Raw genomic sequence first — 144,179 nt, 5'->3', positions numbered from 1 at the left:
AAAAAAATAAAAAAATAAAAAAGTTGGTACTATTATTTCTAAATACATAAAATAATAACACGTTAATTAAAATGCAAAGTAAAGCCTATTTAATAGAAATATTATTTGTTACAACATTACGATGCCCCTCCCCCGGCACGGTGCGCCCCCTCCCTTCCCGTATCATGACTCTTTTTGGACGTCACCACATAAAAAAAATCAACACAAGATGTCAAAACGGCCAAAACTGTCAGGTGCCCAGGGAAGAAAAAAGAGAAAAGAAGAGGAGAAACGAGAAAAAGACAGAGGTAGCAGGTAGGTAACGTTAGCCTACATGAAATTATTTGTCTGTTACAGAATGTGATAGTAACCTGGCTTTTTAGCATTAAGCCAATGTTACATGATTCGGCAATTGCTAATCAATAAATAGCTAGTTGTGTTTTAACGTCGGGTTGATATTGTGGAGGGGGCTAAATTGTTATGGAAAATAATAATGTAACGTTAGGTAATTACAGTACTCCCTGGTGTACAGTAATTTGTAAGTCATTCTAGTTAATGCAATATTAAAAAGCACAAATAGAGAACTCTGTAGGATCCCCTTTTTTTGTAATATAGTTGTTAAAGTCATACTGGTCTGATATCTTGTTTTGTGCAGTGCCTTATTTATATTGTATTTTTAATTTATTTTATGCAACTTGTGACACGTTTTATTTTGTGTTTATGTATGTAAAAAATATTGTATTTCATATATTCATTTTTAATTTTTTGTATCCATTTATTTATCCATATTTTTTTTAATCTTGTTAACTATTCTGATTGTTAATTTGCTTTCTTTAAGTAAAAAAAAAAAAGGTCAAAGACAAAGCTATTCTGTTTCTTGTGAGTATATACACTTCACTGCCGATGTGGGGGGGGGCGCCACCTAAAATCCTGCCTAGGACGCCAGATTGGTTAGGGCCGGGCCTGATTGTAAGTGGGCCAAAACACTTATATTAGAAAATAATCTCATGGAAATGACTGCTGTCATTTGATTACAATAATAAAACATTGAACTTGTTATTCAGTCAGGTTTGGGACAAGGTGTGCTGCACTGAATGCTCAAGGAGTTTTTGCGTTTGCTCACACATATGGAAAATTAGAGGGAACATTGTTTGGGGGTATCCATAATACGCCGACTGGGAGAAGTTTTTATTTACACGATGAGTCGGCCGTGTCTTGACCTCCGCGGCGGAGGCCCTGTCGAACCCCTGAGGCCGACTCACCGAACCCCTAGGGTTCGACCGAACCCAGGTTAAAAACCACTGAGCTAATGCTAACTCGATAGCAGTTCTAGAGTTAGCATTAGCTAATATGCTAAGACGTTTACGAGTGTCTGTGTTAGTTTTATTAACGTACAAAGGCATTCTTTTTGTATCGCTTCAGTTTCACAAATTCCTCAGTAAATTCCCCGAAACGTCGCCGTATAGTTATTGAGTCTGTTTAGCTGATTGGAGAGCTAGCTTCCACAGCGAGTGGGTCCATGACGATTACTTCTGTTTTGTTTGATCAGCCGTTTTACTGCCGTCTGGATTTAATTAAGGTATGGAAATAAACATTTACAAAATCTTTCTGCGTAAATAACTCATTTCACAACGTATATATCTGCGGCTTATAGTCCGGTGCTTTGAACCGGAAGAACAAGTGCCGTTCCTACTCTCACAGGTTTTTCATTCATCACTCCAAGCAACGTTTGTAAGTTTTGTAATATAACTAAGACAATTCTTACTTACTAAACCGTCACATGTTTGATAGCAGTGTTTTCATGCTAACTCAATAAAGCTATCAAACATGCGACGGTTTTAGTACGTACAAATTGTTTTAGTTATATTACAAAACTTACAAACGTTGCTCGGAGTGATGAATGAAAAACCTGTGATTTTAAATTAATATAACATTTTTAAATCATTTAAAAAATTTTTTTTAAATAATTAAACATTTTTTAGCTTTTGCTTCTGTGTACTGTATTTTCCGGTATATAAGGCGCCCCCACTAAATTTGAGAAGAAAAACATATTTTTAAATAATAAATTTTTTTTAAAATATTTTTTTTAATATTTTTAAAAATAATTTACTTTTTTTTTTTAGCTTTTGCTTCTGTGAAATGTATTTTCAGGTATATAAGGCGCCCCCATTAAATTTGTAAAGAAAAACATATTTGAAAATAATACAAACATTTTTAAATATATTTTTTAAATAGACTACACAATTTTAGCTTTTGCTTCTGTGTAGAAGAAAAAAATATTTAAAAATAATTTTAAAATTTTTTAATTTTAATTTTTTATTATTTTTTTTTACAACTAAAAAATGTTTAGCTTTTGCTTTTGTGTACTGTATTTTCCAGTATTTAAGGCGCCCCCACTAAATTTTAGAAGAAAAAAATATTTTGAAATAATATAAAATTTTTAAATATTTTTAAATTATTAAAAAAAAATAAAAAATTGCCTTTACTTTTGTGTACTGTATTTTCCGGTATATAAGGTGCCACCGCTAAATTTTAGAAGGAAAAAAAAAAAAGATACCATTTTTAAATATTTTTCAATTATTTTAAAAAAGAATTTAAAAATGTGTAGCTTTTGCTTCTGTGTACTGTATTTTTAGGTATATAAGGTGCCCCACTAAATTTTAGAAGAATATTTTCCCCATATATTAGCCGCACCGCACCATTGTGAAATGAGTTATTTACACAGAAAGATTTTGTAAATGTTTATTTAAATAATTTTAATAATGATTTTTTTTTAAATAGCCTTTGCTTTTGTGTACTGTATTTTCCGGTATATAAGGTGCCCCCACTAAATTTAAGAAGAAATTAAAAAAAATAATTATATACAATTTTTAAATATTTTTCATTTATTTTTAAAAAATATAAAGAAATGTGTAGCTTTTGCTTCTGTGTACTGTATTTTCAGATATATAAGAAGCCCCCACTAAATTTTAGAAGAAAAAAATATTTAAAAATAATTTTAATTTTTTTTATTTTTTATTATTATTTTTTTACAATTAAAAAATGTTTAGCTTTTGCTTTTGTGTACTGTATTTTACAGTATTTAAGGCGCCCCCACTAAATTTTAGAAGAAAAAAATATTTTGAAATAATGTAACATTTTTGAATATTTTTAAATTATTAAAAAAATAAAAAAAAAATTGCTTTTGCTTTTGTGTACTGTATTTTACAGTATTTAAGGCGCCCCACTAAATTTTAGAAGAAAAAAATATTTTGAAATAATATAAAATTTTTAAATATTTTTAAATTATTAAAAAAATTTTTTTAAAATAGCTTTTGCTTTTGTGTACTGTATTTTCCGGTATATAAAGTGCCCCCACTAAATTTTAGAAGGAAAAAAAAAAATTATATACAATTTTTAAATATTTTTCAATTATTTAAAAAAAATATTTAAAAATGTGTAGCCTTTGCTTCTGTGTACTGTATTTTTAGGTATATAAGGCGCCCCACTAAATTTTAGAAGAATATTTTCCCCATATATTAGCCGCACCGCACCATTGTGAAATGAGTTATTTACACAGAAAGATTTTGTAAATGTTTATTTAAAACATTTTGATAATGATTTTTTTTTAAATAGCCTTTGCTTTTGTGTACTGTATTTTCCAGTATATAAGGTGCCCCCACTAAATTTAAGAAGAAATTAAAAAAAATAATTATATACAATTTTTAAATATTTTTCAATTATTTTTAAAAAATATAAAGAAATGTGTAGCTTTTGCTTCTGTGTACTGTATTTTCAGATATATAAGGAGCCCCCACTAAATTTTAGAAGAAAAAAATATTTCAAAATAATTTTAATTTTTTTTATTTTTTATTATTATTTTTTTTACAATTAAAAAATGTTTAGCTTTTGCTTTTGTGTACTGTATTTTACAGTATTTAAGGCGCCCCCACTAAATTTTAGAAGAAAAAAAATATTTTGAAATAATATAACATTTTTAAATATTTTTAAATTATTTAAAAAAAAAAAAAAAAAAAAGCTTTTGCTTTTGTGTACTGTATTTTACAGTATTTAAGGTGCCCCACTAAATTTTAGAAGAAAAAAATATTTTGAAATAATATAACATTTTTAAATATTTTTAAATTATTAAAAAAAAAAAAAAAAAATTGCTTTTGCTTTTGTGTACTGTATTTTCCGGTACATAAGGTGCCCCCACTAAATTTTAGAAGGAAAAAAAAAAAATTATATACAATTTTTAAATATTTTTCAATTATTTAAAAAAATTATTTAAAAATGTGTAGCCTTTGCTTCTGTGTACTGTATTTTTAGGTATATAAGGCGCCCCACTAAATTTTAGAAGAATATTTTCCCCATATATTAGCCGCACCGCACCATTGTGAAATGAGTTATTTACACAGAAAGATTTTATGAATGTTTATTTACATACCTTAATTGTTTCCAAATGGCTGATCAAACAAATCCTCTTGGACTCAATAGCTGCACAAGCTATCTCTTCAATCAGCTAACCAGACTCAATAACTTTACGGTGATGGTCGTCCAAATGATGGCGCTGTAGCACAAACAACAACGCACCTTTGAAAAACTATTTGTTGAATACAAACATTATGGCCGTTAGCGAAGAAAAATCCATATATTAGCCGCACCGTTTTATAAGCCGCGGGGTCCAAAGCGTTGGAAAAAGTAGCGCCTTATAGTCGGGAAATATAATATATTTTGTATGTAATGCTACCAAATTAATGTTGACGTGTCACGTCGCGTTAGCTCTCCTATTTCTAAAAAAAACGTCTGTAAACGTCTTCCAGGTTTATGTTCCTGGAGAGGAATCCTGAGGCGGCGTCGCCGAGTGCCACGTTCAAAAGGTGAGCGAGGCCGGCGGCACACTTTAAAGTACACGCAGGCCTGTCAGTCGGAGGCAAATCAAGTGTGGGATGGAAAGCGGCAGCCGATTCAAATCAACGCTGTGGCAGCGGAAAAAAGAAGGAAAAGAAAAAGGAGGAGTGCTGCAGGCCGTCAAGTCCCTCACTTGTTAAGTCCTCTGACAGGAGGAATCAGCCTCAAAGTGTGGACCGCCGCCACGCTCGCAATCAACCACATGAAGGCACAACAGGAAGCACACATTCTCACAAATAACGTCTCCTTTTGCCGCAATGTAAAAGTACAGTAAGAATATACTCGGCATCTAATCAACACGACTGCTCTGATTCAGTCTCCAGGTCAGTGTTTTTCAACCTTTTCTTGAGCCAAGGCACATTTTTTGCGTCGAAAAAATGCGTAGGCACACCACCAGCACCAATCATTAAAAAAGGAAACTCAGTTGACAGTAAAAAGTCGTCGTCGCAATTGTTGGATATGACTTTAAAGCATAACCAAGCATGCATCACTATAGCTCTTGTCTCAAAGTAGGTGTACTGTCACCACCTGTCACATCTCGCCCTGACTTATTTGGACTTTTTTTTTTGCTGTTTTCCTGTGTGTAGGTGTTTTAGTTCTTGTCTTGTGCTCCTATTTTGGTGGCTTTTTCTTTTTCTTTGGCATTTTCCTGTAGCAGTTTCATGTCTTCCTTTTGAGCGATATTTCCCGCATCTACTTTGTTTTAGCAATCAAGAATATTTCAGTTGTTTTTATCCTTCTTTGCGTGGACATTGTTGATTGTCATGTCGTGTTCGGATGTACATTGTGGACGCCGTCTTTGCTCCACAGTAAGTCTTTGCTGTCGTCCAGCATTCTGTTTTTGTTTACTTTGTAGCCAGTTCAGTTTTAGTTTCGTTCTGCATAGCCTTGCCTAAGCTTTAATGTCTTTTCTTAGGGGCTCTCACCTTTTGTTTATTTTTGGTTTAAGCATTAGACACTTTTTTACCTGCACCCGGCCTCCCGCTGTTTCCGACATCATTAAAAAAAAATAAAAAAATATTACATAATTAAACACATATTACATAATTATTTACATAATTAAATACAATCATGTGTGCTTACGGACTGTATCCCTGCAGACTGTATTGATTTATATTGATATATAATGTATATATTGTGTTTTTTATGCTGATTTCATATTAAAAAAAAATATATATATATTTTTTTAAATTTCTTGTGCGGCCCGGTACCAATCCCCGGTGGTTGGGGACCACTGTTTTAGAGCACATGTGTCAAACTCAAGGCCCGGGGGCCAGATCCGGCCCGACAGGTCATTAAATGTGTATACTTCATCTTTCTTACTGAATGTTTTCATTGTTTCCACTTTAACAAAAAAAATATGTATGTAATACATGAAATTTCATATGTTTTAAACTTTGATATAAATAAAAAATAAATTTAAAAAAATTTAAAAAATTATATATATATATATATATATATATATATATATATATATATATATAATTTTTATTTTTTTATTTACCAATTATTATTCGTGTGAATCTTTGGGCACCTCACAATTCGATTCCGATTCTTGGGGTGAGGATTTGATTTATAATCGATACTCGATTCAACACGATTCTCGATTCAAACTGATTTTTGCAATGTATTATTTGGTATAATAATAACAGCACCTTAGCAAAACAGCTTACAGGTTGCTGACGTATGACTCATACGTGCACCAAGTAAGCATAGAGATGGCATAAAATTATTATTTTTTTCATTAATTCGTCCAAATTTTTTTAATACATTCGTTTTTTGAAAATTATTTTAAAAAATCGGGATTCGAATGTGACAAAAAAAACATTTTTTTAGCACCCCTAGTTTTTACGTACCGTATGATAGTTTGTAAAAATAACATTAAATACTTAAATATCTGCTTGTCACCTTGACTTACCATTTCAAAGCAAGTTATCCATCAATTTGTATGTACACAAATCAAATAACCAAATGCATAGGCAATAATTTAACGATTATAATTTTATATTCTTACATTCACTGTTACAAGTGGCCCTCTAAAATGTGGCCCTCCATGAAAACAATCCAATCCACTTTATTTATATAGCACATTTAATGACGGAATAAAAACAAAATAAATAAATACAGTGTTTCCCATAAACTGCCAAGATACCTGTGGCGGTGGGGGCGTGGCTATGGGCGTGGTCACCATGACATCATCGAGTAATTTGCATAATTTACTACAATGATATGATTTTCCCTAAAAAGGCTCAAAAAATGTATACTTACTAATTAATAATAACAGTTTTGTTTTAAACGTCCATCCATCCATCCATCCATCCATTTTACAATATAATTACAACACTTTATGTACATATTTATATACAGATTTGAACAATAAGTTATTCACTGAAATATATTTATTAATTGTGGTTCTTACAAAAAATATATCTTATAAAATATACAGGCTAAAATGTCTCTTAAAGCTCTGCCCCTTTAATTAGTGCATACTAAATAATTTAACTTTAGCCTACTACTACAACCATATTATTTACCAGCAACATAAAGTGAAACAGAGGCAGAGGTGTCCTGCCACAGTCAGTAACAAATAAACAGAAAACAGTAGTGGTCAAATACAAATAAGGCAACAAGAGAAGTATCCTACACTTCTCTTTTGTAAAGTAAATCTGAACAACCTATATGGGCATCTACATCAACTATATGATTTGCCTGAGAAGCTGGACAGGACAAAAAAAAAAAAAAACATTTTTATTTTTTTATTTGTGGCGGACGTAATTCTTTCGTGGCGGGCCGCCACAAATAAATGAATGTGTGGGAAACACTGTAAAAACCGATATAAAAAAAAATATGATTAACAAAGATTTTAAAGGCTAAATTTATGTCTTGCCTCTGGTGAGGGCGGTTGCATTTTTTCCCGCTCCCTTCATAGCAGCAGTCGACCTCCAGGGCCCCAACTCCCCGCCCCTCTGTTGCGAGTTTGTCGTGATTAAATGTAACGTGTTTATGTGTGCATGGCATGGAGGTTTTTCCCCACTCCAGACTAGGCCCCCTTAGGAGCCCAGTCTAGATTGTATTTTTTTACTCATCTTCTTCCCCAGCGTTTTACCTTTTTCTTATCTTTTACTGGATACCTTTGGCGACCCATCAGCAATCCTGTTCTGTAACCCTGTACACTGTTGGTTTGTCTAATCTTGAACGGGTTTGCGCTGAAAACATAATTTTGTTGTACTTGTGCAATGACAATAAAGTCCTATCCTATCCTATCTTATAAAACAAGTTCGACACCCCTGTTTCAGAGGCTTTGAAGACTACGACGTTTTTTGTCGTCTTTAAAACCCAAAATAAATAACAAAAGACGTGTGTTCTTGGCTATCATAATGATTGTGAACGATAGGCAAAATTCCAAAAAAAAAGGTGCAGTTCCCCTTTATAACCTCTAGAGCAGTGGTTCTTAACCTGGGTTCGGTCGAACCCTAGGGGTTCGGCGGAGGTCAAGACACACCCGACTCATCGTGTAAATAAAAACTTCTCCCTATCGGCGTATTACGGATACGACAACAGCAGAAGTCAGACTGATTTGCAGGTGTGTAATTTGTTGTGAGTTTATATGCTTTGTCTTGGTTTTGTTGTTTGAACAAGGTGATGTTCATGCACGGTTCATTTTATGCACCAGTAAAAAAACATGGTAACACTTTAGTATGGGGAACATATTCACCATTAATTAGTTGCTTATTAACATGCAAATTAGTAACATTATTTGCTCTTAACTAGTCATTATTAAGTACTTATTAATGCCTTATTCGGCATGGCCTTATTATAACCCTAACCCTCTAACCCTGGCCCTAACCCTAACCCTAACCAAATAACTCTAAATTAAGTATTTTTTACTTAGAATATGTTCCCCTAGTGTCCAAAAAACTCAAAATTAAGTCTTTTTTTTAAAACTTAGAATATGTTCCCCATACTAAAGTGTTACCAAAAACATATTACTTTGTCTTGAATTTGAAAAAAACCCAAACTATTTATTTTTCACTAAAGAAGGGTTCGGTGAATGCGCATATGAAACTGGTGGGGTTTGGTACCTCCAACAAGGTTAAGAACCACTGCTCTACAGGCTTAGTGGCCACATGCGTGGACAGCACCTTTTTAGCTCTTATTTCCAAAAGTGTGTACACCAGTGGTCCCCAACCTTTTTGTAGCTGGGGACCAGTCAACGCTTGAAAATTTGTCCCACGGACCGGGGGGGGGGGGGATTTTTTTTTTTCATAAAGAAATACAATCATGTGTGCTTACGGACTGTATACCTGCAGACTGTATTGATCTATATTGACATACACATACACAATATGTATATATAGTGTTTTTATGTTGATTTAATTTTAAAAAAATAAAATAAAAAATAAAATAAATTAATTTTAATTTTTTTTTTTTTTTTTTTCATAAAGAAATACAATCATGTGTGCTTACGGACTGTATACCTGCAGACTGTATTGATCTATATTGACATACACATACACAATATGTATATATAGTGTTTTTATGTTGATTTAATTTAAAAAAAATAAAATAAAAAATAAAATAAATTAATTTTATTTACTTTTTTTTATTTTTTTTCATAAAGAAATACAATCATGTGTGCTTACGGACTGTATACCTGCAGACTGTATTGATCTATATTGACATACACATACACAATATGTATATATAGTGTTTTTATGTTGATTTAATTTAAAAAAAAAAAAAAAAAGTATTTTATTTTTTTAATTTCTTGCGCGGCCTGGTACCAACCGGTACCGCGGACCGGTACCGCGGACCGGTACCGCGGACCGGTACCGCGGACCGGTACCGCGGACCGGTACCGGGCGGCGGCCCGGTGGTTGGGGACCACTGGTGTACACTACTGAATTGGGGTCTTATGGCCACTTATGTGGACACTTATACTGCCATCTGGTGGTGTCAGAAGAGTATAACATACAATGGAATTTGGACAAAAAAAGTGTAAAAATAAGAATTAGCATGTGACTAAACATGAAGTACACGTTTGTGTACTTATGGACTAAGTACATCATATCAAAATATGATTCTGAGTTTTTATTCTAATTAGGGTCCAATAAGCCCAAATAGCAAAGAGAAATGAAAAAAAAGCATGTAAACAAACAGCTTGGGCCTTAAGATGTTAATTAAGACGTGTTGTGAAGCCTGTATTAATTTCATGAACAAAGTGGGGCAGGTCAGACGAGGAAGTTAGCTGGATTTTTGTCACGTCCGGTGCTCGCAAAGGCGTTCCCCCGGCACGCGTAACGGTTACAACACCATCAAAAGTCAATTTTGCATAATGGGGGACCTTTAAGGGACATTTAACGAGGGTTGACACAGCTTTCGGGGGTGCCTCGGTAGACCTGCAAGGCCGGGTCCTCTGTAAAGGTTGCAGCCTCTGACTGAATTAGAACAGGCCCGACGTCCGCTGTGCCGCCTGTCACATGATAACGCGGGGACGTGGCTAAAAGCTTTACCGCGGGCCAAGACGGCGCTCGGTCTTCGTCCTCCTCGCCCGACAACCCTGGCGGGCACTCCGCATCACGACATCGCCATGGCAACTTTGACCAACGCCCCCTCCTTTTTGTATACACGCACGCTGCCATGATATTAATAAGAATAATAACTCCCCCGCCCACGCCCGTCCTCCCAAGTTACTAGCTCACGTGCCGCAGCACGCCGTCCCCCCGCGTTTCACAGGAAAGTCCAAGTCCAAAGTGGTGCTGCTGCTGGCGGTGAGGGTGTGTGGAGGGGAGGGGGGGAGGGGGGCAAAGCGCGGGGGCGTCATCCGTCAGCTCCCAGGAGGGAAGATGTCTTAACAACCCGATCGAGCAGACTTAATTAAGATAGTCCGGCGAGAGGAAACGAGCTGCTGCTTCACTTCTGTGGAAGTATTTTGGAGCAGACCGGCTAGCACGCGGGGGTCAGCAACCCACGGCTCTAGACCGTCGAGATTTTTCAAAAATGTATGGAAATGGCAAAAAAAATGGGGTGAAAAAAATATATTTTGTTGTAATACGGTTTCTGTAGGAGGACAAACACGACACAAACCTTCCTAATTGTTAGAAAGCCCTCGGTTTAATATGTTTATGCTTCACTGATGAGAGTATTTGGCGAGCGCTGTTTTGTCCAACTCATTTCAGCGGCCCTTGAACACACCGTTGTTTGCATGTACTACTTTCTCCAACGCTACCACAGAAAGACGCGTTTTTAGCCACAGCTGTCCCTTGAACACACCGTTGTGCAGACTGTTTGTTTACATGTACAACTTTCTCTGATGATGCCACAGAAAGACGTGTTTTATGCCACTCATTCGTCGTCTCATTCTGTCCACCAAACGTTTTATGCTGTGCGTGAATGCACAAAGGTGAGCTTTGTTGATGTGGAAGTACCAATGATTGTCACACACACACACGAGATTTGGCGAAATTATTCTCTGCATTTGACCCATCACCCTTGATCACCCCCTGGGAGGTGAGGGGAGCAGTGAGCAGCAGCAGTGGCCGCGCCCGGGAATAATTTTTTATTAACTTGTTGGAGTGCTAATCAGGCATATTTGGTCAGTGCACGACTGCAAGCTAATCGATGCTAACATGCTGGCTAGCTGTATGTAAAAATGGGGTGAAAAATATATATTTTTGTTGTAGTACGGTTTCTGTAGGAGGACAAACACGACACAAACCTTCCTAATTGCTAGAAAGCCCACAGTTTAATATGTTTATGCTTCACTGATGAAAGTATTTGGCGAGCGCCGTTTTGTCCCACTAATTTCAGCGGCCCCTTGAACACACCGTTGTGCAGACAGTGACTCAACTGTTTGTTTACATGTGCAACTTTCTCTGATGATGCCACAGAAAGATGTGTTTTATGCCACTCATTCTTTGTCTCATTCTGTCCACCAAACGTTTTATGCTGTGCGTGAATGCACAAAGGTGAGCTTTGTTGATGTTATTGACTTGTTGGAGCGCTAATCGGGCATATTTGGTCACTGCATGACCGCAAGCTAATCGATGCTACCGTAAAACCTAAGGTTATTGTTTTTACACTCTATTACTGTAAATGGAAAACCCACAAATTTCCACAGTACAATACTGGACAGTTTTTTTTTACCGTAATACCTAAAGTTGTTGTTTTTACACTGCTTTACTGTAAATGGAAAAAACACAAATTTTCACAGTAAAATTCTTGACAGTTTTTTTTACCATAAAATTTTGGCGACTTAGCTGACAGTTTTTCTTTAGCGTAAAACCTAAGGTTGTTGTTTTTACACTATATTACTGTAAATGGAAAAACATATTGTTTTCACAGTAACATTTTAGACAGTTTTTTTACCGTAAAATTTTGGCGACTTAGCTGACAGTTTTTCTTTAGCATAAAACCTAAGGTTGTTGTTTTTACACTATCCATCCATCCATCCATTTTCGGGATCGCGGGGGGTATATTACTGTAAATGGAAAAAAACAATTTTATCACAGTAACATTTTAGACAGTTTTTTTTACCGTAAAATTTTGGCGACTTAGCTGCCAGTTTTTCTTTACCGTAAAATCTAAGGTTGTTGTTTTTACACTATATTACTGTAAATGGAAAACCCACACATTTTCACAGTACAATACTAGACAGTTTTTTTTTTTTTTTACCTTAATACCTAAGGTTGTTGTTTTTATACTATATTACTGTAAATGGAAAAACCACAAATTTTCACAGTAACATTTTAGACAGTTTTTTTACCGTAAAATGTTGGCGACTTGGCTGCCAGTTTTTCTTCACCGTAAAATCTAAGGTTGTTGTTTTTACACTCTATTACTGTAAATGGAAAAACCACAAATTTCCACAGTAAAATTCGAGACTGTTTTTTTTACCATAAAATTTTGGTGACATAGCTGCCAGGTTTTTGTTTTTTACCGTAAAACCTAAGGTTGTGGATTTACACCGTATTACTGTAAATGGAAAAACCACACATTTTAACAGTAAAATTCTAGACAGTATTTTTTTAAATAAAATTTTGGTGACTTAGCTGCCAGTTTTTCTTTACCGTAAAACCTATAAAAAAATGTTGTTTTTTTTTAACGTGAAATCTTTGATCGTTGGTTTTTACAGTGAAATACTGTAAATGGAAGAAAAAAACGACCACACTTTTATGTTGACCGTAGATTTCGGGTGACTGAGTTGTGAGTATTTTGTAAAATTTTTGGTTGTTGTTTATAAATAGAAAAACGGTACCTCTGTTTTTTTTTACCGTAAAATTTTGGTTACTTAGCTGCCAGTTTTTCTTTAGCGTAAAACCTAAGGTTATTGTTTTTACACTATATTACTGTAAATGGAAAAAACAAATGTTTTCACAGTAACATTTTAGACAGTTTTTTTACCGTAAAATTTTGGCGACTTAGCTGCCAGTTTTTCTTTCCCTAAAAATCCAAGGTTGTTGTTTTTACACTGTATTACTGTAAATGGAAAAACCACAAATTTCCACAGTAAAATTCGAAACATTTTTTTTTACCATAAAATTTTGGCGACTAAGCTGCCAGTTTTTCTTTAGCGTAAAATCTAAGGTTGTTGTTTTTACACTATATTACTGTAAATGGAAAAAACACAAATTTTCACAGTAAAAATTTAGACTGTTTTTTTTCCGTTAAATGTTGGCGACTTAGCTGCTTTTTTATACCATAACATTTTGGTGACTTAGCTGTCAGTTTGTTTTTTTTACCGTAAAACCTAAGGTTGTGGATTTACACTGTAAATGGAAAAAACACAAATTTTCACAGTAAAATTCTAGACAGTTTTTTTTTTACCATAACATTTTGGTGACTTAGCTGACAGTTTTTCTTTAGCGTAAAACCTAAGGTTGTTGTTTTTACACTATATTACTGTAAATGGAAAACCCACAAATTTTCACAGTACAATACTAGACAGTTTTTTTTAACCGTAATACCTAAAGTTGTTGTTTTTACACTATATTACTGTAAATGAAAAAAACACAAATTTTCACAGTAAAATTCTAGACAGTTTTTTTTACCATAACATTTTGGTGACTTAGCTGCCAGTTTTTCTTTAGCGTGAAACCTAAAGTTGTTGTTTTTACACTGTATTGCTGTAAATGGAAAAAACAATTTTTTGTAAATTAAAAGAAAAACTGGCAGCTAAGTTGCCAAAATGTTATGGTAAAAAAAACTGTCTAAAATTTTACTGTTCAAAAATTATTTTTTTTCCATTTACAGTAATATAGTGTAAAAACAACAACCTTAGGTATTACGCTAAAGAAAAACTGGCAGCTAAGTCACCAAAATTTTATGTTAAAAAAAACTATCCAGAATTTTACTGTGAAAATTTGTGTTTTTTCCATTTACAGTAATACAGTGTAAAAACAACAACCTTAGGTATTACGCTGAAGAAAAACGGAGATTAAATGGAAAAAACAATTTTTAAATTAAAAGAAAAACTGGCAGCTAAGTTGCCAAAATTTTATGGTAAAAAAAACTGTCTAAAATTTTACTGTTAAAAAATTAGTTTTTTCCATTTACAGTAATATAGTGTAAAAACAACAAGCTTAGGTATTACGCTGAAGAAAAACTGGCAGCTAAGTCGCCAAAATTTTATGTTAAAAAAAAACTATCCAGAATTTTACTGTGAAAATTTGTGTTTTTTCCATTTACAGTAATACAGTGTAAAAACAACAACCTTAGGTATTACGCTGAAGAAAAACTGGCAGCTAAGTCACCAAAATTATATGGTTAAAAAAAATGTCTAAAATGTAGTTTTACAGTGAAATGCTGTAAACGGAAGAAAAAAACCACACCGGTTTTACGTTGACCGTAGATTTCGGGTGACTTAGTTGTGAGTATTTTGTAACATTTTTGGTTGTTTATAAATAGAAAAATAGTAGCACTGTTATTTTCACAGTAAAATTCTATCCACCGAGCTGCGAGTTACTGTAAATGTGCAGTTGTTTTACAGTGCGTTAAAAAAACGGTAGCACTTTTTGAGCGCTCCTAATGTTGCCACTAAATGAGCGTGTAGTTGCGTGGGGCGACGCGTAGTAAAGCGCGGCGCAGGTGTGCAGACAGGAGCCCACACACTGAGCTGCGTGCGCGGGGGGCGAAGGAGCCTCCTGAGCGCATCACAGGAAGGACAAAACCTGTCCGCCCCACGCAGCCGCGCGACACACTCCTTTCGCGCACTTTCCCGCCTCAGCCTTTTCGGTAAAAAAAAAAAAAGAAAAAAAAAAGAGGGCACGAAGCGCGTCCACATCTCCACACGGGCGATGCGCGGAGGCGACCGCGGCCGAGCGAGCGGCACCGCGGCGGGACGGGCATGAGGATGGACCCCGGGGAGGTGCTGGTGTTCGGGCTGGTGCTCGTCATCATCGTCGTGTCGCTGCTGTCCAACGTGCTGGTGCTCGTCTGCTTCCTGTACAGCCCGGAGATCCGCAAGCAAGCTCCGGGGCTCTTCAGCCTCAACCTCACCTTCTGCAACCTGTTGCTGACGGTGGCCAACATGCCGCTTACCTTGGCGGCGCTGGTCAGCCGCGCGCAGCCGGGCGGCGACGCCTTGTGCCAGGCGGCGGGCTTCCTGGAGACCTTCCTGTCCACCAACTCCATGCTGAGCATGGCGGCGCTGAGCATCGACCGCTGGGTGGCGGTGGTCTTCCCGCTGCGCTACCACTCCAAGGTGCGCCACAAGGACGCCGCCCTGGTGCTGGGCTACACCTGGGCGCACTCCGCCTCCTTCTCCACGGCCGCCGCCTGCCTCTCCTTCCTGGGCTACCAGCGCCTCTACGCCTCCTGCACGCTGGCGCACCCCAAGGCGGGCGGCCGGACGCAGTTCGTCGTCTTCACGGTGTTCTTCCACTCCTTCACCTTCTTGCTCTCCTTCGTCGTGCTGTGCGTCACTTACCTCAAAGTGCTCAAGGTGGCCCGCTTCCACTGCAGGAGGATCGACGTCATCACCATGCAGACCTTGGTGCTGCTGGTGGACATCCACCCCAGGTGAGCGCCTTCTGCCTGTTACCTCCGCCAGGGGGTGGGGGTGCCAACTTCCCATCGTGCGATCGATACTGGTGATGTCGTGCGATCGATACTGGAGATGTCCGAAAAAATTCGGCCGATAAATGCTTTAAAATGTAATATCGGAAATTATTGTTATCGGTTTTTTTATTATCTGTATCTTTTTTTAAATTTTTATTTTTATTTTTTAAATCAACATAAAAAACACTCATCTGACCTGCTGTGATGTGGATTACCATAGTAACTAGTAGGGTTATACGGTATACAGGTATTAGTATAGTACCACGATACCAATGAATCATATTCGGGGGTCGGGGTGGGGGGTCGGGGTGGGGGGGTGGTATGACCCCAACTTCCCATTGTGCGATTGATACTAGCGATGTCGTGCGATCGATACTAGAGATGTCCGAAAAATTCGGCCGATAAATGCTTTAAAATGTAATATCGGAAATTATCTGTATCGTTTTTTCTATTATCGGTATCTTTTTTATTTTTATTTTTTAAATCAACATAAAAAACACTCGTCTGACTTGCTGTGATGTGGATTACCATAGTAACTAGTAGGGTTCTACGGTATACAGGTATTAGTATAAATCATATTCAGGGGTGGTATGACCCCAACTTCCCATCGTGCGATCGATACTAGCGATGTCGTGCGATCGATACTGGAGATGTCCGAAAAATTCGGCCGATAAATGCTTTAAAATGTAATATCGGAAATTATCGGTATCGTTTTTTTTTATTATCTGTATCTTTTTTATTTTTATTTTCTAAATCAACATAAAAAACACTCGTCTGACCTGCTGTGATGTGGATTACCATAGTAACTAGTAGGGTTCTACGGTATACGGGTATTAGTATAGTACCGTGATACTAATGAATCATATTCGGGGTTGGGGATGACCCCAACTTCCCATCGTGCAATCGATACTAGCGATGTCGTGCGATCGATACTGGAGATGTCCGAAAAATTCGGCCGATAAATGCTTTAAAATGTAATATCGGAAATTATCGGTATGTTTTTTTTTATTATCTGTATCTTTTATTTTTATTTATTTTTTTAATTAAATCAACATAAAAAACACTCGTCTGACCTGCTGTGACGTGGATTACCATAGTAACTAGTAGGGTTCTACGGTATACGGGTATTAGTATAAATCATATTCGGGGGGGGGGGGGGTGGTATGACCCCAACTTCCCATCGTGCGATCGATACTAGCGATGTCGTGCGATCGATACTGGAGATGTCCGAAAAATTCGGCCGATAAATGCTTTAAAATGTAATATCGGAAATTATTGGTATCGGTTTTTTTATTATCTGTATCTTTTTTTAAATTTTTTTTTAAATTTTTATTTTTTAAATCAACATAAAAAACACTCATCTGACCTGCTGTGACGTGGATTACCATAGTAACTAGTAGGGTTCTACGGTATACGGGTATTAGTATAGTACCACAATACTAATGAATCATATTCGGGGGGGGGGGGGGGGGGGTGGTATGACCCCAACTTCCCATTGTGCGATTGATACTAGCGATGTCGTGCGATCGATACTAGAGATGTCCGAAAAATTCGGCCGATAAATGCTTTAAAATGTAATATCGGAAATTATCTGTATCGTTTTTTTTTATTATCGGTATCTTTTTTATTTTTATTTTTATTTTTTAAATCAACATAAAAAACACTCGTCTGACTTGCTGTGATGTGGATTACCATAGTAACTAGTAGGGTTCTACGGTATACGGGTATTAGTATAGTACCACGATACTAATGAATCATATTCGGGGGGGGGGGGGGGGTGGTATGACCCCAACTTCCCATTGTGCGATTGATACTAGCGATGTCGTGCGATCGATACTAGAGATGTCCGAAAAATTCGGCCGATAAATGCTTTAAAATGTAATATCGGAAATTATCTGTATCGTTTTTTTTATTATCGGTATCTTTTTTATTTTTATTTTTTAAATCAACATAAAAAACACTCGTCTGACTTGCTGTGATGTGGATTATCATAGTAACTAGTAGGGTTCTACGGTATACGGGTATTAGTATAGTACCGCGATACTAATGAATCATATTCGGGGGTGGGGGTGGGGGGGAGGGGGTGGTATGACCCCAACTTCCCATCGTGCGATCGATACTAGCGATGTCGTGCGATCGATACTGGAGATGTCCGAAAAATTCGGCCGATAAATGCTTTAAAATGTAATATCGGAAATTATCGGTATCGTTTTTTTTAATTATCGGTATCTTTTTTTAAATTTTTTAATTTTTTAAAATTAAATCAACATAAAAAACACTCATCTGACCTGCTGTGACGTGGATTACCATAGTAACTAGTAGGGTTCTACGGTATACGGGTATTAGTATAGTACCGCGATACTAATGAATCATATTCGGCACCATACCGCCTCTGAAAAGTACCGGTCCGCCACACCCTAAGATTTTTGGTTAAAATAAAGCCAATAATGCAATTTTTTCTGGTCCCCTTTATTTAGAAAAGTATCAAAAAGTATCGAAATAATATTGGTATCAGGACAACGCTAGTCACTAAAATATCATGCAAAAGCGCAGATGCCAAGCATTGAAAGACTTAGTATTAGAGATGTCCGATATTATCGGCCGATAAATGCTTTAAAATGTAATATCGGAACTTATCGGTATCGTTTTTTTTTTTATTATCTGTATCTTTTTAAAAAAATTTTTTTTATTAAATCCACATAAAAAACACAAGATACACTTACAATTAGTACACCAACCCAAAAAACCTCCCTCCCCCCATTTACACTCATTCACACAAAAGGGTTGTTTCTTTCTGTTATCAATATTCTGGTTCCTACATTATATATCAATATATATCAATACAGTCTGCAAGGGATACAGTCCGTAAGCACACATGATTGTGCGTGCTGCTGCTCCACTAATAGTACTAACCTTTAACAGTTAATTTTACTCATTTTCATTCATTACTAGTTTCTATGTAACTGTTTTTATATTGTTGTACTTTCTTTTTTATTCAAGAAAATGTTTTTAATTTAGTTATCTTATTTTATTATTTAAAAAAAAAAGTACCTTATCTTCACCATACATGGTTGTCCAAATTAGGCATTATAATGTGTTAATTCCACGACTGCATATATCGGTTGATATCGGTATCGGTTGATATCGGTATCGGTAATTAAAGAGTTGGACAATATCGGAATATCGGCAAAAAGCCATTATCGAACATCCCTAATATTGAGTATTGGCCGATACTGATATTGTTTACACACTTTCCGCAAATAGAAGAAGTGCACAAAAAAAAAATCCATAACTTAAAAAAAAATCGATAAAAAAATAAATAAAAATATATATACATATATATATACAGTCGTGGTCAAACGTTTACGTAAAGAACATAATGTCATGGAACCTTCAAGAATGAAGGTTTTAGAATGGGCTTCCCAAAGTCCTGACTTAAACGTGTGGACAATGCTGAAGAAACAATCGTCACCCCAGGAATCGTTCGGGGCCCAAATATTCATAGTACCATTTATCTATAAAACTATTATAGGTACACCTCTGCATAACAAAACAGACCAACTTACCACAAATAATAACTTCGTTAACATTGTTTTTTAGTCTGTAAGAGAAAATATTTAAAAGGCATCAATTTGTCTGAAAAAAAAAAAAAAAAACTTATATAAACTATAATTTTTTTTTTACCTACTTGAACCATTTAATATTGAAAAAATCCAATAAATAAGCTCAATAAATACTATTGAATTCTAATTGGGCACAATATATAAAACAATTTAACCTCCAAAACAAAAATGCTGAAACAATTTGTGCATATTTTTTTAAAATCAAAACAAGGAAGTCAAAATTAACGAGCACGCTTCGTACCGCACGACTTTTTGAAGCATCCATCCATCCATTTTCTACCGCTTGTCCCTTTCGGGGTCTCATGATGCTGATAAAGCATGTTCCCCCGATGTCACACTGTGTTGGTGTTCATTTAAGCTGCACAACAACATAGTTCTTGTATTACAATTTATTATCCTCATAATTATCATTTTTGCAACATCCATTGCACATTTTTTTCTTGTATTGCATTATATTTCTTGTATGATTTATTTCACAACAAATCCAACTTTTCGAGTTTACGGACATATTGATTGAAAAAAAAAAAAGGCTAAAATTACTTTAACAATTTTTTTTTCTTTCCTTTTATGTATTATTTTATTTATTTATTTGTTTATTAGGTTTTTAGTAACAAACAATTGACAGTTGTGGAACGCTCTCCCTGACCACCTGAGGGCACCACAGACTGTGGATGCTTTTAAAAAAGGCTTAAAAACCCTTCTTTTTTAAAAAAAAAAAAACATTTTTTAAGATGTATGCATACTAGTTCTAGCTATTTGGCTGTTCTGGTTTTTATTTTTATTATCTTTTAATTTTAATTTTTTTAATACACTGTAGCACTTGGACGTTGTTTACTCAACGTAAAGTGCTTTTTAAATTTTTTTTTTTTACAAATAAAATCTATTATTATTATTATTATTACAGCAATAGTCTGATATCCATCAAATGCCCCTTACCCCCCAACAAGTAACAACATAATAATAATTTGATAAGTAAATGAGGAAAACAGTACAAAAATTAAAACAATTACTTTATTCTTAAACATAATTAAATGTGTCTTTATCATTGTAACATTTACAACTATTCTCTTCGTAATAACTGTTGTGTGTGCCAATTAGGGATGTCCGATAATGGCTTTTTGCAGGTATCCAATATGCCGATATTGTCCAACTTTTTAATTACCGATACCGATATCAACCGATACCGATATCAACCGATATATACAGTCGTGGAATTAACACATTATTATGCCTAATTTGGACAACCAGGTATGGTGAAGATAAGGTACTTTTTAAAAAAAATGAATCAAATAAAATAAGATAAATAAATTAAAAACATTTTCTTGAATAAAAAAGAAAGTAAAACAATATAAAAACAGTTACATAGAAACTAGTAATTAATGAAAATTTGTAAAATTAACTGTTAAAGGTTAGTACTATTAGTGGAGCAGCAGCACGCACAATCATGTGTGCTTACGGACTGTATCCCTTGCAGACTGTATTGATATATATTGATATATAATGTAGGAAGCAGAATATTAATAACAGAAAGAAACAACCCTTTTGTGTGAATGAGTGTAAATGGGGGAGGGAGGTTTTTTGGGTTGATGCACTAATTGTAAGTGTATCTTGTGTTTTTTATGTGGATTTAATAAAAAAACAACAACAACAAAAAAAAAAACCCCGAAAAAAAACGATACTGATAATAAAAAAACCGATACCGATAATTTCCGATATTACATTTTAACGCATTTATCGGCCGATAATATAGTGCCAATACAACTTTGTCTACTTTTACGATACCTATTATTGAGTCTCGAGTATCGGTCGATACCTATATTGATTCGATACGACATCAGCAGGAATCACACATACTTTTATTTTATTTTTTAGTGTAGAATGTTAAAAAAAAAAGTTTTGATCAAGTCACTCATTACTTTAGCATTAACCGCCTGGAATAGACGTATGCTGTCTTTAAGTTGAAGTGGAGTGGTAAATGTTTTTTTTGGCGACACCGGGTGGTCACAATAATTCGTTAGGTTAAGCAGTAGGTTTGATTCCGATTTTTTATTAAGGATCCCCATTAGCTGGTTGCCTCAACAACCCACTAGTAGGTTGAACAATGCGGACACGTTTGTTACTGGATACTTTCTCATACACTTTGTATGTGTAGGTAATATGCAACTATATATATTTGATACATTCTTATATTGACTAATGTTCTGTTTTAGCAATATTGTTCAATCAAGGAGACTTGTTATGTATGTCTAGCTTGTGTGCTTAGCTGTTGTGTAGCTGCCAGCTCCTAGTAGCCGACCATATTTACTTTTTCTATATGACTTGACTAAAATAGAAGGAAAGACCAACCTTGTGTGTTTATTGGAGGACATTTACATGTTAACTGGCTCTTTGATATCATCTGATACTTGTTTTTTTTTTTTTGCTGATATCGGAGCGATATCCTGTATCAATATCGCATCAGGGCACCCCTAATTCAAGGGCAGTTTGGTGATATTGACACCATGCAAACAATTATATAGTATGTATGCTAAGTAAATTTTTTCCTTACAAAAAAACAGTGTCTAATGCACAATAACTAAACAGCGGTATAGCTCAGTTGGTAGAGTGGCCGTGCCAGCAACTGGAGGGTTCCAGGTTCGATCCCCGCTTCCGCCATCCTAGTCACTGCCGTTGTGTCCTCGGGCGAGACACTTTACCCACCTGCTCCCAGTGCCACCCACACTGGTTTAAATGTAACTCAGATATTGGGTTTCACTATGTAAAAGCCCTTTGAGTCACTAGAGAAAAGCGCTATATAAATATAATTCACTTCAAAAGCAAAAGCTACTAATAGCTCACATCCAAAACATTCAAGTTTTGTCCTCCAATTTTTCCTGTATCCAGAGACTCGTTCCCTGACTTTGTAACCCAAAAAATGATACTGAAGTGATTAGTATCGTTTATACACTGATACTGCACTTGGTATCAACAGTGTCGACCTCTGGATCGATCACCCCTACTTTCCGTTGAAGCTTTAGCAATTTAGCTTCTGTAGCAGTCAGCATCTTGTGTCGTCCTGCTCGGTGTAGCGTGCGTTAGCCCTTCCTTTTCCTCTTGTCCTCCAGTGATAATGGTACTTGGACACAACTTTTTTTTTTGTTTTCTGCCCAGGTGGTGACGATTGGTATCTTAGAAGGGGCTTCGCACTGCGGATAGACGACGCGTTTATTGTAACTTGACAATAGGGATGTCCGATAATGGCTTTTTGCCGATATCCAATATTCCGATATTGTCCAACTCTTTAATTACCGATACCGATATCAACCGATACCGATATCAACCGATATATGCAGTCGTGGAATTAACACATTATTATGCCTAACTTGGACAACCATGTATGGTGAAGATAAGGTACTTTTTTAAAAAAATAAATAAAATAAGATAACTAAATTAAAAACATTTTCTTGAATAAAAAAGAAAGTACAACAATATAAAAACAGTTACATAGAAACTAGTAATTAATGAAAATGAGTAAAATTAACTGTTAAAGGTTAGTACTATTAGTGGAGCAGCAGCACGCACAATCATGTGTGCTTACGGACTGTATCCCTTGCAGACTGTATTGATATACCGTATATTACCAAATAGACGCCCTTGTGCAAATAGACGCCCGGGGTCTGAGCCCATTTTGTGAATTAACAGCCTCTTCCTAATAAACGCCTATGTCCAAATAGCCGCCCATGGGCTGTTATTTGCATAATTTAGATTAAAATCATATTGATTTAATTTTCATTAAACCCAATTTATAAGCTAAAAGGAAAAGCAAAGGTGCAATAATTCTGGTCATTACGGTAACAGCAGACGTCACGTGGGGATTCTGGGTAATCAACATATTGCAATAGGTCACCGCATATAGCGTAACACACAACAAACCCACCAGGAAAAGTTTCAACATGGCAAGCAACAGTAGCAGTGAGTTGAATGAACAGGATACCGCTACACCACAACTGATGGACGGGAATACTTTAAGGGGGAAGAAGAGAAAGTTTGACTTGACTTAAAGTTCAAGCTAGCGATTGTGAAGTATGCGGAGCAGAATTCTGGTTTGGCAGCGGCCAGGCAGTTTAACGTTGACCCAAAACGTGTACGAGAATGGAAACAAAAAAAGGGAGAACTACTATCTCAGTCGGCAATCGATGGAAAACGCCCCCCCCGGATGGAGGTAGGAAGAAAGTGAGCGACGAGCTTGATGCTAATTTGTGTCAGTGGATACATGACGTTCGTGGACTGAACCACCGTGTGTCCCGCAAAATGATCAGCATTAAGGCAAAGGAGTTGTATGTCACCGCGAGTGACACGAGAGACACCGGGGTGGGGTTTGGTGCAACAAGTGGCTGGCTTAATCGTGTGTGTGTGTGTGTGTGTGTGTGTGTGTGTGTGTGTGTGTGTGTGTGTGTTGCAAACAGTAGCCATAGCTGAATGTTGCTTTCTGGTATCCTACAAGGTGTGTGGGCTGATGGGAGTGAGGACCAGCTCATTTACTGCTTCAAGGAGGGACAGCCATGTCAGGCAGGCAGAGAGATGCTGTTGAGGGCTACACAGCAGGCTGCTGCTGTGCTTCAGGAAGAGGAGGAGAGTGATGAGGAACAGCAGTTCCTCAATGAACTTGTGATTGAAAAGGAGGATGATGATGAGGGGGGTGAGGGAGAGGAGGAGGAGGAGGAGGATGATGAGTGGGGTTGAGTTGCATTTGGGGTTGCGTTTGCTGCAGTATTATTGTTTTGATGGTTTTATAGAGTACTTGGTACCATAATTGTATTTTTCTTGTATGCTTCTTTATTTAAAACTTGGAGTACTGTAGCCTTTATTTTATTTAAGTGACGGTATTATTGTTCTGTTTTGATGGTGTGTTTTTTAATACTTGAGTACTTGGTACCATAATTTTATTTTTCCCAGTAGGCTGCTTTATTTAAAAAGTGTATTTATTTTTAGTATTGGTATTCTATTTGACAATTGTTGCAGTACTGCCATGTTGAGGCCTTGTTGATCTCTTGTCTTTTGATAGTCTTGTTTTTTTGTTTGTATGTTTACAATAGCTTTTACATTTAAAATTGTTTGTATGGAAAAAAAATACTGGACAGTAACCATTGTAACCAAATAATGGCCTGGTGCAGGCTGGTGCAAAAATAAATAAAAGCCTTGTGCAAATAACCGCCCATGTCCTAATAGCCGCCCGGGGTCTGACCCCATTTTGTAAAATAAACGCCCGGGCTACTATTTGGTAATATACGGTATATTGATATATAATGTAGGAAGCAGAATATTGATAACAGAAAGAAATGGGGGGAGGGAGGTTTTTTGGGTTGGTGCACTAATTGTAAGTGTATCTTGTGTTATTTATGTTGATTTAATAAAAATAAAAAATAAAAATAAAAATTAAAAAAAAAGATACAGATAATAAAAAAAACGATACCAATAATTTCCGATATTACATTTTATTGCATTTGTCGGCCGATAATATCGACAGGCCGATATTATCGGACATCCCTACTTGACAATACTCTCTTGGAATCCATGCAAAAGAGCTGTGCTGGACAATGAGTTGGCAGCATACTGTATACAATGTTTAATACTGAGATATTGTGCCGCTAATAGCTGTGTAACGACAACGATGGCCAGCAAGACGCTAATCGCTGTTGGTCAAAAGTACATCAGTGAGTTTGGCGTGTTGTGCTAACAAGGGTCTATGCTAACGATATCGCCCCCCCCTGCTGTGTTAGCGTTCGCCAGCGCTGCTTGGAGGAACAAAGGCGACGCCGCCAAAGAGCCACCAGGAAGATCAGCACCTTTATCGGAACCTTCATGCTCTGCTTCGCTCCGTATGTCATCACCAGGTGAGGGAAGGACAACACTGACTGTTAATACATGATGATTGTATGATATCACCTCATATTTACTCTCTACTTACTATCATTGCATATTCAATGTATACTTACAGTAGTATCATCACATTTGTAGTATGTACTTCATATTATTACATATTTACTGTCTACTAACTATCATTACATATTTAATGTATACAAACAGTAGTGTACATATTTACTGTCTACAGTACTTACTATCATTACATATTTAAAGTGTGTACTTACAGTAGTATTATAACATTTGTAGTATGTACTTAGTATCATTACATATTTACTCTCTACTTACGATCATTGCATATTTATTGTATATTTACAGTAGTATCATCCCATTTGTAGTATGTACTTAGTATCATTGCATATTTACTGTCTACTTACTATCATTACATATTTAATGTATACTTACAGTAGTATCATCACATTTGTAGTATGTACTTAGTATCATTGCATATTTACTCTCTACTTACTATCATTGCATATTTATTGTATACTTACAGTAGTATCATCACATTTGTAGTCTACTTAGTATCATTACATGTTTACTGTCTACTTATTATCATTACATATTTAATGTATACTTAACAGTAGTATCATCACAGTTTTAGTATGTAGTTAGTATCATTACATGTTTACTGTCTACTTACAATAATTACATATTCAATGTATACTTACAGTAGTATCATCACAATTGTACTATGTACTTAGTATCATCACATATTTACTGTATACTTACTATCGTTACATATGTAATGTATACTTACTATCATTACATATTTAATGTATACTTACAGTAGTATCATCACATTTGTAGTATGTACTTAGTATCATTACATGTTTACTGTCTACTTACTATCATTGCATATTTATTGTATACTTACAGTAGTATCATCACATTTGTAGTCTACTTAGTATCATTACATGTTTACTGTATACTTACAGTAGTATCACCACAGTTTTAGTATGTAGTTTGTATCATTACATGTTTACTGTCTACTTACAATAATTACATATTCAATGTATACTTACAGTAGTATCATCACAATTGTACTATGTACTTAGTATCATTACATATTTAATGTATACTTACAGTAGTATCATCACATTTGTACTATGTACTTAGTATCATCACATATTTACTGTATACTTACTATCGTTACATATGTAATGTATACTTACAGTAGTATCATCAGATTTGTAGTATGTACTTAGTATCATCACATATTTACTGTATACTTACAGTAGTATCATCACAGTTTTAGTATGTACTTAATATTATTACATATTTACTATTTACTTACTATCATTTCATATTTAATGTATATTTAAAGTAGTATCATCACATTTGTAGTATGTACTTAGTATCATTACATATTTACTCTCTACTTAATATAATTGCATATTTAATGTTTACTTACAGTAGTATCATTACTTTTTAGTATGTACTTAATATAATAACATATTTTCTGTCTACTTAGTATCATTACATACTTAATGTATACTTACAGTAGTATCGTTACATTGTAGTACTGTATGTACTTGGTATCATTACATATTTATTGTATACTTACAGTAGTATCATTCACTTTTTAGTATGTACTTAATATAATAACATATTTTCTGTCTACTTAATATTATTAAATACTTAATGTATACTTACAGTAGTATCATTACATATTTATTATATACTTACAGTAGTATCATTCACTTTTTAGTATGTACTTAATATAATTACATATTTTCTGTCTACTTAATATCATTACATACTTAATGTATACTTACAGTAGTATCCTTACATATTTAGTGTGTACTTATTATCATTAGATATTTACTATATACCTACTCTAGTATTATTATTTACCGTATACTTACACTAGTATCATTACATATTTACTATACTCTTACAGTATTGTCATTACATATTGACTGTATACTTAGGGTAGTATCATTACATATTTACTATATACTTACAGTATAATTACATATTTACTGTACACTTACAGTATTATTATTACATATTTCATGTCTACTTAGAGTACTATCATGACATATTTACTGTGTACTTACTATCATGACATATTTACTTTATACTTTCTGTAGTGTTATTACATTTCCCATATGTTTTACAGTAGTATTATTTCATATTTAGTGTGTACTTACTGTAGTATCAGTACATATTTAATACATACTTACTGTATTATTATTACAGTTGAATATGTTTACAGTAGTATCATTACATATTTAGGGTGTATTTACAGTACTATCATTACATATTCAATATGTATTTACAGTAGTATCATTGCATGTCTAGTATATACTTAATATCATTACATATTTACCGTGCACTTACAGTACTGTCGTTACATATTTACTGCATACTTGCAGTAGTATAATTCACTTTTTTGTGTGTGTGTACTTAGTATCATTGCATATTTACTGTGTACTTCATATCATTACATAAATATGTATACTTACAGTAGTATCATTAAATATATCGTTTCTACTTAGTATCATTGCATATGTAATATATACTTACTGTAGTATTATTACATTTGAATATGTTTACAGTGGTATCATTACATATTTAATAGCGATGTCCGATAATGGCTTTTTGCCGATGTCCGATATTCCGATATTGTCCAACTCTTTAATTACCGATACCGATATCAACCGATATATGCAGTCGTGGAATTAACACATTATTATGCCTGATTTGGACAACCAGGTATGGTGCAGATAAGGTACTTTTAAAAAAAATAATAAAATAAGATAACTAAATTAAAAAAATGTTCTTGAATAAAAAAGAAAGTAAAACAATATAAAAACAGTTACATAGAAACTAGTAATGAATGAAAATGAGTAAAATGAACTGTTAAAGGTTAGTACTATTAGTGGAGCAGCAGCACGCACAATCATGTGTGCTTACGGACTGTATCCCTTGCAGACTGTATTGATATATATTGATATATAATGTAGGAAGCAGAATATTAATAACAGAAATAAATGGGGGGAGGGAGGTTTTTTGGGTTGGTGCACTAATTGTAAGTGTATCTTGTGTTTTTTATGTTGATTTAATTAAAAAAAAACCACAAAAAAAACCGATACAGATAATAAAAAAAACGATACCGATAATTTCCGATATTACATTTTAACGCATTTATTGGCCGATATTATCGGACATCCCTAATATTTAATATATACTTACTGTAGTATTATTACATATTATTTCAACCGTTCCACCGTCAACACACTCCTCATATTCAGGACAAAAACTAAGTTGGTTAAGGAACTAGAACATTTCCCAGTTTTCCCGAAATTCCCGAAATTTCTCAATTAAAAACAGTTACTAATTCAACATTTCTTGACCAATTTTGGCAATTCCACACCAACCAATTCAGCTCATTCAGGACATTCATGCTTCTAATCATTTTCCAAAAAAAATCCCGCTTTTTCCAAAATTCCCAAATTTCCAGGAATTCCCATTGAAATGAATGGGACATTTTTCCAAGTTGCACAATTCCCACATTTTTCAACCTATTCAAACCATTCCACCTTCAACACATTCAACTCATCCTGGACATTCAAACTACCATTTTTCCACATTCAACACATTTCCAGGAATTCCTGTTTTTTGGTAACCTATTTAAGTTCGACTACTCCTTTCACATTTTTCAACCCATTTCATACGTTCCATCGTCAACACACTCCTCATATTCAGGACAAAAACTAAGTTGGTTAAGGAACTAGAAAAATTCCCAGTTTTCCCAAAATTCCAGAAATTTCTCAATTAAAAACAGTTAGTAATTCAACATTTCTTGACCAATTTTGGCAATTCCAACACCAACCAATTCAGCTCATTCAGGACATTCATGCTTCTAATCATTTTCCAAAAAAATCCCACTTTTTCCAAAATTCCCAAATTTCCAGGAATTCCCATTGAAATGAATGGGACATTTTTCCAAGTTGCACAATTCCCACATTTTTCAACCTATTCAAACCCTTCCACCTTCAACACATTCAACTCATCCTGGACATTCAAACTACCATTTTTCCCACATTCAACAAATTTCCAGGAATTCCCGTTTTTGGGTAACCTATTTCCACCCTTCTTTAAGTTTGACTACTCCTTTCCCATTTTTCAACCGTTCCACCGTCAACATACTCCTTATATTCAGGACAAAAACTAAATTGGTTAAGGAACTAGAAAAATTCCCAGTTTTCCCGAAATTCCCGAAATTTCTCAATTAAAAACCGTTACTAATTCAACATTTCTTGACCGATTTTGTATTAATAAAATACAAATTAATTTTATTACTGATTCAATTAACTTCAGTAAGGCATTATTTTTGTTGCTATTTACCAGGACTGTGCAAAAACTACCTGACCGATTTACACAAAACTTTGCTAAGTAGTACGACATGGCTCAAGGTGTAACAAAATAAAATTTGGTGTAGATCTGGTGAAAGATGCAAATCCCAGTGAAGTTTTACGTATGTGTACATGTAAGACAGATTCAATTAACTTCAGTAAGGCATTATTTTTGTTGCTATTTACCAGGACTGTGCAAAAACTGCCAGACCGATTTACACAAAAGTTTGCTAAGGGGTAGGACATGGCTCAAGGTGTAACAAAATAAAATTTGGTGTAGATCTGGTGAAAGATGCAAATCCCAGTGATGTTGTACGTATGTGTACATGTAAGACAGATTCAATTACCTTTAGAAAAGCATTATTTTTGGTTGCTATTTACCAGGACTGTGCAAAAACTACCCGATCGATTTACACAAAACTTTGCTAAGGGGTAGGACATGGCTCAAGGTGTAACAAAATAACATTTGGCGTAGATCTGGTGAAAAATGCAAATTCCAGTTATGTTTTACTTATGTGTACATGTAAGACAGATTCAATTAATTTTAGTAATGCATTACTTTGGTTGCTACTTAACAGGACTCTGCTAAAACTACCCGATAGATTTACAAACAACTTTGCTAAGGGGTAGGACATGGCTCAAAGTGTAACAAAATGAAATTTGGCGTAGATCTGGTGAAAAATGCAAATCCCAGTGATGTTTTACGTATGTGCACATGTATTTTCAAAAAAAATTCCTGCTTTTCCCGAAAATTCCTATTGAAATCAATGGAATATTCTTCAAAGTTCCACAATTCCCACATTTTTCATCTAATTCAAACCGTTCCAACTTCAAAATATGTTTGGGAATTGTGTGCTCCACTTCTACAATTCTAAAAAAACAATTCCAGGATTTCAGTTCAACTTCAGCATCGGAGCAATCACATGCAATTCCTTCAGGAATGGCCTCATCTAGTTATTACTTCATATTTTATTAGAAATCTGTTTGTTTGTATGGAAACACGTTCTTCGTTATTTTGTAAGCTTCCAACTTTCCAACTTGTTTGTTTGTGTTGTGCAGGATCGTGGAGTTGTTCCCGTGGGTGCCCATCAGCCCTCACTGGGGGGCCATGACCAAGTGTCTGGCCTACAGCAAGGCGGCGTGCGACCCCTTCGTGTACTCGCTGCTGCGCCATCAGTACAGGAAGACGTGCGCCGACATCGTCAACCGGCTGCTCAAGCGCCGCTCCTTGAACGCGGCGGCGCGCGGGTTCGAGAGCCAAGGCAGCAGCATACCCAGAGTTGAGTGACGGGACTAAAGCGTGTGTGCTTTTTGGGAAATATGTTTTATGGACAAGGAGGACATTTATGGACATCCTCATGCAGTCACAATGGTAGCTGGGACTGTATTTTACAGTACTACTAGTATTTATTTATTTATTTATGTCTCAAAGAGTCTTGGTTTGTTGGCGCAGTAAAATGTAGCACTGAAAGCTGCAGGGCATCTTTATCCAAATTACCGTAAATACTCTAATAATAGCCCAGCTGTTTTTTTTTTTATATACCTGAACCACAAACAGAATTATTATAAGCAGAAATGTGTTTTTTTTTAACGTTTTTGTTTTCTTCGCAATGTGTCGACTTTATTCTCATGACATGTCAACCTCGGTTCTTACAGCTAACATAAATATATATATATTTTTAATGTGTTATATTACATTTTATTACATTACTAATATATAATATTATATTTTGACTTTAGTCCCATAAAATGCAGCTTTTTTTCTTGGATCGTCAACTCAATTCTCATAATTATTTGCCCGTATTATCGTAAAATTAATAAAATAATTGCAAAAATATACCATACAATTAACATTTTTGTTTGTTGGATTCCCAACTCAATTATTATAATTATTTGTCAGTATTGTCATAAAATCAATAGAATAATTACAAAATAAAATACATATTCTTTTTGGATCCCCAAATCAGTTTTCATGTTTTGTCAGTATCATCATAAAATTAATAATTACAAAATAAAATACATGTTTTTCTTGGAGTCCCATCTCAGTTTTCATAATTTTTTTGTCAGTATTATCATAGAAGGGGATAAAATAATTACAAAAAACACAATACATTTGAAAACTTTTTTTTATTCACAACTCAATTCCCATAATTCTTTGTCAGTATTATCGTAAAATTAATAAAATAATTACAAAATAAAATAAATGTTTTTTTGGACTCCTAACTGAGTTCTCATAGCTTTTTGTCAGTATTATTGTAAAATTAAAGTAATAATACAATAAAATAAAATAACATTTATTGGATTCTCAACCCAAGTTTTTTGTCAGTTTTATTGTGAAATTATAAAATAATTACAAAATAAAATAATATTTTTTTTCTTGGATTCCCAATTTAATTCTCATAGATTGTTATCAATAACATCGTAAAAAAATACAATTACATTTTTTCTCCCAAATTAATTCTTACAACTTATATCTGCATTATTGTAAAATGGATTAAATACTTAGAACGTTTTTTTTTTCTTGGATTCACAACTCAATTCCCATAATTTTTTGTCAGTATTATCGTAAAATAAATAAAATAAATGTTTTCTTGGATTCCTAACTGAGTTCTCATAATTATTTGTCAGTATTATTGTAAAACTAAAGTAAGGATTCCCAACTTAATTATCATAGATTATCAGTAACATTGTAAACATTTTTAAAAAAAATACAAAATGACATACAATTACATTTTTTCTCAATGATTCCCAAAATAATTCTTACAACTTTTATCCGTATTATTGTAAAAATGTATTAAATAATTATAATTATTTTTTTCTTGGATCCCCAACTCAATTCTCATAATTCTTAGTCAGTATTATTGTAAAATTAAAGTAATAATAAAATAAAATTAAATGACATTTCTTGGATTCCCAACTTAATTCTCATAGATTATCAGTAACATCGTAAAAAAAAGAAATACAATTACATTTTTTTGTCCCTGATTCCCAAATTAAATCTTACAACTTTTATCTCTATTATTGTAAAATGAATTAAATAATTAGAAAATAAAATGTTTTTTTTTTCATGGATTCCCAACTCAATTCTCATAATTCTTAGTCAGTATTATTGTAAAATTAATCATATAATTACAAAATAAAATAAAAAATGTTCCCCCTGATTCCCCAATTAATTCTTCCAACTTGTATCTGTATTATTGTAAAATTAATTAAATAATTAGAAAGTAAAATATATTTTTTTCTTGGATTCCCAACTCAATTATTATCATTCTTTGCCAGTATTATCGTAAAATTAATTAAACAATTACAAAAAAATGCCATACAATTAACATTTTTGTTTCCTGGATTCCCAACTTAATTTTCATAAGTCTTTGTCAGTATCGTCATAAAATTAATAGAATAATTACAAAATAAAATACATATTTTTCTTGGATTCCCAACTCAGTTTTCATAATGTTTTGTCAGTATAGTCTTAAAATAACAATTACAAAATAAAATACATGCTTTTCTTGGATTCCAAACTCAGTTTTCATAATTCCCACCTCAATTCCCATAATTCTTTGTCGGTATTACCGTAAAATATTTTTTTTTATTACAAAATACAATAAATATTTTCCTGGATTCCTAACTGATTTTTCATAATTCTTTGTCGGTATTATTGTAAAATTAAATTAAAAATAAAATTTAACAAAATAATAATACATTTCTGGGATTCCCAACTCTAGTTTTTTGTCAGTTTTATTGTAAAATTATAAAATAATTACAAAATAAAATACATTTTTTTCTTCTTAGATTCCCAACTTAATTCTCATGGATTGTTATCAGTAACATTGTAAGAAAAAAATACAAAATGATTAATTCTTACAACTTTTATCTGTATTATTGTACAATTAAAAATTAGAATTTTTTTTTTTTTTTTCTTGAATTCCCAACTCAATTCTCATAACTCTTTCTCAGTATTACTGTAAATTAAAGTAATAATTAAATTAAATTAAAAGCCATTTCTTGGATTCCCAACTCAAGTGTCATCATTTTTTGTCAGTTTTATTGTAAAATTATGAAATAAATAAAAAAAATGTATTTCTTGGATTCCCAACTTAATTGTAATAAATTGTTATCAGTATTGTCGTAAAAAAAAAAAAAACATAAATACAAAATTAAATACAACTTTTACCTGTATTATTGTAAAATTAATTAAATAATTAGAAAATATATATATATATTTTTTCTTGGATTCCCAACTCAATTCTCATAATTCTTAGTCCGTATTATTGTAAGATTAATAAAATACTTACAAAATAAAATACTTTTTTTCCCCCTTGGATTCACAACTCAATTCTCATAATTTTTTGTCCGTATCATCAAAAAATTAATAAAATAATTACAAAATAAAATACTTTTTTTGCCTTTGGATTCCCAACTCAATTCTCTAATTTTTTTTGTCCGTATGATCAAAAAATGTATGAAATAAAACATATTTTTCTTTCTTGGGTTCCCAACTCAATTCTCATAATTCTTAGTCAGTATTATTGTAAAATGAATAAAATAATTACAAAATAAAATACTTTTTCCCCCTTAGATTCCCAACTCAATTCTCATAATTATTTGTCAGTATTATTGTAAAATTAATAAAATATAGTACAAAATAAAATACTTTTTCCCCCTTAGAATCCCAACTCAATTCTCATAGTTTTTTGTCCACGTCATCAAAAAATGAATCCAATAAAACATTTTTTTTTCTTGGATTCCCAATTCAATTCTCATAATTCTTTGTCAGTATTATTGTAAAATTAATAAAAATAATTACAAAAAAACCAAACTTTTTCCCCCTTGGATTCCCAACTCAATTCTCGTAATTTTTTGTCCGTGTCATCAAAAAATTTATCAAATCAATTTTTTTTTTCTCTTGGATTCCCAACTCAATTCTCATAATTCTTTGTGAGTTTTATCGTAAAATTAATAAAAAATAATTACGAAATAAAATACTTTTTTTCCCCCTTGGATTCCCAACTCGATTCTCGTAATTTTTTGTCCGTGTCATCAAAAAATGTATCAAATAAAAAAATTTTTTCTCTTGGATTCCCAACTCAATTCTCATAATTCTTTGTGAGTTTTATCGTAAAATTAATAAAAAATAATTACGAAATAAAATACTTTTTCCCCCTTGGATTCCCAACTCAATTCTCATAATTTTTTGTCCGCGTCATCAAAAAATCAATCAAATAAAACATATTTTTCTTTCTTGGATTCCCAACTCAATTCTCATAATTCTTTGTCAGTATTATTGTAAAATTAATAAAATATAGTACAAAATAAAATACTTTTTCCCACTTAGATTCCCAACTCAATTCTCATAATTTTTTGTCCGCGTCATCAAAAAATTAATCAAATAAAACATATTTTTCTTTCTTGGATTCCCAACTCAATTCTCATAATTCTAAGTCAGTATTATTGTAAAATGAATAAAATAATTACAAAATAAAATACTTTTTTTCCCCTTGGATTCCCAACTCAATTCTCATAATTTTTTGTCCGCGTCATCAAAAAATGAATCAAATAAAACATATTTTTCTTTCTTGGATTCCCAACTCAATTCTCATAATTCTTTGTCAGTATTATTGTAGAATTAATAAAATATAGTACAAAATAAAATACTTTTTTTCCCCTTGGATTCCCAACTCAATTCTACAAATATTTTGTCCGTATCATCAAAAAATTAATCAAATAAAACATGTTTGTTTTTTTTGGATTCCCAACTCAATTCTCATAGTTCTTTGTCAGTATTATTGTAAAATTAATAAAATATAGTACAAAATAAAATACTTTTTCCCCCTTAGATTCCCAACTCAATTCTACAAATATTTTGTCCGTATCATCAAAAAATTTATAAAATAAAACATATTTTGCTTTCTTGGATTCCCAACTCAATTCTCATAATTCTTTGTGAGTTTCATCGTAAAATTAATAAAAAATAATTACGAAATAAAATACTTTTTTCCCCCTTGGATTCCCAACTAAATTCTCATAATTTTTTGTCCGGGTCATCAAAAAATAAATCAAATAAAACATATTTTTCTTTCTAGGATTCCCAACTCAATTCTCATAATTCGTTGTCAGTATTATTGTAAAATTAATAAAATATAGTACAAAATAAAATACTTTTTCCCCCTTAGATTCCCAACTCAATTCTCATAATTTTTTGTCCGCGTCATCAAAAAATCAATCAAATAAAACATTTTTTTTTTCTTGGTTTCCCAACTCAATTCTCATAATTCTTTGTCAGTATTATTGTAAAATGAATAAAATAATTACAAAATAAAATATTTTTTTCCCCCTTGGATTCCCAACTCAATTCTACAAATATTTTGTCCGTATCATCAAAAAATGTATAAAATAAAACATATTTTTCTTTCTTGGATTCCCAACTCAATTCTCATAATTCTTTGTGAGTTTTATCGTAAAATTAATAAAAAATAATTACGAAATAAAATACTTTTTTTCCCCCTTGGATTCCCAACTCAACTCTCATAATTTTTTGTCCGCGTCATCAAAAAATGTATCAAATAAAACTTTTTTTTTTCTTGGATTCCCAACTCAATTCTAATAATTCTTTGTCAGTATTATTGTAAAATTAATAAGATATAGTACAAAATAAAATACTTTTTCCCCCTTAGATTCCCAACTCAATTCTCATAATTTTTTGTCCGGGTCATCAAAAAAATTAATCAAATAAACATTTTTTTTTTTTGGATTCCCAACTCATTTCTCATAATTCTTAGTCAGTATTATTGTAAAATTAATAAAAAATAATTACAAAATAAAATACTTTTTCCCCCTTGGATTCCCAACTCAAATCTCATAATTTCTTGTCCGCGTCATCAAAAAAATTAATCCAAAAAAAATTTTTTTTTCTTGGATTCCCAACTCAATTCTCATAATTCTTTGTCAGTATTATTGTAAAATTAATAAAAATAATTACAAATTAAAATACTTTCCCCCTTTGGATTGCCAACTCAATTCACATCATTTTTTGTCCGTATCATCAAAAAATTTATAAAATAAGTACAACATAAAATACAATAATATATTTTTTCTTGGCTTTCTAACTTAATTCACACACTTCTTTATAAAGTACTTTCCTGTAAATATAAACACATAAAATAGGCTTATGTGCAGGAGTTTGTGTTAAATAATAAGACAGTTTCTTTATGTGGAGTACTGTATGACAACTATTGCCTTAACTGTTATATTCCATTATATTCCATATTAGTACGACCCACTCACACACTTACTGTATATGAGAATTATGTAATGCCTTATTACCTCTACTCATGATCTACCACCTCTATTTCTATGTCTCGGATGCTTTTACATACTTAGGGAACATTATTGGTGTATAAGAATGATATTTTTGTGTCGGTTTGAGCTCCCTCTGTAAAATGCTGCTGACGACGACGGTTTTCAGGCTCGTATTGGAAACAGTTTCATATTTTGTGTATACTGTAAACGTAGCCGTCTGATGCTGTTGTGACTAATTGTACACCTGCCGGGGGAAGACACTTGAACGTTATATTTAGATATTTTTCAGCACTCGTGTGACGAAATAATAAAAAAAAAAGTCCCTGACTAAAACATTCAATGCATCATGGGTAATAAAATTGGACGCTTGATTAGGTACAAACTGATGTTGTGTTTGAACAATACCGTACGTGTGAGACGTCGCCCTGTGTGCACTTTCTCCAATTTTTGTTGCACGAGGCGTCCAAAATATTAGAAACACCTCAGTGTGGGTGGTAATGACACCTTGACACCTCCGGGAGAGAGTTGGAGCGCAAAAATGGCCGCCCAAATACACAAGCGAAAAGTGCGAAGTGGACACCTCCACTGGAAGCACAAAGTCCTCTTTCTTTTTCCTTCATTGCATCCTTTGTACCTTCAGGATCAGTCATTTGTAAACATTTGGTGCAGATCTGGTTAAAGGTGCAAGTGCCAGATATGTGTTTACATGTAAACAAGATATGATTCGATCCATCTTGTGGAGTTTGTGACACTACGTCAGGAGGTTGCCTGCAGCCACGGCTGTTCGTGTTTTATTTGCGGAGTCGAGGCATTAATTGGAGCTTAAATTAACACCAAGGCTGCTTTTATTTTGAAATTAAATTGAAACGTTATTTTAAAAATTATTTTATTTTAATGTGTCGACTTTATTCTTATGAAATGGCAACCTCAGTTCTTACAGCTAACATAAGCATATATAATATATATATTTTTTAAATATGTTATATTACATTTTATTACATTACTAATATATAATACCATATTTTGACTTTAGTCCCACAAAATGCTGCTTTTTTTCTTGGATTCCCAACTCAATTCTCATAATTCTCTGCCAGTATTATAGTAAAATTAATAAAATAATTACAAAAAAATACCATACAATTACCATTTTTGTTTCCTGGATTCCCAACTCAATTATCATAATTCTTTGTCAGTATCGTTATAAAACTAATAGAATAATTACTAAATAAAATACATGTTTTTCTTGGATTCCCAACACAATTTTCTTAATTTTTTGTCAGTATCATCATAGAAGGAGATAAAATAATGACCAAAAAATATATATAATTGAAGACTTTTTTTTCCAACACAATTCCCAAATTCTTTGTCAGTATTAACCTAAAAGTGATAAAATAATTACAAAATAAAATACATGTTTTCTTGGATTGTAAAATTAAAGTAATAATACAATTAAATAAAGTAACATTTCTTGGATTCCCAACTCAAGTTTTTTGTCAGTTTTATTGTACAATTATAAAATAATTACACAATAAAATAAAGAATGTTTTCTTGGATTCCCAATTTAATTCTCATAGATTGTTATCAGTAACATCATAAAATAAAAAAATAAAATACAATTAAATTTTTCATTCCCAAATTAATTTTTACAACTTTTATCTGCATTATTGTAAAATTAATTAACTACTTAGAAAATAATGTGTTTTTTTTCTTGGATTCCCAACTTAATTGTCATAATTCTTTGCCAATATTATCGTAAAATTTATTAAATAATTACCAAAAAATGCCATACAATTAACATTTTTGTTTTCTGGATTCCCAACTCAATTATCGTAATTCTTTGTCAGTATAGTCATAAAATTAATAGAATAATTACAAAATAAAATGGATTCCCAACTCAATTTTCTTAATTATTTGTCAGTATCATCGTAGAAGGAGATAAAATAATGACAAAAAATACAATACAATTAAATACTATTTTTTTCAACACAATTCCCATAATTCTTTGTCAGTATTATCGTAAAATTGATAAAAATAATTACAAAATAAAATAATGTTTTCTTGGATTTTTGTTTTCTCATAATTCTTTGTCAGTATTATTGTAAAATTAAAGTAATAATACAATTAAATAAAGTAACATTTACGTTTTTTGTCAGTTTTATTGTAAAATTATTACAAAATAAATTAAACATTTTTTTCTTGGATTCCCAACTTAATTGTCATAATTCTTTGCCAGTATTATCGTAAACTTTATTAAATAATAATTAAAAAAAGCCATACAATTAACATTTTTGTTTCCTGGATTCCCAACTCAATTGTCGTAATTCTTTGTCAGTATCGTCATAAAATTAATAGAATAATTACAAAATAAAATATATATTAATAATTACAAAATAAAATACATATTTTTCCTGGATTCCCAACTCAGTTTTCATAATTTTTTTGTCAGTATTATCGTAGAAAGGGATAATATAATTACAAAAATACAATACATGTGGAAACTTTTTTTTAATTCACAACTCAATTCCCATAATTATTTGTCAGTAAACAAGCTATGATTCAATTAGCATCAGTAAGGCATTATTTTGGTTGCTATTTAACAGGACTGCGCATAAACTACCCGACCAATTTACACAAAACTTTGCTAAGGGGTAGGACATGGCTCAAGGTGTAACAAAATAACATTTGGTGTAGATCTGGTGAAATATGCAAATCCCAGTGATGTTTTACTTATGTGTACATGTAAAACAGATTAAATTAACTTTAGTAAGGCATTATTTTGGTTGGTATTTAACAGGACTGCGCAAAAACTACCAAACCGATCTACACAAAACTTTGCCAAGATGTAGGACATGGCTCAAGGTGTAACAAAATACAATTTGGTGCAGATCTGGTTAAAGGTGTAAATCCCAGAGATGTTTTTACTTATGTTTACAGGTAAGCCAGATAGGATTCAATCAGCATTAGTAAGGCAATATTTTGGTTGCTATTAAACAGGACTTTGCAAAAACTACCACACTGATTTACACAAAACTTTGCCAAGATGTCGGACATGGATCAAGGTGAAACAAAACAAAAATTGGTGCAGATCTGGTTAAAGATGCAAATCCTAGAGATGTTTTCCTTATGTGTAGATGTAAACAAGATAGGACTCAATCAGCATTAGTAAGGCTATATTTTGGTTGCTATTAAACGGGACTTTGCAAAAACTACCAAACCGATTTACACAAAATTTTGCCAAGATATAGGACATGGTTCAAGGTGTAACAAAATAGCATTTGGTGCAGATTTAGTTAAAGATGCAAATCGCAGAGATGTTTTCCTTATGTTTAGATGTAAACAAGATATGGTTCAATTAGCATTAGTAAGGCAATATTTTGGTTGCTACTAAACGGGACTTTGCAAAAACTACCAAACCGATTTACACAAAACTTTGCCAAGATGTAGGACATGGCTCAAGGTGAAACAAAATACAATTTGGTGCAGATCTGGTTAAAGGTGTAAATCCCAGAGATGTTTTTACTTATGTTTACAGGTAAGCCAGATAGGATTCAATCAGCATTAGTAAGGCAATATTTTGGTTGCTATTAAACAGGACTTAGCACAAACTACCAAACCGATTCACACAAAGCACCAAAATGTAGGCTCAAGGTGTAACAAAATACAATTTGGTGCAGATCTGGTTAATGGTGCAAGTGCAGTAGACATTCTTTATTTTGTTTGTATATCCTACTGAGAACCAGTGCCCTCTGGAATGTTTTGCAAAATTATTTTGTTAGAGTTACAAATCTTGAAAAACACAATTGTCCACTGCAGAGGGACGCTCGTTCTCAGGAGGTCGTCGGTAAGATAGTATTCAATGAGGGTTGTAAAGGCATTGTTTTTGTTTGAAATTTAACAGGATTGCACACAACCTCCCGAGCCGATTTCCATGAAATGTTGATCATTTGGTGCAGAACAGGGTAAAGGTGATCGTTTCGACCAGGGGTGTCAAACTCATTTTAGTTTAGGGGCCGCTTGGAGGAAAATCTGTGCACACGTGCGCCACACTATTAAAATCATGGCATAAAACTAAAAAATAGAGAAAACTTCAGATTGTTTTCTTTGTCTTACTTTGGCCAAAAATAGAACATTCTGAAAATATTACAATAAAAATACAGAAAAAAATACCGGCAGCTGTAAAGTTCAGATCCATGAAGGAAACATTTGCATAAAAATGTGTTTTCTTTTGTATTCTTTTTTTTTAATGAATTAAGTAACGTTTATGACAACCTTTTTCCAAAGCACAATATAGAATGTGAGATATAACGGTTATTATTATTATTGTTAGTATTCAAAACGGTTAGAAAAAAGTCGGACCACAAAAATGTACTGTGGGACCCCGTTTTTATGACTTGATGGGGTTCCGGGGACCCCATTTTGAAAATTCCTAGCGGATTGAGTATTGGTGCGTGCAAAACCGCAGCAGGCGGCTGTGGCCTGCGGGCCGGTTGTAATACTAATCAAATATCATAATTCATTGACTTTGACACCCCTGGTTTAGACGAAGGAAAATAACCCAAACAGCATGAACACTTGGGGTAATTAAAGTTTATTTGAAAAAGCAATGTGCGTACATAAGTGTTCACATCAATGACATAATAAAGAGTCAAGTGTTCCGTTGCATTGCCATTGTAGTGGTTTACATAACTTACTTTGTAGTGGTTTACATAACTTACTTTGTAGTGGTTTACATAACTTAACAAGTCCTTTATGTACACAATAAAAGTGAGATTAAGTGAGTCCGGGTGTTGTTTTGATTATCTGTTGGATTTTATTTACATAAAAAGACGATGTAAGTGTAGCTTTTGTTCCGCCTACGTACGTTACATACTACATGTGTCAGTTTTGTAAGCATCAACGTAGCTCGTGAGAGCGTTTACTTTGTACGTTTGAGGTGATTTTCCAAACAAGAACGCGCAGAGTTCTTCCCAAACCTTCTTTAAGTCCCAAGTTGTCTCGCTCTGGACCGCCGAGCTTGCAGCGGCCTGGGAGACGCGTTGCCGCCGGCCTGCTTGTTGAATCTCTCCATGATCTCTCGGATCCTGGACAGGTTGGTCCGGCCCAGCGTGAAGTCGCACCTGGTGGCCCCCATCTCGTAGCCCACCTCGCACTTCTTGCTCAACATGCTGTAGCCCTCAGCCCTCGCCGTCACGCGGTACTCCCCCGGGTTCAGCAGGCGCCAGTAGTCCCCGCCGGCCGCTGTCGCGCAAACACATGCAACGTTAGTAGCGCTTGCACCAATCTCATAACAACAATACATAATAATAATAATAATATTAGGACCCCCCACTTTTAGGAGGGGAGAGTCCACCCAGATTCTTCAGTTCTAAGGCTGTTGAAAATTGAATAGAATTGAAGTTTATCAATTTCTACTAACTATATAAATGTGAGAGAATGAACTGAACTATCTAAAGGGCGAAGCCGTCTTAGAAATGGTCGCCCATCTCTCATGCTTTTGTCCACCTAGGTTGGGCCGCCTTGGCACGAACCGAAACTGAAATGTAACTTTGTTTTTTGCCAAAATTAAAAACAATATTCCTCTAACAATACATTTTTTTCATAAGGCGCCTTTCAAAGCACTCGGGATCGCCAAAGTTAAAATTTATAATCAAATAGTTAAAGATGTAAGCGTAAATAAAGCTTTACAATTTTTTACAAAAATGTGCAAATATATATCGGATAAATATATTTTAGAAAAAAGATTTTGCAATGAAATAAAGTACAACATAAAATAAATACAAACAAAATTAAACAATATATATATATATGTATATATACATACATACATATATATATACACATACATACACATTTTTATATATATATACATACACATATATATATATATACATACACACACACATATATATATATATATATATATATATATATATATATATATATATATATATATATATATATATATATATATATATATATATATATATATATATATATATATATATATATATATATATATTAGGGATGTCCGATAATGGCTTTTTGCCGATATCCAATATTCCGATATTGTCCAACTCTTTAATTACCGATACCGATATCAACCGATACCGATATCAACCGATATATGCAGTCGTGGAATTAACACATTATTATGCCTAATTTGGACAGCCATGTATGGTGAAGATAAGGTACTTTTTTAAAAATAATAATAAAATAAGATAACTAAATTAAAAACATTTTCTTGAATAAAAAAGAAAGTAAAACAATATAAAAACAGTTACATAGAAACTAGTAATGAATGAAAATGAGTAAAATTAACTGTTAAAGGTTAGTACTATTAGTGGACCAGCAGCACGCACAATCATGTGTGCTTACGGACTGTATCCCTTGCAGACTGTATTGATATATATTGATATATAATGTAGGAACCAGAATATTGATAACAGAAAGAAATGGGGGGAGGGAGGTTTTTTGGGTTGGTGCACTAATTGTAAGTGTATCTTGTGTTTTTTATGTTGATTTAATAAAAAAAACCAAAAAAACAAAAAACCGATACAGATAATAAAAAAACAGATACCGATAATTTCCGATATTACATTTTAACGCATTTATCGGACATCCCTAATATATATATATATATATATATATATATATATATATATATATATATATATATATATATATATATATATATATATATATATATATATATATATATATATATATATATATATATATGTATATATATATATATATATATATATGTATATATATATATATATATATATATATATATATATATATATATATATATATATATATATATATATATATATATATATATACAGTATGTGTATGTAGGTACAGTATATACTGTATGTATATATCAGTGACGTGCAGTCAGGGGAGGCAGGGGAGGCGGGGCCTCCCGTGCCATCATGGAACGAACAAAAATGTAAAAAGAAGAAAAATTAATTAAATTGTTATATGTATCCAGTGATTATACAATAAAGTTATTTTCCATTTAACTTCACCAGTTTTAGATTATTTTTATTCAAAATCGCTGAATTTTCACATTTGCCGTTCAAATACTGAGAAGAGACTTGCGGTGAGTCACCAGCCAGTTGAGCCTCGCCATGGATTGCGCAATGACTCGGCTAACTGCTGGCCTGCTGTGCAGTGAGACCGTATTGCTATATGAATTATATTATACATTTCCATAGTTTAGTTAGCTGAGGTATATAATGTACAGTGTATTTTGTCAACAACTGTATGTGTGTAACGTATTTCTTGTGCTGAACAATCATAAAACGGCTGCGAAGGCGCACTGGCTGAGGCTCGCAGTAATCCCGCCTCCTGGTGGTAGAGGGCGCTAGTGATCCCAGAGATCATTCTTGCGACTACTCGGCTGCAGAAGTGACAACAAGCAGCAACAGTTAGCAGCGATCGTTTATTTTTTCCTCTCGCCTGGCCTTTTAACATGGAGGATTACATATCTAAAATAAAACAGTTTTCTAAACTGGACTTTCAATCGAAGCAGGAGGTAATAATTAAAGGAAGATCTCCATCGAGACAGAGAGACTTTTAAAACTGAAGAAAGATAAGGAAGACTTCTATAAACAAGTTATCGATGCTTTTGTTCAAAAGGAGCGGCGCATGGACTTCATTTATAAGTAAAGGTAAGACCATAATAACGTTTTTTTTAATTAAATGTGCTTTTTTGTGTGCTACAGTTTGTATGTGTAAAGTTAAAGTTAAGTTAAAGTACCAATGATTGTCACACACACACTAGGTGTGGTGAAATTTGTCCTCTGCATTTGACCCATCCCCTTGCCCACCCCCTGGGAGGTGAGGGGAGCAGTGGGCAGCAGCGACGCCGCGTCCGGGAATAATTTTTGGTGATTTAACCCTCAATTCCAACTCTTGGTGCTGAGTGCCAAGCAGGGAAGAATGCTGGTATGAGCTTTTAAACATAACCCATAAACTGCTGCCAATCAAATGGTGAATAAGATACTCTTTAGGGTTCATATGTTTGTAAATCTGACTGTGATGAAGTCAGTGCCTCACCAGCCATGAACCTCACCGCACGTCACTAATATATACATTTATGTATACATACATATATGTATAAATATGTATATATAGGCATATACTGTACACTGTATGTATATATGTACTACATACTATATATGTATACATACATATATACATTCTATATACATATATACATATATGTATATGTATAAATATATATATATATATACATAAATATGTATTTACACACATAAATACATGTATCTGTATAAATATAAATGTAAATATATATATATATATTTATATATATATACACATAAATATATATGTACACATAAATACATGTATCTGTTTAGATATAAATGTAAATATATATATATATACATACATATATACTGTATGCACATAAATACATGTATTTGTATACACATAAATGTAAATATATACATATATATATAGGCATATACTGTATACTGTATGTATATATGTATTATATACTATATATGTATACATACATATATACATTCTATACACATATATGTATATGTATAAATATATATATACATAAATATGTATTTATACACATAAATACATGTATCTGTATAAATATAAATGTAAATATATATATATATATATACATAAATATGTATTTATACACATAAATACATGTATCTGTATAAATATAAATGTAAATATATATATATATATACATAAATATGTATTTATACACATAAATATATGTATCTGTATAAATATAAATGTAAATATATATATATATATATATATACATATATATATACACATAAATGTATATGTAAACATAAATACATGTATCTGTTTAGATATAAATGTAAATATATATATATACATACATATATACTGTATGCACATAAATACATGTATTTGTATACACATAAATGTAAATATATACATATATATTTATATATATATATATATATATATATATATATATATATATGTATATATATATATATATATATATATATATATATATATATATATATATATATATATATATATATATATATATATATATATATATATATATATACATATATATATATATATATACATAAATATAGATATGTATGTTAATATGTGCTGTCTCTATTTTAAATAAAGAGACAATAGAAAGCTACTGTCAAATGTAACAATAATTGGAACAAATAAGTTCTTTCTCTTGTAGTCTGCTTTTATCTAACATGACCCTGTACCGCCAACGTGTTTATTTTTAGCCCTTGAGTCATTCCCCAAAACACGCCGCTCCCGTACCGACTCGCACAAATTGTGGTTCTGAATTGGAATCATTGTTTACCTGCAAACGGCCGACTGGCACTGATTGTTCCCTTGATGGGCGTCGACAAAGGAGCGTGTTAATTGAAAAGTGGGAACATGCGAGCAGGCTGTGGTAAATACTTCCAGAAAATAAAAAAGCCCTAATGCACTTTGTAGGGCTTTTTCAATTTCACGCTTTTAAAGTCCAAAGCTATTTCTGTTCTGGAAGGCGGCATTTATTTGAAAAGCAACCTAAATGTGGCTTTTTCTTAACTGCATCCAGCATCGCTGTAGTGACGAGCCCGAGGCGGTTAGAGTCGTCGTACCTGTGCGGATGTCGTGGCCGATGCCTTCCACGGCGATGGTGGCGTTGGCGATGCCCTGGCCCTGCAGGTCCCTCACGATGCCTTTGATGCCACGATGCACCTGCGCACAAAACAGCATTACAAATACGCTCGTTACCGTAAAGCCGTTTGTTTAAATCAGTGTTTTTCAACCTTTTCTGAGCCGAGGCACATTTTTTTCATTGAAAAAATCCCGAGGCACACCACCAGCAGAAAACAGAAAAAAATGAAACTCAGCAGTAAAAAGTCGTTGTCGCAATTGTTGGATATGACTTTAAAGCATAACCAAGCATGCATCAATATAGCTCTTGTCTCAAAGTAGGTGTACTGTCACCACCTGTCACATCACGCCGTGACTTATTTTTAGTTTTTCGGTGTTTTCCTGTGTGTAGTGTTTTAGTTCTTGTCTTGCGCTCCGATTTTGTTGTTGATTGTCACGTCATGTACGGATGTACTTTGTGGACGCCGTCTGCTGCTCCGCACGCTGTAAGTCTTTGCTGTCGTCCAGCATTCTGTTTTTTGTTTACTTTGCAGCCAATTCAGTTTTAGTTTCATTTTGCATAGCCACGCCTAAGCTTCAATGCCTTTTCTTAGCGGCACTTGCCTTTTGTTTATTTTTGGCTTAAGCATTAGATACCTTTTTACCTGCACGCTGCCTCCCGCATATTGTGATCACGACAAACCATGTTCCCGACATCTACAAAGCAATTAGCTACCTGCTGCCACCTACTGATATGCCAAGCTCTAGACAGTACGGACACTCAACAACAGCACATTATTTGCGGATTGTAATTACTGGTTTGCATAAATAATTTTAACCCAATTAGGTGAAATTACATATTGTCAACAATATCTCACAGTACACTAGTGTGGTTGAAAAACACTGGCTTAAAGGCCTACTGAAAGCCACTACTACTGACCACGCAGTCTGATAGTTTATATATCAATGATGAAATCTTAACATTGCAACACATGCCAATACGGCCGGGTTAACTTATAAAGTGACATTTAAAATTTCCCGGGAAATATCCGGCTGAAACGTCGCGGTATGATGACGTATGCGCGTGACGTAGTCAGTTTAACGGAAGTTATGGTACCCCGTAGAATCCTATACAAAAAGCTCTGTTTTCATTTCATAATTCCACAGTATTCTGGACATCTTTTGCAATTTGTTTAATGAACAATGAAGGCTGCAAAGAAGACAGTTGTAGGTGGGATCGGTGTATTAGCAGCGGACTACAGCAACACAACCAGGAGGACTTTGTTGGAGATCAGACGCGCTAGCCGGCGACCTCACCTTGACTTCCTACATCTCCGGGCCGCCAAACGCATCGGGCGAAGTCCTTCGTCCTTCCGCCGATCGCTGGAACGCAGGTGAGCACGGGTGTTGATGAGCAGATGAGGGCTGGCTGGCGTAGGTGGAGAGCTAATGTTTTTAGCATAGCTCTGTGCGGTCCGGTTGCTAAGTTAGCTTCAATGGCGTCGTTAGCACAGCATTGTTAACCTTCGCCAGCCTGGAAAGCATTAACCGTGTATTTACATGTCCACGGTTTAATAGTATTGTAGATTTTCTATCTATTCTTCCAGTCAGGGGTTTATTTTTTTTTCTTTCTATATGCAGTTAAAGCACGATGCTATCACGTTAGCTCATAGCTAAAGCGTTTCGCCGATGTATTCTCGTGGAGATAAAAGGCACTAAATGTCCATTTCGCGTTCTCGACTCTCATTTTCAAGAGGATATAGTATCCCAGGTGGTTTAAAATACAAATCCGTGATCCACAATAGAAAAAGGAGAGAGTGTGGAATCCAATGAGCCAGCTTGTACCTAAGTTACGGTCAGAGCAAAAAAAAATATGTATTTCACTGCATTCTAGTCCGTCACTCTAACGTTCCTCGTCCACAAATCTTTCATCCTCGCTCAAATTAATGGGGTAATGGTCCGAATAGCTCTAGCTGCGTTGAAAACAATAGGAAAATATGAGGGAGTGAACAACTGACAACGTCACGCTACTTCCGGTAGGGGCAAGGTTTTTTTTTATCAGAGACCAAAATTTGCGAACTTTATCGACGTTGTTCTATACTAAATCCTTTCAGCAAAAATATGGCAATATCGCAAAATGATCAAGTATCAATCAATCAATCAATGTTTATTTATATAGCCCTAAATCACAAGTGTCTCAAAGGGCTGTACAAGCCACAACGACATCCTCGGTACAGAGCCCACATACGGGCAAGGAAAAACTCACCCCAGTGGGACGTCGGTGAATGACTATGAGAAACCTTGGAGAGGACCGCATATGTGGGTAACCCCCCCCCTCTAGGGGAGACCGAAAGCAACGGATGTCGAGTGGGTCTGACATAACATTGTGAAAGTCCAGTCCACAGTGGATCCAACACATCAGCGGGAGTCCAGTCCACAGCGGGGCCAACAGGAAACCATCCCGAGCGGAGACGGGTCAGCAGCGCAGAGATGTCCCCAACCGATGCACAGGCTAGTGGTCCACCCGGGGTCCCGGCTCTGGACAGCCAGCACTTCATCCATGGCCACCGGACCTATGCAACTCCCCCTCGCAAGGGACAGGGGAGAAGAGGAGAGAAGAAAAGAAACGGCAGATCAACTGGTCTAAAAAAGGGGGGGTCTATTTAAAGGCTAGATTATACAAATGAGTTTTAAGATGGGACTTAAATGCTTCTACTGAGGTAGCATCTCTAACTGTTACCGGGAGGGCATTCCAGAGTACTGGAGCCCGAATAGAAAACGCTCTATAGCCCGCAGACTTTTTTTTGGCTCTGGGAATCACTAATAAGCCGGAGTTCTTTGAACGCAGATTTCTTGTCGGGACATATGGTACAATACAATCGGCGAGATAGGCTGGAGCTAAACCGTGTAATATTTTATACGTAAGTAGTAAAACCTTAAAGTCGCATCTTAAGTGCACAGGAAGCCAGTGCAAGTGAGCCAGTATAGGCGTAATATGATCAAACTTTCTTGTTTTTGTCAAAAGTCTAGCAGCCGCATTTTGTACCAACTGTAATCTTTTAATGCTAGACATAGGGAGGCCCGAAAATAATACGTTACAGTAATCGAGACGAGACGTAACGAACGCATGAATAATGATCTCAGCGTCGCTAGTGGACAAGATGGAACGAATTTTAGCGATATTACGGAGATGAAAGAAGGCCGTTTTAGTAACACTCTTAATGTGTGACTCAAACGAGAGAGTTGGGTCGAAGATAATACCCAGATTCTTTACCGAGTCTCCTTGTTTAATTGTTTAAATAATAATTAATAATTAATTAATAGTAATAATTGTTTAAAGTATGACACATAGAATGGATCTGCTATTCCCGTTTAAATTAAAAAAAATTCATTTCAGTAGGCCTTTAAATGACTGATGTTTTTTGGCGCCAGCAAAATGTGTCCGTGTTTTAGCATCCGTATATTCCCCTAATTTTATTCATGTTGTACTTTATTATCTTACATGTACTGTTGGGAGTTTTCCTTTTTTTACGAAGCACTTACAAATCAAACTAGAAAATCCCAGCAGGAAATTTTGATGGGCCTGCTGCTATCTGTGCCCTGGTCCTATGGCCGGGGGTCGCCGGAAGCCGCCGTACTTATTAGATGGTGCCGAGTGTCGGAATCCGTGAGTTTTACGTGTAGCTGTACAAAATGAGCTAGCCTGAAACAGTAGCATGTTTACATAAAAATGCTAACACTTAGTTTAGTCTTTATTTAAAGGGACAATGCTCTGTACCAGATTATAGCTAAATAGCTAATTTCCATCTGCAGTCTCTGGCTACCTAAATTAAAGGGATACCAAAATCATGCAATACAATTATGACAATAAAATCATACTATAGCATGTAATCAAATTAAGAAAAGTCATAAAATACCGTATTTTTCGGACTATAAGTCGCAGTTTTTTTCATAGTTTGGCCGGCGGTGCGACTTATACTCAGGAGCGACTTATGTGTGAAATTATTAACACATTACCGTAAAATATCAAATAATATTATTTAGCTCATTCACGTAAGAGACTAGACGTATAAGATTTCATGGGATTTAGCGATTAGGAGTGACAGATTGTTTGGTAAACGTATAGCATGTTCTATATGTTATAGTTATTTGAATGACTCTTACCATAATATGTTACGTTAACATACCAGGCACCTTCTCAGTTGGTTATTTATGCCTCATATAACGTACACTTATTCAGCCTGTTGTTCACTATTCTTTATCTATTTTAAATTGTCTTTTAAATGTCTATTCATGGTGTTGGCTTTTATCAAATAAATTTCCCCCAAAAATGCGACTTATACTCCAGTGCGACTTATATATGTTTTTTTCTTTCTTTATTATGCATTTTCGGCCGGTGCGACTTATACTCCGGAGCGACTTATACTCCGAAAAATACGGTACTTAATATACAATACAAGCTTAGCATGTGTGCTAACGATAGCATGAGAACAGTCAGCATGTTTAATATACCAAGTTCGACGACTCTAAGGTGTAGGGCTGCAGAAATAGAAAAAAAAAAAAAAAGTATAAAATTCGATAGAAAAAGTTAGCATGTTTAAGTTAGCTTGCTAGCATGCTATCGTTTGCATGCTAACAGTTAACAAGTGTCACATACCGAGTTATACGACTCTGGGGTAAACGGTTGCACAACAACCAGCTCAAAAAGTTAGAACGCTAATGTTAGCATATTAGCATGTTAGCAAGCTAACGTTAGTGTCAGAATAATTGTATCTAAGTTATCACAAAACTTTGTGTTGCCATGAGTTCCCGGCGAGAAGACAAAAGCTGTCTTTGATCCTACCAAGAAGAAGGCTTGGAAAACTCCACTGTGTAGGATGGGAAGCAACATGAAGGTGTTCTGTTTCTTTGATGTATTGTAATCAACAGACAGATATTGTCCTGACCCGAGAACTACGAAGCGAAGAGGAAGCAGGTCCTGACTCCCCTCCAGGGACCTTTTCTTTTAACTGGTTTGTGACAAAGGCGATGGCTGTTTACGACCCCCGTCCCCTAGAAACAGCTGTTGCCATGTAATCAGGGAAAGTCCAAATAAAAGAGGAGGAGTACAATCTTTCGTCAGAGCGTAGTGACACCGTACAAGGGTACAGATGTACGCGTTTCTCCTCACTGAGCCAAATTTAACTCTGTCTCTGTTTGATTCCTTGCTTCTTGTCTTGTTTAATAGATGTCATCAGTGTTTGAACCTGACAGTTAGCATGGTAACAGTACATGTTATTATTATATTATATTGGCAACACTAAATTGGCCCTAGTGTGTGAATGTGAGTGTGAATGTTGTCTGTCTATCTGTGTTGGACCCTGCGATGAGGTGGCGACTTGTCCAGGGTGTACCCCCGCCGTATCCCCAAATGCAGCTGAAATAGGCTCCAGCACCCCCCGCGAATCCAAAAGGGACAAGCGGTAGAAAATGGATGGATGGATAGTATATATTATAGTAGGGATGTCCGATAATATCGGCCTGCCGATATTATCGGCCGATAAATGCGTTAAAATGTAATATCGGAAATTATCGGTATCGTTTTTTTTATTATCTGTATCGGGTTTTTTTTATTAAATCAACATAAAAAACACAAGATACACTTACAATTAGTGCACCAACCCAAAAAACCTCCCTCCCCCATTTCTTTCTGTTATCAATATTGTGGTTCCTACATTATATATCAATATATATCAATACAGTCTGCAAGGGATACAGTCCGTAAGCACACATGATTGTGCGTGCTGCTGCTCCACTAATAGTACTAACCTTTAACAGTTAATTTTACTAATTTTCATTAATTACTAGTTTCTATGTAACTGTTTTTATATTGTTTTACTTTCTTTTTTATTCAAGAAAATGCTTTTAATTTAGTTATCTTATTTTATTAAAAAAAGTACCTTATCTTCACCATACCTGGTTGTCCAAATTAGGCATAATAATGTGTTAATTCCACGACTGCATATATCGGTTGATATCGGTATCGGTTGATATCGGTATCGGTAATTAAAGAGTTGGACAATATCGGAATATCGGGTATCGGCAAAAAGCCATTATCGGACATCCCTATATTATAGTATAGTATATAAAGTACCAATGATTGTCACACACTCACACACTAGGTGTGGTGAGATTATCCTCTGCATTTGACCCATCACTCTCACCCCCCTGGGAGGTGAGGGGAGCAGTGAGCAGCGGCGGTGGCCGCGCCCGGTAATAATTTTTGGTGATTCAACCCCCAATTCCAAACCTTGATGCTGAGTGCCAAGCAGGGAGGTAATGGGTCCCATTTTTATAGTCTTTGGTATGACTCGGCCGGGGGTTTGAACTCACGACTTACCGATCTCAGGGCGGACACTCCAACCACTACTATAGTATATATTTTATATATATATATATATATACATATATATATATATATATATATATATATATATATATATATAATATTCAACGCTACTGCTGTCTGGTGGCTAAAGCGGATAGTGCACCGCCAATTTGTCACGTTTCATGTGTCAGGTAAACCGCGACGAACGCGGCCTTGTGAATGCCCTTCTTACTGTAGCGGCCGGACAGCATTTTAGCGAGACGATACTAAAATAGTCCCCAAATAGCTATTATTTCCTCATGTGCGGGGGTTGTGTATGTTTTGGTAGGTGTGTTGTTTTGCCTGCTCCATGAAGACGAGAAGAGACTCGCGATTGTTCTCCCACTCTTCCGGCAGCTCGCTCTCGTGAGGGAACTTGTCGCAGCCCACGTACATCGACAGCTCAAAGCAGTTGGTGTGCAAATAGCTGAAGTCGTTCATGCCTGCCAAGACACGGAGAGAGAGAGAGTGAGAGAGACGCACATCTGCAGCCGCCGTAGTGGGGCCCTGACGTGAGCAAAAGTATTGGGACACCCACAGGAAGTAAACATGGAAGAAAATGCAACAGCTTTTCACTCTTCCAGAAAGTCTTTCTGCAAGATTCGGGTCAGTTTTAAACATTCAATCGAAACAAATGTCCTTCTAAGACAGGCCCGGGCAATTATTTTGACTCGGGGGGCCAACTTTAGAGAAAAAAAATGTGTCTGGGGGCCGGTATATCTATCTATCTATCTATGTATGTATACATATATATATATACACTACCGTTCAAAAGTTTGGGGTCACATTGAAATGTCCTTATTTTTGCAGGAAAAGCACTGTACTTTTCAATGAAGATAACTTTAAACTAGTCTTAACTTGAAAGAAATACACTCTATACATTGCTAATGTGGTAAATGACTATTCTAGCTGCAAATGTCTGCTTTTTGGTGCAATATCTACATAGGTGTATAGAGGCCCATTTCCAGCAACTACCACTCCAGTGTTCTAATGGTACAATGTGTTTGCTCATTGGCTCAGAAGGCTAATTGATGATTAGAAAACCCTTGTGCAATCATGTTCACACATCTGAAAACACTTTAGCTCGTTACAGAAGCTACAAAACTGACCTTCCTTTGAGCAGATTGAGTTTCTGGAGCATCACATTTGTGGGGTCAATTAAACGCTCAAAATGGCCAGAAAAAGAGAACTTTCATCTGAAACTCGACAGTCTATTCTTGGTCTTAGAAATGAAGGCTATTCCACTAAATTGTTTGGGTGATCCCAAACTTTTGAACGGTAGTGTACATATACACACACACACACACACACACACATATATATATATATATATATATATATATATATATATATATATATATATATATATATATATATATATATATATATATATAACACGTTTTTTCTTGCCCTACCGTATATATAAAAATATATATATATATAGTCAAGGTTTCTGTGGTTTATCCATTATACAGTGCTCAATATATGTTAGGTCAGGAAAAAACACAGAGGCTATTTCATCCCTGCAAGCCTGTTTCACAGGTTTCCCAAATAAAATCCACTGAAGAGCAGGGAAACCTGTGAAACAGGCTTGTAGGGATGAAACAGTCTCTGTGTTTTTTCCTGACCTAACGTATGCATACAGTATATATATATACATATATATATATATATATATATACAGAGGATATTTCATCCCGACAAGCCTGTTTCACAAGTTTCCCTGCTCTTCAGGGGATTTTTTTTCTTCTTTTATTTTTTTTTGGGGGAAAAAAAGCTTATATACATATATATATACATAAAAACCCCACCTACAATGTGATATATCTGATATATCACTAAGCTTTAGAACTTTGTTGTAAAAAATCTCCTTCTTCCTCCCTGACACCTGTATTTCAGGCTGGCCACTCTGGAAACACTCTGTGGAAACGCTCCCCACCCGGACTGCTTGGTGCCTCGTCTGAGCTGCTGTGACTTAGATCAGTGGTCCCCAACCACAGGGCCACGGCCCCGTCCCGGTCCGCAGACCGATTGGTACCGGGCCGCACAAGAAATAAAATATTTTTTTTTTTTGTTTTTTTGTTGTTGTTGTGTTAAATCAACATAAAAAACACAATATATACATTATATATCCATATAGATCAATACAGTCTGCAGGGATACAGTTCGCAAGCACACCTGATTGTATTTGTCATTGAAAAAAAAAAAATTAAAAAAAGAAAAAACAAAAAAAACCCCGGTCCGTGGGACAAATTTTCAAGCGTCGACCGGTCCGCAGCTACAAAAAGGTTGGGGACCTCTGACTTAGATGACCATAGTAACTAATTAGATGACCATAGTAACTAATTAGATGACCAAAGTAACTAATTAGATGACCATAGTAACTAATTAGATTACAATAGTAACTAGTACATCATGCAAAAGCGCAGATTGCAACCATTGAAATACTTTGTATAGTTCAAGACTTACGCTCATATGAAAACATCACTGCACATCTTAATGGCAGCTACACTTTCCATCTTTAATATCTAAACAAATGATTTGGGAAAAGCTTAACGGGCATGCGGCCCCCGGGCCTTAATTTGCCCAGGTCTGTTCTAAGATAAAGAATTAGGCGTCCCAAGACTTTTGTCAAATTTCCATTTCCCCGCACTCACTGCCCGCCACCGTGTGCCAGGACGCCCCGTTGATGGTGCCGTCCTCCTTGGCGAAGTCCTCCATGTGGCACACCCGTCGGTTGGCGGCGGTCATGAGGCGGTGGGTGGAGGCGTAGGCGAAGGCCAGCCAGCGGAACACGTGGTCGTCCGAGGTGGGCGTGGTCTCCCGGGTGACGCCCTGCGAGCGGGTCTTGTCGTACGGGAAGGTCACCACCAGCTCGCCGCCCTGGAGGTTGCCGCCCAGCACGAAGGGGATCTTCTCCATCCAGGCGATCAGAGCCCGCGTCTCCATGGCGACCTATGGTAAATAATGACTCTGTTGGCGCGTGCCACCATTTTTTTTTTTACCCAAATAAAAATGGTGTAGTTTGGCTGTAAGACCATGCCCAGGTGTGTTTGGGAGAAAGAAAGAGGTTCTTAATTGTTGGTGACTAATGGATGCATGGCTTCCAATAAAGCTGATGTGTGTTTGGGAGGACAGGGTGGTGTCTATTTGGGGAGAGGCGTTTAATTGTTGGTGATTAGTTGAAACATGGCGTCAATTACAGCTGTACTGTGATAGGTGTCCTGACTTTGGCCGTGAGCCCGTGCTGACTCTCATCCGTGGGAGGAAATTGGAGGCGTCTATTTGGGGCGTGTAGTCTATTAGAGGTGACAAATCCTGTAGTTTGCACTTGCTGCACGGCTGTAGGACCATGCCCATGTGTGTTTACAAAGAAAGGGTGGTATCTATTTGGGGAGAGGTGTTAAATCCACCGACATGTGTTGAGGCCAAGAGGCTGCTATATAAGGCGGTGCTTGTATTGCGTCTGCAGATATTGATAAAGATCAACTTGGTCTGATTGCCTCTTCATGCCGGCGCTGCTCATGATGCTGAGGGGTGGCGGGAGGGCGAGTAAAGACGGGCACCCCAGCAGCTATTTCGGAACCCCCCCCTAGTGTATGACTCACACGGCGCCAACGTCACGCTGCACTCGCGAAGAGCTTAAAATAGACAGCGGCATCTATTTTGGCTGTCAGCCTCGCCGTCAGTAACAGACGAGGCATCCGCCTGTCCTGAAATAGACGCCGTTTGTACGCCAACGTGCAACCCCCCCCCCTCTTATTTTTTTTTTTTCATCTTTTTCCAGGCATGGATGATCCTCGCCTCACTTTTTTGCCAAACTGGAGGTGGGGGTCGCATCAGGACTCTGAGTCATACAGTGATAATCTACTACTAACCTGAGTACATTTAGTACTAGTTAGTGACAGCCAATAAAGGAGCACTATTAGAAACAGCTAAAATGAAAAAAAAAAAAAAGTTTTAATTATTTCCTAAAAATTACATTAAGAATTATTTAAAATGTGATTACCTAATAAATATTTATCATGTTATATTTTAAGTATAGCTAAAAAAGGTATGCAAAATAATAAATTAGATTTAATCAAATTAACATAGTTATTTGTTTTTTTTTAATATTCAATATTCTAATACAGTATATCATTAAAACAAAATATGACATCCATTAAAAATAATTCCTCAGTTAAGATTAGGTTAATCAAATCTGTTAATTCTATTGAATTTGATTTCAAATGTTTTTTTTTTTTTTTAGAATTTTGTTCATCAAATCTGTCAATTCTATTGAATTAAATTTAATTAAATTTCATACAAGTTTTTTATTTTTTGGAAATTTGTTGATAGAATTTCTCAATTTTATTCGATTAAACTTTAATAGTTTTCTTTTCTTTTTTTTTTTAGAATTTTGTTGATCAAATCTGTTCATTCTATTTCTATTCAATTTAATTTGAATAGTTTTTAGTTTATCTTTTAGAAAATTATTAATCTTAATAATTTTTAGGTAATTTGTTTTAGAATTTTTGAAGTCAAATGATTAATTCCACTGAATTTCATATATGTTTTTGTTTTTAGTAAATTACTTTTGTGAATTTATAAATTAGTAAATTATTTTTGAATTTCGTTTATCAAAGTGGTTCATTCTATTGAATCATATGTTCTCTGTTTTTAATTAGTTTTTTTTTAGAATTTTGTTAGTCAAATCTGTCCATTCTATTTCTATTTAATTTAATTTGAATAGTTTTTAGTTAGTTTTTATTTTAGAATTTCCTTGTTGAATCTGTCGATTTTATTGCATTTATTTTGAATAGTTTAGTTTGTGTTTTAGAATTTCCTTAATCAAATATGTCAATTCTATTAAATGTAATTGTGATTAATTTTTAGTTTAGTTTTTAGAATTAAATGAATCAAATACGACAATTCTATTGAATTTGATTTGATTAGTTTTGAATTAAATTTTTTGAGTTTTGTCAATAAAATCTGTCAATTTTATTCAATTTAATTTGAATACTATTTAGAATTTTGTAAGTCAAATCTGGCAATTCTATTGAATTTGACTATACATTGCTTGCGTTGTTTTAAGAGAGGAGAAAGAAAATTTAATATGACTGACAACTCGCAGAGTGATAAAGCACAAAATCCAAATAATTGTTTAAATGAATACGTCTCTGACAGTGGCAATAAAAACTTTTCACATTGTCTTCATAAAGGTTAAATCATTGATGCACTTCTTCTATTGGAGTATTTCTCCAAGAATGACTCACCGAGGCGTTTTGGGTCTGGTACCACTCGGGGACGGCCACGTAATGGTTGGCCATGCGGCGAGGGATCCACTTCTTGGCCTCAGCCTCCCACAGTATGGAGTTGAGGTCGGGGAAGTTGTGGTGGATGTCTATTCCGTCGTTGCTCCATCGGCCCAGAGACCAGCCGCTGAGCTCAGAACCCTGCACAACAGCAAGAACAAGTTTTGTATGAGTAAGTATTTTCAATACACAATTCTTTCTGCAATCGACACTGTAGAATTAAATTGTGTGGGTTGATGCACTTTTACATAAGTATTATAATATGCAAGGCAGCTTCAAGAAAGTGCAAGTTTGCTGTAAAGTTTCTGATGTTACTATCAGATACTCATTATGGGACAGGGGTCGAATCAAATCGAATCAATGGCCCTCCACTCTCTCTCTCTACCTAACTGGTCGAGACAGACAGCCATCCCACTGAGCCTTGGCTCTGTACGAGGTTTCTTCCCACAGAGGAGTTTTTCCTTGCCGAAGTTGCCACATGCTTGCTAATTTGAGGTTCAGCTGGTTCTGTCTTTCTGAATGGCTGATTATGGCACAGGGGTGGGACCAGACAAGCTCTGTTTCTTCCCACTCCTATGGACGGTTGATTTTCCATATATTTATTTATATTATTAAAAACATATTTTTGTTTGTGTTTATATGTATATTTTTTTGTATATGATAAATTGAATACATTTTTTACTAAATAATATTTACAAAATATCTATTTAATTTCTTGTTATTCAGAATGTTACACATTCAAAATCTTTTTATTTTTATTTATGTTTTACATTATTTTTTGAAAAGTAAATATACATTTAGTTGAAATATATTAATCAGAAATATATTTAAACATATTTTTATTAAAATGTGTTTATTTGTATCATCATTTTTTGTGGACAATTTAACAAATGTAAAAATTTAAAAAATTGAATTTTTGATATTTACAATGTGGTAATTTTTATTTGTTAGATTTTTTAAATCAAAATGTCCATTTATTTAAAACATATTAATTCATTATTTTATATATTAGAAAAAAAAAATCATATTTATTGTATTATAGTTTGTATATGTACAATGTTCTTAATAATTAAAAAATATTTATTTAATTTCTAGTTATTCTGAATGTGTATATAAGTTCATATTTATTTGTATCATTTTTGTTAAATTTGATATATTATTTACTAAATAATAATATTTACTTATTATGTGGGCTCTGTACCGAGGATGTCGTTGTGGCTTGTACAGCCCTTTGAGACACTTGTGATTTAGGGCTATATAAATAAACATTGATTGATTGATTGATTGATTATTATTTATTCTACTAATGGGGAATGTTAATTGGTTGGAATATAGTAATCTGAAATATATGTATACATATTTTTTATTTGAATTTGTATAATTTATTTATGGACAATTAAAAAAATATTACTTAGTTAGAATTTTAGATATTTAAAATGCGGTAATTTTTTTTTTGTTCGAAATTTTTCAAGTGGAAATGTCCATTTAGTTGAAACAGAACATTTAAAATGGATTATTTATATATATTTAAAAAAACAAACATTTATTGTATAATTTACAATTTTCTCAATATTTACTAAAGATGTATTCAATTTCTAGTTTTACGGAATAATATATATATATACATATATACATATATATATATATATATATATATATATATATAAATATATATATATATATATATATATATACACACACATATATTTATGTATATATATATATATATATATATATATACACACACACACACACACACATATATATGCATATATATACACATATACACGTGTATACATACATATATACACACACACACATACACATATATATATATGTATACACACACATACACATTTATATACACACATATATATACACCCGCATATATATACACCTACAAATATGTGTGTATATATATATATATATATATATACATACATACTAACACATATATATATACACACACATTTATGTATATATATATATATATACATATATACACATATTATCATTTATTTATCATATAAATATACACACACACATATATATATATATATATATATATATACCCACATATATATACACACACACACACACATATATGTGAAAATGTATATACATATACACACACATATATATATACACATATACATACTGTATACCCACATATATATACATATATACACACACATAAATACACACAAATAAATGTGTATATATATACATATATACACAAATATACACACACACACACACACACACACACACACACACACACACACACACACACATATATATATATATATATATATATTTATATATACACACACACACTATTATGTGTATATATATACATATACACACACAAATATAAACCGGTACACATACACACATATATTTACACGTATATTACGTATAGTATAATATATATATATATATATATATATATATATATATATATATATATATATATATATATATATATATATATATATATATATATATATATATATATATATATATGTACACACACATACATATTTTGTATACGTAAAAATTTATTTTTTACGAAAAAGTAATATTTACAAAACAGCTATTCAATTTCTACTTATTCGGAATGTACATCATTAAAATGTGTCCATTTTTATATGTTTAAATTATTTTTTTAAAGTTATGTCCATTTGGTTACAATAGATTAATTACAAAAAAAATCTTGTAATGACTATTACTATTTATTTGTTGTAAATAAGTATTTTCATATTGATGTTTGTAGGAGGGTAGCCGGAAGACGTCAGGTCTGCAGCAGGGATGCGTGGCGTGTGATTATGAGGATGAAAGCTGACATGCTGCAGTGACATGAAAGCACATCAGTGTGTGCACCTGCACCTCATCAGGAGCAAGCACACACCTGCCCGGCCGATTAGTCACCAGAGGCCCCGGGCGTGAGGACTGTAAAAAGGTTGGCGGACCTACCACTTGGAAGGCTTTCTCGTAGCCATCGGGGTTGACAGACGGCAGCAGGTGGATCCTGGTCTCCTCCACCAGGTGTCTGACGCGCTGGTTGCCCGACAGGTACTCCACGCACATGAACTGCATCAGCAGCAGCAGCAGCTCCCGGCCCAGCACCTCGTTGCCGTGGGAACCGGCCGTGTAGCGGAACTCGGGCTCACCTGAGGCGGCGAGGGCAGCGCAGGTTAAATACACCATACGTCATTGCGGGGTTGGCGCCCGCCCTCGCTCACCCGCTTCGTGCTCGCCCGGGTTGTCGGAAATCTCGATGGCGTACAGTTTGAGGCCGCTGTGGCTTTTGCCGATGTTGTAGATGCGAGTGATGTTGGGGCACATTTCATTCACCACCTTCATCAGCTGTGGACAAGCATTCATTCATTCATCAGCCTTTCACCTCCTCCTTAGAACAACAACATTGAAGCAAGAACCCTATTGATTTGACTCGACTGTGTTCAGACAAGAACTCTACTGATTTTAAGTGACACCTGACAAAAGATAGAAAAGGTAACGTAGGCCTCTTAGTCTATAATTTAAGTCTATAAATCAAGCAAGAATCCTAATGATGCGACTCAACTCTACCAAAACAAGAACTCTATTGATTTTGAATGATACTTGACAAATGACAAAACAAGAACTCTATTCATTTTGATTGATACTTGACAAATGTCAAAAAGGTAGCATGGGGCTAATCTTTTTTTAAATGTGTATCACTCTGTATCCAAGCATAATTTGACACAAAGTAAGAATTCTGTTGATTTTGAGTGATACCTGATGAATTAGAGTGAATTTGTCATTAAGTTATAGCCTATAAAATGAGTGCAGCATCAACTTGTGACAAAGCAAGAACGCTATTGATTTGACTCGACTGTGTCAAGACAAGAACTCTATTGATTTTAAGTGACACCTGACAAAAGATATAAAAGGTAACATGGGTCTTTTAGTCTATAATTTCAGTCTACAAATTAAGCAAGAACCCTAATGATTTGACTTAACTGTGTCAAGATAAGAACTCTATTGATTTTGAATGATAATTGACAAATGACAAAACAAGAACTCTATTAATTTTTAGTGATACTTGACAAAGGACAGAAAATGTAGCATGGGGCTAATGGTTTATAAAATGTGTATCACTCTGTATCCAAGCATAATTTGACACAAAGTAAGAATTCTGTTGATTTTGAGTGATACCTGATGAATTAGAATGAATTTGTCATTAAGTTATAGCCTATAAAATGAGTGCAGCATCAACTTGTGACAAAGCAAGAACGCTATTGATTTGACTCGAATGTGTCCAGACAAGAACTCTATTGATTTTAAGTGACACCTGACAAAAGATAGAAAAGGTAACGTAGGCCTCTTAGTCTATAATTTAAGTCTATAAATCAAGCAAGAATCCTAATGATGCGACTCAACTCTACCAAAACAAGAACTCTATTGATTTTGAATGATACTTGACAAATGACAAAACAAGAACTCTATTAATTTTGATTGATACTTGACAAATGTCAAAAAGGTAGCATGGGGCTAATCTTTTTTAAAATGTGTATCACTCTGTATCCAAGCATAATTTGACACAAAGTAAGAATTCTGTTGATTTTGAGTGATACCTGATGAATTAGAGTGAATTTGTCATTAAGTTATAGCCTATAAAATGAGTGCAGCATCAACTTGTGACAAAGCAAGAACGCTATTGATTTGACTCGACTGTGTCAAGACAAGAACTCTATTGATTTTAAGTGACACCTGACAAAAGATAGAAAAGGTAACATGGGTCTTTTAGTCTATAATTTCAGTCTACAAATTAAGCAAGAACCCTAATGATTTGACTTAACTGTGTCAAGATAAGAACTCTATTGATTTTGAATGATAATTGACAAAGGACAAAACAAGAACTCTATTGATTTTGAGTGATATTTGACAAAGGACAGAAACGTAGCATAGGGATAATGGTTTATAAAATGTGTATCACTCTGTATCCAAGCAGGAACTCCATGATTTGACACAAAGTAAGAATTCCGTTGATTTTGAGCGATACCTGATGAATTAGTATGAATTTGTCATCATTAAGTTATAGCCTATAAAATGAGAGCAGCGTCAACCTGTGACAAAGCAAGAACCCTATTGATTTGACTCGACTGTGTCAAAACAAGAACTCTATTGATTTTAAGTGACACCTGACACAACGTAGAAAAGGTAAAGTAGGTCTCTTAGTCTATAATTCAAGTCAATAAATAAAGCAAGAACTCTACTGATTTGACTCAACTGTGTCAAAACAAGAACTCTAATGATTTTGAATGATACTTGACAAAGAACAGAAAAGGTAGCATGGGGCTAATGGTTTATAAAATGTTTATCACTCTGCATCTAAGCATAATTTGACCCAAAGTAAGAATTCTGTTGATTTTGAGTGATACCTGATGAATGACAATGAATTTGTCATTAGTAAGTTATAGCCTATAAAATGAGTGCAGCATCAACTTGTGACAAAGCAAGAACGCTATTGATTCGACTCGACTGTGTCAAAACAAGAACTCTATTGATTTTAAGTGACACCTGACAAAAGATAGAAAACGTAACATAGGTCTCTCAGTCAATAATTTAAGTCTATAAACTAAGCAAGTACCCTATTGATTCGACTCAACTGTGTCAAAACAAGAACTCTACTGATTTTGAATGATACATTGACAAATGACAAAACAAGAACTCTATTAATTTTGATTGATACTTGACAAATGTCAAAAAGGTAGCATGGGGCTAATATTTTTTAAAATGTGTATCACTCTGTATCCAAGCATAATTTGACACAAAGTAAGAATTCTGTTGATTTTGAGTGATACCTGATGAATTAGAATGAATTTGTCATTAAGTTATAGCCTATAAAATGAGTGCAGCATCAACTTGTGACAAAGCAAGAACGCTATTGATTTGACTCGACTGTGTCGAGTCAAGAACTCTATTGATTTTAAGTGAAACCTGACAAAAGATAGAAAAGGTAACATAGGTCTCTCAGTCAATAATTTAAGTCTATTAATTAAGCAAGAACCCTATTGATTCGACTCAACTCTGTCAAAACAAGCGCTCTACTGAGTTTGAATATTTGACAAAGGACAAAACAAGAACTCTATTGATTTTGAGTGATAATTGACAAATGTCAGAAAAGGTAGCATGGGGCTAATGGTTTATAAAATGTGTATCATTCCGTATCTAACAAGAACTCCATGATTTTACACAAAGTAAGAATTCTATAGATTTTGAGTGATACCTGATTAATTAGAATTCATTTGTCATTATTAAGTTATAGCCTATAAAATGAGTGCAGCATCAACTTGTAACAAAGCAAGAACGCTATTGATTTGACTCGACTGTGTCGAAACAAGAACTCTATTGATTTTAAATGACACCTGACAAAAGATAGAAAAGGTAACGTAGGTCTCTCAGTCTATAATTTAAGTTTATACTTTAAGCAAGAACCCTATTGATTCGACTCAACTGTGTCAAAACAAGAGCTCTACTGAATTTGAATGGTACTTTGACAAAGGACAAAGCAAGAACTCTATTGATTTTGAGTGATACTTGACCAATGTCAAACATGGTAGCATGGGGCTAATGGTTTATAAAATGTGTATCACTCTGTATATAAGCATAGTTTGACACAAAGTAAGAATTCTGTTGATTTTGAGTGATACCTGATGAATTAGAATGAATTTGTCATTATTAAGTTATAGCCTATAAAATGAGTGCAGCATCAACTTGTAACAAAGCAAGAACGCTATTGATTTGACTCGACTGTGTCAAGACAAGAACTCTATTGATTTTTAGTGACACCTGACAAAAGATATAAAAGGTAACATGGGTCTTTTAGTCTATCATTTCAGTCTATAAATTAAGCAAGAACCCTAATGATTTGACTTAACTGTGTCAAGACAAGAACTCTATTGATTTTGAATGATACTTGACAAATGACAAAACAAGAACTCTATTAATTTTGAGTGATACTTGACAAATGTCAAAAAGGTAGCATGGAGCTAATGGTTTATAAAATGTGTATCACTCTGTATCTAAGCATAATTTGACACAAAGTAAGAATTCTGTTGATTTTGAGTGATACCTGACGAATTAGAATGCACTTGTCATTGTTAAGTTATGACCTACAAAATGAGTGCAGCATCAACTTGTGTCAAAACAAGAACTATATTGATTTTAAGTGACACATGACAAAAGATAGAAAAGGTAACGTAGGTCTCGTAGTCTATAAATGATGTCTATAAATCAAGCAAGAACCCTATTGATTTGACTCGACTGTGTCAAAACAAGAACTCTATTGATTTTAAGTGACATCTGACAAAAGATAGAAAAGGTAACGTCGGTCTTGTAGTTTATAAATGATGTCTATATATTAAGCAAGAATGCTATTGATTCGACTCAACTCTTCCAAAACAAGAATTCTACTGATTTTGAATGATACTTGACAAAGGACAAAACAAGAACTCTGTTGATTTTGAGTGATACCTGATGCATGAGAATGACTTTGTCATTATTAAATTTTAGCCTATAAAATGAGTGCAGCATCAAGTTGTAACAAAGCAAGAACCCTATTGATTTGACTCGACTGTGTCAAAACAAGAATTCTACTGATTTTGAATGATACTTGACAAAGGACAAAGCAAGAACTCTATTGAATTGACTCGACTGTGTCAAAACAAGAACTCTATAGATTTTAAATGACATCCGACAAAAGATAGAAAAGGTATCGTAGGTCTCTCAGTCTATAAATGATGTCTATATATTAAGCAAGAACGCTATTGATTTGACTCAACTCTGCCAAAACAAGAATTCTACTGATTTTGAATGATGACAAATGACAAAGCAAGAACTCTATTGATTTTGAGTGATGCATGAGAATTAATTTGTCATTATTAAGTAATAGCTTATAAAATGAGTGCAGCATCAACTTGTAACAAAGCAAGAACGCTATTGATTTGACTCGACTGTGTCAAGACAAGAACTCTAATGATTTTAAGTGACACCTGACAAAAGATATAAAAGGTAACATAGGTCTCCTAGTCTATAATTTAAGTCTATACATTAAGCAAGAACCCTATCGATTCAACTCAACTCTGCCAAAACAAGAACTCTAATGATTTTGAAAGATACTTGACAAAAAAGGTAACAGTTAAGTTTATACATTAAGAAAGAACCCTAATAATTTGACTGAACTTTGTCAAAACAAGAACTCTATTGATTTTAAGTGACACCTGACAAAACATAGAAAAGGTAACGTAGGTCTCTTAGTCTATGATTTAAGTCTATAAACTAAGCAAGAACCCTATTGATTTGACTCAACTCTGCCAAAACAAGAACTCTGTTATTTTAAGTGACACCTGACGAAAGATAGAAAAGGTAACATCTCTTAGTCTATAATTTAAGTCTATACATTAAGCAAGATCCCTATGTCGCATTTGAATGTGTTTCCTGTCATTACTGCACTTGAACTCTTTAAATGTTTTGTCAAAGCGAGAACCCTATTGATTTATCACGAGGCGGCTAACAATAGCTTTGGAACCATGTCTGTTTAATGCTGGACTCCTATCAAATGGAGTCGATAATTCACTAAAAGAACCCTATTGGTTTACCGAAAGATGGCCAAAACGTAGAGGAAGCACGTCATTCTTGCCAAGGCAAGAATCTTATTGATTTTGATGCTTGACATACTTATATTTATAAACTCTTTTAATGTGCCATTTTTTTGTTTAACGCCAAGAAATCTATTCTTTTTCCTCCCCGCTTCTTCCTAGCAGAGCTACTGTACAGCCACGGAGGTCATTTTCCATATTTCATGTAGTAAAGGAGGACGTCCTCGCTGGCAGGAAGTCACAATGGCGTTTTATGTAAAAAGCGGCAAGGAGCACTATCAGCTACCTGCACGGAGAAAGGAAATGTCACGGGGGTGGAAAAGGGTTTTTGCAGGGCCCCACTTTTGAAAAATAGCGCCTCCTTTTCTTTTTTTCTTTGACGCTGTGCGACACACAGGAGGATCCATTTATTTCCCCTTTCATCTTCCCGCTGGAGCGTTTCAAGGCGACACATCAAAAAAACATGGCTGCACGTTCACCGAGGGGGGATGGAGGGGTGTGGTCACCGGGGGTCACGACAGCCGCTCAGGACACTGAGCTCCTCTAAAGCACTTCTTAATCACTTTAATAGGAACTTAAACAGCTGCTCCAGTCCCACCTGCACTATCTAACAATACTTTAATAATCATAACTACAATAACAATATTTATTATCGGGCTTGGCTTTCAACTCGGAGCTGCTCCTCCAATATAACATCAAAAAAGTATAATTCAATTAAATTAGATGTGCTGGTATAATAATGAAAAATATAAATAGTAAAACAACTCCCACTCTTAGAATAAATAAATCATTATAATAATATAAATAATAAATCAAATACAATGTTTACCTCTCTTAAATGAAATTAGATGAGCCAGTATAATTATAATAATAAATACAAGTTTGGGAAAGAAAATACTAAATTAAATTAGCTGGTGTGGCAATTATAACAATAAACTGAAAATAAGATGGAAAAAAATAAAATACAAATACTACCTGTCTTTAAAAAAAAAATTTCAAGTTGTGATAATAATAATAATAATAATAAAAAACAGTATCCTAAATTTAATTAGACGGTACACAATAATATTTACAAACACAGAATTAAATTAAAATAAATTACTACCGCTCATAAATTTAATCAAATTAGATGTGCCGGAAAAATGACATTATACAATAATATATATCCATCTCAAATTAAATCAACAATACCAACAATAAAATAAAATAAAACCGCTTCTAAATTTTATTCACTAAGTTGTGCCACTAAAATAATTACAATAATACAAAAAAAAAAAGAACTGATACAGTATCCTAAATAAATTTGCCGGTACACAATTTTATTTATAACCATAAAATTAAATAAAAAATAAAAACATTATAATCAATTACCACCGCTCATATATAATCTAAATCTGCCGGAAAAATAATAATAATATTTTTTTTAAAAAGACAAAAAAATATATATATATATATATGTGTGTATATATATATATCTATATATATATATATATATATATATATATATATATATATATATATATATAGATATATATATATACATACACATTTATATTAAATCCAATTAGCAAGTATTAAGTAATAATTATAACATAACATTAGGTTGAAAATAAAATTGCCACCTCTTTTAAATTTAATTCACTAAGTTGTACGAATGCAGCTGAGATGAACCCCCTGTGACCCTGAAAGGGACAAGCGGTAGAAAATGGATGGATGTACTGGTGAAATAATTATATTAATACAAATAAAACAAACTCCACAGTATTTTAAATTAAATTAGCCGGTGCACAGTAATATTTATAACCATAAAATGAAATTCAAATAAAAACTAATATAAAATTACTACACCTCATAAATGAAATACAATTAGATGTGCCGGTAAAATAATTATTAAATTAAATTAGCCAGTTTGTTTGCAGTAATAATTACAACAAGAAAATGAAAATAAGATTAAAACAATAAATTCTTAAATTAAATGTGCTGGTAAAATAGGGGATAGGTTGAGTGGCAACACTAAATTGGCCCTCATGTGTGAATGTGAGTGTGACCCCGCCTTCCGCCCTTCCTGGGATAGGCTCCAGCACCCCCGCGACCCCGAGAGGGACAAGCGGTAGAAAATAGATGGATGGATGGAAAAACAATATATCTAAATTAAATCAAGCCATACAATAACGTATAATAATAAGATGAAAGTAAGAACAAAAGCATAAAAGAAAATGAATACTTATCTTAAATTAAATTAAATTTACGTGTGCTTGTATAAAAAATATTTAAAAAAAAATCTTTCTCTAAATTGAATGGACTCAAATAAGCTCTGTTGTATAAAATACAATCCAAAAGACTATTTAAAACAAACATACAGTTCATTCAATTAGCTGTACCTAAGAGCAACTCACCTGCCTCATTTCTTTGTAGCTGTGATGCGTGAAGTCCAACTCGTCGGTGGTGATGACCTCGTTGCGTCGATGGTAGTAATTATTCGGGTCTGGAGCGGGGGATGGCCATCACATGACATAAATTACACATTGTTGGGTCACACGAGTGCCATAAAAGTATTCAGCCCACTGGAATCGTTAAAATTGAGTTATGAGTAAGTATGCAATTAGTAGGTGCCTATTTGACTTCCTGTTCCTGTCGCATCTCCCTGTCCTTTCCTCTTCAGAATCTGCCTAGCAACAAGCGACAACAGCGAAATACATTCTGTTGAAAAGCTACAGTCGTGGTGAAAAGTTGACATAAACTTGTAAAGAACAAAATGTCATGGCTGTCTTGAGTTTCCAATCATTTCTACAACTCTTATTTTTTTTGTGATGGAGTGATTGGAGCACATACTTGTTGGTCACAAAAAACATTCATGAAGTTTGGTTCTTTTATGAATTTATTATGGGTCTACTGAAAATGTGAGCAAATCTGCTGAGTCAAAAGTATACATACAGTAATGTTAATATTTGCTTACATGTCCCTTGGCAAGTTTCACTGCAATAAGGCGCTTTTGGTAGCCATCCACAAGCTTCTGGTTGAATTTTTGACCACTCCTCTTGACAAAATTGGTGCAGTTCAGCTAAATGTGTTGGCTTTCTGACATGGACTTGTTTCTTCAGCATTGTCCACACGTTTAAGTTAGGACTTTGGGAAGGACATTCTAAAACCTTCATTCTAGCCTGATTTAGCCATTCCTTCACCACTTTTGACATGTATTTGGGGTCATTGTCCCGTTGGAACACCCAAAAGCGCCCAAGACCCAACCTCCGGGCTGATGATTTTAGGTTGTCCTGAAGAATTTGGAGGTAATCCTCCTTTGTCATTGTCCCATTTACTCTCTGTAAAGCACCAGTTCTATTGGTAGCAAAACCGAGCCCAGAGCATAATACTACCACCACCATGCTTGACGGTAGGCCTGGTGTTCCTGGGATTAAAGGCCTCACCTTTTCTCCTCCAAACATATTGCTGGGTATTGTGGCCAAACAGCTCAATTTTTTGTTTCATCTGACCACAGAACTTTCCTCCAGAAGGTCTTATCTTTGTCCATGTGATGTCAGATGAAACAAAAATTGAGCTGTTTGGACAAAATACCCAGCAATATGTTTGGAGGAGAAAAGGTGAGGCCTTTAATCCCAGGAACACCCTACAACTGTACCCAAGACCCAACCTCCAAGCTGATGATTTTAGGTTGTCCTGAAGAATTTGGAGGTAATCCTCCATTTTCATTGTCCCATTTACTCTCTGTAAAGCACCAGTTCTATTGGCAGCAAAACAGAGCCCAGAGCATAATACTACCACCACCATGCTTGACGGTAGGCATTATGTTCCTGGGATTAAAGGCCTCACATTTTCTCCTCCAAACACGTTGCTGGGTATTGTGGCCAAACAGCTCAATTTTTTGTTTCATCAGACCACAGAACTTTCCTCCAGAAGGTCTTATCTTTGTCCATGTGATGTCAGATGAAACACAATTTCAGCTGTTTGGCCACAATACACAGCAATATGTTTGGAGGAGAAAAGGTGAGGCCTTTAATCCCAGGAACACCATACAACTGCGCCCAAGACCCGACCTCCGGGCTGATGATTTTAGGTTGTCCTGAAGAATTTGGAGGTAATCCTCCTTTTTCATTGTCCCATTTACTCTCTGTAAAGCACCAGTTCCATTGGCAGCAAAACAGGCCCAGAGCATAATATTACCACCACCATGCTTGACGGTAGGCATTATGTTCCTGGGATTAAACACCTCACCTTTTCTCCTCCAGACATATTGCTGGATATTGTGACCACAGAACTTTCCTCCAGAAGGTCTTATCTTTGTCCATGTGATGTCAGATAAAACAAAAATTTGAACTGTTTGGCCACAATACCCAGCGATATGTTTGGAGGAGAAAAGGTGAGGCCTTTAATCCCAGGAACACCATACCTACCATCAAGCATGGTGGTGGTAGTATTATGCTCTGGGCCTGTTGTGCTGCCAATGGAACTGGTGTTTTAAATGGGACAATGAAAAAGGAGGATTACCTCCAAATTCTTCAGGACAACCTAAAATCATCAGACCGGAGGTTGGGTCTTGGGCACAGTTGGGTGTTCCAACAGGACAATGCATACTTGCCAACCCTCCCGATTTTCCCGGGAGACTCCCGAATTTCAGTGCCCCTCCCGAAAATCTCCCGGGGCAACCATTCTCCCGAATTTCTCCCGATTTCAACAATATTGAGGGCCTGCCTTAAAGGCACTTCCTTTAGCGTCCTCTACAACCTGTCGTCACGTCCGCTTTTCCTCCATACAAACAGCGTGCCGGCCCAGTCACATATTATATGCGGCTGTTAAACACACGTACGTGAATGCAACGCATACTTGATCAACAGCCATACAGGTCACACTGAGGGTTGCCGTATAAACAACTTTAACACTGTTACAAATATGCGCCACACTGTGAACCCACACCAAACAAGAATGACAAACACATTTCGGGTGAACATCCGCACCGTAACACAACATAAACACAACAGAACAAATACCCAGAACACCTTGCAGCACTAACTCTTCCGGGACGCTACAAAAGACACCCCCGCTACCACCAAACCCCACCCCCCGCAAACCCCTCTCCGCCCCGCCCCCCCATCTCCCGAATTCAGAGGTCTCAAGGTTGGCAAGTATGGGACAATGACCCCAAACACACGTCAAAGGTGGTAAAGGAATGGCTAAATCAGGCTAGAATTATAGTTTTAGAATGGCCTTCCCAAAGTCCTGACTTAAACGTGTGGACAATGCTGAAGAAACAAAGTCCATGTCAGAAAACCAACACATTTAGCTGAACTGCACCAATTTTGTCAAGAGGCATACTTGCCAACCCTCCCGTTTTTAACGGGAGAATCCCGATATTCAGCGCCTCTCCCGACAACCTCCCGGCAGAGATTTTCTCCCGACAAACTCCCGGTATTCAGCCGGAGCTGGAGGCCACGCCCCCTCCAGATCAATGCGGACCTGAGACTGAGTGGGGACAGCCTGTTCTCACGTCCGCTTTCCCACAAAATAAACAGCTTGCCTGCCCAAAGACGTCATAACATCTAGGGCTTTTAGAGAGTGCACAACTGCGCACACAACAAGGAGACGAAGCAGAAGAACGAGGAAATTACAGACATGGCGGCCGAAATGATATACTCATCATGAACGGAGAAGTTAAACAGGACAATACTGCCATCTAATGTATAGCCACTGGAACACTGAAATTCAAGTATTTTTTTTCTTTTTTCTATGTAAATAAAATAAAATAAAATATATATATATATATATATAGCTAGAATTCACTGAAAGTCAAGTATTTCATACATTATATATATATATATATATATATATATATATATATATATATATATATATATATATATATATATATATATATATATATATATATATATATATATATATATATATATATATATATATATATATATATATATATATATGTATATATTAGGGCTGCAACTAACAATTAATTTGATAATCGATTAATCTGTCGATTATTGCTTCGATTAATCGATTAATAATCGGATAAAAGAGACAAACTACATTTCTATCCTTTCCAGTATTTTATTGAAAAAAAAACAGCATACTGGCACCATGTTGTGGACATTGGGGGTGCAGCATACACCAATAATAACACAGAAATGTAACTCATCAGAACTGAATCAGATATTGTACACGTTTCTGTTGTGAATAATAAAGGATTCATTTTAGGCTGCCTCTGAATAATAGCATGAAATATTCCAGCACCTTCATAACGTTTAGTTATACTAAAGCGTCACTCAAATCTAAATATATTTATATAGCTTTATCAGCCCAGCTACATTGATCCATTATGAAACCAACCTGAGATATTTCTGTCCGTTACGTTTATTTCCAAATTGGTAACCCTGCGTTTTCTCTCTCAAAACGGAGTCAAATGTGCCGGAGACACATTATCAGCCCCGCGATGCAACAAAGGCATAACTTTTAACGTTACTCATAAAAAAGCTGAACTCATGAATGCTTGTTGCCACTATGGACTTAAAAAGTTACGTACTGTGAGTTCTTCCCTTCATCCATGGCTCCAACATGTTTCTTCTTCAGGTGCTCCTGAAGCAATGTTGTACTTCCGTGCCATTTTGCAGGAAACGCTCTTCTTTGAAGTCTTTAAAGTAAAGTGTTCCCACACTTTTGACCACTTAGGTCGTACACTTTTCTCCATTGAAGCAATAACCTCAAGATGTTTCTCCGCTAAACTATCGGTAGTGTTTTCCTGCGCCATTTTTCGAATTTTTCCAGCAAAGGAGACGCCGTCGTCACGTGAGCTGCACATGACCACATCATTGGCTAGCTTACGCCACCTCATGAGACGTAGCCTCACCGCCGCCCTGGCGCTGTTTTGTACTGTTTTTGTACTTATTTTGATTATTGTTTCTCAGCTGTTTGTAAATATTGCATTTTATAAATAAAGGTTTATAAAAAAAAAAAAAAAAAAAGCCTCCGCGCATGCGCATAGCATAGTTCCAACGAATCGATGACTAAATTAATTGCCAACTATTTTGGTAATCGATTTTAATCGATTTAATCGATTAGTTGTTGCAGCCCTAATATATATATATATATATATATATATATATATATATATATATATATATATATATATATATATATATATATATATATATATATATATATATATATATATATATATATATATATATATATATATATATGAAATACTCGAGTTGGTGAATTCTAGCTGTAAATAACCACGCACCCCGCCCCCAAACAACCCCCCTCCCCACCCACCGATATTGGAGGTCTCAAGGTTGGCAAGTATGTCAAGAGGAGTGGTCAAAAATTTCACCAGAAGCTTGTGGATGGCTACCAAAAGCGCCTTTTTGCAGTGAAACTTGCCAAAATATTAACATTGCTGTTATGTATACTTTTGACCCAGCAGATTTGCTCACATTTTCAGTAGACCCATAATAAATTCATAAAAGAACCAAACTTCATGAATGTTTTTTGTGACCAACAAGTATGTGCTCCAATCACTCCATCACAAAACAAAAAGAGTTGTAGAAATGATTGGAAACTCAAGACAACCATGACATTATGTTCTTTACAAGTGTATGTCAACTTTTGACCACGACTGTATATCTAACACGCACCTGGCAAGGGGCACCCGAGGATCTCCGCCCTCATGCAGACGCTGCCGCTGGTGAACCAGGACTGAGGGTTCACTCGGATGTAGCGGGCCACCAGAGGGGTCGGGAAAACGTTGCGCACCGGGATCTCTTTTTCCCGGTTCCCCCTGAAGATCTACTGAGGCAAACACCAGGGTGAGTCAGGACTCGGGCAAATATTATGATGTTTCCAGAACAGTGCAGTTGTGTTACTATAGCGCCAAGTCGGTACTTTATTGTACGCAGATGCGGGTAGTAACGCGCTACATTTACTCCGTTACATCTACTTGAGTAACTTTTGGGATGAATTGTACTTCTAAGGGTAGTTTTAATGCAACATACTTTTACTTGAGTATATTTATAGAGAAGAAACGCTACTTTTACTCCGCTCCATTTATCTACATTCAGTTCGCTACTCGCTACTGATTTTTATCGATCTGTTAATGCACGCTTTGTTTGTTTTGGTTCGTCAGACAGACCTTCAAAGTAGGACCTATGGCATGCCTGCGTTTCACCAATCAGATGCAGTCACTGGTGACGTTTGACTCCGTTTCACCAATCAAACAGAGCCAGGCGGTCACATGATTAACAAGCTTAAGCTTACATGAACTCAACGTCAAATTTGAGGAAGCACATGGCGGTAAGTAACGTTAGTAGATATTTTGGCTGTCACCGTAGGCTGATGTTAGCTTCCCTGCTATGAATCACTGTCAAATGTACATCGTGTGGGGACATTTATTAACGTACTGCAGCCTCATAGACACACACACACACACACACACCACACACACACACACACACACACACACACACACACACACACACACACACACACACACACACACACACACACGCACAGTCGCACACACACACACACATGCATAAAAACACCAATCAGTGTGTTCCCAGATGCAGCCCACACCTATCAGTTTATGGTTTGCGTAAAGCAGACCTGGGCAAATTAAGGCCCGGGGGCCACATGCGGCCCGTTAAGCTTTTCAATCTGGCCCACCGGATATTCCCAAATAATTTTTGTTAGATTTTTAAGATGGAAAGTGTAGCTGCCATGATGATGTGCAGTCATGTTTTCTAATGACTGTTAAGTCTTGAACTATACAAAGTATTTCAATGGTTGGAATCTGCGTTTATGGATGATATACTAGTTACTATGGTAATTTCATTAGTTACTATGGTAATGTAATTAGTTACTATGGTCTTCTAATTAGTTACTATGGTAATCTACGTCACAGCAGCTCAGACGAGGCACCAAGCAGTGTGGGCGGGAAGCGTTTCCACAGACGCGGAAGGAGATTTTCACAACAAAGGTCTAAAGCTTAGTGATATATCAGATTGTAGGTGGGTTTATTTTGTACCCTGCGCGTTCATATTTCACTGTTTGTTGCATTTTTGTTGCCTTTCACTTGATTGTAAAATATGTCAACCGAAAGAGGGTGTGACATTCATATTTTGTAAATAGTCAGTGTTTTATCGTTCATAGAAAAATGTACAATTCCATTACGTTTTTTAAGGCGGTCTGTCATAAAGTTTTTAGCATTCAATCAGACATTATTGTGAGGTTTTGTATTAGTGTTTCTAAAAATAGATATACCGGCCCCCCAGACACATTTTTTTCTCTAAATGTGGCCCCTGAGTCAAAATAATTGCCCAGGCCTGGCGTAAAGGCTAACTTGTTATTTTCCTTTGTAATCTCTGCCTACTGAGCTTATGGTGCTGTTAAGTTGTTGTGGCTCAATTTGCCATAATTTTTTTCATGTTAATGTATTATTATTTAATATATATTATTGTTTGCTCTTGAACGCATCATAATTATCCCCTCAACTCCCCCAAAATGGATTAACTCGCTGGAATAATAAAGACAATATAACATATATCCATAAACGCGGATGCATGTGAAAAAGTGCAATATATTTATCTGTACAGTAACCTATTTATTTATTTATATCTACACCTTATTGCTCTTTTATCCTGCACTACCATGAGCTAATGCAACGAAATTTCGTTCTTATCTGTACTGTAAAGTTCAAATTTGAATGACAATAAAAAGGAAGTCTAAGTTTAAGTCTAAGTTTTAGTTGCTTAAGAGATATTCCTGGCTCTGAATTTGCTCATTGCTATTTTTATGTTTTTGTGCATTATTTGTCGCCGTCATCATTAAACGAACAGATTACTCATCAGTTACTCAGTACTTGAGTAGTTTTTTCATCACATACTTTTTACTTTTACTCAAGTAAATATTTGGGTGACTACTCCTTACTTTTACTTGAGTAATAAATCTCTAAAGTAACATTACTCTTACTTTGAGTACAATTTCTGGCTACTCTACCCACCTCTGCTTGTACGTTTAAACGCCCACGGTGTTCCATTGGACCTTTTGGCATTTGGAAAGACAAATAGTGGCATTTGGCACCAAAGGGTAGCGGGTTGGCGAGTGGGCGTCCTGTCGCGGAGGCTAAATGACTCCCCTCGGCGCAGCCCCGCGACAACCATTTTAATCAGGACAGAAAGCATCGACTTAATCACATTTATGTGATCAATATTTCGAGTCGATGATGAGCTCGGCGGTGGCGGGAGCTCGAGATGAGCTTCCTCGTCCCCTTTGAGGGCCGTTTATTGTCCACTCTCAGCTCATTAAATCTCTTGTTAAATGGGAAATCTCCCAAATGCTCCCAAAGTAGGGTTGTACGGTATACCGGTATTAGTATAGTACCGCGATACTAACCCAAGGTTCTGTACTGGGACCAAAATTGTTTTTATTGTATATTAATGCTATCTGTAAAATCTTTAAAAAACTCAACTGTATTCTCTTTGCTGATGATACAAGTCTGTACTGTTCTGGGCAAGACCTTGGCCAACTCTTAGAGACTGTAGAGAGTGAACTCCACATAGTAAAGCAATGGTTTGATGCCAATAAACTATCAATCAACCTAAATAAAACAAAATATATAATTTTTGGAAATAGGAAAAATAACATAAGAATTGATGATGTGGAGATAGAAAGGGTGTGTTCAACAACATTTTTGGGAATCTATATACAGTGTTTCCCACACATTCATTTATTTGTGGCGGCCCGCCACGAAAGAATTACGTCCGCCACAAATAAAAAATAAAAATTATTTTTTTTATTTTTTTTGTCCTGTCCAGCTTCTCAGACAAATCATATAGTTGATGTAGATGCCCATATAGGCTGTTCAGATTTACTTTACAAAAGAGAAGTGTAGGATACTTCTCTTGTTGCCTTATTTGTATTTGACCACTACTGTTTTCTGTTTATTTGTTACTGACTGTGGCAGGACACCTCTGCCTCTGTTTCACTTTATGTTGCTGGTAAATAATATGGTTGTAGTAGTAGGCTAAAGTTAAATTATTTAGTATGCACTAATTAAAGGGGCAGAGCTTTAAGAGACAATTTAGCTTTTATATTTTATAAGATATATTTTTTGTAAGAACCACAATTAATAAATATATTTCAGTGAATAACTTATTGTTCAAATCTATATATAAATATGTACATAAAGTGTTGTAATTATATTGTAAAATGGATGGATGGATGGATGGATGGATTGACGTTTAAAACAAAACTGTTATTATTAATTAGTAAGTATACATTTTTTTAGCCTTTTTAGAGAAAATCATATCATTGTAGTAAATTATGCAAATTGCTCGATTATGTCATGGTGACCACGCTCATAGCCACGCCCCCACCGCCACAGGTATCTTGGCAGTTTATGGGAAACACTGATATAGATGATAAATTAAATTGGAAACTGTACATTAATATACTTAAGACAAATATGGCAAAAAATATTGCTATGTTACATAAAATCAAAAACTCCGTAAATCAAAAGGCTCTTAACATGTTATATAATTATTTCGTACTCCCATATCTTTAATTATTGTGTTGAAATCTGGGGTAACAATTACTAAACAAACATCAACTCTATATTCTTACTTCAAAAGAAAGCGATTACAATTGTAAATTATGCAGATTATCATGACCATACCAATGCTCTGTTTATTAAATTAAAAACATTAAAACGGCACGATCTTGTTGACCTCAACACTGCTATTGTGGCGCACAAAGCTCATAACCACATGCTGCCTCGGTGTCTACAGGAGAGGTTTAAACCCAGAGAGAATCCCTATGACCTCAGAGGTTCAGCTGTCTTTCAGAAAGCAAACATAAGAACGAGCTTAAAAAGTAGATGTGTTTCTGTCAGGGGGGTTCAACTGTGGAACAGCTTGGATGATTCCTTAAAATGTTCCAATTCCATTCACACATTTAAAAAACACTTTAAGACTAGGGATGTCCGATAATGGCTTTTTGCCGATATCCAATATTCCGATATTGTCCAACTCTTTAATTACCGATACCGACATCAACCGATACCGATATCAACCGATATATGCAGTCGTGGAATTAACACATTATTATGCCTAATTTGGACAACCAGGTATGGTGAAGATAAGGTACTTTTTAAAAAAATTAGTAAAATAAGATAAATAAATTAAAAACATTTTCTTGAATAAAAAAGAAAGTACAACAATATAAAAACAGTTACATAGAAACTAGTAATGAATGAAAATTAGTAAAATTAACTGTTAAAGGTTAGTACTATTAGTGGACCAGCAGCACGCACAATCATGTGTGCTTACGGACTGTATCCCTTGCAGACTCTATTGATATATAATGTAGGAAGCAGAATATTAATAACAGAAAGAAACAACCCTTTTGTGTGAATGAGTGTAAATGGGGGAGGGAGGTTTTTTGGGTTGGTGCACTAATTGTAAGTGTATCTTGTGTTTTTTATGTTGATTTAATTAAAAAAAACAACAACAACAACAACAAAAAAACCGATACCGATAATAAAAAAAACGATACCGATAATTTCCGGAATTACATTGTAACGCATATATCGGCCGATATTATCGGACATCTCTATTTAAGACCAATGTCTTGGAAAAATATATCATTCTTGAATCAACACAGTAGTTAATACTATGATCAATGTTAATTAAAATACTAAATGTGGGATATAAATAATAATGGAAGTATAATTGTTTGTATATAGTAATAATTGGTACAAAGGTTTAATATGTGTACAAGGATATTTCACATGCCTTTACTGTGTATTAGGGATATCCGATAATGGCTTTTTGCCGATATCCCGATATTGTCCAACTCTTTAATTACCTATACCGATATCAACCGATACTGATATATACAGTCGTGGGATTAACACATTATTATGCCTAATTTGGACAACCAGGTATGGTGAAGATAAGGTCTTTTTTTTTTTTAATTAATAAAATAAAATAAATTAAAAACATTTTCTTGAATAAAAAAGAAAGTAAAACAATATAAAAACAGTTACATAGAAACTAGTAATTAATGAAAATGAGTAAAAATAACTGTTAAAGGTTAGTCCTATTAGTGGAGCAGCAGCACACACAATCATGTGTGCTTACGGACTGTATCCCTTGCAGACTGTATTGATATATATTGATATATAATGTAGGAACCAGAATATTAATAACAGAAAGAAACAACCCTTTTGTGTGAATGAGTTTAAATGGGGGAGGGATGTTTTTTGGGTTAGTGTACTAATTGTAAGTGTATCTTGTGTTTTTTATGTTGATTTAATAAAAAAAAAAAGAAAATAAATAAAAACGATACCAATAAAAAAAATCCGATACCGATAATTTCCGATATTACATTTTAAAGCATTTATCAGGCAGATATTATCGGACATCTCTACTGTGTATATAATTGAACTGTGTTTATGTTGTGTATAATGTGTATTTATAATATGTTGTACAAAGGGCATTTCATAAATTTCGGAAGCTCATCTCGTACTTGACTTTGTTTACAGGGTTAGGCGCAATAAGTGTTCAACTTCAGCCTAAACCCTTTCGGTCTGCAACATTTTCATTTTCAATCTATAAATGTGCAACTGTTTGTTTATTTTGTTGACGATTGACCGAAGAAAAATAAACTATATAAACTATCAACTATAAACTAATGAATCATTTTCGGTACGATACGGTCTCTGTACGTAGCGGTCCCACGTCGAAGTCACGTCGTGACATTGCTGGTTTTTCGAGCAGAGGAGTACTTACAAGCAGACACAGTGTGTAGACAGAAAAGGGAGAACGGACGCATTTTGGCTTAAAAACCGACGATAAATGTGAAGTTATAACACTAAAAACGCCCTCAGGAAGAGTTGCTTTAAGACATGGCTAGCTAGCTAGCGGCTAACGTCCATCCGCAGTCTGCAGTGTTTTAGCTACTTCTAAATCACTAATCTTCGTCTTCATGGCGACAAATAAAGTACGTTTCTTACAAGTATCATCCCTGCAGGACGAGGAATAGCTAAACATGCTTCACTACACACCGTGGCTCACCGGCATCAACATGTAAACAACCGCCATTGGTGGATCTACACCTGACATCCACTGCAACGATACCAAGTACAGGCACGTATCTAGTCGATACTACTATGTCGATATTTTTTGGCATCACAACATCTTCTTTAGTTTAAAAAAAAAAAGTATATTATGTTTATGAACTCAGGAAATATGTCTCTGGACACATGAGGACTTTGAATATGACCAATGTATGATCCTGTAACGACTTGGTATCGGATCGATACCTAAATTTGTGGTATCGTCCAAAACAAATGTAAAATTTGTATTGGAGGAAACTTGTATTCCTCAAATATCGAAAACATTAATTATAATTCCCGTTTCTCACAATCATAAGGTGTTTAAATTAGGGATGTCCGATAATGGCTTTTTGCCGATATCCGATATTCCGATATTGACCAAACCCTTAATTACAGATACCGATATCAACCGATACCAATATATACAGTCGTGGAATTAACACATTATTATGCCTAATTTGGACAAGCAGGTATTGTGAAGATAAGGTCCTTTTTAAAAAAATAAATACAAATAAAATAAGATGAATAAATTAAAAACATTTTCTTGAATGAAAAAGAAAGTAAAACAATATAAAAACAGTTACATGGAAACTAGTAATTAATGAAAATGAGTAAAATCAACTGTTAAAGGTTAGTACTATTAGTGGACCAGCAGCACGCACAATCATGTGTGCTTACGGACTGTATCCCTTGCAGACTGTATTGATATATAATGTAGGAAGCAGAATATTAATAACAAAAAGAAACAACCCTTTTGTGTGAATGAGTGTGAATGGGGGAGGGAGGTTTTTTGGGTTGGTGCACTAATTGTAAGTGTATCTTGTGTTTTTTATGTGGATTTAATTAAAAAAAAACAACAACAAAAAAAACGATACCGATAATGAAATTAAAAAAAATCGATAATTTCCGATATTACATTCTAAAGCATTTATTGGCCGATATTCTCGGACATCTCTAGTTTAAATTATTATTATCATTATTATTAGGCTAATTATTTGGTATTTACTTGTTTATTGATTGAGACTTTTATTAGTAGGTTGCACAGTGAAGTACATATTCCGTACAATTGACCACTAAATGGTAACACCCGAATACGTTTTTCAACTTGTCTAAGTCGGGGTCCACTTAAATTGATTCATGATACAGATATATACTATCATATGTACCAGGGGTCACCAACGTGGTGCCCGCGGGCACCAGGTAGCCCGTAAGGACCAGATGAGTAGCCCGCTGGCCTGTTCTAAAAATAACTGAAATAGCAGTACTTACCAGTGAGCTGCCTCTATTTTTTAAATTGTATTTATTTACTAGCAAGCTGGTCTCGCTTTGCCCGACATTTTTAATTCTAAGAGAGACAAAACTCAAATAGAATTTGAAAATCCAAGAAAATATTTTAAAGACTTGGTCTTCACTTGTTTAAATAAATTCATTAATTCTTTTACTTTGCTTCTTATAACTTTCAGAAAGACAATTTTAGAGAAAAAATACAACCTTAAAAATGATTTTAGGATTTTTAAACACATATACCTTTTTAACTTTTAAATTCCTTCCTCTTCTTTCCTGACAATTTAAATCAATGTTCAAGTAAAAAAAATTTTTATTATTGTAAAGAATAATAAATACATTTTTTAATTTAATTCTTCATTTTAGCTTCTGTTTTGTCGACGAAGAATATTTGTGAAATATTTCTTCAAACTTATTATGATTAAAATTCAAAAAAATTATTCTGGCAAATCTAGAAAATCTGTAGAATCAAATTTAAATCTTATTTCAATGTCTTTTGAATTTATTTTAAAATTTATGTTCTGGAAAATCTAGAAAAAATAATGATTTGTCTTTGTTAGAAATATAGCTTGGTCCAATTTGTTATATATTCTAACAAAGTGTAGATTGGATTTGAACCTATTTAAAACATGTCATCACAATTCTAAAATTAATCTTAATCAGGAAAAATTACTAATGATGTTCCATAAATTATTTTTTTTAAGTTTTTCTCTTCTTTTTTTCGGTTGAATTTTGAATTTAAAGAGTCGAAATTGAAGATAAACTATGTTTCAAAATTTAATTGTCATTTTTTTCGTGTTTTCTCCTCATTTAAACCGTTCAATTAAGTGTAAATATCATTAATTATTAATAATAACATAGAGTTAAAGGTAAATTGAGCAAATTGGCTATTTCTGGCAATTTATTTAAGTGTGTATCAAACTGGTAGCCCTTCGCATTAATCACTATCCAAGAAGTAGCTCTTGGTTTCAAAAAGGTTGGTGACCCCTGATGTATACTATCATCATAATACAGTCATCACACAAGATAATCACATTGAATTATTTACATTATTTACAATCAGGGGTGTGGAGGGGGGGGGGGGGGGGGGGTAGGATATGGACATCAAGTAGTGGACATAGAGAGAGAGAGAGAGAGAGAGAGAGAGAGATCAGAAGGCATAAGAAAAAGTATCTGCATTTGATTGTTTACATTTGATTATTAGCATATTAGTTTAGGGTTGTAGCTGCCTGGAGGTGAACTTTTATTGCGGTTTTGAAGGAGGATAGAGATGCCCTTTCTTCTATACCTGTTGGGAGCGCATTCCACATTGATGTGGCATAGAAAGAGAATGAGTTAAGACCTTTGTTAGTTCGGAATCTGGGTTTAACGTGGCTAGTGGAGCTCCCCCTGGTGTTGTGGTTATGGCGGTCATTTACGTTAAGGAAGTAGTTTGACATGTACTTCGGTATCAGGGAGGTGTAGCGGATTTTATAGACTAGGCTCAGTGCAAGTTGTTTAACTCTGTCCTCCACCCTGAGCCAGCCCACTTTAGAGAAGTGGGTAGGAAGAAGTGGTTGTATGTCTGCCAAAAATTTACAAATGTTTATATGTGAGTAATAGTTAAAGTTAAAGTTCCAATGATCTCTGCATTTGACCCACCACCCTTGATCACCCCCTGGGAGGTGAGGGGAGCGGTGAGCAGCATTTTTTGGTGATTTAACCCCCAATTCCAACCCTGATGCTGAGTGCCAAGCAGGGAGGTAATGGGTCCCATTTGTATAGTCTTTGGTATGACTCGGCCGGGGTTTTGAACTCACGACCTACCGATCTCAGGGCGGACACTCTAACCACTAGGCCACTGAGTAGTAAGAATAAGTGATTATTACATTTGAACAGATGTGTAGATAGAACATGTTCAAAGAGAAAGTAAGCAGATATTAACAGTAAATGAATAAGTAGATTAATAATACATTTTCTACCACTTGTCCTTAATAATGCTGACAAAATAATAGAGTGGAAAATGACACAATATGTTACTGCATATGTCAGCAGCTAAATTAAGAGCCTTTGTTTGCTTACTTACTAATAAAAGACAAGTTGTCTTGTATGTTCACTATTTTATTTAAGGACTTAACTGCAATAAGAAACATATGTTTAATGTACCCTAAGATTTTTTGTTAAAATAAAAGTTAATAATGTCATTTTTTTGTGGTGCCCTTTATTTGGAAAAGTACCGAAAAGTATCAAAATATTGGTATGGTTACAACACTATCCCAACGTAGTGAAATGTCTGAGCTTTGTTTTTGCGCAACACGGCTTCCTGCTCACCATGTCCTCCGAGCCGTTCTTCACCGTAACCCAGGCGTGACTGTCGTTGCTCACCATCACCTTGTAGGAGGTCACCCAGTCGCTCCTGGAAACACGGCGCACAAAAGACAGATTATTACTATCATTATGTGGACGGGATCACACGGTCGGCGGTTATTAATGCGTCAAACTGACGAAGATATTCATCGGCTAGTAACGCCGGTGTACTTTTTACGTAACCCTGCTCACTCTGCTAGAGGAATATGGAGTCAAAAGTTTTGTACTTGAAAGTTCAAGTCTTTATGTTGAATTCTGAAAAACACGCAATTATTTGTAGTTTTAATATCCAGTATATACACTACCGTTCAAAAGTTTGGGGTCACCCAAACAATTTTGTGGAATAGCCTTCATTTCTAAGACCAAGAATAGACTGTCGAGTTTCAGATGAAAGTTCTCTTTTTCTGGCCATTTTGAGCGTTTAATTGACCCCACAAATGTGATGCTCCAGAAACTCAATCTGCTCAAAGGAAGGTCAGTTTTGTAGCTTCTGTAACGAGCTAAAGTGTTTTCAGATGTGTGAACATGATTGCACAAGGGTTTTCTAATCATCAATTAGCCTTCTGAGCCAATGAGCAAACACATTGTACCATTAGAACACTGGAGTGATAGTTGCTGGAAATGGGCCTCTATACACCTATGTAGATATTGCACCAAAAAGCAGACATTTGCAGCTAGAATAGTCATTTACCACATTAGCAATGTATAGAGTGTATTTCTTTCAAGTTAAGACTAGTTTAAAGTTATCTTCATTGAAAAGTACAGTGCTTTTCCTTCAAAAATAAGGACATTTCAATGTGACCCCAAACTTTTGAACGGTAGTGTATATATATATATATACTGTATATATATATATACAGTATATATATATATATATATATATATATATATATATATATATATATATATATATATATATATATATATATATATATATATATATATATATACTAAGTGAAGTGAATTATATTTATATAGCGCTTTTCTCTAATGACTCAAAGCGCTTTTACATAGTGAAACCCAATATCTAAGTTACATTTAAACCAGTGTGGGTGGGACTGGGAGCAGGTGGGTAAAGTGTCTTGCCCAAGGACACAACGGCAGTGACTAGGATGGCGGAAGCGGGGATTGAACCTGGAACCCTGAAGTTGCTGGCACGGCCACTCTACCAACCGAGCTATACCGCCCCTATACAGTATATATATATATACATATATACTGTATATATATATATATACAGTATATATATATATATATATATATATATATATATATATATATATATATATATATATATATATATATATATATATATATATATATATATATATATATATATATATATATATATATATATATTTGTTTTTTTTTATTCACACTTACAATTCTTTTGAATTAATTATTTATTTACATTTTTCACTTTCATATATTTTGATATTTGAGCTTGTTTTTCAGATTCAAATGTATTTTTTTTTTTTTTACAGTTTATTTATTTTTCTGATAAAATTTTAATTTTTTTAGATTAAGACTTTTTGAACCTTTTTTTTTACGTTGGGCAAGTGCAAGCAACATGGCCTCATGACAGACCAATCAGCAAAAGGATAAGGGGTGTCCCCTATCACGTTGCCGCCATGGAACTTGGGAACCTATTCAGTTCAAGCCAACACTTTATGTACCGTATTTTTACGACTATAAGGCACAATAAAAATCCTTCCAATGTGAAGCCTAAAATACCACAACGTTCAATAACTTAATAGTTCATAGTAAAAGTGTGCGGGTACTAGACTGGCCTGCCTGTAGTCCAGACCTGTCTCCCATTATGAAGCCTAAAATAGCACAAGGGAGACCCCCGGACTGTTGAACAAACTTAAGATGTACAACAAGCAAGAATGGGAAATAATTCCACCTGAAAAGCTTCAAAAATGTGTCTCCTCAGTTCCCAAACATTTACTGAGTGTTGTTAAAAGGAAAGGCCATGTAACACAGTGGTAAAAATGCCCCTGTGACAACTTTTTTGCAATGTGTTGCTGCCATTAAATTCTAAGTTAATGATTATTTGCAACAACAAAAAAAAAGTTTCTCTGTTTGAACATGAAAAATCTTGTCTTTGCAGTCTATTCAATTGAATATAAATTGAAAAGGATTTGCAAATCATTGTATTCTGTTTTTATTTACCATTTACACAACGTGCCAACTTCACTGATTTTGTGTTTTGTATGTAAAACTTTAATGGAGGTGTTTGGATGTTTTTTTAAGGACTTCATAGGCAGATTTCATATACTTCATAGGCTTCATTGTAAGTGGACTTTTGATCGCATTTATTTAATGTTTAGAATGCATTAAGAGCGTGGGATGACACTGTACAAGGGTACAGTGTCTACGCGTTTCTCCTCAATTGAGCTAAATTGAATTCTGTCTAATTCCTTGCTTCTTGTCTTGTTTAATAGATGTCATCAGTGTTTGAACCTCACAATAGTGTATATATATATACATATTGATTTGTTACTAACTTTAATTAGACGCTGACGTTATGTTTTTTTTGCGTAACTCACTACGCCAATATGAAGTAGCTATCTTTTGACAGTCAAAACCCATAAAGGAAAAACCTAAAATTAGGACTTGAAAGAACCCAGATCAAAGTTGCACGGTACAACGGGTGACACACATGGAGAGCAGGGAGAGTTGTCTTCCGTCAGCGAAATAGGTCAGCGGCGATGCATCCTGCCCGAGAATGCCGAAGCGAGCGCGAGCGAGATGAGATTCCTGCTCTCGCTCACATGAAGACGTTTTAGTGCTGTGGTGGTCCGGCCTCGAAGGAATTCCCGGCTCGGCTAATTAAGGCGCTGTTGTGGATAGAAGGCCCAGAGCTAGCAGACAGCCACACGGGCGAGGGAGCTAATTGTGGAGAGTCAGGCACGGCTGCCTTCGCGGGCCTTAGATGGCGCTAGCTGCAGCTCTCGCCAAGCATTCCGCTCTCAAAGTTACACGTGTCAAATGTTATCGCGCGGCAAAGTCAACCCGTGAGCGCAACTTTTTCCCCCTTTCAGTCCGTCTGTTGTGAAGGATAATGCGCCTTCGTCTTTGCCGTGATATTGCGGCGGGGTGCCATCACGCATCATCTGACACACATCCCGCTTGATTCCTGACGCCTGTCGGCACGGCAGCGGCGTGCACGGATGCTTCGCCCGGGGGCTGTTTGAGCCTCTGCAGCTGGGGTGGTGGGCGTGGCCACATCATTATGTACACTCGCGTGACATAAGGAGCCAACGCATCCCTTTGCAGATGTGAGTAGCAACGTGTAGCTGTAGACCACCACTGCGTATCCCATCGGACATCTCCCGGATGACGTCACAGATTAGCACGTACAAAGCGACCCGGGCCACACTTTGGATACCCTTGGTGTCGTGTCTCTGTCTAGTGGTCACGTTTAAAAAAAAAAAATACATACACAAAAAGTAATGATGAAAATAATAATAAAAACTAAAATAAATGAATTAAAAATCCAAATTAAATTAAAATATCCATCCATCCATCCATTTTCTACCGTTTGTCCCTTGTGGAGTCACAGGGGGGTGCTGGAGCCTATCCCAGCTGCACACGGGTGGAAGCCGGGGTGAATAAAAATAATTTGAAATGACAAAAATAGAAATAAATAGAGATGTCCGATAATATCGGTCTGCCGATATTATCGGCCGATAAATGCGTTAAAATGTAATATCGGAAATGATCAGTATCGGTTTTTTTATTATCAGTATCGGTTTTTTATTTTATTTTAATTTTTTTATTTTATTAAATCCACATAAAAAACACAAGATACACTTACAATTAGTGCACCAACCCAAAAAACCTCCCTCCCCCATTCACACTCATTCACACAAAAGGGTTGTTTCTTTCTGTTATTAAAATCCTGGTTCCTACATTATATATCAATATATATCAATACAGTCTGCAAGGGATACAGTCCGTAAGCACACATGATTGTGCGTGCTGCTGCTCCACTAATAGTACTAACCTTTAACAGTTAATTTTACAAATTTTCATTAATTACTAGTTTCTATGTAACTGTTTTTATATTGTTTTACTTTCTTTTTTATTCAAGAAAATGTTTTTAATTTATTTATCTTATTTGATTTGATTCATTTTTTTAAAAAGTACCTTATCTTCACCATACCTGGTTGTCCAAATTAGGCATAATAATGTGTTAATTCCACGACTGTATATATCGGTTGATATCGGTATCGGTTAATATCGGTATCGGTAATTAAAGAGTTGGACAATATCGGCATATCGGATATCGGCAAAAAAGCCATTATCGGACATCCCTAGAAATAAAGATTATTGCAGCTGAGATAGGCTCCAGCACCCCCGCGACCCCAAAGGGACAAGCGGTAGGAAATGGATGGATGAAAAAAAAAAAAAAAAAAAAATGGATGGATGAATGGATATTTAATTAATTGTTAGCGCTTGAAATTCTACAACCATCATAAAAAACACCCCCCCCCAGCTCTTTAAAAAAAAGTTAAAGTTCCAATGATTGTCCCACGCACACTAGGTGCGGTGAAATTACCCTCTGCATTTGACCCATCCCCATGTTCACCCCCCTGGGAGGTGAGGGGAGCAGTGAGCAGCAGCGGTGGCCGCGCCCGGGAATCATTTTTGGTGATTCAACCCCCAATTCCAACCCTTGATGCTGAGTGCCAAGCAGGGAGGTAATGGGCCCCGTTTTTATAGTCTTTGGTATGACTAGGCCGGGGTTGGAACTCACAACCTACCGATCTCAGGGCGGACACTCTAACCCAGGGGTCACCAACCTTTTTGAAACCAAGAGCTACTTCTTGGGTAGTGATTAATGCGAAGGGCTACCAGTTTGATACACACTTAAATAAATTGCCAGAAATAGCCAATTTGCTCAATTTACCTTTAACTCTATGTTATTATTAATAATTAATGATATTTACACTTAATTGAACGGTTTAAAAGAGGAGAAAACACGAAAAAAATGACAATTACATTTTGAAACATAGTTTATCTTCAATTTCGACTCTTTAAAATTCAAAATTCAACCGAAAAAAAGAAGAGAAAAACTTAAAAAAATAATTTATGGAACATCATTAGTAATTTTTCCTGATTAAGATTACTTTTAGAATTTTGATGACATGTTTTAAATAGGTTAAAATCCAATCTACACTTTGTTAGAATATATAACAAATTGGACTAAGCTATATTTCTAACAAAGACAAATCATTATTTTTTCTAGATTTTCCAGAACAAAATTTTTTAAAATAAATTCAAAAGACTTTGAAATAAGATTTAAATTTGATTCTACAGATTTTCTAGATTTGCCAGAATAATTTTTTTGAATTTTAATCATAATAAGTTTGAAGAAATATTTCACAAATATTCTTCGTCGACAAAACAGAAGCTAAAATGAAGAATTAAATTAAAAAATGTATTTATTATTCTTTACAATAAAAAAAAATAAAAAATTTACTTGAACATTGATTTAAATTGTCAGGAAAGAAGAGGAAGGAATGTAAAAGGTAAAAAGGTATATGTGTTTAAAAATCCTAAAATCATTTTTAAGGTTGTATTTTTTCTCTAAAATTGTCTTTCTGAAAGTTATAAGAAGCAAAGTAAAAGAATTAATGAATTTATTTAAACAAGTGAAGACCAAGTCTTTAAAATATTTTCTTGGATTTTCAAATTCTATTTGAGTTTTGTCTCTCTTGGAATTAAAAATGTCGGGCAAAGCGAGACCAGCTTGCTAGTAAATAAATACAATTTAAAAAATAGAGGCAGCTCACTGGTAAAGGCTGCTATTTGAGCTATTTTTAGAACAGGCCAGCGGGCTACTCATCTGGTCCTTACGGGCTACCTGGTGCCCGCGGGCACCATGTTGGTGACCCCTGCTCTAACCACTATGCCACCGAGCTGGTTTTGCAACTAAATGGCAAATTTACACTCCTTGGTTGCAATAACTTGACTGAATTGCAACTTTAAAAGTAAAAACCACACAGCTACGGATTTAAAAGTACCGTATTTTTCGGACTATAAGGCGTACTTAAAATCCTTTCATTTTCTCAAAAATCGACAGTGCGCCTGCCCTGAGATCGGTAGGTCGTGAGTTCAAACCCCGGCCGAGTCATACCAAAGACTATACAAATGGGAGCCATTACCTCCCTGCTTGGCACTCAGCATCAAGGGTTGGAATTGGGGGTTAAATCACCAAAAATGATTCCCGGGCGCGGCCACCGCTGCTGCTCACTGCTCCCCTTCACCTCCCAAGGGGTGATCAAGGGTGATGGGTCAAATGCAGAGAATAATTTCGCCACACCTAGTGTGTGTGTGTGTGACAATCATTGGTACTTTAACTTTAACTTATGTACGGAAAAATTCTGGTTATTTGGTACATGGTGTAATGATAAGTGTGACCAGTAGATGGCAGTCACACATAAGAGATACGCGTGGACTGCAATATGACGGCAGTCACACATAAGAGATATGTGTAGACTGCAATATAAGGACAGTAAACAACACCAAAATGTTATATGTTCCATTGAAAATATAGAACATTACAGACGGCGCTCAAAAATCTATCAAAATGTTTTAGTACGACTTTGGTAAGCTATGAAGCCGCACCGCTTGATGGATTGTACTGTGCTTCAACATACCAGTATTATTATGGTGTGTGTATAAGGTAAGACATATTATCCGGCGTTTTTGTTTCGCAATATTACGCAAAAGCAACTTTTCTTACCTTTTGGTACCTGCTGATCTGTATTTGGGATCTGCATAAGTCCTGAAAATGTGTGCGCGTCCGCCTTTGCAGTCAGTTTTCTATCTTCTTGTTATGGGACATTCATCCTCCGCTGTTGCCATTTCTAATATAAAGTAGTGCATACTTGCAAACACTCCCGATTTTTCCGGGAGACTCCCGAATTTCTCCCGAATTTTACCCGATTTTCACCCGGAAAACAATACTAAGGGCGTGCCGTGATGGCACTGCCTTTAGCGTCCTCTACAACCTGTCGACGCGTCCACTTTTTCACCATACAAACAGCGTGCCGGCCCAGTCACATGTTGTATGCGGCTTCTGCATACACACGAAAGTGACTGCAAGACATACTTGGTCAACAGCCATACAGGTCACACTGAGGGTGACCGTATAAACAACTTTAACACTGTTACAAATATGCGCCACACTGTGAACCCACACCAAACAAGAATGACAAACACATGTTGGGAGAACATCCGCACTGTAACACAACATAAACACAACAGAACAAATACCCAGAATCCCTTGCATCCCTAACTCTTCCGGGCTACAATATACACCCCCGCTACCACCAAACCCCCCCCCCGCACCTCAACCCCACCCCCCACACATCAAACCCCCCGCCCCTGAATCTCCTGAATTCGAAGGTCTCAAGGTTGGCAAGTATGAAGTAGTGTAAAGTTCTTACTTATATCTGTCAGTAAAATCGCCATGAAAGCGCTAAAACATACTGGTGTAGTGAGTTTACATTATTCACCCAAGGATCTTTAGTTATTAGAGAGTTCTGTTTGGACGGTTTTTCACGGGACACATTTCTGGCGTTGTTCGTGAGCCACGGATCAGGAGATGCTGCTCCGTTATTGACTGAAGTCAAGTCTGAACGTCATTAAAACAGTTAGCTCCATCTTTTGACACTTCTTCCACTCCCCGTCCTTGCACGCTACACCGCTACAACAAAGACGACGGGGGAGGAGACGCCGCCGAAGGTGAGCCACGTAAATAAGACCGCCCACAAAACGGCGCATCCTGAAGCGACTGTCAGAAAGCGGCTTGAAGATGATCTGTAAAACATCATCCATGCAACATTTTGACCACCATTACATGTTATGTAGACCAGTTTTTCAACCTTTTCTGAGCCGAGGCACGTTCTTTTCATTGAAAAAATCCAGAGGCACACCGCCAGCAAAAAACACTAAAAAATGAAACTCAGCAGCCGATTTTAACAGTAAAAAGTACTTCTCGCAATTTTTGGATATGAATTCAAACCATGACCAAGCATGCATCACTATAGCTCTTGTCTCAAAGTAGGTGTACTGTCACCCCCTGTCACATCATGTCGTGCCTTATTTGGAGTTTTTTGGTGTTTTCCTGTGTGTAGTGTTTTAGTTCTTGTCTTGCGCTCCTATTTCGTTGTTGACTGTCATGTCATGTACGGATGTACTTTGTGGACGCCGTCTGCTGCTCCACCCGCTGTAAGTCTTTGCTGTCGTCCAGCATTCTGTTTTTGTTTACGTTGCAGCCAGTTCAGTTTTAGCTTCGTTCTGCATAGCCATCCCTAAGCTTCAATGCCTTGTCTTAGCGGCACTCGCCTTTTGTTTATTTTTGGTTTAAGCGTTAGATACCTTTTTACCTGCACACTGCCTCCCGGCATCTACGAAGCAATTAGCTACATGCTGCCACCTACTGATATGGAAGAGTATTACACGGTTACTCTGCCGATCTCTAGACAGCACAGACACTCAACAACGGCACATGTGCGGATTATAATTACCGGTTTGCAAAAAATATTTTTAACCGTGAAATTACATAATCTCCCACGGCACACCAGACTGTATCTCACGGTACACTAGTGTGCCGCGGCACAGTGGTTGAAAAACACTGATGTAGACCACAAGGAAAGGTTTTAAATTTAGAAGAAAATCATAATATGCGCCCTATAAATAGACCTGAATAGACCCGCTCATCGGGAAGTGCGCCTTATATTCCGGTGCGCCCTATGGTACGGAAAATACGGTAATGATGAAAGGATGCCACTCCGGTGCCAAGATGGAAAATCCCCCCCGTTTTTTTTCCCCCTCGGTGATCCTTCACCAGCAGACATTTTACATCCCCGCTGCGTGGCCATCTGCGCTTTGGCGTGCCGGCGAACTCACGACCAGAGGGAGCTGCGGCCTTGTGTGATGACCCCTGTGAACTTGGTCAGCCTCCTGGCGTCCACCTCCAACCACTGCAGCGGGTCGTCCCTCCCGGCGCACCAGCCCCCGTCATAGAGGTCGTCCTCGTAGATGCCTGCCTGCGGGACGTAAAAAAAATAAAATAAAATAAAAATTCACGGTCAAACATGTTAGCGTGCGGCCGAGCGTCCATCTGGACTAACGTCTCTGCTGTGCAGCTTTGAGAAAATCTGGTAAGCTACATCAATGCAACACTTCCTGGATGAGGAGCGTGACAAAAAGTACATCTGGAAGATCTTCAAATACAAGATTCATCTCTGTGGAACTTCACAAGCAATGGCCGTGAGTCAAAAATTCATAGTAAATAATATAATGACTGGACACATGCAACTAATTTTTGCCATAAGGCTCAGTTCATTCAGTACATAGCTCACAGAAACACATCACGTGTTAATTAAAAAATATGTAATACATTAAAGTTAAAACTATTTTTTTTATTCCATTTACTTAAACAATTGTATCATTTTATTACCAATATATATAAAACAAAAATAACTACATTCAAAATTATTTTAAAAAAATACAATTAAAATTTTTTTTTTTAAATAAAAGATAACGAAAAATCCATTAAAAAGTAGTTATATTAATTAATATTTACTGCATTTAAATAATTTAAACTAGATATATGCGTTAAAATGTAATATCGGAAATTATCGGTATCGTTTTTTTTTATTATCGGTATCGTTTTTTTTTGTTTTTTTTTTAATTAAATCAACATAAAAAACACAATATACACTTACAATTAGTGCACCAACCCAAAAAACCTCCCTCCCCCATTTACACTCATTCACACAAAAGGGTTGTTTCTTTCTGTTATTAATAGTCTGGTTCCTACATTATATATCAATACAGTCTGCAAGGGATACAGTCCGTAAGCACACATGATTGTGCGTGCTGCTGGTCCACTAATAGTACTAACCTTTAACAGTTAATTTTACTCATTTTCATTCATTACTAGTTTCTATGTAACTGTTTTTATATTGTTTTACTTTCTTTTTTATTCAAGAAAATGTTTTTAATTTATTTATCTTATTTTACTATTTTTTTTAAAAAGTACCTTATCCTCACCATACCTGGTTGTCCACATTAGGCATAATAATGTGTTAATTCCACGACTGCATATATCGGTTGATATCGGTATCGGTTGATATCGGTATCGGTAATTAAAGAGTTGGACAATATCGGAATATCGGATATCGGCAAAAAGCCATTATCGGACATCCCTAATTTAAACTAATTATTTTGGTTTAAATCAGTGAAATCAATATTGTGACAATAATAACATTAATTAATTGTATTTATAAGTGCTTTTAAAAAGGTACGCAGAGACACCTACACATAATCCCCCAAAAATGTTATAAAACAAACATAACTACATTCAAAATTCTTTAAAAAAAAGAAAAATACAAACTGATTCAAAGATATTTAATAAAAGACAACGAAAAATCCACTGAAAAGTGATTATACAAATATATACTGTATTTAAAGCATTTAAACTAATTATTTAGTTTAACTCAGTTAAATCAATATTGTGATAATAATGACATTAATTAATTGTATTTATAAGTGCTTTTAAAAAAGTACACATAATCCCCCAAAAATGTGATAAAACTAACATAACTAAATTCAAAATTCTTTCAAAAAGAACATACAAACTGATTTAAAAATATTTAATAAAAGATAACGAACAATCCACTAAAAAGTAATTATAAAAATATATACTGTATTTAAAGCATTTAAACTAATTATTTTTGGTTGAAATCAGTTAAATCAATATTGTGATAATAATAACATTAATTAATTGTGTTTATAAGTGCTTTTAAAAAGGTACGCAGAGACACCTACACATGATACCCCAAAAATGCGATAAAAAAATATACACAGAAACGCATCACGTGTTAACTAAAAGATATATGATAAATTAAAGTTACAACTATTTTTTATTTCATTTACTTAAACAATTGTATCATTTTATTACCAACAAATATAAAACAAACATAACTATATTCAAAATTATTAAAAAAAACAACAACAAACTGATTTAAAAATATTTAATAAAAGATAACGAAAAATCCACTGAAAAGTAATTATAAAAACATCGGTATATACTGTAATTAAAGCATTTAAACTAATTATTTTGGTTTAAATCAGTTAAATCAATATTGTGATAATAATAACATTAATTAATTGTATTTATAAGTGCTTTTAAAAAGGTACGCAGAGACACCTACACATGATCCCCAAAAAATTTGATAAAAAAAGAAGAAAAAATATTAAATTAAATATTTAAATTCTATAAAAAAAACAACAACAAAAAAACAACTTAATGATTCTTACTATTATCTTGACAGGTGGGTGTGTAATAATAGAATAAATTAAGTTTTCCTATTTAATTGCTGAAGTATACAAAGTTGTGATAGTGATATAAATAAATAAAAACAATATAATATAAATATGAAATACATGTAATATAAATAAATAATAATATATACTATATCTAATATAAATGTGAAATAAAATAGTTTGTATTTGAAAAAAGCTACCTACTGTTCCGTAGTATTGTGACAGGTGAGTTTGAATAAGGATTGTTATTCTATTCAATTTTAAAATAAGTATAATATAAATTAAAGTTAAAACTATTTTTTTATGCCATTTACTTAAACAAATTTATCATTTTATTACCAATAAATATAAAACAAACATAACTACATTCAAAATTCTTTAAAAACAAAAACAAAAATCCACTAAAAAGTAACTATAAAAATGTATACTGTATTTAAAGCATTTAAACTAATTATTTTTGGTTTAAATCACTTAAATCAATATTGTGATAATAATAACATTAATTAATTGTATTTATAAGTGCTTTTAAAAAGGTACGCAGAGACACCTTCACATAATCCCCACAAAAAGGTGATAAAAAAATATATGAAAATATCAAATTAAATATTTAAATTCTATAAATAAATAAAAAACAACAACAAAAAAAACAACTTAATGATTCTTACTTGTATTGTAACAGGTGGGTGTGTAATAATAGAATAAATACAGTTTTCCTATTTAATTGCTGATGCATACAACGTTGTGATAGTGATTTAAATAAAAAAACAATACAATATAAATATGAAATATATATAATATAAATAAATAATATATATTATATCTAACATAAATGTGAAATTAAATAGTTTGTATTTGAAAAAAAGCGACCTAATGTTCCGTATTATTGTGACAGGGGAGTTTGTGATAATAGAATAAGAATTGTTATTCTATATCATTCTAAAATAAGTATTATTAGTTGCAAAAATTACAACTTGTTTTTAAATCAATACAATTATTTTGTTTTGAATAATAAAAATCACACTGAGAACTATACTGGGTAAACGTGCATAAAAGTTGCTTGTGAGTCGCAAAATAAATGACTTGATTTCAACTGTTTACAGGGGAACTGCACGTTTTTTTCCCGTTCACAATCATTATGAAAGACATGACGACGGATGGATTTTTTTTTAATGCATTCTCACTCGTAAATAAACGTAAATAAAAGTCGGCTTACAGCAGAGCCAGTGGGAGGTCCTCTTTTTTGCCCATTAAACCCAATAAGAAAACATCCAAAAAGTGCCGACAATACTCCATTTACATTTTGTGACATAAATACTAACCGAGTATTATTACGAGCCTCGCTTGTCAAACTTTTTTCTTGATCACAAATCATGCCTCTCACCTGGATAGTAGAAGAACGAAAACCGTATTCTCACAAGTTGGTACACTTTGACAGCCAATTTAGACATGAAAAGACCCTTAGTTCCACCCCCCTTTTCTTTGTGAGGATTATGAGTCATTCTTCATCTAAACAGGAATGTATGAACATCCTAGCAGTCGGCATACTAATGACAGTAAACATTGTTCAGTAAGTGATGTTGCACGTTGTGTAAATGGTAAATAAAAACAGAATGCAATGATTTGCAAATCCTTTTCAACCTATGTTTAATTGAATAGACTGCAAAAACAAGATATTTAATGTTTGAACTGGAAAACAAATATTAGCTCATTTGGAATTTGATGCCTGCAACATGTTTCAAAAAAGCTGGCACAAGTGCCAAAAAAGACTGAGAAAGTTGAGGAATGCTCATCAAACACTTATTTGGAACATCCCACGGGTGAACGGGCTAATTGGAAACAGGTGGGTGCCATGATTGGGTATAAAAGCAGCTTCCACGAAATGCTCAGTGTTGCGTTGACCAGCATTCCTCCAATGGGGAATTCAAATTGCTAGTCTCTCCCAGATTCTTTTTATGGCACATAAGCTGATGTTTATATTCAATCAACAGGCAGTAATTGGTATTTTGTGGTTTATTCTCCAAGCTTAGAGGACAAACCTGAGACCAACCCAGCACCCAAGCGTTCCCTAGCCCGGTCCAGATCGGTCTACTTCGGTCTCCCCTCAAACCCCCGGAAGTCCCGTGATCTTCCCTCTGTCCCCCGCCCCCACTCCCTTTGTTTAGACTACTCCGAGTTATCTCTACTCTGACACATTCCAATCTAGAAGGCCAACACCTTACTATGAGACTCAAAAGAAGGAAGAATACTAGCTATTCTTTATATGACTATAGAAGTTTAGAAAGAAGTAACACTTAAATATGGATATGATTGTGATCTGCTTCCAACATCAGTCATTCACAAACAAGGATGGGGCGAAGGTCACCGCTTTGTCAACAAATGCGTGAGCAAATTGTCCAAAAGTTTAAGAACAACATTTCTCAACCAGCTATTGGAAGGAATTTAGGGATTTTACCATCTACGCTCCGTAATATCATCAAAAGGTTCAGAGAATCTGGAGAAATCACTGCACGTCGAGCGATGATATTACGGACCTTCGATCCCTCAGGCGGTACCGCATCAAAAAGCGACATCAGTGTGTAAAGGATATCACCACATGGGCTCAGGAACACCTCAGAAAACCACTGTCGGTAACTACAGTTTGTCGCTACATCTGTCAGTGCAAGTTAAAACTCTACTATGCAAAGTGATTTATCAACAACACCCAGAAACGCCGTCAGCTCCGCTGGGCCCGAGCTCATCTAAGATGGACTGATGCAAAGTGAAAAAGTGTTCCGTGGTCTGACGAGTCCACATTTCAAATTGTTTTTGGAAACTGTGGATGTCGTGTCCTCCGAACCAAAGAGGAAAAGAACCGTCCGGATTGTTCTAGGCGCAAAGTTGAAAAGCCAGCATCTGTGATGGTATGGGGGTGTATTAGTGCCCAAGGCATGGGTAACTTACACATCTGTGGAGGCACCATTAAGGTACATACAGGTTTTGGAGCAACATATGTCGCCATCCAAGCGATGTTATCATGGACGCCCCTGCTTATTTCAGCAAGACAATGCCAAGCCACATGTTACAACAGCGTGGCTTCATAGTAAAAGAGTGCGGGTACTAGACTGGCCTGCTTGTAGTCCAGACCTGTCTCCCATTATGAAGCCTAAAATAGCACAACGGAGACCCCCGGACTGTTGAACAACTTAAGCTGTACATCAAGCAAGAATGGGAAAGAATTCCACCTGAAAAGCTTCTAAAATGTGTCTCTTCAGTTCCCAAGCGTTCACCGAGTGTTGTTAAAAGGAAAGGCCATGTAACACAGTGGTAAAAATGCCCCCGTGCCAACTTTTTTGCAATGTGTTCCTGCCATTAAATTCTAAGTTAATGATTATTTGAAAAAAACACAACAAGTTTCTCAGTTTGAACATTAAATATCTTGTCTTTGCAGTCTATTCAATTGAATATACGTTGAAAAGGATTTGCAAGTCATTGTATTCTGTTTTTATTTACAAATTACACAACGTGCCAACTTCACTGGTTTTGGGTTTTGTTATATAAAACTTTAATGGAGGTGTTTGGATGTTTTTTTTAAGGACTTCATAGGCAGATTTCATATACTTCATAGATCAGGGGTCACCAACCTTTTTGAAACCAAGAGCTACTTCTTGGGTAGTGATTAATGCGAAGGGCTACCAGTTTGATACACACTTAAATAAATTGCCGGAAATAGCCAATTTGCTCAATTTACCTTTAACTCTATGTTATTATTAATAATTAATGATATTTACACTTAATTGAATGGTTTAAAAGAGGAGAAAACATGAAAAAAATGACAATGAAATTTTGAAACCTAGTTTATCTTCAATTTCGACTGTTTAAAATTCAAAATTCAACCGAAAAAAAGAAGACAAAAACTAGCTAATTTGAATCTTTTTGAAAAAATTAAAAAAATAATTTATGGAACATCATTAGTAATTTTTCCTGATTAAGATTCGTTTTAGAATTTTGATGACATGTTTTAAATAGGTTAAAATCCAATCTCAACTTTGTTAGAATATATAACAAATTGGACCAAGCTATATTTCTAACAAAGACAAATCATTATTTCTTCTAGATTTTCCAGAACAAAAATTTTAAAAGAAATTCAAAAGACTTTGAAATAAGATTTAAATTTGATTCTACAGATTTTCTAGATTTGCCCAATTTTTTTTTTTGAATTTTAATCATAAGTTTGAAGAAATATTTCACAAAAATTCTTCGTCGAAAAAGCAGAAGCTAAAATGAAGAATTAAATTAAAATTGATTTATTATTCTTTACAATAAAAAAAAAAAATACTTGAACATTGATTTAAATTGTCAGGAAAGAAGAGGAAGGAATTTAAAAGGTAAAAAGGTATATGTGTTTAAAAATCCTAAAATAATTTTTAAGGTTGTATTTTTTTCTCTAAAATTGTCTTTCTAAAAGTTATAAGAAGCAAAGTAAAAAAAAAAAAAGAATTTATTTAAACAAGTGAAGACCAAGTCTTTAAAATATTTTCTTGGATTTTCAAATTCTATTTGAGTTTTGTCTCTCTTAGATTTAAAAATGTCAGGCAAAGCGAGACCAGCTTGCTAGTAAATAAATACAATTTGAAAAATAGAGGCAGCTCACTGGTAAGTGCTGCTATTTGAGCTATTTTTAGAACAGGCCTGCGGGCTACTCATCTGGTCCTTACGGGATACCTGGTGCCCGCGGGCACCGCGTTGGTGACCCCTGCTTCATAGGCTTCATTGTAAGTGGACTTTTAATGGCATGTATTTAATGTTTAGAATGCATTAAAAGAAACACATCCTTCGTCATGTCTTCCATAGTGATTGTGAACGATAGGAAAAATTCCCCCCAAAAAAGTGCAGTTCCCCTTTAAAGTGCAACAATATTTTTTTTGTAATTAAAGTTGTTTTCATTTTTTTTTTATATGCTGCGTGACTGGACTGCACTTTACGGCGACAGCTGGTCTCACTGTGCCAAAGCAGCCTGTATACGTCTATCGCTACCTCCCAATTATGTGCATTTTTCTGGGGCATGTGCGCCGAAATCCAGGCTCACCTGAATATTGAGGCGGCCTCTGTGTGCGCCCAGACCGTAACGTTTGGTCGTTGAAGCGTGGAGCTGGAAGTCATCAATCTTCAGCGTCTCCAGTCCCATCGGAGGACACTCTGGGTAAAGTAGGGCATACACAAAGGCCTTTGAGTGTGTATTGTACATCTGGACTTAATGGCCTCTTAATCAATTCATTAACGTTGATTAGTGCTTGCACCAGAGCCCTTAGCTCCTAATTCTTCCTCTTTACAAGACCGTTCAGGACAATACTACTTTGTCCACCACGGGGTTATTGCAAAAACAAACAAACACATGTTGTTATCAGAATCACAATCAAAATCAGAAATACTTTATTAATCCCCGAGGGGAAATGAAGATTTTCATGGACAATCCCATTCAAGAGCAGACAAACATTACAGGGAGACAGAACAGGATCGCTGTCAACTTCCGGTGCCCCTTACAAAAAAGGTGGAAAACAGGTAAACACTGTGGCGGGGTGAGAAAAATAAAAAAAATCAGTCTAAGCCTGGGCCCCTGGAGAGGGGGGGGGGGTCCAGACTGAGGCCAAGGGAACAAAAAACCTCATAGCCACATCACACATAAGCATGTGTGTAATCCAATCCACTTTATTTGTATAGCACATTTAAAGGCCTACTGAAAGCCACTACTAGCGACCACGCAGTCTGATAGTTTATATATCAATGATGAAATCTTAACATTGCAACACATGCCAATACGGCCGGGTTAACTTATAAAGTGACATTTAAAACTTCCCGGGAAATATCCGGCTGAAACGTCGCGGTATGATGACGTATGCGCGTGACGAAGTCAGAGTAACGGAAGTTATGGTACCCCGTAGAATCCTATACAAAAAGCTCTGTTTTCATTTCATAATTCCACAGTATTCTGGACATCTTTTGCAATTTGTTTAATGAACAATGAAGGCTGCAAAGAAGACAGTTGTAGGTGGGATCGGTGTATTAGCAGCGGACTACAGCAACACAACCAGGAGGACTTTGTTGGAGCGCTAGCCGCGCTAGCCGCGCGAGCTGTGCGAGCCGCCGACCTCACCTTGACTTCCTACGTCTCCGGGCCGCCAAACGCATCGGGTGAAGTCCTTCGTCCTTCTGCCGATCGCTGGAACGCAGGTGAGCACGGGTGTTGATGAGCAGATGAGGGCTGGCTGGCGTAAGTGGAGAGCTAATGTTTTTAGCATAGCTCTGTGCGGTCCGGTTGCTAAGTTAGCTTCAATGGCGTCGTTAGCACAGCATTGTTAACCTTCGCCAGTCTGGCACGTTAGCTCGTAGCTAAAGCATTTCGCCGATGTATTGTCGTGGAGATAAAAGGCACTGAATGTCCATTTCGCGTTCTCGACTCTCATTTTCAAGAGGATATAGTATCTGAGGTGGTTTAAAATACAAATCCGTGATCCACAATAGAAAAAGGAGAGTGTGGAATCCAATGAACCCTTGTACCTAAGTTACGGTCAGAGCGAAAAAAGATACGTCCTGCACTGCCTCTCTAGTCCTTCACTCTCACTTTCCTCATCCACAAATCTTTCATCCTCGCTCAAATTAACGGGGTAATCGTCGCTTTCTCGGTCCGAATCTCTCTCGCTCCATTGAAAACAATGGTAGAATATGAGGAGTCCTTCCTCTGGTGACGTCACGCTACTTCCGGTACAGGCAAGGCTTTTTTTTTTTATCAGCGACCTAAAGTTGCGACCTTTATCGTCGTTGTTCTCTACTAAATCCTTTCAGCAAAAATATGGCAATATCGCAAAATGATCAAGTATGACACATAGAATGGATCTGCTATCCCCGTTTAAATTTAAAAAAATCATTTCAGTAGGCCTTTAATGTATACATAAGTCCCTTACAAGAAAATATATAGGAATATAGATTATTTTTATTTTGCTAAAAAAGTTACTAAATCGATTGCAACTCACCGCATTGTTTCGGATCGAATCTTTCTATAAAAATTAGATCGTTCCTGAATTGTATTGGCAACCACGAATATCGAATCGAATCGTTGTTAAAACAAATCGTTACACCTCTACAATCCAAGCATTAAGTATACAAATCCTATTAGGGGTGTAATTTGACCCTTCAACCACTAGATACCGCCAGAGTACCCTAGAGCATGGGTCACCAACGCGGTGCCCGCGGGCACCAGGTAGCCCGTAAGGACCAGATGAGTAGCCCGCTGGCCTGTTCTAAAAATAGCTCAAATGGCAGCACTTACCAGTGAGCTGCCTCTATTTTTTAAATTGTATTTATTTACTAGCAATCTGGTCTCGCTTTGCCCGTCATTTTTAATTCTAAGAGAGACAAAACTCAAATAGAATTTGAAAATCCAAGAAAATATTTTAAAGACTTGGTCTTCACTTGTTTAAATAAATTCTTTTTTTTTTTTTGCTTCTTATAACTTTCAGAAAGACAATTTTAGAGAAAAAATACAACCTTAAAAAGGATTTTAGGATTTTAAAACACACATACATTTTTACCTTTTAAATTCCTTCCTGTTCTTTCCTGACAATATAAATCAATGTTCAAGTAAATTTTTTTTTTTTATTGTAAACAACAATAAATCAATTTTAATTTAATTCTTCATTTTAGCTTCTGTTTTTTCGACGAAGAATATTTGTGAAATATTTCTTCAAACTTATTATGATTAAATCTCAAAAAAATTATTCTGGCAAAACTAGAAAATCTGTAGAATCAAATTTAAATCTTATTTCAAAGTCTTTTGAATTTGTTTTAAAATTTTTGTTCTGGAAAATCTAGAAGAAATAATGATTTGTCTTTGTTAGAAATATAGCTTGGTCCAATTTGTTATATATTCTAACAAAGTGTAGATTGGATTTTAACCTATTTAAAACATGTCATCAAAATTCTAAAATGAATCTTAATCAGGAAAAATTACTAATGATGTTCCATACATTTTTTATTTTTTTTTTCAAAAAGATTCGAATTAGCTAGTTTTTCTATTCTTTTTTTCGGTTGAATTTTTAATTTTAAACAGTCGAATTTGAAGATAAACTATGTTTCAAAATTTAATTGTCATTTTTTTCGTGTTTTCTCCTCTTTTAAACCGTTCAATTAAGTGTAATTATCATTAATTGTTAATAATAACTTAGAGTTAAAGGTAAATTGAGCAAATTGGCTATTTCTGGCAATTTATTTAAGTGTGTATCAAACTGGTAGCCCTTCGCATGAATCACTACCCAAGAAGTAGCTCTTGGTTTTAAAAAGGTTGGTGACCCCTGCCCTAGAGTACCATATATTCATATTAGACGCAATTGCTTTGAATCTGCCAACAACTTACCGTATTTTTCGGACTATAAGTCGCACTTTTTTTTCATAGTTTGGCCGGGGGTGCGACTTATACTCAGGAGCGACTTATGTGTGAAATGATTAACACATTAGCGTAAAATATCAAATAAAATAATTTAGCTCATTCACGTAAGAGACTAGACCTATAAGATTTCATGGGATTTAGCGATTAGGAGTGACAGATTGTTTGGTAAATGCATAGCATGTTCTATATGTTATAGTTATTTGAATGACTCTTACCATAATATGTTACGTTAACATACCAGGCACCTTCTCAGTTGGTTATTTATGCCTCATATAACGTACACTTATTCAGCCTGTTGTTCACTATTCTTTATTTATTTGAAATTGCCTTTCAAATGTCTATTCTTGGTGTTGGGTTTTATCAAATACATTTCCCCAAAAAATGAGACTTATACTCCAGTGCGACTTATATGTTTTTTTTCCTTCTTTATTATGCATTTTCGGCCGGTGCGACTTATACTCCGGAGCGACTTATACTCCGAAAAATACGGTATATGTAATAAAGAAAAAGGGGTTTCTTTAACAAAAACGGTATAAAACATAAAAAAAACCCAAAAAACTTTATAACGACGGATAAATCTGAAGTTAAACTAGAGATTTGGGAATTAAAAGTAAGAACAATTATTAATACCGTTTTTTTCGGACCATAGGGCGCACTAGATTAAAAGGCGCACTGCCGATGAGCGGGTCTATTCATGTCTTTTTTCATACAAAAGGCGCATTAAAGGCCTACTGAAAGCCACTACTAGCGACCACGCAGTCTGATAGTTTATATATCAATGATGAAATCTTACAATGCAACACATGCCAATACGGCCGGGTTAACTTATAAAGTGACATTTTAAATTTCCCGGGAAACTTCCGGCTGAAAACGTCTCGGTATGATGACCTTTGCACATGACGTCACGAATTGAAGCAGACATTTTGGAATAGCACGGTGGCCAGCTTAATTCGTCTGTTTTCACCACATAATTCCACAGTATTCCGGACATCTGTGTTGGTGAATCTTTTGCGATTTGTTCAATTAACAATGAAGACTGCAAAGAAGAAAGCTGTAGGTGGGATCGGTGTATTAGCGGCTGGCTGCAGCAACACAACCAGGAGGACTTTGACTTGGATAGCAGACGCGCTACCGTGAGTACAGCTTTGGACTCCAAACATATGATCGCTTGCCCGTCCGTGCGTGCCGCTATGTGCATGTCACGTACGTAACTTTGGGGAAATATATGTTTCTTGCCGACTCTGATGGCGGCCGGGGTGTCGTCGAAAGCTACAACGCCGTCCGCCGCCGCGCCGCTGTCCTCACCTGTCTGGGTTGACTTCCTCCGCCGCCGACCGCACCGATCATCGTGGTGAAGTCCTTCGTCGCGCCGTCGATCGCTGGAACGCAGGTGAGCACGGGGGTTGATGAGCAGATGAGGGCTGGCTGGCGTAGGTGGAGAGCTAATGTTTTTAGCATAGCTCTGTGCGGTCCGGTTGCTAAGTTAGCTTCAATGGCGTCGTTAGCACAGCATTGTTAACCTTCGCCAGCTTGGAAAGCATTAACCGTGTATTTACATGTCCAGGGTTTGGTAATATTGTTGATCTACTGTCTATCCTTCCAGTCAGGGGTTTATTTCTTTTGTTTCTATCTGCATTTGAGCCCGATGCTATCACGTTAGCTCCGTAGCTAAAGTGCTTCGCCGATGTATTGTCGTGGAGATAAAGGTCACTGTGAATGTCCATTTTCTCGATTCTCATTTTCAAGAGGATATAGTATTTGAGGTGGTTTAAAATACAAATCCGTGATCCACAATAGAAAAAGGAGAAAGTGTGGAATCCAATGAACCCTTGTACCTAAGTTACAGTCAGAGCGAAAAAAGATACGTCCTGCACTGCACTCTAGTCCTTCACTCTCACGTTGCTCATCCACAAATCTTTCATCGTCGCTCAAATTAATGGGGTAATCGTCGCTTTCTCGGTCCGAATCGTTGCTGGTGTAAACAATAGGAAAATATGAGCAGTCCTTCCTCCGGTGTCGTCACGCTACTTCCGGTAGGGGCAAGGCTTTTTTATATCAGAGACCAAAAGTTGCGAACTTTATTGTCATTGTTCCATACTAAATCCTTTCAGCAAAAATATGGCAATATCGCGAAATGATCAAGTATGACACATAGAATGGATCTGCTATCCCCGTTTAAATAAAAAAAATGTCATTTCAGTAGGCCTTTAGGCTCTGATAGTCATCGCGCAACAATGCCCTCTACAGGTCGCCGGTAGAATTGCGGTCAGAGCTTGACGACATCATCGCAGCGTCGTCGCCATGTTCTTAACCTTTGATATCCGAGCTCAGATCCCTTGAATGCGAAAAGATAAACGTGTCCACTGAGTGCACATCAATCGTTTGGCCATCGCGAGGAAGTCTGCTGGACGCACTCCAGCCTATAAAAAAAAACAAAATAATAAAAAAAGTATCAGCACATCAAGGAGGAATGTTTTCCTTTTGCAGCTGGAAGTGGAGTTTGGAGCGCACTGCCGCCTTTAAGTGGTTGCATGCGGAAAGCAGCGCTCTCATTCTTTTTTTTGGGGGGGGACAAAATAAGTTTGACTCTACCATCCAGCGAGACAATTTATGTTCTCGCTCCAAGCTAAATTGATTCCCGCTGTGGGAAAAGCAACTCAGAGCGAGTTCTAAGTCCAAGGAACACGTGTCAAAAATCCACCGTGTTAGGAGACGTGCAGCCCTCCCAGCGTCCCGAAAGTTCAAAGGTGAGCGGACCGAGCTTTAAATCACTAGCGCCATCTGCATGCAATGCTTTTCCAGCAACATCTGGCTGCGGCGAGAGAGGACAGGCCTCACAAGAGGCAGCTCGGCCAAAAGTAACACCGGCTTAGATTAAAGATAGCAGGATTTGAGGATATGAGACTATTATGAGTAGATATGAATTTTTGCCATAAGGCTCAGTTCATTCAGTACATAGCTCACAGAAACACATCACGTGTTAATTAAAAAATATGTAATACATTAAAGTTAAAACTATTTTTTTTTCATTCCATTTACTTAAACAATTGTATCATTGTATTACCAATAAATATAAAACAAAAATAACTACATTCAAAATTATTTAAAAAAAAATACAATTAAAAAAAAATTTTTTTAATAAAAGATAACTAAAAATCCATTAAAAAGTAGTTATATTAATTAATATTTATTGCATTTAAATAATTTAAACTAGAGATGTCCGATAATATCGGCAGGCCGATATTATCGGCCGATATATGCGTTAAAATGTAATATCGGAAATTATCGGTATCGGTTTTTTATTATTGGTATCGGGTTTTTTTATTTTTTTTAATTTTTTTTTATTAAAACAACATAAAAAACACAAGATACACTTACAATTAGTGCACCAACCCAAAAAAACCTCCCTCCCCCATTTACACTCATTCACACAAAAGGGTTGTTTGTTTCTGTTATTAATATTCTGGTTCCTACATTATATATCAATATATATCAATACAGTCTGCAAGGGATACAGTCCGTAAGCACACATGATTGTGCGTGCTGCTGCTCCACTAATAGTACTAACCTTTAACACTTAATTTTACTCATTTTCATTAATTACTAGTTTCTATGTAACTGTTTTTATATTGTTTTACTTTCTTTTTTATTCAAGAAATTGTTTTTAATTTATTTTTTTTATTTTATTTTTTTTAAAGTACCTTATCTTCACCATACATTGTTGTCCAAATTAGGCATAATAATGTGTTAATTCCACGACTGCATATATCGGTTGATATCGGTATCAGTAATTAAAGAGTTGGACAATATCGGAATATCGGATATCGGCAAAAAGCCATTATCGGACATCCCTAAAAATGATCTGCCAATAGAACAAGAAAATTCGGCTTGTCAAGACTTTCCAAAGCTATATTATCGGCCGATATATGCGTTAAAATGTAATATCGGAAATTATTGGTATCGGTTTTTTTATTATCGGTATCGTTTTTTTGTTGTTGTTTTTTTTAATTTTTTTATTAAATCAACATAAAAAACACAAGATACACTTACAATTAGTGCACCAACCCAAAAAACCTCCCTCCCCCATTTACACTCATTCACACAAAAGGGTTGTTTCTTTCTGTTATTAATATTCTGGTTCCTACATTATATATCAATATATATCAATATATATCAATACAGTCTGCAAGGGATACAGTCCATAAGGACACATGATTGTGCGTGCTGCTGGTCCACTAATAATACTAACCTTTAACAGTTAATTTGACTAATTTTCATTCATTACTAGTTTCTATGTAACTGTTTTTATATTGTTGTACTTTCTTTTTTATTCAAGAAAATGTTTTTAATTTATTTATCTTTTTTTACTATTTTTTTTAAAAAGTACCTTATCTTCACCATACCTGGTTGTCCAAATTAGGCATAATAATGTGTTAATTCCACGACTGCATATATCGGTTGATATCGGTATCGGTTGATATCGGTATCGGTAATTAAAGAGTTGGACAATATCGGAATATCGGATATCGGCAAAAAGCCATTATCGGACATCCCTAATTATGAGTCTTTTACTTTCAAGGCGGTGGCATCAACTTAACACGCACAGGTGGAAGTCGCGGAATCCAACCTTAAAATGTCCTCCGCAAATAAATCCAGGTCATCTCCATTGGCTCCCCACTTTTTTAGGCCTCCAGTGATGAAAAGCAGACTGTAGGAAGTTCTGGCCAAAAGTGGCACAGTTAATCTTCCTTCATCATGGGCTTTGGTGAGGTAAATGAATTATAAATCAAATGTTTTTTTTATAGCTAGAACATAAAAAGATTGTTTATGGACTCCTAAATGTGTTTTTTATTAACATTGTGACATGACATAACACCCACGTAGTTACTTCTACACTCGCTCGATCCAATTATAGTGATGCTGACTGAACATGAGCCAATCAGTGGCCACGATACTGAACTGTATTGGTCTTATTGTACTACTGTAGTATTGATATTTCTAGCTTATTTAGCCATTTTTATGCTTAAACATTTTCTTAAAGGCCTACTGAAATGATTTTTTTTCATTTAAACGGGAATAGCAGATCCATTCTATGTGTCATACTTGATCATTTCGCGATATTGCCATATTTTTGCTGAAAGGATTTAGTAGAGAAAATCGACGATAAAGTTCGCAACTTTTGCGCGCTGATAAAAAAAAGCCTTGCCTGTACCGGAAGTAGCGTGACGTCACAGGAGGTAATATTCCTCACAATTCCCCATTGTTTACAATGGAGCGAGAGAGATTCGGAGCGACAAAGCGACGATTACCCCATTCATTTGAGCGAGGATGAAAGATTCGTGGATGAGGAACGTTAGAGTGAAGAACTAGAGGCAGTGCAGGACGTATCTTTTTTCGCTTTTACCGTAACTTAGGTACAAGCTGGCTCATTGGATTCCACACTCTCTCCTTTTTCTATTGTGGATCACGGATTTGTATTTTAGCAACTCAGCAACCGGACCTCACAGAGCTATGATAAAAACATTAGCGCTCCACCTACGCCAGCCAGCCCTCATCTGCTCATCAACACCCGTGCTCACCTGCGTTCCAGCGATCGACGGCGCGACGAAGGACTTCACCTGATCATCCGTGGGGTGGGCGGCTAGCATCGGCTAGGCCTCTGCTATCCAAGTAAGTAGTCCTTGTTGTGTTGCTACAGCCAGCCGCTAATACACCGATCCCACCTACAACGTTCTTCTTTGCAGCCTCCATTGTTCATTAAACAAATTGCAAAAGATTCACCAACACAGATGTCCAGAATACTGTGGAATTATGAAATGAAAACAGAGCTTTTTGTATAGCTCCGAATACTTCCCTTGCCCTCGTGACGTCACACGCATACGTCATCATCCAAAGGAGTTTTTCAACCGGAAGTTTAGTGGGAAATTTAAAATGGCACTTTATAAGTTAACCCGGCCGTATTGGCATGTGTTGCAATGTTAAGATTTCATCATTGATATATAAACTATCAGACTGCGTGGTCTGTAGTAGTGGCTTTCAGTAGGCCTTTAATTCTATATATAGAATATGCTTGAATATAAAAATGTACAATTGACAATTGTACTCAACTGTAATCCTAGGTATCTGTGTTTTTATTGCTTTTAACATTTACGTGAACATTAATATTGCTAAAAACAGTCATAAATACGCTGTTTGAAATGTACCGTATTTTCCTGACTATAAGGTGCACTTAAAATCCTTTTTTTTCTCTCAAAACTCGACAGTGCGCCCTATAACCAGGCGCGCCTAATGTAAGGAATAGGTTTGGTTGCGCTTTCCCACTTCGAAGCAATTTTTTTTTGGTACATGGTGTAATGATAAGTGTGACCAGTAGATGGCAGTCAAACATAAGAGATAGGTGTAGGCTGCACCATGATGGCAATATGTCTCAAGTAAACAACACCGACATTTTAAATGTTCCAGTGAAAATATAGAACATTACACACGGCGCTCAAAAACCTATCAAAATGTTTTAGTACAACTTTGGTAAGCTTGATGGATTGTCGGTATTATTAAGTTAAAGTTAAAGTACCAATGATTGTCACACACACACTAGGTGTGGTGAAATTTGTCCTCTGCATTTGACCCATCCCCTTGATCACCCCCTGGGAGGTGAGGCAGCGTAGCCGCGCCCGGGAATCATTTTTGGGGATTTAACCCCCAATTCCAACCCTTGATGCTGAGTGCCAAGCAGGGAGGTAATGGCTCCCATTTTTATAGTCTTTGGTATGACCCGGCCGGGATTTGAGTGTGACCAGTAGATGGCAGTCAAACATAAGAGATAGGTGTAGGCTGCACCATGATGGCAATATGTCTCAAGTAAACAACACCGACATTTTAAATGTTCCAGTGAAAATATAGAACATTACACACGACTCTCAAAAACCTATCAAAATGTTTTAGTACAACTTTGGTAAGCTTGATGGATTGTCGGTATTATTTTATGGTGTGTGTATAAGGTAAGACATATTATCTGGCGTTTTGTTACGCAAGATTATGCAAAAGCAACTTTCCTTACTTTCTGGTACCTGCTGATCTGTATTTGGGATCTGCATAGATCCTGAAAATTTGCGCACGTCCGCCTTTGTAGTCCGTGCCGACTCCGTAGTCGATAACTTCTTCTTTTTCTCTATCTTCTTGTTATGGGACATTCATCCTCCGCTGTTGCCATTTCTAATATAAAGTAGTGTAAAGTTCTTACTTATATCTGTCAGTAAACTCGCCATGAAAGCGCTAAAACATACCGGTGTAGTGAGTTTACATTATTCACCCAAGGAACTTTAGTTATTAGAGAGTTCCGGTCGGATGGTTTTTCACGGGACACATTTCCGGCCTTGTTGTTGTTTCATGAGGAGATGCTGCTCCGTTATTGATTGAAGTAAAGTCTGAACGTCATTAAAACAGTTAGCTCTATCTTTTGAAACTTCACCACTCCCGTCCTTGCACGCTACACCGCTACAACAAAGATGCTGTCGAAGGTGAGCCACGTAAATAAGACCGCCCACAAAACGGTGCATCCGGAAGCGACTGTCAGAAAGCGACTTGAAGATGATCTGTAAAACATCAGCTATGCAACATTTTGACTAAAGAACCACCATTACATGTTATGGAGACCACAAGGAAGTAGTATACGGTGCGCCTACTATATGAAAAAAGATAAAATATAGACCATTCGTCGGCAGTGCGCCTTATACTCCGGTGCGCCCTATGGTCCGGAAAATATGGTAAATTTGTCATTAAAATATGTAATTATAAATAAATATTGCGCATTACATAAAAATAAAAATACAGTACTGACCAAATATACTTATGAAAAGGGCTTTATAAATAACTGAGAAAAATGAATGTACATACAATTATGTTGTACTAATGTTAATAAGTCCTATCGGGCTCTTTTGGCTCATAGGACTCCGGAGGCAGCTGACAGGTACCGACAGGCCAAGCGGTGTGCGGCTTCAGCGGTCGCGGAAGGCAAAAACTCGGACATGGGAGGAGTTCGGGGAAGCCATGGAAAATGACTTCCGGACGGCTTCGAAGCAATTCTGGACCACCATCCGCCGCCTCAGGAAGGGGAAGCAGTGCAATGTCAACACCGTGTATGGTGGGGATGGTGTTCTGCTGACCTCGACTGCGGATGTTGTCGATCTGTGGAGGGAATACTTCGAAGACCTCCTCAATCCCACCAACACATCTTCCTATGAGGAAGCAGTGCCTGGGGAATCTGTGGTGGGCTCTCCTATTTCTGGGGCTGAAGTTGCCGAGGTAGTTAAAGAGCTCCTCAGTAGCAATGGTGGATGAGGACCGCCCGGAGTTCCTTAAGGCTCTGGATGCTGTGGGGCTGTCTTAGTTGACAAGACTCTGCAACATCGCGTGGACATTGGGGGGCGGTACCTCTGGATTGGCAGACCGGGGTGGTGGTTCCTCTCTTTAAGAAGGGGAACCGGAGGGTGTGTTCCAACTATCGTGGGATCACACTCCTCAGCCTTCCCGGTAAGGTCTATTCAGGTGTACTGGAGAAGAGGCTACGCCGGATAGTCGAACCTCGGATTCAGGAGGAACAGTGTGGTTTTCGTCCTGGTTATGGAACTGTGGACCAGCTCTATACTCTCGGCAGGGTCCTTGAGGGTGCATGGGAGTTTGCCCACCAGTCTACATGTGCTTTGTGGACTTGGAGAAGGTATTCGACCGTGTCCCTCGGGAAGTCCTGTGGGAGTGCTCAGAGAGTATGGGGTATCGGACTGTCTGATTGTGGCGGTCCGCTCCCTGTATGATCAGTGTCAGAGCTTGGTCCGCATTGCCGGCAGTAAGTCGGACACGTTTCCAGTGAGGGTTGGACTCTGCCAAGGCTGTCCTATGTCACCGATTCTGTTCATAACTTTTATGGACAGAATTTCTAGGCGCAGTCAAGGCGTTGAGGGGATCCGGTTTGGTGGCTGCGGGATTAGGTCTCTACTTTTTGCAGATGATGTGGTCCTGATGGCTTCATCTGGCCAGGATATTCAGCTCTCAATGGATCGGTTCGCAGCTGAGTGTGAAGCGACTGGGATGAGAATCAGCACCTCCAAGTCCGAGTCCATGGTTCTCGCCCGGAAAAGGGTGGAGTGCCATCTCCGGGTTGCGGAGGAGACCCTGCCCCAAGTGGAGGAGTTCAAGTATCTCGGAGTCTTGTTCACGAGTGAGGGAAGAGTTGATCGTGAGATCGACAGGCGGATTGGTGCGGCGTCTTCAGTAATGCGGATGCTGTATCGATCCGTTGTGGTGAAGAAGGAGCTGAGCCGGAAGGCAAAGCTCTCAATTTACTGGTCGATCTACGTTCCCATCCTCACCTATGGTCATGAGCTTTGGGTTATGACCGAAAGGACAAGATCACGGGTACAAGCGGCCAAAATGAGTTTCCTCCGCCGGGTGGCGGGGCTCTCCCTTAGAGATAGGGTGAGAAGCTCTGCCATCCGGGGGGAGCTCAAAGTAAAGCCGCTGCTCCTCCACATGGAGAGGAGTCAGATGAGGTGGTTCGGGCATCTGGTCAGGATGCCACCCGAACGCCTCCCTAGGGAGGAGGCCACGGGGAAGTCCCAGGACACGTTGGGAAGACTATGTCTCCCGACTGGCTTGGGAACGCCTCAGGATCCCCCAGGAAGAGCTGGACGAAGTGGCTGGGGAGAGGGAAGTCTGGGCTTCCCTGCTTAGGCTGCTGCCCCCGCGACCCGACCTCGGATAAGCGGAAGAAGATGGATGGATGGATGGAAGCTGCCTATTTTTGTTGTCAAGATGTGTTTCCTGCATGAACATGAAGTGAAGTGAATTATATTTATATAGCGCTTTTCTCTAGTGACTCAAAGCGCTTTTACATAGTGAAACCCAATACTAAGTTACATTTAAACCAGTGTGGGTGGCACTGGGAGCAGGTGGGTAAAGTGTCTTGCCCAAGGAAACCACGGCAGTGACTAGGATGATTGCTGGCACGGGCACTCTACCAACCGAGCAATACCGCCCCAACACCAACAGGGGGCAACGCATTCTAGCAACGTGCTGGTATGGTCATCATCATCACCATCATCATGAATCCATCCACAGGGTTTGGCAAATGGTATTTATTACCTGGCACTTCTGTTCCTTCGGGATGTTTGTCAAGGAACGGTCGTACTCACCATCGTTGTACCCCTTCTGCTGTCCGTCTTCTTCGGAGCTTCCGTTCGGGGTTTTCTGGTTGGCCTTCTTGTTGTTCTCTGCTTTTTTGCCGGACGATTTGTCTGCGGAAAGAAGGTAGATTTGAGTCGCGGTTGATGTTTAAGAGCGCAGGTTTTTCGGTCACCCAGAAAAGGAAAAGCAATTAACTTGAGTAGAGGAAGTTTTTTTAGGTGGGGAATTTGAACCCTCCTACCGGTTTTACCACTACGGGTTTGACTTTGAGTCGAATGTCAATGTCTACCCGGCTAATGATTGGGATAGCTGCTGTATTTTAAAAAAAAACATGGCCTAAGACAGGGGAGCCACATTCCACTGAAGATGGATTTTTTTTTTGGATTCCATGGCATGTGATAACAATCCGTCGCACATCTGAAAGTCTTTAACTGACTCAGTCATGGGGGACGCATCAGGTCCTCATAAGCAACCGCCAAACGTGCATTCAGAAAGTTTTAATCGGATGACACAAGACCGAGTGCAATATTTTTTTTCACATGACACTACACTGCAAAAACTGAAATCTAAGTCAGAGTAATATCTCAAATAAGGGTGGTATTTGCTTATTGTCTGTCTGATAAGATAATTCTTCTCACTAAGCAGATTTTTATGTTAGAGTGTTTTACTTGTTTTAAGCGTTTTGGTCCTAAATGATCTCAGTAAGATATTACAGCTTGTTGCTGAGATTTGATGACCTATATTGAGTAAAACATGCTTGGAACTAGAATATCAACTGTTGCAAAGATGTGTCATCAACACTCACAAATATAAAACTACTTTTTTAAAGTCATCATTTCTTACTTCAAGCATGAAAGAAAAAAAAATCATGATGCCGATCGTATATCATTATGTCAAGATAATGGCACTAGCATTTACTTCATTTAAGAATATTTTTCAACATATTGAGAAAATATGTCTAATTTTTTTTTTTCTATCAAGAAAAATGCACTTGTTATTAGTGAGAATATACTTATTTTAAGGTCTTTTTGGGTTCATTGAGGTTTACTAATTAGGGTCCGCGGACCCTAATTAGTGGACCAGCAGCACGCACAATCATGTGTGCTTACGGACTGTATCCCTTGCAGACTGTATTGATATATATTGATATATAATGTAGGAACCAGAATATTAATAACAGAAAGAAACAACCCTTTTGTGTGAATGAGTGTAAATGGGGGAGGGAGGTTTTTTGGGTTGGTGCATTAATTGTAAGTGTATCTTGTGTTTTTTATGTTGATTTAATAAAAAAACAACAACAACAACAACAAACGATACCGATAATAAAAAAAAACGATACAGATAATTTCCGATATTACATTTTAACGCATTTATCGGCCGATAATATCGGCAGGCCGATATTATCGGACATCCCTAATTGTAATCAATACATTTTTGTAGTTCTTGACCCAAGAACTACAAAAGCGGAGAGGAAGTAGGACCAGACTCCCCTCCAGGCGACCTTTTCTGTGAACTCTTTTACGACCTTTTCTGTGAACTCTTTTACGACCTTTTCTTTGAACTGTTCTGTAACCAAAGGCGATAGCTGTTTACGGCCCACGTCCCTTAGAAACAGCCGTTGCCATGTAATCAGGGAAAGTCCAAATAAAAGAGGTGGCGTACAATCTTTCGCCAGAGCGTGCTGGGAGACTTTACAAGAGTACAGCCCAGACGCGATCTCACTTGAGCCAAATTGAATTCTGTCTCTGTTTAATTCCTTGCTTCTTGTCTCGTTTAATAGATGTCATCAGTGTTTGAACCTGACATCAGGCTTCACTTTTCAAAGGTTGCTAGCTCGATACTAATTTATAGTGCATATGCCATATACATGCTACTGATTAGCATCAGCAATGTTACATGGCGATATCAACTCCTCCAAATTTAGTAATGACAACTACAACCATAGATACAAGTTACAATCAAACAGATGGAGTGTAATAAGTACAATACTTACAGTATAAACACTTCGTAGGGCCTCAACAAAAATTAAAACTGGCACATTCAACTTAATGGCAAAGACTACTTCTTGATAGGGATGTCCGATAATGGCTTTTTGCCGATATTCCGATATTGTCCAACTCTTTAATTACCGATACCGATATCAACAGATACCGATATCAACCGATATATGCAGTCGTGGAATTAACACATTATTATGCCTAATTTGGACAACCAGGTATGGTGAAGATAAGGTAATTTTTTTTTAAAAATATAAAATAAGATAAATAAATTAAAAACATTTTCTTGAACAAAAAAGAAAGTACAACAATATAAAAACAGTTACATAGAAACTAGTAATGAATGAAAATTAGTAAAATTAACTGTTAAAGGTTAGTACTATTAGTGGACCAGCAGCACGCACAATCATGTGTGCTTACGGACTGTATCCCTTGCAGACTGTATTGATATATATTGATATATAATGTAGGAACCAGAATATTAATAACAGAAAGAAACAACCCTTTTGTGTGAATGAGTGTAAATGGGGGAGGGAGGTTTTTTGGGTTGGTGCACTAATTGTAAGTGTATCTTGTGTTTTTTATGTTGATTTAATAAAATTTTTTTTTTTTTTTTTTAAAAACAAAAAAAAACCCGATACCGATAATAAAAAAACAGATACCGATAATTTCCGATATTACATTTTAACGCATATATCGGCCGATAATATCGGCAGGCCGATAATATCGGACATCTCTACTTCTTGACTATGGCAAGACACCATGGACCAACTGAAATAGATGCACACTTGCAAATGAGACTCAAGGTGAAATAAACCAAGATATAACAACTGGAAATCACATCATTGTTAAATTATAAAAAATTAATTATGACTAAATAAATTAACATTTATACGACACAAAAGTACTGAAAATAATTACCGTTGCGTACCAAAATCGGCTTCCGAGTACTAGGAATTGGTACCAAATAGATTCAAATGGGAAAGTTACCCATCCAAATCCAACAATTCTGATTACAACCCATAGGAGGCACCACTTTAAAATATTGTGGAAAAATTGTCTTTGACGGTAGCCTGAAAAGTAGACACCGGCATAAAAACGAGATATCAGATCATAACTGTATCAGTTTTCTGCAGATAATGATATCAGATAAGGAATTCCGTGAATTTTGCCCAATGGAAAGGGCAATGGGTGGATACTACTCAGTTAAGTGATGATATCAACAAACCCAAATTCCTAAAATCTCAAATTATATCCAAGTTTCGCCTTCAGATATAGTAAATATCGGTATCAGGAATGAAGTGCTACACAGTATCAGAATATGGGATATCTGAAAGAAAGGGAATGGGCGATGTCTTAGAGCCCTGCAAATGTGCAGTCGTGGTCAAAAGTGTACATACACTTGTAAAGAACATGATGTCATGGCTGTCTTGAGTTTCCAATCATTTCCACAACTCTAATTTTTTTGTGATAGAGTGATTGGTCACCAAAAAACATTCATGAAGTTTGGTTCTTTTATGAATTTATTATGGTGTAGTAGAATTTCTGACCTTTGACCTATATTTCATGTCTGTCAAGAATGTACGCTCATTTAATTTCTCTTCTATTCTGTGCCATTGAATGAACCGGGTGTGGGACAAAAGTGAATGTTGAGTCATGCCAACCTGTCTACAGAATGTTTTGATTGTTTAAGTATGATTAAGGAATCCAAGGATGTTGCAAAAACAAACACTTCGAAAACCACAAGAGTGACGCACGAGAAAAAAAACAGTGACGCACAAGAGACAGATAAAAATGGCAGGAGACCGGGACTCGAGAGAGATTGCTTTTTGTGAGTCCTCCGGAGGACGTTTGTGTGTCTGCATGGACAGCTCAATCTGACTTGATAATGGGTAAATAAACTTTTTGTACTGAATTCACTTTTGTTGCTGTTTAAGCTTCGTACAATCCACTACAATGGGTCTACTGAAAATGTGACCAAATGGGTCAAAAGTATACATACAGCAATGTTAATATTTGTTTACATGTCCCTTGGCAAGTTTCACTGCAATAAGACACTTTTGGTAGCCATCCACAAGCTTCTGCTGGAATTCTTGACCACTCCTCTTGACAAAATTGGTGCAGTTCAGCTAAATGTGCTGGTTTTCCTGACATGGACTTGTTTCTTCAGCATTGTCCACACGTTTAAGTCAGGATTTTGGGAAGGCCATTCTAAAACCTTCATTCTAGCCTGATTTAGCCATTCCTTTACCACTTTCGACGTGTGTTTGGGGTCATTGTCCTGTTGGAACACCCAACTGCGCCCAAGACCCAACCTCCGGGCTGATGATTTTAGGTTGTCCTGAAGAATTTTCATTGTCCCATTTACTCTCTGTAAAGCACCAGTTCCATTGGCAGCAAAACACAGCATAATACTACCACATACTTGCCAACCTTGAGACCTCCAATATCGGGAGGTGGGGGGTAGGGGGGGGGGGGGGCGTGGTTATTTACAGCTAGAATTCACCAACTCGAGTATTTCATACATATTTCATATATATATATATATATATATATATATATGTATGAAATACTTGACTTTCAGTGAATTCTAGCTATATATATATATATATATATATATATATATATATATATATATATATATATATATATATATATATATATATATATATATATATATATATATATATATATATTTTTTTTTTTTTTTTTTAAATGTACATATAAATAAAATAAATACTTGAATTTCAGTGTTCCGGTGGCTATCCATTAGATGGCAGTATTGTCCTGTTTAACTTCTCCGTTCATGATGAGTATATCATTTCGGCCACCGTGTTCAATGGAGAAGTCTGTTCTACAAAATTTACAGGCAACATACACCTTCCCCTTCGAACTGTCCTGGATGAACTGAAATTCTTGTTTCCATTCGTTTTGGAACTTGCGAGCGTATTTCTTCATCTTGCTCGTCGACGGCGTCGCCATGTCTGTAATTTCCTCGTTCTTCTGCTTCGTCTCCTTGTTGTGTGCGCAGTTGTGCACTCTACTCTCTAAAAGCCCTAGATGTTATGACGTCATTGGGCAGGCAAAGTGGTTTATATTGTGGGAAAGCGGACGTGAGAACAGGCTGTCCCCACTCAGTCTCAGGTCCGCATTGAGCTGGAGGGGGCGTGGCCTGCAGCTCCGGCTGAATACCGGGAGTTTGTCGGGAGAAAATCTCTGCCGGGAGGTTGTCGGGAGAAGCGCTGAATACCGGGAGGGTTGGCAAGTATGTACTACCACCACCATGATTAACGGTAGGAGTAGTGTTCCTGGGATTAAAGACCTCACATTTTCTCCTCCAAACATATTGCTGGGTATTGGTGCCAAACAGCTCAATTTTTGTTTCATCTGACCACAGAACTTTCCTCCAGAAGGTCTTATATTTGTCCATGTGATGTCAGATGAAACAAACATTTTCAGTAGAGCCATAATAAATTCATAAAAGAACCAAACTTCATGAATGTTTTTTTTGTGACCAACAAGTATGTGCTCCAATCACAAAAAAACAAGAGTTGTAGAAATGATTGGAAACTCAAGACAGCCATGACATTATGTTCTTCACAAGTGTATGTCAACTCTTGACCTCGATTGTATCCTCCAGGGTATGTCAGAGTAGATTTCCACGAACAGGAAGCGAGAAGAAGTGTAAGTGTGTCCAAGATGGACATTTACAAGGTAGAGTAGTGGGAGATGGAAGAAGCAGACAGGTGACACGTGAGCTAAGCGGGTGTACACAGCTGCTCTACATTAGCCGACCCCAGAAACGTTTACAGTAAGTGTATCCCAATCTGCCACCGTGTGTTGGGTCGAAGCAGTAGCACAAGTCAATTAAATAACTGTTAATTCATGCATGTTTTTAAAAATTTAAATGTCAACCTCCATCAAGCTTTTGAGCACGGGTAGGACGCCGACTTGTTAACTTGTGCACGGCACGGATGCGTACGGCGTGGAGTGAGGCGGACCTTGTTGTTGATTTGTTTCTCCCCAGCACATCCATCATGCTGTCAATTGATCCAAAGTGTCCTCTCAAGTCCCGGAGGAGGCCGAGTCTCAAAATTCCCTCAATTACGTTGTCAAGCGTCTGGGCAATATGATTAGACCTAAAAGCTTTTTGGTAAAATCCTAATAACCCTAATTTTAACCTGAACTCATTGATGCATTATGAAACACAGGGAGTGATATTGTGTCCACTCGATGCCCCGGTGTTAGGGATGTGCGTATCGATCCTGTGGTATCGATATATTGATACTCACGCGCTACTCATTTGGCATCACTTTTCTGAAAAAAGTATCGATATAAACCAAAAAACGGCGTGTGGGGGGTGCGAGCATCACTTTCAGATGTTTTTGATGACTTACTTAAAGGCCTACTGAAAGCCACTACTAGCGACCACGCAGTCTGATAGTTTATATATCAATGATGAAATCTTAACATTGCAACACATGCCAATACGGCCGGGTTAACTTATAAAGTGACATTTTAAATTTCCCGCCACACTTCCGGTTGAAAAAGCCTTCGAAGGATGACGTATGCGCGTGACGTAGCCCGAGGAACAGAGGAATGCCTTCTCCATTGAATACAATACAAAAAAGCTCTGTTTTCATTTCATAATTCCACAGTATTCTGGACATCTGTGTTGGTGAATCTTTTGCAATTTGTTTAATGAACAATGGAGGCTGCAAAGAAGAACGTTGTAGGTGGCTGTAGCAACACAAGGACCACTTACTCGGATAGCAGACGCCTAGCCGATGCTAGCAGACGCCTAGCCGATGCTAGCAGACGCCTAGCCGATGCTAGCCGCCAACCGCACGGATGATCTGGTGAAGTCCTTCGTCGCGCCGTCAACCGCTGGAATGCAGGTGAGCACGGGTGTTGCTGAGCAAAGCAGATGAGGGCTGGCTGGCGTAGGTGGAGCGCTAATGTTTTTATCATAGCTCTGTGAGCTCCGGTTGCTAAGTTGGCCTTAGCGTCGTTAGCAACAGCATTGTTAAGCTTTGCCAGGCTGAGATCTATTAACCGTGTAGTTACATGTACATGGTTTAATAGTATTGTCGATATTCTGTCTATCCTTCCAGTCAGGGATTTATTTATTTTGTTTCTATCTGCATTTGAGACAGATGCTATCACGTTAGCTCATGCTAAAGATGCTAAAGAGCTTCGTCGATGTATTGTCGTGGAGATAAAAGGCACTGTAATGTCCATTTCGCGTTCTCGACTCTCTTTTGCAAGAGGATGTAGTATCCGAGGTGGTTTAAAATACAAATCCGTGAGCCACAATAGAAAAAGGAGAGAGTGTGGAATCCAATGAGTCAGCTTGTACCTAAGTTACGGTCAGAGCGAAAAAAAACATGTATTTCACTCTAACGTTCCTCGTCCACGAATCTTTCATCCTCGCTCAAATTAATGGGGTAATCGTCACTTTCACGGTCCGAATAGCTCTAGCTGCGTTGAAAACAATAGGAAAATATGAGGGAGTGAACAACTGACAACGTCACGCTACTTCCGGTAGGGGCAAGGTTTTTTTTTTATCAGAGACCAAAAGTTGTGAACTTTATCGACGTTGTTCTCTACTAAATCCTTTCAGCAAAAATATGGCAATATCGCAAAATGATCAAGTATGACACATAGAATGGATCTGCTATCCCCGTTTAAATAAAAAAAATTCATTTCAGTAGGCCTTTAACTTACTATGTGCTGGGACAGCCCTGTACCTGGCAGAGTATAGAGCTGGCCCAGTCACGTGACAGGAGACAGCGAATGAGCGTGGTCAACGTGCAACACATACACAGCCAGCCGACAGCGATGCAGCCAGGCATATCCAGTGTTGTCCAATTGTTGACTTAAAACAGGCATTGTTTTTTTTTTTTTTAGTAATGTTTACTGAATATTTTTGTTTAAATGATTATCCTAAATTCAAATAATTTCCACACAGGGGAATTTACTGTTAGCTGAAAATTGCTTGAGTATTTAAAACAAGATAAGAAAGAGATACAATTTGGAAAATCTTCATCTTTGCATTACAGTTTTATTTTTTTCCAAGAAAATCTTGAATATATGATTGAATGTGATTTTGGTTTTAATCTGTAACATGATTTCTTACATTAGCCTATTTCATATTTCATTAAAGGCCTACTGAAATGATTTTTTATTTATTTAAACGGGAATAGCAGATCCATTCTATGTGTCATACTTGATCATTTCGCGATATTGCCATATTTTTGCTGAAAGGATTTAGTAGAGAAAATCGACGATAAAGTTCGCAACTTTTGCTCGCTGATAAAAAAAAGCCTTGCCTGTAGCGGAAGTAGCGTGACGTCACAGGAGCTAGTATTCCTCACAATTCCCCGTTGTTTACAATGGAGCGAGAGAGATTCGGACCGAGAAAGTGACGATTACCCCAGTAATTTGAGCGAGGATGAAAGATTCGTGGATGAGGAACGTTGCAGTGAAGGACTTGAGAGGCAGTGATGGACGTATCTTTTTTCGCTCTGACCGTAACTTAGGTACAAGCTGGCTCATTGGATTCCACACTCTCTCCTTTTTCTATTTCGGATCACGGATTTGTATTTTAAACCACCTCGGATACTATATCCTCTTGAAAATGAGAGTCGAGAACGCGAAATGGACATTCAGTGCCTTTTATCTCCACGACAATACATCGGCGAAATGTTTAAGTTACGAGCTAACGTGATAGCATCGTGCTTTAACTGCATATAGAAACAAAAAAAAATAAACCCCTGACTGGAAAGATAGATAGAAAATCAACAATACTATTAAACCGTGGATATGTAAATACACGGTTAATGCTTTCCAGGCTGGCGAAGGTTAACAATGCTGTGCTAACGACGCCATTGAAGCTAACTTAGCAACCGGACCGCACAGAGCTATGCTAAAAACATTAGCTCTCCACCTACGCCAGCCAGCCCTCATTTGCTCATCAACACCCGTGCTCACCTGCGTTCCAGCGATCGGCGGAAGGACGAAGGACTTCACCCGATGCGTTTGGCGGCCCGGAGACGTAGGAAGTCAAGGTGAGGTCGCCGGCTAGCGCGTCTGCTCTCCAACAAAGTCCTCCTGGTTGTGTTGCTGTAGTCCGCTGCTAATACACCGATCCCACCTACAACTGTCTTCTTTGCAGCCTTCATTGTTCATTAAACAAATTGCAAAAGATGTCCAGAATACTGTGGAATTATGAAATCAACGGGGTACCATAACTTCCGTTACTCTGACTTCGTCACGCGCATACGTCATCATACCGCATCGTTTCAGCCGGATATTTCCCGGGAAGTTTTAAATGTCACTTTATAAGTTAACCCGGCCGTATTGGCATGTGTTGCAATGTTAAGATTTCATCATTGATGTATAAACTATCAGACTGCGTGGTCGGTAGTAGTGGCTTTCAGTAGGCCTTTAATTGCTAATTATATCACAAACTTTAAAAAATAACTGCAGCTTCTTGCAATTCGGATTTGACTGTTAATTGGAAAGCCCTAATATTTAATTATTATTATATATAATATATAGTTATTATTATGTATAATATTTAATTTATTTTTCATATTTATGTTATTTATTTTAATTGTACTTTTATTATATATTGACCGTAATAAATGTGGTATAAATGGTCTGTATTTGTCTTGTGATTTGTCTTAAATAATAACAATAGTAATAATATTTTTGACTGACAAAAAATTGCCAATGAGAAATTATTGGTATCGGTATCGGTATCGATGAAAATGCAAGAAAAAGTATCAGTATCGTATCGAATCCTAAAAGTGTGGTATCGCCCATCCCTACCCGGTGTGTCGGTGTCACCGGCGCAGCTTCTGTGTCCTTTGACTGTAAACCACCAAACTTTATCATGAAGCGCTTCTTTCGGCTCACTAGTGTCAGCTCGTGCTAAAACAAGGCGAAGGTGTGACGTGCTGCGTTTGACATCGGTTTCTGTCGCCGTCAACATTCTACAAACCCCGTTTCCATATGAGTTGGGAAATTGTGTTAGATGTAAATATAAACGGAATACAATGATTTGCAAATCCTTTTCAACCCTTTTTCAATTGAATGCACTACAAAGACAACATATTTGATGTTCAAACTCATAAACGTTTTTTTTTTTTTTGCAAATAATTAACTTAGAATTTCATGGCTGCAACACGTGCCAAAGTAGTTGGGAAAGGGCATGTTCACCACTGTGTTACATGGCCTTTCCTTTTAACAACACTCAGTAAGCGTTTGGGAACTGAGGAGACACATTTTTTAGCTTAAGTTGTTCAACAGTCCGGGGGTCTCCCTTGTGCTATCTTAGGCTTCATAATGCGCCACACATTTTCAATGGGAGACAGGTCTGGACTACAGGCAGGCCAGTCTAGTACCCGCACTCTTTTACTATGAAGCCACGTTGATGTCACACGTGGCTTGGCATTGTCTTGCTGAAATAAGCAGGGGCATCCATGGTAACGTTGCTTGGATGGCAACATATGTTGCTCCAAAACCTGTATGTACCTTTCAGCATTAATGGTGCCTTCACAAATGTGTAAGTTACCCATGTCTTGGGCACTAATACACCCCCATACCATCACACATGCTGGCTTTTCAACTTCGCGCCTATAACAATCCAGATGGTTCTATTCCTCTTTGGTCCGGAGGACACGACGTCCACAGTTTCCAAAAAAAATTTGAAATGTGGACTCGTCAGACCACAGAACACTTTTCCACTTTGTATCAGTCCATCTTAGATGAGCTCGGGCCCAGCGAAGCGGACGACGTTTCTGGGTGTTGTTGATAAACGGTTTTTGCCTTGCATAGGAGCGTTTTAAATTGCTCTTACAGATGTAGCGATCAACTGAAGTTACTGACAGTGGGTTTCTAAAGTGCCCATGTGGTGATATCCTTTACACACTGATGTCGCTTGTTGATGCAGTACAGCCCGCAAGTGTGGGGCATACTTGCCAACCCTCCCGATATTCCCGGGAGACTCCCGAATTTCAGTGACCCTCCCAAAAATTCCCCGGGGCAACCATTCTCCAGAATTTCTCCCGGTTTCCACACGGACAACAATAATAGGGGCGTGCCTTAAAGGCGCTGCCTTTAGCGTCCTCTACAACCTGTCGTCACGTCCGCTTTTCCTCTATACAAACAGCGTGCCGGTCGAGTCACATAATATATGCAGCTTTTACACACACACACAAGTGAATGCAAGGCATACTTGATCAACGGCCATACAGGTCACACTGAGGGTGGCCGTATAAACAACTTTAACACTGCTACAAATATGCGCCACACTGTGAACCCACACCAAACAGGAATGACAAACACATTCCGGGAGAACATCCGCACCGTAACACAACATAAACACAACAGAACAAATACCCAGAACCCCTTGCAGCACTAACTCTTCCGGGACGCTACAATATACACCCCAAATACCACCAAACCCTGCCCCCTCCCCCCAACCCCACCCACCTCAACCCCCCCCATCTCCCGAATTCGGAGGTCTCAAGTAGGGATGTCCGATATCGGCCTGATATTATCGGCCGATAAATGCGTTAAAATGTAATATCGGAAATTATCGGTATGGTTTTTTTTTAATCTGTATTGTTTTTTTGGGGTTTTTTTTTGTTTGTTTTTTTAATTAAATCAACATAAAAAACACAAGATACACTTACAATTAGTGCACCAACCCAAAAAACCTCCCTCCCCCCATTTCTTTCTGTTATCAATATTCTGGTTCCTACATTATATATCAATATATATCAATACAGTCTGCAAGGGATACAGTCCGTAAGCACACATGATTGTGCGTGCTGCTGGTCCACTAATAGTACTAACCTTTAACACTTCATTTTACTCATTTTCATTAATTACTAGTTTCTATGTAACTGTTTTTATATTGTTTTACTTTCTTTTTAATTCAAGAAAATGTTTTTAATTTAGTTATCTTATTTATTTTATTTTTTTTAAAAGTACCTTACCTTCACCATACCTGGTTGTCCAAATTAGGCATAATAATGTGTTAATTCCACGACTGCATATATCGGTTGATATCGGTATCGGTTGATATCGGTATCGGTAATTAAAGAGTTGGACAATATCGGAATATCGGATATCGGCAAAAAGCCATTATCGGACATCCCTAGTCTCAAGGTTGGCAAATATGGTGTGGGGTCATTTTGATCTTATAGCGACAAAAATATAGCATGTTTCATATTCCTTTCTGCCCAGCTTTTCGTTAAAAATAAATAAATAAATAAACCAAAAATTTTTCAAACAAATGTGGTGACTTTTTTAATCCAGCCAATGGCACAATCATAAAACACCAACACGGTATCAGTGCAACGTCAACACTTACAATATTACAATATTGCTAGCATTAACCCTGAGCTAATCATATACCGTATTTTTCGGACTATAAGGCGCACTTAAAATCCTTTCATTTTCTCAAAAATCAATGTTGCGCCTCATAACCTAATGTACGGCATAATTCTGGTTGGGCTTACTGACCTCGAAGCAATTTTATTTGGTACTTGGTGTAATGACAAGTGTGGCCAGTAGATGGCAGTCATACATAAGAGATACGTGTGGACTGCAATATGATGGCAGTAAACAACACCGAAATGTTAAATGTTCCATTGAGAATATAGAACATGTGGAGAATGCATATATTTTTAAGAGTTCTTTCTTTATTCATAGTCATGTTTAACGCAGCTAAAATTTTCCCATGTGTACTCTTTCTGCTTGTATCTTATGTCCGCAAGTAAACTCTGGGAGTATGACATACTCCCTTTTTACCTTATCGGTATTAGAAAAATGAGGCTGTATTCCTTTCTGGGCAGGGTGGGGGCTGTTTTCGTATTCAATAAGTTGTCTCATCCCGTTTGAATTTCAGACCACTTCTGGATGCTGGTATTAGCGCATTTGTAAGGACTGGTCTCCTAAAGCTTTAGTAAAACTTGATAATATTCCTATTCTGTCATGATGGTCCTTCTTACTCAACATATATGTCATCTGAAAGAACTTGGGATTGACCAGTGACTTTAATTCCCTGAGAGGAAGACTGGTCAGACGCAACAAACATTACACATGGCGCTCAAAAATCTGTGAAAATGTTTTTAGTACGACATCGGTAAGCTATGAAGCCGCACCGCTTGATGGATTGTCGGCGCATTAAACATACAAGTATTATTATGGTGTGTGTATAAGGACAGCAAAATGGCACCTATTAGCAGACATATTACCCGGCGTTTTGTTTCGCAATATTATCGAAAAGACCTGAATAGACACGCTCATCTGCGCCCTGTGGTCCGAAAAATACGGTACTTAGTTTTAACATTAAACCTTACCCAAAGCAAAATCCTAACCTTTACACTAACCAAAACCCCTAGCTCTAGCGGTAATGCTGACCAAAAGACTAAACATGGGCGTATGTCGAGACAAAACCCGGACCATAGCGCTAACCAAAAACAAAACCAGAGTACGTACCCTTACCTAGATTCTAGCAAACATCAAAGCCCTCGCTGTAGCTTTAAACCAGAACTATAAACCATAGCCAGAACTCATCAATCAATCAATCAAAGTTTATTTATATAACCCTATATCACAAGTGTCTCAAAGGGCTGCACAAGCCACAACGACATCCTCGGCTCAGATCCCACATCAGGGCAAGAAAAAACTCAACCCAATGGGATACAATGAGTCCATAGTCCTAAACACAACCCTAAACCAGTCCCTAACCCTGATACTTTATATTTGTAATCACATACTGAGTAAAATTTGTTTTCGCATTCAACCCATCCTCTTGAGGACCAGTGGGCATCTACCATGCAATGCCCCGGGACCAGATTCGGGTCCCACCTGTAGCTCAACTTCCATGGGGTGAATGTCAGTCTCGCCTTTGTTACCAAGAGCTTGCTCATGTGGGGTTCAGTTGTTTCTTTCTTTCTTTTGATTTAATGTATTTATACATTTTTCCAGCTGATTATGGCACAGGGGTGCGATCAGACAAGCTCTGCTTCTTCCCACTCCTATACCATGAACTGATTTACGTGGACCAAGTTGAAAAACTTATTCGGGTGTTACTATTTCGTGGTCAATTGTACGGAATATGTACTGTATTGTGCAATCTACTAATAAAAGTCTCAATCAATCAATCAATCCTTTAGGGACCGTTGACCTCTTGAGCAAAATGTGTGCTTGTGAAGTTTTAACATGTTCCAAAACAAATAAATTGAAATTGATAGATTTCAACTGAAAAGTGTCAGTGCCTGGGATGACTGGTTCCGCAGTCCGGAAATCTTAACCGCCGTTCTGGTCTCCTAAAGCTTTAGTAAAACTTGATAATATTCCTATTCTGTCTTGATGGTCCTTCTTACTCAACGTATATGTCATCTGAAAGAACTTGGGATTGACCAGTGACTTTATTTCCCTGAGAGGAAGACTGGTCGGACGCAACAAACATTACACACGGCGCTCGAAAATCTGTGAAAATGTTTTTAGTACGACTTCGGTAAGCTATGAAGCCGCACCGCTTGATGGCTTGCTACGTTGTGCCGCGAAATAGCGCGGACTTTTACGAGATCTCACGAAACCGCGCGTAATCATGTGCTAAGGGGAGTCGTAGTAAAGCGAGCTACTAACAGTTTATTCTGTTGCACACAAAACAAACACTCCCCTGCTTTCCCGGCCCCCGTATCAGCTTGTATTTGGCACGGGCCGCCATATCCTCATATAGGTGCCCGGGATATGCCTGTTTATGATGATTTTTAAATTTTGTCCTCATCTACAAACCCCAAAGCCAGTGAAGTTGGCACGTTGTGTAAATGGTAAATAAAAACAGAATACAATGATTTGCAAATCCTTTTCAACCTATATTCAATTGAATAGACTGCAAAGACAAGATATTTCATGTTCGAACTGGAAAGCTTTGTTTTTTTTTTTGCAAATATTAGCTCATTTGGAATTTGATGCCTGCGACGTGTTTCAAAAAAGCTGGCACGAGTGGCGAAAAAGACTGAGACAGTTGAGGAATGCTCATCAGACACTTATTTGGAACATCCCACAGGTGAACAGGCTAATTGGGAACAGGTGGGTGCCATGATTGGGTATAAAAGTAGATTCCATGAAATGCTCAGTCGTTCACAAACAAGGAGGGGGGCGAGGGTCACCACTTTGTCAACAAATGCGTGAGCAAATTGTCGAACAGTTTAAGAACAACATTTCTCAACGAGCTATTGCGAGGAATTTAGGGATTTTCACCATCTAAATATCATCAAAAGGTTCAGAGAATTTGGAGAAAGTACTGCACGTAAGCGATGATATTACGGACCTTCGATCCCTCAGGCGGTACTGCATCAAAAAGCGGCATCATTGTGTAAAGGATATCACCACATGAAGGAACACTTCAGAAAACCAGTGTCAGTAACTACAGTTTGTCGCTACATCTGTAAGTGCAAGTTAAAACTCTACTATGCAAAGTGAAAGCAAATTTATCAACAACACCCAGAAACGCCGCCGGCTCCGCTGGGCCCGAGCTCATCTAAGATGGACCGATGCAAAGTGGAAAAGTGTTCTGCGGTCTGAGGAGTCCACATTTCAAATTGTTTTTGGAAACCGTGGACGTCGTGTCCTCCGGAACAAAGAGGAAAAGAACCATCCGGATTGTTGTAGGCGCAAAGTTGAAAAGCCAGCATCTGTGATGGTATGGGGGTGTATTAGTGCCCGAGGCATGGTTAGCTTACACACCTGTGAAGGCACCAATAATGCTGAAAGGTACACTACCGTTCAAAAGTTTGGGGTCACATTTAAATGTCCTTATTTTTGAAGGAAAAGCACTGTACTTTTCAATGAAAATAACTTTAAACTAGTCTTAACTTGAAAGAAATACACTCTATACATTGCTAATGTGGTAAATGACTATTCTAGCTGCAAATGTCTGGTTTTTGGTGCAATATCTACATAGGTGTATAGAGGCCCATTTCCAGCAACTATCACTCCAGTGTTCTAATGGTACAATGTGTTTGCTCATTGGCTCAGAAGGCTAATTGATGATTAGAAGACCCTTGTGCAATCATGTTCACACATCTGAAAACAGTTTAGCTCGTTACAGAAGCTACAAAACGGACCTTCCTTTGAGCAGATTGAGTTTCTGGAGCATCACATTTGTGGGGTCAATTAAACGCTCAAAGTGGCCAGAAAAAGAGAACTTTCATCTGAAACTCGACAGTCTATTCTTGTTCTTAGAAATGAAGGCTATTCCACTAAATTGTTTGGGTGACCCCAAACTTTTGAACGGTAGTGTACATTCAGGTTTTGGAGCAACATATGTTGCCATGGACACCCCTGCTTATTTCAGCAAGACAATATGAAAATGTGTGGCGCTTTATGAAGCCTAAAATAGCACAAGGGAGACCCCCGGACTGTTGAACAACTTAAGCTGTACATCAAGCAAGAATGGGAAAGAATTCCACCTAATGGCTTCAAAAATTGGTCTCCTCAGTTCTCAGTGTGTTGTTAAAAGGAAAGGCCATGTAACACAGTGGTAAAAATGCCCCTGTGCCAACTTTTTTGCAATGTGTTGCTGCCATTAAATTCTAAAAAAACAAAAACTTGAGTTTTTTTAGTTCGAACATTAAATATCTTGTCTTTGCAGTCTATTCAATTGAATATAAGTTGAAAAGGATTTGCAAATCATTGTATTCTGTTTTTATTTACCATTTACACCACGTGCCAACTTCACTGGTTTTTGGGTTTTGTATTTGTGTCAACGAGGCGAAAAGTGACAAGTTGACTTCATGTCCGTCGCCGTCCATTCGGACGTTTCAAAGTGCCGTTCCGCTGCCGTTACGCATCCAGTGGAACCCTAACCCAGCACTAACCAAAGCTCTAAAACCCACACCAAACATCCTTTTGTTGCCATGGAGCTGACGGTGTTTACCTGCCTTCCCCTTGGCCGTCTTCTTGCCAGGATATTGTCTGGGTTGCTCATGCACGTCCGCCACGGAGGCCCCGGGCTTCTCGGGCATCTGGACCCGGGCGTACTGTTCCCTGGTCAGCAGCTCCTGCATGTAGTAGTCCTCGTCCTCGCTGGCCGAGCCCCGGCCGAGGTCGGCCAGAGCGACCAGGAGTCCCAGCAGAGCCACGGGGAAGAGGACGCCGGGGCGTTGTTGACCTCTCATGACACCACCCAGGCGGAGGAGGGGTGGGGGGGTGGGGTGGATAATCTCCAGTGAAGGGTTCTGCCGGAGCCTTCCGCCGATGCTGCTGCTGCTGCTGCTTCGGTCTCTCGCCACGCCGCGTTCCATCCAACACTCCCCCCACCCACCTCCCCGTCTTTTCCTCTCCGCTCAGATGCCGGGAGAGTTCACAAAGTTCTCCCAGCTTTCCAAGTCACTGGGGGGGAAGCCAGAGGGTCCATGGACGCCTCTGCCTGTGAAAAATGCAGAGAGGGAGGGAGAGGTGCGAAGACACAAGACGATCTGGCAGGTGACACCGAAATAAAAAAAAATTTGGGTGGTGTTTTTTTCTCGCTGGGAAGTGTTCAACATCCGCTAGTTACTCCCACTCTGTCTGCAGGAAAAGCCTGACGAGTTCCCAAAAGTGTCCTCTCTCCGGAACTTTATCTGGATCTGGCCCGAGGCGCGGGGGAGACGGGGAGGGATTCGCACATGGAATCATCACAGCTTCTGACGTCTCGTCAAGCTGAGGCCTCAGTCGACATCCCTCAACGTGCCGGAGAGGAAACGAGCCGCTTCATTGCACGTTAGCGATGTGGAAGGAAGACGTCCATCTTCAGACCTGCAGAAGAAGGAAGACGACCAGTAAAAAAAAAAAAAAAAAAGGAGTTGTGTGTGGACTGGCACGCTCTTTCATGCACTAAAATTCACCTCCTCCCAGACGAGGGAGGAAAAATATTTTTTTTTTATTGTACATTTCCTGTGTTTTGCAGAAAAGACATCTGCACTTTGATATAAAAACACACGCACACAAAAAAAACAAAAACAACAAACTGTTCATTTCCCGACTGTCTTGAGTCTCTATATTAAAGTTGGGCTTGAGTTAGTTGAGCATTCCAAGGAATTACTTTTATAACAAAACCAGCACGCCATCAGGTTCTCATCATCGTCAGGCTTCAGATGGGGAAATATGGCCAAATGCATGTAATTAAAACAATTAAAACAAAACTAGATATACAGTCGCGGTCAAAAGTTGACATGCACGTGTAAAGAACGTAATGTCATGGCTGTCTTGAGTTTCCAATCATTTCTACAACTCTTATTTTTTTTGGGATAGAGTGATTGGAGCACATACTTGTTGGTCACAAAAAAAAACATTCATGAAGTTTGGTTCTTTTATGAATTTATTATGGGTCTACTGAAAATGTGACTTGGTCAAAAGTATACATACAGCAATGTTAATATTTGCTTACATGTCCCTTGGCAAGTTTCACAGCAATAAGGCGCTTTTGGTAGCCATCCACAAGCTTCTGCTGGAATTTTTGACCACTCCTCTTGACAAAATTGGTGCAGTTCAGCTAAATGTGTTGTTTTTTCTGACATAGACTTGTTTCTTCAGCATTGTCCACACGTTTAAGTCAGGACTTTGGGAAGGACATTCTAAAACCTTCATTCTAGCCCAGGGGTCGGCAACCCAAAACGTTGAAAGAGCCATATTTGAGCAAAAATACAAAAACAAATCTGTCTGGAGCCGCAACAAATTAAAAGCCATATTACATACAGATAGTGTGTCATGAGATATACATTGAATTGAGATGACTTAAAGGGAACTAAATGAGCTCAAATATAGCTACAAACGAGGCATAATGATGCAATATGTACATACAGCTAGCCTAAATAGCATGTTAGCATCGATTAGCTTGCAGTCATGCAGTGACCAAATATGTCTGATTAGCACTCCACACAAGTCAATAACATCAACAAAACTCACCTTTGTGCATTCACGCACGTTAAAAGTGTGGGGGACAAAATGAGACAGAAAAAGAAGTGGCATAAAACACGTCCTAGAAAGTCGGAGAAAGTTATACATGGACACAAACTAAGGTGAGTTCAACGACCGCCAAAATTAGTAGGACAAAACGGCGCTCGCCAAATACTCGAATCAGTGAAGCATGTTTAATATAAACAGTGTGCTTTATAACAATTAGGGAGGTTTATGTCATGTTTGTCCTCCTACAGAAACCATATTAAAACAAAAAATGTATTTTTTTCCCCCTCATCTTTTTCCGTTTTTCATACATTTTTGAAAAAGCTTCAGAGAGCCACTAGGGCGGCGCTAAAGAGCCGCATGCGGGTTGCCGACCCCTGTTCTAGCCTGATTTAGCCATTCCTTTACCACTTTTGACATGTTTGGGGTCATTGTCCTGTTGGCAGGCCTGGCCCTAACCAATCTGGCGCCCTAGGCAAGATTTTAGGTGGCGCCCCCCGCCTACATCGGCAGTGAAGTGTATATACTCACAAGAAACCGAATAGCTTTGTCTTTGACCTTTTTCTTTACTTAAAGAAAGCAAATTAACATATTATATGATAATTTTATGTTATGATTATTAGAGATGTCCAATAATATCGGTCTGCCGATATTATCGGCCGATAAATGCGTTAAAATGTAATATCGGAAATTATCGGTATCGTTTTTTTTATTATCAGTATCTGTTTTTTTTTGTTGTTGTTTTTTTTACATTTTTTTTTAATTAAATCTACATAAAAAACACAAGATACACTTACAATTAGTGCACCAACCCAAAAAACCTCCCTCCCCCATTTACACTCATTCACACAAAAGGGTTGTTTCTTTCTGTTATTAATATTCTGGTTCCTACATTATATATCAATATATATCAATACAGTCTGCAAGGGATACAGTCCGTAAGCACACATGATTGTGCGTGCTGCTGGTCCACTAATAGTACTAACCTTTAACAGTTAATTTTACTCATTTTCATTAATTACTAGTTTCTATGTAACTGTTTTTATATTGTTTTACTTTCTTTTTTATTCAAGAAAATGTTTTTAATTTATTTATCTTATTTTATTTGATTCATTTTTTTAAAAAGTACCTTATCTTCACCATACCTGGTTGTCCAAATTAGGCATAATAATGTGTTAATTCCACGACTGTATATATCGGTTGATATCGGTATCGGTTGATATCGGTATCGGTAATTAAAGAGTTGGACAATATCGGCATATCGGATATCGGCAAAAAGCCATTATCGGACATCCCTAATGATTATCTTTAACCGAATCACAGCAGTGCTCAAATTAAAAAACAGCATTCCCTCTCATGTGATATTGCTTAATTAACATTAATGATGTGCACTTTAACAACTAGGCTTACAACTATACCTAATATATAAAGGGGTGGAAAAGTGACTATTACCTGCAGGGCAAACATTAGCTAACCAGAAGGCAATAACAATGTAAACAAAAAACACCTGCTTAAAAGATCTAATACAAATGTCCCTGAGCAATGTATGGTGGGAGTACTGTATTTACCTAACGTTACATTATAATTTTCCATAACAATTTAGCCCCCTCCACAATATTAACCCGACGTTAAAACAGAACTAGCTATTTATTGATTAGCAATTGCCGAATCATGTAGCATTAGCTTAATGCTAAAAAGCCAGGTTACTATCACATTCTGTAACAGACAAATAATTTCATGTAGGCTAACATTACCTACCTGCTACCTCTGTCTTTTTCTCGTTTCTCCTCCTCTTCTTTTCTATTTTTTCTTCCCTGGGCACCTGACAGTTTTGGCTTTACTTTGCATTTTAATTAACGAGGGATTATTTTTTGTATTTAGAAATAATAATACCAACTTTTATTTATTTATTTATTTTTTCTCTCCAACATTTGTGGCACTGGCGTGGCGCCCCCTGATGGACGGCGCCCTTAGCATTTGCCTATACGGCCTATGCCACGGGCCGGCCCTGGTCGCTATGGTGACAATACAAACAAGAGTGCACAAGCTCTATGTTAATATATTATGTATGCACAATATATAATAATCAGAAACAAAGGGTGTAATAAATACAAAATGTGTATGCTGTGCGACTATGTGTGGAAATGAACTGCTGAGTGTTACCGGGAGTGTTGAGCGCGAGGTGAGGAAGTCCAAGGGGGGTGGGGGGGGGGACAAGGCAGGGCTCGGAGGTCCGTGAGCAGGCAGGAAGTCTGGGGCTATAGCGAGGCACAGAAAGGGAGGTCGAGATCCACGAGGCAGTCCGGGAAGCAGAGGGAACACGGGGAGACGAGACGCACTGCTCGTAACGCGGGAACAGAGGGAGGCTGCTGGATCGACAAGAAAACACGAGACAAATCAACACAGAGGGGAAGGAACACAGAAAGGGAGTATGCATAGAGCTGGACAGGTTTGGCTTACTGTACAGGACAGGTAGCTACGTTCTGGCCCGGAACGCAGGTCTGCACCGGCTTAAGAAGCCCAGGAAGCTCATCAACGGCAGGTGCAATGAGTGCTGATTGATTGCAGCTGTGCACCGGCGCAGCTTCTGCAGGAGTGGCGTGCGCAGGTGCGCTCTTGGAGGTGCAGTCAGCAGACCGCACAGATATGAGTGCACATTGGAATGCCCCCGGGCCGTGACAAATCTTACGCTACATTAAACACTCACAGTCAAAGAACAATTTTACAAGGTTGAAATATAAATGAAAAGGCATTGAAATGGCATCGAACCTGAAGGGAACGTCTTCCCTGTGCTGCTCTACTACAGTCTGCACCGGACCGAACAGCAGGACAGGTGTAACAACTACATTATTACCTGTCACTTTTTATAAGCTCCTTGTGCAGATCTGAATGCTTATTATTTAAATGTTTACCTAAGTTTGAAGCAAAAGTGGTAATACTAATCGCCACATTTGGCGAGGCGTGTTTTAAAGCAGCTGTTGTGAGAGTACACACTACAAAAATGCTGGGTTATTTTGATAACCCAATTTATGAGTTGCTAGTGTTGGGTTAAATTTTAGAGTTATTTTTATGAATAGCAATCCATTTTTGGGGTGATAAGGGTATTATCCATTTCTGGGTCGTTTTTCAACGAGTAACGCATTTTTGGGTTTTATTCAAAAGTTACTTTTTTCTTGAAGGGAATTTTATTATGGATTAATCTCATTAAAATTTAAAAGCAAGTACATTTCCCAAGAAATATATTTTTATATATAATAAAAATAAAGTTAGCTAAACATAAAATCTAAAATAATGTAAACTAAATGGATGAATGGATAAATATAAAACCTAAAGTAAACTAAACATAAATCATAAGGTAAAGTTAAAACTTCAACTAAAGTAAATGAAACAAAACAAAACATGAACATTCAAGTTAACTTTAACACAAACTCAGGCATGCACATAACTAAAACTAACCCAAATTAAATTAAACAAATGAAAATTCTAAACACTAAGCAGGTAAATGACACAAACTGCAAAAGTTAACCAAAGCCTAATTATTCAGACACTAAACTAAAGTGCTACTACAGTCTGCACCGGACCGAACAGCAGGACAGGTGTAACAACTACATTATTACCTGTCACTTTTTATAAGCTCCTTGTGCAGATCTGAATGCTAATTATTTAAATGTTTACCTAAGTTTGAAGCAAAAGTGGTAATACTAATCGCCACATTGTTTTAAAGCAGCTGTTGTGAGAGTACACACTACAAAAATGCTGGGGTTTTTTGGTAACCCAATTTATGAGTTGCTAGTGTTGGGTTAAATTTTGGAGTTATTTTTATGAATAGCAATCAATTTCTGGGGTTATAAGGGTATTATTTAAAACTCCATTTCTGGGTTGTTTTTCAAAGAGTAACGCATTTTTGGGTTTTATTAAAAAGTTACTTTTTTCTTGAAGGGAATTTTATTATGGATTAATCTCATTAACATTTAAAAGCGAGTACATTTCCCAAGAAATATGTTTTTATATATAAAAAATAAAGTAAGCTAAACATAAAATCTAAAATAATGTAAACTAAATGGATGAATTGGTAAATATAAAACCTAAAGTAAACTAAACATAAATCATAAGGTGAAGTTAAAACTTCAACTAAAGTAAATGAAACAAAACAAAACATGAACATTCAAGTTAACTTTAGCACAAACTCAGGCATGCACATAACTAAAACTAACCCCAGATTAAACTAAACAAAGTAAATGACACAAACTGCAAGAGTTAAATAAAGCCTAATTATTCAGACACGAAACTAAAGCAAACTAAAATTTTGAGTCAAGTAAACATAATTAACTGCCAATGAGACAGAAGTGCCTTTTAACGATCCCCTTTTTACTCCATTTCAAATCACTGGCAAAACCCTGCAAATCTACTAGGAACATGAAATAAAAGAGCTGTATCAAAACATGATCATGATTATATCGCTTTACTCGTGAATATTGTTGTGGCCAATTGTTTATTAGTTGTGCCTGGTGTTTGTCTAGACAACACACTGAGCCAAAGTGGGCGTGCAAAGAGAGAGAGAACCCCGTCTCCCGGGTAACAGTGATCTATGTGGACGAGACGCTGTAGTGGACGACGTTGATGAAAGTATTTTATTTGCTATGCATGTGTGGAATGTTAAACCACACTCCCTCCCTGCTGCTGGGAGCCGACGACTAACACCAAGGTGGAAAAGCAACTAGCTTTTAATCAGGCCAAAAAAAGGCTTTTTCTAGAACGCTGTTGTTGCCGCTAAATGGCAAAATAAAAATTTGAAAAATACACTAGTAATTATTTTCAGGGGTATATGTATTTATTTAAGTTAATTACATTTTTTGGAATTGTTTATTTTTGTGAATTTTTTTAAATACAGTGTTTTAAGGCGCACTTAAAATCCTTTCATTTTCTCAAAACTCGACAGTGCTCCTTATAACCCGGTGCGCCTAATGTACGGAATAATTCTGGTTGTGCTTGCCGACCTCGAAGCTATTTTATTTGGTACATGTAATGATAAGTGTGACCGGTAGATGGCAGTCACCAAAGAACCACCATTACATGTTATGTAGACCACAAGGAAGTGTTTTCCGTTTAGAAAAGAGAACAATAATAATATGACTCCTTTAACCCTGTAAGACCCGAATATAGAAAAACCTAAAAAAAAAAAAAAATTGACCTTTCAGATGTTGTTGTAGGAGGCATTTGATGCAGAAATTGAAGAGTTAAAAAAAAAATGTTTATGTATGTTTTTAGAGAAATGTTGTAATATTGCAACATTGGGCTTTATGGGAGCAGAATTTCTGTATTTGTACTCACGTTGTCTGAACAACTAAGCGTTCATTTGCAGGGTTGATTGCTTACTTAGCCCCATAACGGTATATACCATTAATAATAATCACATATTAGTTATATTTTTATGAAGTCATTTATTACAAATATAAAAAATATGAAACAAGATAAAACTCTTAAAAAACGCTTTTTTCCCCCTCTTTTATAATTGCAACAATTATATAACAAGCTCTAAATGAAATTTGATGCATCTGTTCCACAATAACAACATATGTACATGCTCTGGAAATTGTAATAACAACCAAAAAAAATAAAGAAGACATTTTAATTACTTGAATCTGATGAATCCAGTCCAATGAAACAAATAGATTTTGTTCGAAGGAAACCTTGAGAGGTTGTGTGAGTTCATGGCCAGAAGGCGTGACTTATAAACAAATGTATGATCCAATAGCCTTGTGAGACTGAACAATAGGACCCAATGACTATGTAAATGTGGTAAAAAAATATATATATATAAAACAGATTTTTTAGGATGGTTAAAGGTAACGTTGTAATTTTACAACAAGGGGTGTTACAGGGTTAATGCGCCTTATAATCTATCATATATGAAAAAAGATTGAAAATAGACCAGTCATCGGCAGTGCGCCTTATAATCCGGTGCGCCCTATAGTCCGGAAGATATGCTTTTAATCAATCCTTAAAAAATATTTAAAAAAAATATTTCTTACATTGTCAAAAAAAACAAAAAACATTCATGTACACAATTTAAAAAAACCCAATGTATTTTCATGTGTTTGAAAAAATATATATATATATAGTTTAGATTTTTTATTGATTTTTTTTTTTTTTTTTTTTTTTTTTTTTTTTTTTTTTTTTTTTTTATAATGTCCTGCCCAGCTTCTCGGGCAAATCATATAGCAGATGTAGATGCCCATATCGGCTGTTCAGATTTACTTTACAAAAGAGAAGTGTAGGATACTTCTCTTGTTGCCTTACTTGTATTTTGACTTTATTAAATGTATTTATATTATCATTTGGTGCAGCCGGGCCGGAGCAGGAGGGGATAGAAAGAGAGAAAAAGGAAGACAGAGGGGGGAATTGTGGGGACAAGAGGGGGATTAGACAGAGAGACAAAAACAACAACAGCAAACACAACAACAACAACAACAGAGCAACATCAGCAAATACGACATGTACAAATATGATGGTAAAAGTAATAGCAAATAAGCAGTTAGCGAAAATTAAAAAAAAAAAAAATGACAATGACAATGAGCATTATTACACTAAAAATGGAGCAATATGAATACCAATAGAAATAGTGCTATTGATAATAAACAATACCAGTACTTTACCTTTATTATCAACAATACAATTGTTCAAATGCAACAATACATATACGTAATGATAACTTGAGATACGAAAGAATGCAGAAAAATGGATTATGATTTTAACATTTTCAACGGATTATACTTTAATAATGTTTTTGTATTCATGAATTTGTCTGTATATAATTTAATTGGATTCGAATTATTTTTACTTAATTGTATTTTTTCATTATTTTAATTGTAAAAAAATGCAACGCAATTAATTCATCATATTACTTATATTGATGTATTTTTAAATAAATATTTTGTGTGTCTGAAAAAAATTATTATACTTGAATAATGTTTTTGGATTCATGAATTTGTATTTATATAATTTAATTGGATTCGATTTATTTTTACTTAATTGTATTTTTTCAATACTTCATTGTAAAAAATGCAACACAATTAATTTATTATATCACTTATATTTATGTATTTTTAAATAAATCTTTTGTGTGTCTTAAAAAAATTATTATACTTGAATAATGTTTTTGTATTTATGAATTTGTATTTATATAATTTAATTGGATTGAAATTATTTTTACTTAATTGTATTTTTTCATTATTTTAATTGTAAAAAAAATGCAACGCGATTAATTCATCATATCACTTACATTGATGTATTTTTAAATAAATATTTTGTGTGTCTGAAAAAATGTATTATACTTTAATAATGTTTTTGTATTCATGAATTTGTATTTATATAATTTAATTGGATTCGATCCATTTTTACTTAATTGTATTTTTTCAATACTTCATTGTAAAAAATGCAACGCAATTAATTTATTATATCACTTATACTTATGTATTTTTAAATAAATTTTTTGTGTGTCTTAAAAAAATTATTATACTTGAATAATGTTTTTGTATTTATGAATTTGTATTTATATAATTTAATTGGATTGAAATTATTTTTACTTAATTGTATTTTTTCATTATTTTAATTGTAAAAAAATGCAACGCGATTAATTCATCATATCACTTATATTGATGTATTTTTAAATAAATATTTTGAGTGTCTGAAAAAAATTATTATACTTGAATAATGTTTTTGGATTCATGAATTTGTATTTATATAATTTAATTGGATTCGATTAATTGGATGTATTTTTTCAATATTTTAATTGTAAAAAATGCAACGCGATTAATTCATTATATCACCATTATTTATATATTTTTAAATAAATCTTTTGTGTGTCTTAAAAAAATGTTTTATCCTTCAACAGTGTCCAAAAAAAGAAGCACAAACGGGGGACTTTTTTTGCTCACAGTTTCACCCAAAGAGAGCATAAATGAGGATTTTGATCTATATAATTTTCAATGGATTTTACTTTAATAATGTTTTGTATTCAGGATATTGTATTTATATAATTCTAATTTGATTTATTTTTACTTAATTGTGTTTTTTCAATATTTAAATTGTAAAAAATGCAACGCGATGAATTTATTATATCATTTATATTTATGTATTTTTAAATAAATATTTTGTGTCTTAATAATGTTTTGTATTCATGATATTGTATTTATATAATTTTAATTTGATTTATTTTTACTTAATTGTATTTTTTCAATATTTTAATTTGAAAAAATGCAACGCGATGAATTTATTATATCATTTATATTTATGTATTTTTAAATAAATCTTTTGTGTCTTAAAAAAATGTTTCATCCTTCAAAACAGTCTTTACAGTGTCCAGAAAAAAAGCTCAAATGGGGGACTTTTTTGCTATAACTAATATAGACACTTACATCATGTGTTGCCTTCAATATAACACTTATATAAGACTTTTAAAGTCATTTTGAAAGTAGGCTAATATAGCTAATATAGACACTTACATCATGTGTTGCCTTCAATATAACACTTATATAAGACTTTTAAAGTCATTTTGATAGTAGGCTAATATAGCTAATATAGACACTTACATCATGTGTTGCCTTCATTATAACATTTATATAAGACTTTTAAAGTCATTTTGATAGTAGGCTATTATAGCTAATATAGACACTTACATCATGTGTTGTCTTCATTATAACACTTATATAAGACTTTTAAAGTAATTTTGATAGTAGGCTAATATAGCTAATATAGACACTTACATCATGTGTTGCCTTCATTATAACACTTATATAAGACTTTTAAAGTCATTTTGATAGTAGGCTAATATAGACACTTACATCATGTGTTGCCTTCATTATAACACTTATATAGGACTTTTAAAGTCATTTTGATAGTAGGCTAATATAGACACTTACATCATGTGTTGTCTTCATTATAACACTTATACAAGACTTTTAAAGTCATTTTGATAGTAGGCTAATATAGCTAATATAGACACTTACATCATGTGTTGCCTTCATTATAACACTTATATAGGACTTTTAAAGTCATTTTGATAGTAGGCTAATATAGACACTTACATCATGTGTTGCCTTCATTATAACACTTATATAAGACTTTTAAAGTCATTTTGATAGTAGGCTAATATAGACACTTACATCATGTGTTGCCTTCATTATAACACTTATATAAAACTTTTAAAGTCATTTTGATAGTAGGCTAATATAGCTAATATAGACACTTACATCATGCGTTGCCTTCATTATAACACTTATATAAGACTTTTAAAGTAATTTTGATAGTAGGCTAATATAAACACTTACATCATGTGTTGCCTTCATTATAACACTTATATAGGACTTTTGAAGTCATTTTGATAGTAGGCTAATATAGACACTTACATGTGTTGTCTTCATTATAACACTTATATAAGACTTTTAAAGTCATTTTGATAGTAGACTAATATAGCTAATATAGACACTTACATCATGTGTTGCCTTCATTATAACACTTATATAGGACTTTTAAAGTCATTTTGATAGTAGGCTAATATAGACACTTACATCATGTGTTGCCTTCATTATAACACTTATATAAGACTTTTAAAGTCATTTTGATAGTAGGCTAATATAGCTAATATAAACACTTACATCATGTGTTGCCTTCATTATAACACTTATATAAGACTTTTAATTTTTTGTGGCTCCAGACAGATTTAGTTGTTGTTGTATTTTTGGTCCAACATGGCTCTTTCAACATTTTGGGTTGCCGACCCCTGCCTTATGGTATTACTACTACATTGCACTGCTTTCTAACACGATGTGTTGTTGATAGTAAAGTTGTTCCGTGATGAAAAGGACAAAAGAGCGTGTTTATTTATCGGCGGTCGCAGGTTGCTGCGGCAACACTGTCACTTCCACTCCAGCCACCCACGCTCCCCCCCCCCCCCCCCCCCACACACCCCACACCCCCTCTCCCCTTCCCCCAGAACACCTGCTTTTGTAATTCTGTGTCCACATTAGCACCAGGGCGGAGGGACAGTTTCTATGCAGTAAAAAAAAGAAAAGAAAGACAAACAAAGCAGATGTTTGATCCTACTGTATACAAAAGTTTTACAACAATGGTGAAGCATTTATATTTGGATACAATAAACACAACAAAGACGGAAATCAAAACCTTGTGCAAGTTGAATTCCGCATTTCCTTTTTTTTTTCAAATGTGTTGCCAGCATTCCTCACCACTCACGTACTTTCTAACTGGCAGCCCATAATAAACTTTTGGGAAAGCTTTTCTTTTGCAGCCAAGATGGATTTTGAATGCATTCTTGTCTTCGGCGTGGCGAAGTTGGTAGAGTGGCTGGGCCAGCAAT

The 144,179-nt window shown here is 36.1% G+C and overlaps 2 protein-coding genes across 5 annotated transcripts; one reads left to right on the top strand and one right to left on the bottom strand.

The window, feature by feature from the left end:
- Positions 1-14,861: 14,861 nt before the first annotated feature.
- On the top strand, positions 14,862-31,619 carry LOC133655302 (G-protein coupled receptor 26-like). Its single transcript, XM_062055327.1, has 3 exons — positions 14,862-15,888; positions 25,310-25,423; positions 30,875-31,619. Exons 1-3 carry the CDS (start codon positions 15,215-15,217, stop codon positions 31,101-31,103), a joined length of 1,017 nt encoding a protein of 338 aa, XP_061911311.1. The 5' UTR covers positions 14,862-15,214; the 3' UTR covers positions 31,104-31,619.
- A 10,075-nt stretch (positions 31,620-41,694) lies between these two features.
- Positions 41,695-133,936, bottom strand: cpxm2 (carboxypeptidase X (M14 family), member 2). Of its 4 annotated transcripts, none has more exons than XM_062055323.1 (15): positions 133,808-133,936; positions 131,799-132,658; positions 114,842-114,943; positions 101,301-101,410; positions 93,812-93,951; positions 84,848-84,932; positions 74,775-74,925; positions 69,510-69,598; positions 61,714-61,837; positions 61,445-61,641; positions 58,430-58,609; positions 55,832-56,129; positions 53,478-53,617; positions 46,771-46,870; positions 41,695-42,352 (listed from the first exon to the last, which is right to left on the bottom strand). In XM_062055323.1, the coding sequence occupies exons 2-15, from the start codon at positions 132,163-132,165 to the stop codon at positions 42,093-42,095; spliced, it is 2,343 nt and encodes a 780-aa protein (XP_061911307.1). In that variant the 5' UTR covers positions 132,166-132,658; positions 133,808-133,936; the 3' UTR covers positions 41,695-42,092. The 4 variants fall into 4 exon arrangements, with proteins under 4 accessions (XP_061911307.1, XP_061911309.1, XP_061911308.1 ...); XM_062055325.1 differs by having other exon boundaries at positions 133,826-133,840; XM_062055324.1 differs by lacking the exon at positions 133,808-133,936 and having other exon boundaries at positions 131,799-132,725.
- Between the last annotated feature and the right edge of the window lie 10,243 nt (positions 133,937-144,179).

Source organism: Entelurus aequoreus, linkage group LG08 (genome assembly GCF_033978785.1).
Source record: "Entelurus aequoreus isolate RoL-2023_Sb linkage group LG08, RoL_Eaeq_v1.1, whole genome shotgun sequence".
Classification (NCBI taxonomy): Eukaryota; Metazoa; Chordata; class Actinopteri; order Syngnathiformes; family Syngnathidae; genus Entelurus; species Entelurus aequoreus.
This window is presented reverse-complemented; position numbering and strand designations above follow the sequence as displayed.

Excerpts from the sequence above, each read along its gene's own strand:
- LOC133655302 (XM_062055327.1), top strand. The coding sequence starts at position 15,215 with ATGAGGATGGACCCCGGGGAGGTGCTGGTGTTCGGGCTGGTGCTCGTC. Across the intron at positions 15,889-25,309 it reads CTGGTGGACATCCACCCCAG|CGTTCGCCAGCGCTGCTTGG; the intron begins GTGAGCGCCTTC and ends CTGCTGTGTTAG. Across the intron at positions 25,424-30,874 it reads GCTCCGTATGTCATCACCAG|GATCGTGGAGTTGTTCCCGT; the intron begins GTGAGGGAAGGA and ends TGTGTTGTGCAG.
- cpxm2 (XM_062055323.1), bottom strand. The coding sequence starts at position 132,165 with ATGGAACGCGGCGTGGCGAGAGACCGAAGCAGCAGCAGCAGCAGCATC. Across the intron at positions 69,599-74,774 it reads CCTCGGGTGCCCCTTGCCAG|ACCCGAATAATTACTACCAT; the intron begins GTGCGTGTTAGA and ends CCCCCGCTCCAG. Across the intron at positions 58,610-61,444 it reads ACGAGAAAGCCTTCCAAGTG|GGTTCTGAGCTCAGCGGCTG; the intron begins GTAGGTCCGCCA and ends GCTGTTGTGCAG.